Source organism: Phocoena phocoena, chromosome 1, assembly GCF_963924675.1.
Source record: "Phocoena phocoena chromosome 1, mPhoPho1.1, whole genome shotgun sequence".
In the NCBI taxonomy this organism is placed as follows: Eukaryota; Metazoa; Chordata; class Mammalia; order Artiodactyla; family Phocoenidae; genus Phocoena; species Phocoena phocoena.
In genome coordinates, this window is record NC_089219.1 from 98,363,428 (window position 1) to 98,487,594 (window position 124,167).

Below are 124,167 nucleotides of genomic sequence, written 5' to 3' on the forward strand. Positions count from 1 at the left end.
ATTAGGTCCCATTTGTTTATTTTTGTTTTTATTTACATTTCTCTAGGAGGTGGGTCAAAAAGGATCTTGCTGTGATTTTTGTCATAGAGTGTTCTGCCTATGTTTTCCTCTAAGAGTTTTATAGTGTCTGGCCTTACATTTAGGCCTTTAAGCCATATTCAGTTTATTTTTGTGTATGGTGTTAGGGAGTGTTCTAATTTCATTCTTTAACATGTAGCTGTCCAGTTGTCCCAGCACCACTTATTGAAGAGGCTGTCTTTTCTCCACTGTATTATTCTTGCCTCCTTTATCAAAGATAAGGTGACCATATGTGTGTGGGTTTATCTCTGGGGTTTCTATCCTGTGGCATTGATCTATATTTCTGGCCAGTACCATACTGCCTTGATTACTGTAGCTTTGTAGTATAGTCTGAAGTCAGGGAGCCTGATTCCTCCAGCTCCATTTTTCTTTGTCAAGATTGATTTGGCTATTCAGGGGATTTTATGTTTCCTAGAAATTTGTGAAATTTTTTTGTTCTTGTTCTATGAAAAATGACATTGGTGGTTTGATAGTGATTGCATTGAATCTGTAGATTGCTTTGGGTAATATAGTCATTTTCACAATGTTGATTCTTCCAATCCATGAACATGGTATATCTCTCCATCTTTCTGTATCATCTTTAATTACTTTCATCAGTGTGTTATAGTTTTCTGCATACAGGTTTTTGTCTCCCTAGATAGGTTTATTCCTAGGTATTTTATTCTTTTTGTTGCAATGGTAAATGCAAGTGTTCCTTAATTTCTCTTTCAGATTTTTCATCATTAGTATATAGGAATGCAAGAGATTTCTGTGCATTAATTTTGTATCCTGAAACTTTACCAAATTCATTGATTAGCCCTCGTAGTTTTCTGGTAGCATCTTTAGGATTCTCTATGTATAGTATCATGTCATCTGCAAACAGTGACAGTTTTACTTCCTCTTTTCCAATTTGGATTCCTTTTATTTCTTTTTCTTCTCTGATTGCTGTGGCTAAAACTTCCAAAACTATGTTGAATAATAGTGGTGAGAGTGGGCAACCTTGTCTTCTTCCTCATCTTAGTGGAAATGGTTTCAGTTTTTCACCATTGAGGACGATGTTGGCTGTGGGTTTGTCACATATGGCCTTTATTATGTCGAGGTAAGTTCCCTCTGTGCCTACTTTCTGGAGGGTTTTTATCATAAATAGGTGTTGAATTTTGTTGAAAGCATTTTCTTCATCTGTTGAGATGATCAATATGGTTTTTATCCTACAATTTGTTAATATGGTGTATCACATTGACTGATTTGCATATATTGAAGAATCTTTGCATTCCTGGGATAAACCCCAATTGATCATGGTGTATGATCCTTTTAATGTTCTGTTGGATTCTGTTTGCTAGTGTTTTGTTGAGGAGTTTTGCATCTATGTTCATCAGTGATATTGGCTTCTAGTTTTCTTTCTTTGTGACATCTTTGTCTGGTTTTGGTATCAGGGTGATGGTGGCCACATAGAATGAGTTTTGTAGTGTTCCTCCCTCTGCTATATTTTGGAAGAGTTTGAGAAGGATAGGTGTTATCTCTTCTCTAAATGTTTGATAGAAGTTGCCTATGAAGCCATCTGGTCCTAGGCTTTTGTTTGTTGGAAGATTTTTAATCACAGTCTCAATTTCAGTGCCTGTGATTAGTCTGTTTATATTTTCTATTTCTTCCTGGTTCAGTCTTGGAAGGTTGTGCTTTTCTAAGAATTTGTCCATTTCTTCCAGGTTGTCCATTTTATTGGCATACAGTTGCTTGTATTAATCTCTCATGATCCTTTGTATTTCTGCAGTTTCAGTTGTTACTTCTCCTTTTTCATTTCTAATTCTATTGATTTGAGTCTTCTCCCATTTTTCTTGATGAATCTGGCTAATGGTTTATCAATTTTATCTTCTCAAAGAACCAGCTTCTAGTTTTATTGATCTTTGCTACTGTTTCCTTCATTTCTTTTGCATCTATTTCTCATCTGATCTTTATGATTCCTTTCCTTCTGCTAACTTTGGGGTATTTTTCTTCTTCTTTCTCTAATTACTTTAGGTGTAACGTTTGGTTGTTTATTTGAGATGCTTCTTCTTTCTTGAAGTAGGAAAATATTGCTATAAACTTCCCTCTTAGAGCTGCTTTTGCTGCATCCCATAGGTTTTGGGTCATTGTGTTTTCATTGTCATTTGTTTCTAGGTATTCTTTGATTTCCTCTTTGATTTCTTCAGTGATCTCTTGGTTATTAAGTAGTGTATTGTTTAGCCTCCATGTGTTTGTATTTTTTACAGATTTTTTTCCAGTAATTGAAATCTAGTCTCATAGCATTGTGGTCAGAAAAGATACTTGATACAATTTCAATTCTCTTAAATTTAACAAGGCTTGATTTGTGACCGAAGATATGATCTATCCTGGAGAATGTTCCATTAGCACTTGAGAAGAAAGTGTATTTTGGTTTTTTTGAATGGAATGTCCTATAAATATCAATTAAGTCCATCTTGTTTAATGTATAATTTAAAGCTTGTGTTTCCTTATTTATTTTCATTTTGGATGATCTGTCCATTGGTGAAAGTGGGGTGTTTAAGTCCCCTACTATGAATGTGTTACTGTCGATTTCCCCTTTTATGGCTGTTAGTATTTGCCTTATGTATTAAGGTGGTCCTATGTTGGGTGCATAAATATTTACAATTGTTATATCTTCTTCTTGGATTGATCCCTTGATAATTATGTAGTTTCATTCTTTGTCTCTTGTAATAGTCTTTATTTTAAAGTTCATTTTGTCTGATATGAGAATTGTTACTCCAGCTTTTTTTTAATTTCCATTTGCATGAAATATCTTTTTCCATCCCCTCACTTTCAGTCTGTATGTGTCCCCAGGTCTGAAGTTGGTCTCTTGTAGACAGCATATATATGCATCTTGTTTGTGTATCCATTCAGCCACTCTAGGTCTTTTGGTTGGAGCATTTAATCCATTTACATTTAAGGCAATTATCATTATATATGTTCCTATTATCATTTTATTAATTGTTTTGGGTTTATTATTGTAGGTGTTTTCCTTCTCTTGTGTTTCCTGCCTAGGGAAGTTCCTTTAGCATTAGTTGTAAAGCAGGTTTGGTGGTGCTGTATTCCCTTAGATTTTGCTTTTCTGTAAAGGTTTTAATTTCTCCATTGAATCTGAATGAGATCCTTGCTGGGTAGAGTAATCTTGGTTGTAAGTTTTTCCCTTTCATCACTTTAAATATGTCTTGCCACTCCTTTCTAGCTTGTAGAATTTCTGCTGAAAGATCAGCTGTTAACCTTATGGGGATTCCCTTGTATGTTACTTGTTGTTTTCCCTTGCTGCTTTTAATATTTTTTGTTTTTATTTTTTTTTTTATTTTTATTTTTTGCTGTACATGGGCTTCTCACTGTTGTGGCCTCTCCTGTTGCAGAGCGCAGGCTCAGCGGCCATGGCTCACAGGCCCAGCCACTCCGTGACATGTGGGATCTTCCCGGACCGGGACACGAACCCATGTCCCCTGCATCGGTAGGCGGACTCTCAACCACTGCGCCACCAGGGAAGCCCTGTTTTTATTTAATTTTTGATAGTTTGATTAATATGTGTCTTGGTGTGTTTCTCCTTGGATTTATCCTATACGGGACTCTCTGTTCTTCCTGGACTTGATTGACTATTTCCTTTCCCATATTAGGGAAGTTTTCAACTATAATCTCTTCAAACATGTTCTCAGTCCCTTTATTTTTCTCTTCTTCTGGGACCCCTATAATTCAAATGTTGGTGAGTTTAATGTTTTCTCAGAGGTCTCTGAGATCGTCATCAATTCTTTTCATTGTTTTTTCTTTATTCTGCTCTGTGGTAGTTATTTCCCTTATTTTATCTTCCAGGTCACTTATCCATTCTTCTGCCTCAGTTATTCTGCTACTGATTCCTTCTAGAGAATTTTTAAGTTCATTTATCATATCGTTCATCATTGTTTGTTTGCTCTTTAGTTCTTCTAGGTCCTTGTTAAACGTTTCTTTTATTTTCTCCATTCTATTTCCAAGATTTTGGATCATCTTTACTATCATTACTCTGAATTCTTTTTCAGATAGACTGCCTATTTCCTCTTCATATGTTTGGTCTTGTAGCTTTTTACCTTGTTCCTTCATCTGCTGTGTGTTTGTCTGTCTTCTCATTTTGGTTAACTTACTGTATTTGGGGTCTCTTTTTCGCAGGCTGCATGTTCATAGTTCCTGTTGTTTTTAGTGTCTGCCCCCAGTGGCTAAGGTTGGTTCAGTGGGTTGTGTAGGTTTCCTGGTGGAGGGGACTAGTGCCTGTGTTCTGGTGTATGAGGCTGGATCTTGTCTTTCTGGTGGGCAGGACCATGCCTGGTGGTGTGTTTTGGGGTGCCTGTGACCTTATTTTGATTTTAGGCCACCTTTCTGCTAAAGAGTGGGGTTGTGTTCCTGTATTGCTAGTTGTTTGGCATAGGTGTCCAGCACTGTAGTTTGCTGGTCATTGAGCTGGGTCTTAGTGTTGAGACGGAGATCTCTGGGAGAGCCTTCACCATTTGATATTAGATGGAGTTGAGAGTTCTCTAGTGGACTAGTGTCTTGAACTCAGCTCTCCCACCTCAGAGTCACAGGCCTGACACCCAGCCGGAGCACCAAGACACTGTCAGCCAAATGGCTCAGAAGAAAAGGGAGAAAAAAAGAAAGAATGAAAAAATTAAATAAAATAATTAAAGTAAAAAATAATTATTAAAAATTAAAACAATTAAAAAGTAATTTAAAAAAGGAAAAAAAAGAAAGAGAGAAAAGAGCAACGTAACCAAGAAACAAATCCACCAATGATAACAAGTGCTAAAAACTATACTATACTAAAAAAAAAAAAAAAAAAAAAAAAGGACAGACAGAACCCTAGGACAAATGGTAAAAGCAAAACTATACAGACAAAATCACACAAAGAAGCATATACATACACACTCACAAAAAGAGAAAAAGGAATAATATATATATCGTTGCTCCCAAAGTCCACTGCCTCAATTTTGGAATGATTCGTTGTCTATTCAGGTATTCCACAGATGCAGGGTACATCAAGTTGATTATGGAGATTTAAGCCTCAGCTTCTGAGGCTGCTGGGAGAGATTTCCCTTTCTCTTCTTTGTTTGCACAGCTTCTGGGGTTCAGCATTGGCTTTGACCCCGCCTTTTTGTGTAGGTCACCTGAGGGCGTCTGTTCTTCACTCAGACAGAATGGGTTAAAGTAGCAGCTGATTAGGGGGCTCTGGCTCACTCAGGCTGGGGGTAGGGAGGGTTATGGAATGCGGGGCAAGCCTGCGACAGCAGAGGTCAGCATGACGTTGCAACAGCCTGAGGTGAGCTGTGTGTTTCCTGGGGAAGTAGTCCCTGGATCACGGGACCCTGGCAGTGGCGGGCTGCACAGCCTCCCGGGAGGGGAGGTGTGGACAGTGACCTGTGCTTGTGCATAGGCTTCTTGGTGGCTGAAGCAGCAGCCTTAGCGTTTCATGTCTGTCTCTAGTGTCCGTGCTGATAGCCACAGCTCGCGCCCGTCTCTGAAGCTCGTTTAGGCGGTACTCTGAATCCCCTCTCCTTGCACACCCTGAAACCGTGGTCTCTTGCCTCTTAGGCAGGTCCAGACTTTTTCCCGGACTCCCTCCCAGCTAGCAGTGGTGCATTAGCCCCCTTCAGGCTGTCCTCACGCAGCCAGCCTCAGCCCTCTCCTTGGGATCTGACCTCCGAAGCCAAAGCCTCAGCTCCCAGCCCCCACCAGCCCTGGTGGGTGAGCAGATAAGCCTCTCAGGCTGGTGAGTGCCGGTCGGCCCTGGTCTTCTGTTCAGAAATCTCTCCGCTTTGCCCTCTGCACCCCTGTTGCTGCACTTTCCTCCATGGGTCCGAAGCTTACCCCCAGCCACCCACCATGTCCGCCAGTGAAGGGGCTTCCTAGTGTGTGGAAACTTTTCCTCCTTCACAGTTTCCTCCCAGGGGTGCAGGTCCTGTTCCTATTCTTTTGTCTCTGTTTTTTCTTTTGGCCTACCCAGGTACGTGGGGAGTTTCTTGCCTTTTGGGAAGTCTGAAGTCTTCTGCCAGCATTCAGTAGGTGTTCTGTAGGAGTTGTTCCACATGTAGAAGTATTTCTGATGTATTTGTGGGGAGGAAGGTGATCTCCACGTCTTATTCTTCCACCAACTTGAAGGTCTCTCCCAATGCGTGTTAATTAAACCATTAGCCCATCTACCTGGCATATTCATCAAGGCTCCAATGGACTGGATTCTCACCTTTCGACAATGACCTTAAGCCAAGATCCAGCTTATCTGCTCTTGTCTTTTTTTTTTAAACATCTTTATGCTCTTGTCTTTTTTTTTTTTTTTTCTTTTTTTTCAGTATGCAGGCCTCTCACTGTTGTGGCCTCTCTCGTTGCCGAGCACAGGCTCCAGACGTGCAGGCTCAGTGGCCATGGCTCATGGGCCCAGCTGCTCTGTGGCATGTGGGATCTTCCCAGACCGGGGCATGAACCCGTGTCCCCTGCAACGGCAGGCGGACTCTCAACCACTGCACCACCAGGGAAGCTCTCTGCTCTTGTCTTAACTCAGCTGAATGTTCAGTGAGGGCAACAGCTGAACAGCTCTGCATTCTCACTGATGCCCAGGACACCCCAGAGCCTGTTGAATGAGCTGTTCTCCCGGTGGTGTTCAGCATCCTCAGGTGTTCATGGACCACAGTCTTCCAAGGCTCTTTGGGAGTGGGGTGTTGCCAGCTCATGGATCTGAGCACTGAGGGTAGCATTAGTTCTTCCTTTACAGAAGGCCTCATTGGGCAAGAAATGGGTGGTGAGAGAGGTGATGGATGAAGGAGACTAGGAGTTGTAAAAATTATTCTATTAAGTGAAATATTGGAGAGAGAGAGAGGAAATGGGACTTGGATTGGAAGCTATAGAAGCAGTGCCTTGGCTTAGATGCCCTGTCTCTAGGAGACCATTATGCAGGCCCTGCTTAGGCTTGGGCTCAGGCAAGTAGATTCACTACCCTGGACTAAGTCTTCACTCCCTTGTCAGAGATGCAGTAATACTGTGACCTTTGTCAACTCTAGGTTTTCATGCCATAAAATTAAATAATGAATGTGAAAGAGCTCTAAAAACACAAGGGATTGAACGGGAGTCAAATACTGTCTGATGATATTGAGATTTGCTTTTTGGTTAAAAAATGGCCCAGTACCTATCCTATAGTAACTTCTTAATAAATACTTATTGATTGAATGAGTGGTATGATTAGAATAGGAATATGAATCTGCCCTGACCTAGATCCCCCAATCTCATTCCAGATATCTCCTACTCCCTTGGAGCCATATTTCCCCCTCCCTACTTGCCTCCTCCTTGTACTTAGGCAACAGAATAAAGTGGCACATCATTAATGGGATGAAAGAGAGAAGGAAAGAGGAAAGAAAATGGAAGAAACACCCAGTATGCCTGTAGGGATGGCTCTGAGGCACAATCATTTCACCCAGGGGAGCCAGAGACATGCAGGGAATGGATGACTTTCTGTGACACACCTGCTTAGACTTTGAAATGCAGTTCTTTGTTGCTTTAGCATTTTCTATCAATGCACAGAGGATGTCACTCTTTTCATTCTGGGCCCTGAGCATATGCAAAAGAGAGAGGAAGCCATAGCCTAAGGGCTTGATGGGATGGCACATGCCAGGACAAAAGAGAAATGACATAGAAAAATCCAAACAGAGCCTTTTTGTATTGAAGTTAGGGGCTGGATCCCTGCTTTCTGATGCCTTGATGAAGAGGATTCTCTGGATTTAGAGGAGAAGAGGGGAGTGGGTCTGTGTTACTTACCAGCCCAAAGCAGCATCCTCCCCATCTCTAATACAGTCCCCACACAAAGACCTGGGGCCCGTCACTCTGTGTAAGATCTGAGCTGAGAGGGGTCTCGTTATCCCTGTGACAGTAGAATACCTGCACAAGGCATTGTACCAGAATCCAGCTGCAGAGCCTGCATCCAGCTCCACACTTGTCCCATTCCCAAGGTCCCTGGGCAGCCTATTGTGTTGTCAACCCCTCACCAGCTGTGGCCAAGTTCAGAGAACTCATTATGTGTCAAAACTTCTCAAGAAGATAAAATCCTTTTGCCATGTCTTTGACCATGAGAGGGACAGGGAAGGAGGCCTTGGTCAACATGCCAACAGGACTGTGGGGAGCTGTTTCTGTGGTTCCTGTGACTTTTGGATAGTAAAGTGAAGAGTCACAGTGGAACTAAGAAATAGTAGGGAAGCTGAGAGCTCCCTGATTTGGGTTGGCTCTAAATTCTGGGCTTTGGGGCCTTTCACTTCTGTTTAGGTCTCTCAGCCATGACCATGAGCTAGGAAAATGGCTAGGGTCCTAAGGCACAAGCTCTACCAGGAATGAAGAATATGCATCTCTCTGGAGTTGTGTCTCCACCAGGTACGGGAACCTGAGGAACCCCAACTGAGGGCTGTGGAACAGAGGGGCCCTGCCAGCAGACCTCTCTTCCTCAAACAATGTTCTGATCATTCTCTCTCTTCTTCTAAACCCACTGTGTTTCCCATCGATTAGATATTAAAGTCCAGACTTTCAGCAAGGCCCTGCCCATCTGATCCAACCCACCTGGCGGTCTCATTCCCTGCTATCCTTTCCAGGTACTGTGTGCTCCAGCCAATTCAGAGTCCCCACTGATTTACAATGGCACAAACTCTTCCAAGCCTCTGTGTTGTTCTTATGCTGTTTTTCTGCATGAGATGCCTTTTTACTTTCCCTACCTGATGAGTTCCTACTCACACTTCAAGGCCCAAAGTTAATTTCCTCTGTGATACCTTCTTCTTTCCTGAAACTCTCAGGAAGAATTCACTGTAACAGCATTTATCTCACTTGTATTTTCATTAATTTGGCAGTACAACAGATGTCTGCTAAGTACTTATCTGCAAGACACCTAAGATCTGGTGATTTAAAGATAAAAATAACACAGCCTCTTTCCTCTAGGAGATCATAATCTAGTCGTGGAGATATACATGCAAATGGGTAAAATCCAATGCACTGTGTAATGCATTATCAGAGATACCAAGTGCTGTACCTCTTCATAGGGAGTGGGACAGTAGGCACAGGAAAGGGAGAAAAATGTCAGAGATCAGGGAAAATTTTATTTACATAAACTGAGATTTTGATCAATATTTATGAATTAGTGATATTTGACCAGAGATGACATCGTGAGGAATAGTTAAATAGAAAGAAATGTCTAGAACCTGTTTTAAGTATAACAAGTGTAACCAAAATATAAGCTAGCATCCCAAGTGGCCATTGTCTTCATGAATTCAGTTTTTACCAGGGCCATGTGCTTTATTGCTGGGTCCTCCTCTGTCTGGCACATCTCTGGGTCCAAGCAGTGTTTGCTGACTTTAGAATCAGTGGACAGAAACTATAGCAAATTCCATCGGCCACATTACGGAATATTTATGTTATGCTTTTAGTGTGTTACTTTTGTATTTTGAGGGAAAAAATGAAGACAATTTAGCTGGAGAGGGTGTGGAGGAAAGGGAACCCTCTTACACTGTTGGTAGGAATGTAAATTGGTGCAGCCATATGGAGAACAGTATGGAGGTTCCTCAAAAAACTAAAAATAAAGTTGCCATATGATCCAGCAATCCTACTCCTGGGCATATATCCAGACAAAACTATAACTTGAAAAGATACATGCACCCCTATGTTCACAGCAGCACTATTTACAATAGCCAAGACATGAAAACAACCTAAATGTCCATTGACAGATGAATGGATAAAGAAGATGTGGTATATATATACAAAATGAAATATTACTCAGCCATAAAAAGAATGAAATAATGCCATTTGCAGCAACATGGATGGACCTAGAGATTATCATACTAAGTGAAGTAAGTCAGAAAGAGAAAGACAAATACCATATGATATCACTTATATGTGGAATCTAAAATATAACACAAATGAACTTATCTATGAAACAGAAACAGACTCACAGATATAGAGAACAGACTTGTGGTTGCCAAGGGGGAGAAGGGGTTGGGGGATGGATGGATTGGGAGTTTGGGATTAGCAGATGCAAACTGTGATATATAGGATGGATAAACAACAGTGTCCTACTATATAGCACAGGGAACTATATTCAGTACCCTGTGATAAACCATACTGGAAAAGAATATGAAAAAGGATATATATGTGTGTGTGTGTGTGTGTGTGTGTGTGTGTGTGTGTGTGTATAACTGAGTCACTTTGCTGTACAGCACAAATTAATGCAACATTGTAAATCAACTATACTTCAGTAAAATTTTTAAAAATAAAAAAAAGCGCATTACAGCTGCCAATGATAAATAAAGGGGAATTCCAATCTCTACTTATATCTCTTGAAGAACATTAAAAATTGGAATTTATAAGCATAGGTAACATTTCTCAAAATCTCCATCATATGTTCCCCTCCAGGGATGTTGCTCTGGAACATCTTTCCTAACAGAGCTCTATCTTCACCTCCACCCTCCATAGTTACTATCCCTTCTCACTTCCGTGTTACCTCCCAGCTCTTTCTATCTAAATACTATCATCTATCTTCCTACCTTTCTGGACTTCTTCTCTCTCTCCCTCTCTTCCCAGTCCTCCAATTCTCTATCACAGAAGATATGATAATTGGGCAGGTAAGATCTTTATTTAGGGTAGTAGAGACAGAGGGAACAGTCACATATTAATAAATCATGTCCCCATGCCACAGTGATAGTCAAGGCAGAACAGACTTTAACTTGTGGAGTAGTTTCTGTTGGGTGTTATTTTCTAGAATCCAGGAGCAGATAGAATTTTCTAGCTCTGGCTTTACCAATACCTCATATGTTGTTCCAGCAGGCTGATTCCTGCTGATGAATTTCAGGTGACTCAAGATAACTTGCATTTTGTTGTATCTCAGTATTGAGAACTTTCCAGAAATTATATCTCTAACTCAAGATCTTTGCTTTGAATAGTTGAGGTCAAAGGCCAGAACATGAATAGAAGTGATACTGAGGCAGGAACAGTGGCTGACAAGGCAGGGGATGAGGATGGAGGTGAATTGGGGTTAACCTGCAACTCCCTTCCCTTTGACAAAAAGAATCTATTTCTTCCATTAGATAAATGCAGCAGAAAAGAAAGAAGGAATGACTCAAGTGCAGAGACAACTCAGTTCAATAAAACTCAGTTCAATAAAATGCACTATGTGTTAGTAGAGACCACTGCTGAAATGACATAGAAAAATACATACCTACATCCACCACTACCAACCCACATACATCTGAATTGATAATGCTTTGCATCTTTCTTTCCAGATATGTCCTAATTATATTGGTTGAAGTTTTGAGGTCCCAGAGCAATAACAGTTTTTAATTCCCTGGAGGCAGCATTTCTGCATGGGAAGAACCTGCTCCAGATGATTACTGATAACAGTGTATTGCAAATTCAGCTATTGGGCTTACTTCAAACAGGAAAAGTGCTCAAAAGTAAAATGCTCTATTGGGGGAGTGGCCAAGATAGCAGAGTAGGAGCTCTATTCTGAGTCTGAGCTCACCTCATCCCATGAGCACACCAAAATTACAATTATTTACAGAGTAACTATTGATGAGAATGACTTGAAAACCAGTTGCAAAGATTTTCCACATTTAACAATATAAAGAAGGAACCACAATGAGATGGGTAGGAGGAGCAGAGATGTGGTATAGTCAAGACACACACCCATGAAGGTGACCCACAAACAGGAAGATAATCACAATTGTAGAGATTCTCCCCCCAAAAGTAAGGGGTTCAAGGCCCACATTGAGTGCCCCAGGCTGGGGATCCTGTAACCAGGAAGCCAAGCCCTTGGAATGTCTGGCTTTGAAGGCCAGTGGGACTTGCCTACAGGAGAATCAGAGGACTGTAGGAAGCAGAGACTCCATTCCTATAAAACACATACAAAATCTCACACACTCTGAGACCCACTGCAGAGACAGTAATTTGACAGTATTCTGGGTCTGACCCACTTGTTGATCTTGGAGAGCCTCCTGGAGAGGCAGGAGGGAACTGGGACTCCCCCTGTGGACATAGACACTAGCAGCAGCCATTTGGTGGAGCTCCTTCTACCATGAGGACACTGGTACTAGCTTTGGAGTTTTTCCTCTAGCCAATTAGTGCCAGGGGCTTACCTTCCCACCAGCCAATGGATACCAGTCCCAGAACCACACAGGCTGAGGAGCCAGCCATGTGGGAACTCAGCCTCACACACCAATAGACCAGCACCAGTCCTGAGTTCCCCCAGGCTCCCCATAAAGCTGCCCGAGAACCCATAACTACCCAGCAGTGGCTGCCACTAGACCCATAACACCCAGGCCCTGCAGCCAGCTACACAAGGACTTGGCTGCAGCTACCAGTGGGCTAGCTTTGGTCCCAGGACCCCCAGCCCTCAGCCAGCTCCATCCACCAGCAGCCAGCAGCCTCCACATTAGGCAGGGCCTGGCAGCCAACCGAGATGGGAACCAGACTTGCCTACTAGTACACCCACAGTAGTTTTCCCTGACACAACAGGAGAGCCCACTTGGCCCACATAGGGGGCACCCCTAGATTATATAGCTCTGGTGACCAGAGGGAAGTGTGCTGTTGGGCCTCATAGGACATATCCTACATAAGGTCCTTTCTCTATGACCAGGAAACACAACTGAAATAAACACAGAGAAATAGGCAAAATAGGGGGACAAAGGAGTATATTCCAAACAAAGGAACACAATGAAACACCAGAAGAAGAACTGAGCAAAGTGAAATAAGCAATCTACCCAATAAAGAGTTGAAGGTAATGATCATAAAGATGCTCAATGAACTCGGGAGAAGAATGGATAAACACTGTGAGAAATTTGAGTTAGAAAATATAAAGAAGAACCAAACAGAGCTGAAGAAATAATAACTGAAATAAAAAATACACTAGAAGGAATCAACAGTACATTAGGTTATACAGAGGAACAGATCAGCAAACTGGAAGACAGAGTGGTGGAAATTAACCAAGTTGAACAGGAAAAGTAATTTTTTTAATGAGAGCAATTTAAGAGACCTCTAAAACAATAACAAACACACTAACATTCACATTTTAGGGGTCCCAGAATGAAAAGAAAGAGAAAAAGGGGAGAGAACTTATTTGAAGTGATAATAGCTGAAAATGTCCCTAACCTGGAAAAGGAAACAGACATCCAGGTCCAGGAAGCACAGCAAGTCCTAAACAAGATCAACACAAAGAAGGTCTTGAAGGTACACCAAGACTCCCTGTAATTAAAATGGCAAAAATTAAACATAGAAAGATCATATTAAAAGCAGTAAGGGAAAAGCAACTAGTTTTATACACGGGAACTCTCATAACACTGTCAGCTGACTGTTCAGCAGAAATTTTGCAGGCCAAAAGAGAGTATCATGATATATTTAAAGTGATAAAAGCAAGAAAGCTACAACCAAGAATACTCTACCAGGCAGGGCTATCACTCAGATTTGAGGGAGAAATAAAGAGCTTTACAGACAAGCAAAAGCTGAAAGAGTTCAGCATCACTGAACTGAATTGACAAGATAAGTTTAAGGGACTATTCTAAGTGGAAAAGAAAAGACCACAACAAGAAATATAAAAATTATGAAAAGAAAAATACCATTGGTAGAGGCAAATATATAATAAAGTTAATAGGTCAACTACTTATAAAGCAAGTAGGAAGGTTAAAAGACAAAAGTAGTAAAATTATCTATATCTGCAATAAATAGTTAAGGGATACACAAAACAAAAAGATGTAAAACATAATGCCCAAAATACCTAACAAGTGGTGAAGGGAATAACATTCAAACTTAAGAGATCATTAACTTAGGGACTTCCCTGGTGGCACAGTGGTTAAGAATCCACCTGCCAATGCAGAGGACACGGGTTCGAGCCCTGGTCCAGGAAGATCCAACGTGCCACAGAGCAACCGAGTCCATGCGCCACAACTACTGATCCCACGCTCTATAGCCCATGAACCACAACTACTGAGCCCATGCACTGCAACTACTGAAGCCTGCATGCCTAGAGTCCATGCTCCTCAACAAGAGAAGCCACCACAATGAGAAGCCCAAGAACTGCAATGAAGAGTATCCCCTGCTTGCCATAACTAGAGAAAGCCCATGCACAGCAACAAAGACCCAATGCAGCCACAAATTAAAAAAAAAAAAGAGATCGTTAACTTAAAATAATTGCATACGTATAGAATATACATTACTTATGTTTTATATATATTATATATAGGGTTGTTTTATATATATAACTTATATTTATATATAATATATATTACTTATGTTTTATATATATAGGGTTGTTTTATATATATAAAAAATATATATATATATGACTGACCAAAAAGTTCGTTTGGTTTTTTCCATAGATGTTATATATATATTACAAATATATTATATATACGTTACATTTTATATATATATATATATATATATATAAATTACTTTGGTACCACAATCCATTGGTGCCACAATCCAAAATCTGAAGGTCTATAATAGATACACATACACACAAAAAGAAAGAAATCCAAACATAACTTAAAGGTATTTATCAAATCACAAGGGAAAAGAGCAAAAGAAAAAGAAAGGAACAAGAACTACAAAAACAACCCCAAAACAATTAACAAAATGGCAATAAATACATACATATCAATAATTTCTTCTAATGTAAATGCACTAAATGCTCTAATCAAAAGACATACAGTGACTGAATGGATACAAAAACAAGACCCATACATAGGTGGCCTACAAGAGACTCACTTCAGATCTAAAGACACGTACAAAATGAAAGTGACAGGATGGAAAAAGATTCCATGCAAATGGAACTGAAAAGAAAGTTGGAGTATCAGTACTTATATCAGACCAAATAGACTTTAAAATGAAGATGATAACAAAGAAGGACATTACATAATGATGAGAAGATCAATCCAGGAAGAAGATATAACAATCATAAATATATATGCACCCAACATTGGAGCACCTAAATACATACAGCAAATATTAACAAATATAAAGGGAGAAATTGACAGTAACACAATCATAGAAGGGGACTGCAACACCTGACTTACATCAGTGTCAAGATCATCCAGACAGATTCAATGAGGAAACACTGGCCTTAAACAACACATTAGATCAGATGAATTTTTATATATATAATAGATATATATATAAGATAGGTAGATAGATAGGTAGGTAGATAGATAGATAGACAGATATTCAATCCATATGAAACAGAATACACATTCTTTTCAAGTGCACATGAACATTCTCCAGGATAGATCACATGTTAGGCCACAAAATAAGTCTCAATAAACTTAAAATTGAAATCATATCAAGTATCTTTTCTGACCACAACAAAATGAAACTAGGAATCACCTATGAGAAAAAAAAAACTGCATAAAACACAAACGCAGAGAGACTAAACAATATATTACTAAACAACCAGTGGGTCACTGAAGAAATCAAAGAGGAAATCAAAAAATATCTAGAGAACAAAGGAAAACAGAAACACAATGATCCTAAATCCATGGGATGCAGCAAAAACATCTCTAAGAGGGAAGTTTATACCAATATGAGCTTACCTTAGAAAACAAGAAAAATCTAACCCTACACCTAAAGGAACTAGAGAAAGAACAACCAAACCCAAAGTTAGTAGAAGGAAATAAATAATAAAGATAAAAGCAGAAATAAATGAAATAAAGACAAAAAACAATAGAAATGATCAATAAAACTAAGAACTGGTTCTTTGAAAAGTTAAAGAAAATTTATAAACCTTTAGCCAGATTCAACAAGAAAAAAAGAGACAGGAACTAAATAAATGAAATTAGAAACAAAAGATGAAAAGTTACAACTGACACCACAGGAAAACAAAGGATCATAAGAGATTTCTATAAACAATTATATATCAATAAAGTGGACAAACCTAGAAAAAATGGATAAATTCCTAGAAACATACAATCTCCCAAAACGAAATCAGAAAGAAATACCAATTACCTGTATGAAAATTGAATAAGAAAAAATTTTCCAACAAACACAAGTCCAGGACCAGTGTGCTTCACAGGTGAATTCTTCCAACCATTTAAAGAAGAGTTAATGCCTAGCCTTCTCAAACTCTTTTTAAAAATTGAAGCTGAAAGTATGCTTCCAAACTCATTCCATGCAGCAAGCATCACCTGATCCTAAACCAGACAAAGATGCCACAAAAAAAGAAAGTTACAGGCCAATACCATTGATGAACATAGACGCAAAAATCCTCAACAAAATATTAGCAAACCAAATCCAACAATAAATTAAAAGAATCATCCACTATGACCAAGTGGGATTTATTCCATGGATGCAAGTATGGTTCAATATTTGCAACTCAGTCAGTGTGATACACCACATTGACAAATTGAAGAATAAAGATCATATGTTCATCTCAATAGATGCAGAAAAAGATTTTGAAAAAATTCAACATCCATTTATTATTAAAAACTCTCAGCCAAGTGGATATAGAAGGAACATACCTCAACATAATAAAGGCCATTTATGACAAATCTTCAGCCAATATGATACTCAATCAGGAAAAGCTGAAAGCTTTCCTCTAAAATGAACAAGACAAGGGTGCCCCTACTCACCATCTTGATTCAGCATAGTATTGGAAGTCCTAGCCCCAGCAATCATATTAGAAGAATAAATAAAAAGAGTCCAAAGGAAAAAATAAAACTGTCCCTGTTTACAGATGAAATGATACCATATATAGAAAGTCCCAACAATGCCATTAAAAAATCATTAGAACCAATAAAAAAATTCAGTAAAGTAGCGGGATACAAATTTAATATACAGAAATCTGTAGCATTTCTATACACTAACAACAAAGTATCAGAAAGAGAAATTAAGAATCAATCCCATTTACAATTGCATCAAGAAATAAAAATACCTAGGAATAAATCTAACCAAGGAGGTACAAGATCTGTACTCAGAGAACTGTATGACACTGATGAAAGAAATTGAAGGCAACACAAACAAAGGTAAAGATATACTGAGGTCATGGACTGGAAGAATCAGTATTGTTAAAAAGACCACACTACCCAAGACTATCTAGAGATTCAATGCAATCCTTATCAAAATACCAATGGCATTTTTCAAAGAACTAGAAAAAATAATTCTAAAATTTGTGTGGAAACACAAAAGACCCCAAATAACCAAAACAATCTGGAGAAAGAACAACAAAGCTGAAGATGTCATGCACCCTGATTTCAAACTATACTACAAAGCTACAGTAATCATTTGATGGTATTGGCACAAAAACAGACACATTGATCAATGGAACAGAATAGAGCACTCAAAAATAAACCCGCACTTTTATGGTCACTTAATCTATGACAAGGAGGCAAGATTATACAGTGGAGAAAAAACAGGCTCTTCAATTAATGGTGCTGGGAAAAATAGACAGCAATGTGCAAAGAAATCAGACTGGACTACTTTCTCATACCATATACAAATATAAACTCAAAATGGATTAAAGACTTAATGTAAGACCTGAAACCATAAAGCTACTAGAAGAAAACATAGGCAGTATGATGTTTGACATTGTTCTTAGCAGTATTTATTCCGATATGTCTCTTCAGGCAAGGGAAACAAAAACAAACCAAAAAAAATAGGACTACGTTAAACTGAAAAGATTTTACACAGCAAAGGAAACTATCAACAAAACAAAAGAGCCACGTACTAAATGGGAGAAGATATTTGCAAACCATATATTTGGTAAGGAGTTAAAATCCAAAATATACAAAGAACTCATAGAACCCAACATCAAAAAACAAACAGCTCGATTTTTAAAATGGGCATAGGACCTGAATAGACATTTTTCCAAAAGATGTACAGATGGTCAATAGACACATGAAAATGTGCTCAACATCACTAATCATCGGGGAAATGCAAATGAAAACCACAATGAGATATCACCTCGCACCTGTCAGAATGCCTATTATAAAAAAGGCAACAAATAACAAGTGTTGGAGAGGATGTGGAGAAAAGGGAACCCTGTGCACTGTTGGTGGGAATATAAATTGGTGCAGCCACTATAGAAAACAGTATGGACGTTCCTCAAAAAATTAAAAATAGAACTTCCATATGATCCAGCAATTCCACTCCTGGGTATTTATCCAAAGAAAACAATAACACTAATTCAAAAAGATATATGTACCCCATGTTCATTGCAGCATTATTTACAATAGCCAAGATGTTGAAGCAACCTAAGTATCCACTGATAGATGAAAGAATAAAGAAAATATTATATATATATATATATATATATATATATATATATATATAATGGAATATTACTCAGCCATAAAAAACAATGAAATCTTGCTATTTGCAACAACATGGAAGGACCTAGAGGGTATTATGCTAAGTGAAATAAGTCAGAGAAAGACAAATATAATATTATTTCATTTATATGTGTAATCTATAAAACAAAACAAATGAACCAACATAACAAAATAGAAACAGAGTCATAGGTACAGACAACAAATAGGTGTTTGCCAGAGGGGAGGGGGATAGGGGAATGAGTGAAAAATGTAAGGAAGATTAAGAGGCACAAACTTCTAGTTACAAAATAAATGAGTCACAAGGATGAAATGTACAGAGCGAGAAATATTGTCAATAATAATGTAATATTTTTGTGTGGTGAAACATGGTAACTAGATTTATCATTGGTGGTCATTTTGTAATACATAGAAATATCAAATCACTATGTTGTGCACCAGGAACTAACATAGTGTTGTAGGTCAATTATACTTCAAAAATAAATGAACAAATAAAAAACTCATAGAAATAGAGGTCAGATTTATGGTTACCAGAGGTAAGGGGTGAGGGGATGGGGGAATTCGATGAAGGTGGTCAAAAGATACACTTTCAGTTATAAGATAAATAAGTACTAGGGATGTAATATAATGATAAAAATATCATGTAACAACATGATAAATATAATTATCACTGCTGCATGTTTTTTTGTTTGTTTGTTTATAAATTTATTTATTTTTGGCTGCATTGGGTCTTCGTTGCTTTCTCTAGTTGCAGCGAGCAGGGCCTACTCTTCATTGTGGTGCACAGGCTTTAATATCCACTTTGTAGCCAATTTTAAAAGCAGTTAATGGCTTTGCTGATGGAATCTAAACATTAGGATGTGATAACTAATGTAAAATGCATTGGGGACAAAGGATCCTGGCACCCTTGTCTACTGGGAAATGGCTGCTGGCAACTTACGCCAGAACAATGGAACAATTTGCTCTTTGGCTCCAGAAGGTATGTGCTTTTTAGAGATTTACCGTGTACTCTCTACTTCTCCTTTTCCTCCTTCTTGCTTTTAGTCTCACCTATAGCCTTCATATATGATTCTCATAGTCCATGACACACTATGTTCTTTTTTTTTTTTTTTAGTTCATGAATTTATTGAATGCCTACTCTGTGCTCACCTCTGCACTAAGCTCTGGGAGTACAAAGATAATTAAGAAATGGTCCTTGTATGTAAACCTCTGCATTCCTGCTGGAATGACTGAAACATATTCAAATTATGAGTCTATGTGGCTTGATATCACTCTAGGCATTCAAATGGATGTTGAATGAATGAGAGTGAAATTAAGAGTATTCATAAAGCAAGCAGAGAGGAAGTGATAGCTCCTGGTGGGATAAAAAGGCTTCACAGAAGAGGTAACGTTTGAGTAACCATCCTACAGGAAGCTAGATGAGGAAGTAAGGGAAGTGGAAGAGCCTTTGGAGGCAGAAGAAAAGCTTGAGCAATAGCATAAAAGAGGAAAGTTGTGTGATGAGTTCAAAGAACATTATGACGAATGAATGTAGCCAGAAGGGCAATTCTCAGCATGGTTCCTCACCAGCCAAGACACAACCAAAGGACCTGCACTGGATCTGCACAATTCTCATCATGCTAATTGTAGCTATGAAAATTATTTTCTGCTCAAGAAAACATTTGAAATGAAAAGGACTATAATGGTAAAATAGGAAAACTCTTGAGTCTTCAATTATATTAAAGCAGTACATAGTCACTACCTTCAGTATTTTAACTATTATTCTATCAAATTGTTTATGACATGCCTTACCACACCAGAGCACCATGTGTGGCACTACTGGACTACGGTACTTGATACCGATATAAGCATGATTGTAAGGCCTATTGATACATGTTTATTTAAAGCACTGTGTTATTGACTCTGCTGTTAATAAATGAACAAATGACCCTCTGGAGGAACAGCTAAAATACGTGCTTATTTTCAGAATTCTACAGGTACATTTTTATTTATAATTGGATAGACTATATTAATTACTTTATAGACCAGCAAGATTATATAACTTATAGGCTTTGGTTTTTTTTTTTTTTTTTTTTTTTGCGGTACGCGGGCCTCTCACTGTTGTGGCCTCTCCCGTTGCGGAGCACAGGCTCCGGATGCACAGGCTCAGCGGCCATGGCTCACGGGCCCAGCCGCTCCGCGGCATGTGGGATCTTCCTGGACCAGGGCATGAACCCGTGTCCCCTGCATTGGCAGGCGGACTCTCAACCACTGCGCCACCAGGGAAGCCCAGGCTTTGTATTTTTATAATTTTTATTTTTTGCATATATTAAGTGTAGTTAGAAGGTATTTCATTGATTGCTCTCCATAATTCTTTACTTTTTAAATTTTTAAAATATTTTAAATTTTTTAATATAATTTTTAAAGGTTTCCATTTACAGCTGTTGTGAAATATTGGCTATATTTCCTGTGTTGCACAATATATCCTTAAGCCAATAGTTGCACAATAGTGGAGTGTATCTCCACTCTCCTACCCCTTTTTTGTTCCCTCACCCCCAACTGGTAAGCATTAGTTTGTTCTCTATAATTGTGAGTTCACTTCTTTTTTGTTATATCTACTAGTTTGTTGTATTTTTTAGATACCACATATAATAAGTGATATCATACAGTATTTGCCTTTCTCTGTTGGACTTATTTCACATAGCATAATGCCCTCCAAGTCCATCCATGTTACTGCAAATGGCAAAATGTTATTCTTTATTACAGCTGAGTAGTATTCCATTGTGTATATATATACCACATCTTCTTTATCCATTCATCTGTTGATGGACACTTAGGTTGTTTCCATATCTTGGCAATTGTAAATAATGCTGCTATGAACACTGGAGTGCATGTATCTTTTCAAATTAGTGTTTTTGTTTTCGTTTTAGATATAGTATTTATATACTATAGTTCAGCAAGCATTCACAACAATACCATGAGTTATATTAGATTTTTTCAGCTCCAAACTCCTTCCCTAGGAATTCACCCTTCCCCTACCTCCACTTCCTTCAAGAGAGGCAAACCTTGTTAGTGCTCCCTCTCCCACTTCTGGTCTCAGTGAAGGGTACATTATTTAGGTCCAGAAAAATTTTGGAGCCTCATTCCCTAGAAACAATGACTGATACCAGGATTAGCACATGACCCTCATGAGGCCACCAGGGTCTTTCTTGCAATTGACATAGAGTTATCATGTGAGATAAGTATTCCTTCCACTGGGAAGATATTACTTTGGGGATTCCAGCAGCAATCGACTTGATCAGATGAAGAAGATTGTCTGCAAAATTAAGGCAAATAAAAGCAGGCAGAGATTGTGTGTGTGTGTGTGTGTGTGTGTGTGTGTGTGTGAGAGAGAGAGAGAGAGAGAGAGAGAGAGAGAGAGAGAGAGAGAGAGAGAGATCCAGCTCTACTGACCACCCCAGAGCAGGTACAGTGGGGTAAAACAGAAAATGAACATCTTCTTGGGTTGTGTGATTTCTCAGCCTGACAATTATTAGCATCATCTTACTTTAAATTTGGATTCTGTTCGTATATTTCTATCCCTGCCATGCTTTGGGGAATTTGTATTTCTAAAGCACTCTAGCTCAGCCTGAAACTTCTGTGATTTTTCAAATCTTAAAACAACTCCTCACCCCCCCAAAAGTGCACCATCAAGAAACAAGCTACATGGTGATGGATGGAAACTAAACTTTTGGTGGTAAGCACACTGTAGTGTATACAGAAGTAGAAATAATAATGCTGTAAAAAAAAAAAAAAAAAAAAAACAAGCTACAAATACTGCACAGCCCATTGGAAGTGCAGACTCTCCAAAGCCTGCTTCAGAAGCGGTCATGAAGGAAATGGGCAAGAGAAGGCTCCAAGAAAGCAGTCAGGAATATGGCAAGCATATCATGTGCCAGGCACTCTTCTAAGTGTTTTAATCATATTAATTCACACACTGAGTCCTCACATTTACCAACAAGGCAGCTGAAGCCTGAAGAAGGTAAGTAACCTACCCAAGGTCACAAAAAAGCAAAGATCAGAATAAACACAGTCTGGTCTGGATACACACATTAACCACACACTCTGCTTCTTCTCTGAAATGGACAAGAGATTCCTATCAGAGAGAACTAGGGGCTGGCAGGTGAACTAACCAAAGAACTCACACCCTGCCAAGGAGGGAGTCTTTGTAATTCATAGTCAACAGGATATGAACTTTGTAATGTTTCCCCTTCTTTTATTTTTCCAAAGGGAATTTTTACTGGGGGAGATGAAAATAACTTGCCTTCTAGTTTATAGGTTATCAGTCCATGGGGGTCAACTTAGGACATAATCAGAGGACTGTGTACCACCCAAAAACCTTGGCCTTTGAGCTGCAGGCAGTAATTGAAGGGACTTTGGAGTCAATTTCCAGGAAGATAATAAGTGGTTCTAAACATAAAAGAAGGGTTTGCACAGATATTTGAATAGCCAAAAGGGCAGATGTATGGCAAAGACTGCTATTTACCCCCAATATCTGTCCTTACTTTTATATGTCATAGTATAAAAATCCTAATATTTACCTGAGTCCATGGCCTACCAGAATAAAACCAGTATTTGTCAGGTTTTGTTGCAGAATGAGTTCACTTTCAGAACAAGTTCACAAGAGAATGTGTGACCTCAACATTGAACTCCCTGCTTCCCCTTTACTTGTGACCAATACAGGGTAGAAACTTTACTGCCCACTGATCTATGTTTTGAAAGAGATGATGAAGTTGGAAGATCCAACCAATTTACAGCTAAAAGATAAGTTCCCAGAAGCTTATAAGTAAGATTTTTAAAACATAGAGATAAATAGAAATGGCCAAATTACCCTTGAATAAAGCACATGTAGAAAAGGGGACAGAAAAAAAAATCACAAAGATTCACCAGAAATATTTATTGTCCATATAGGAGCTAGTGGAAGAAGCTCCACCTCTATCTCTTTTCTATACTATAAGAAAGACCAATTAAATATATAAGCCCTAACCTTTAAGGAGATGAGTATAGGGTTTATACAAAAAGTAGAAGAAGAAACAAGATAATCCGGTGTCCAGAATGAAATGACAACTCACCTCTATTCCATCAAACCTTAATACGAACATGGAACTCTTTGATCCAATTGTGCTATCAAAGCACGTGTGCACACACACACACACACACACACCTGTAAGTTTAGCTTCTCTTAAACACAGGAATATTGAGCTTGTATGGTAGGTTATTGCAGTAATATCCTCCAGTTTATTTTTGCCTCCCTGTATCCACTTGGATAATTCCCTACCATTCTAATTCTGGGTTTGGTCATTTGACTTGCTTCGGCCAATGGAACAACAGTAAGTAAGATTCAAGCAGAGACTTAAAAATTGTCTATTGGAGATTTCTCTCTTGCTTTCTAGTAACAATGAGACCACAACCATGTAAACTAGCCAGCTGAAGAATGCAAGTTCTCATGCAAAGAGACCTCAGTCAGCCCAGCTGAGGCCATGACAAACCAGTCCACCCCAACCCAACCCACTAGCTGACTGAAGATGCCTGAGCCATTCCAGCCAAGACCAGTTCAGACCATAAAAACGACCTGGTTTTTCAATTTTAAAAAAGTAATAATTCTTCCAAAAAAAAAAAACCCACCTAGTTGAACACAGCCTAAATTACCAAATATTAGATCTATGAGCTAAATAAATAGCTGTTTTGTAAGCCACTAAGTTTTGAGGTTGGTTTGTTTTGCAGCTTAACTGATTTGGGATTTATGGTGTGGCAACACGGTCCTGGGGACATGTGCCCACACATGTGTGGATACAGACTACACCTGCTTTAATCATTTATGATAGGTGCCTGCTCCCACAGGTATTTTAATGAGACCCTTATCTTAAAGTCTTGGAGGCTGCACTTCCAAAAGAAAAGGTAATATTGGTGGTAGATCTGACACTCACTAGCATCACTGTTTCCCAGAAGAGGGGGGCTAGAAATTGGTCCTGTGTCTATATTGACTATGAGGGTCAATCATGCCCAGGAAAATACTCTGTAGGTGGACTGCAGTGTGTAGTATAGGAACTGGTGTTTCTGGAGGAGACCTAGAAGTTTGCAGGTAACACAAAAAATAATGATTTTGTCTTCCCCTCCACCACTTCTTATGGAGAGAATAGGTGGGGGTGTTCTTTCAGAGACAACTAAGACTTTACAAAGTAGGGAATATAATTGGAAGGCACAACACCCTCCTCCTTCTCTCAACCCCCTTGGGGAGTATGGAAAACTTCTCTAGAGGAGATTCTGGCTCTGACCAACAGTGAAGTCAGCAGTTGTTCATGGCAGAGAGGGAAGCACATAATGGACACTGGAATCCACATCAGCATGGGCTAGACACAAACTCCCTCTTTCCAAAAATAACAGGAGAGGAAAGTGACCTTGAAAGGGAGAAGCTGATAACTGGCTAGCACAGGTCATTTCAAGAAAAGAACTTCAGAGAACTCAAATGAATTCTTATGCTTCCAGTTTATTCAACAGAAGAGAGATTAACTCAGTGTGGCCTGGGGCCTGCTTTGCCCCAAGAATGGTTTATCAATGGCTGGGCACAGGCAGCTTTGGTCAGGGGACCTAGAAGAAAAGGCAAGGACTTTCCCCAGTTTCTGCCAACAATAGATCTTAGGATCCTCGGTCCACAGCAGAGTTTTCTGGATTTTCCTTCTTTAGAGAGAGAGGACTCACTGGAAGGGTTACTGAGTCATCAGAGGAATGATTCCATCAGTGGGAACAAAGGGCTTGTCAAAAGCAAGAGGAGTGTGTCCTGGGCGCGAGATGACTGGACCAGAGAGCAGCATCCAGTTTTCAGCTTCTGTGTGAAGACCAAAGTAACCCACCAGGGGTTCAGGGTCCACCTCAGAAGTCAAATTCTCTTCTCGAGAGTCTCAGTCTGCCCAGCAGGGGTGACTGTCGTCTTTCCTGAGGGGATGGTCATATTCTCAGGGGCTTCAGCCTTCCTTCTTGGGGGCATGATTTTCTCTCCAGTCTGAAGACGCATAGGAGCCACAGTTATCCCTCCAGGGGTCACAGCCTGGCCCACAGGGGTCATGGTCTCCTCTCCAGGGGTTTCCGTCTTCCATTCTGCAGCTAGGGGGTGTTTTCCAAAGGACAGAGTTTCCCTTGTAGGGGTCACAAGCCCACCTCTGGGGACTGTGGTCATAGTTTCAGACTTTCTGTGGGTCTCGGTGGCCACAGCCTCCCCTCCTGGGGGCAAGATCCCCAAATCAGTGGTCAAATCCTTGATCACAGTCAGCCTTTCTGGGCCAATTCTTGAAGAATTCACAGCAGTTGAGAGCCAAAATTTTGGTGGAGGAGTTGAGCTGAACTCTACAGGAAATCATCAGAAAAGGTTGAGATTCCTACCCCTTCCTTCCCATCCTATTACTGGCAGGACTAGACCCACTCCAGGGCTGAAGTACCTGCTCCCAAACCAGAATTGGAGGATTTCCTAATGCACCCACTTGAGGACATAGACAAAAATCTCAACACATGGAAGCCCTACTCCCCTACCTCATCATGTTAACATGATCCCAGGGACCCATGGGCACTCAGTGGGTCTGTTACATTTCCAGTGAGTAACCCCAAGGATGAGTCTGCCAGTTCTCTATGCTTAAGCCCTTGATTTGACCTTTGCACCTTGAGTAAGACCTTGCCCCCAAAGCCTATTTCTTACTTGTGGAATCCTCAAGGAGAACCCTTTTGTGTCCCCCCGTCCTGGGAGGCACCAGGAACAAGGCTGAGGGCCAGGAAGCTGCTCTAGACAGCATGCTGTAAAGAATTGGGTTGGAGTCCCATTTCCACCCCTGACTGGCTGTATTATCTTTCTGAGCCCTAGTCTCCTCACAAAATGAGGGTTATAGACCACCTCCAAGATTGTTGCAGCTCTAGCATGCCAGGTTCCATCTCCTAACTGCCAAGGCAGTCTCTACTATCAAAGAGATATCAAAAAGAAACCTAATTTCCTTTTCTGGCTCTTGTTCCATGAAAACAGAAAAAAGAAATAGAGAAATAAACTAACATATATTGTGTTCACTATGAGCCAGCATGTTTTCATTCCATATCTCATTTAGTTTGTATAATGTCCTGAGTGTAAGGATTACTCCCATTTTGTAGATGGGGAAAACAAAGCTCACAGAGGTCAAATAGAGCATGCATTCAAACCAAGATTAGAAAGCAGACTAGCGTGGCATCAAAGTTTATTCTCCTCTTTCAGTGTCACGTTGCCTTACCAAAGCCTTTAGATCTAACAGAAAGCACGCACCAGTAGCTGGCTGTGCAACAGCCAACCCCAGTTTCCAGGTCATAGCTACTCACCAGCCTTCACCAGGAGATTATTCAATGTGTAGACAAGGGGGAAAGGGCCAGTTCCACAGAAAGTGCCCCTGACGTCATCCAGGTCCAATGTCCACACCATGGCCCCCCCAAAATGCTCTCTCATTATGAAAAACGCCTGTAAAAGCAGTAGTCAGTCAACCCACTGTACTAGGTACAATGGCAAGAACAGATGGGCTCTCAGAAGGCAATATGGCAGGATGGCTAGGCATGCAGTCTCTATCCGAATCTAGCCTCTACTGCTTATGAGCTATGGGATCCTGAGAAAAGTTACATAAAGCTATGTGTCTTAGTTGCCTCATGTGTAAAAAAAAAAGTGGATAATAACATTTCCAACATTTTTAGGACCCAAAGAACTCCTACATGCACATGTTACAACATGGATGGAATTGGAAGACATTATGGTAAGTGAAATAAGCCAGTTACCAAGAGACAAATACTATGATTCCACTCATAGAAGTACTTAGAGTAGTTAAATTCATAGAGATGGAAGGTAGAGATGGGATTAGCAGGAGCTGCGTGAGGGAGGAATGGGCAGTTGTTTAATGGGTGTGGAGTTTCAGTTGGGAAGACTGAAAGAATTACTTGAATTACTTCAAAACTTTCTTTGGGAAGAAAGTTCTGAGATGGATAAGGGTGATAGTTACACAACAATGTGAATGTACTTAATGCTACTGAACTGTAACAAAATGGGTAAAATGGTGACTTTTATGTTGTATATAATTTGCCACGATTTGAAAAACAATTTTTAAATTCCTACATGTAAAATATTTGGAGCAATGCTTTGCACATAGTAAATGTTCATAAATGTTAAATGCTGTCTGGCTCCCCAGCCTGCTAATCACCACTATCATCATATTAAATGATAGATATTGCTTTATTTTTTAAAAATCACATCAACATACCTTATACCGTAGTGATGCTAGAAAGGAGGAGTAGAGCAGATAATATTGTACCTTTTACACATATAAGAAAATAAAGGCTTTTATCCATGATTTTTTAAACTTCAGATATAACTAAAAGGAGGATGTTTAGCCTTGAATCCAGGTTTTATTATTACTTTATGAGTGTTTTCCGTAAGGCTGATGGAAAAGATACAATCTGTCACATCCAAACAGCTCCAAGGCCAAATCACATCCAAACAGCTCCAAGGCTCCTTCTGGGCTTTACTTCTCCCAAATGTAAAATAAGCATGAACCCCATAATTGTCAAGTTTGAAACTGAAGATTCTGAGACTTTTTTCTACTTACAGGCTAACAAGTTAACCTGCCAGTTTTATAGGTACACACACACATACACTCACACACTGTACAGACAAAGGCCTCACGGAAGCAGAGGGAAACTCTATGCTGGAGCAAGAAAGGAACAAGGTCTCACCTTGTAACTGAAGCTGACGGCATCATCATAGCCAACCCACTCCTCCCCCTTGTAGGCATATGGGACATACTGATCATCAATCCAGCGCCTCTTCGCTCTCCAGATGAAGGAGCAAATCTGCCAAGAAGATCACCAGGTCAGTTCTGTGAAGTGCCATGGAGGGAAGCGCCAGCAAGGATAAAGAACCCAAGAATCCCTCACTAGGGAGTGAGAAGAAGGTAGACCAAAGAGGGGGTGGGGAAGCCACTCACAAAGGACCTTCTCTCTATTCTTCAAAATTCCTACTACTGCACATTCCTTCCTCTGACATCCATGCTGGATAAACAGAGAGAGAACCAAGGAGTGGCTGACATCCTTAAGTAACCAAACCAGGGTCTGGTAAATAATGTCAATACCAAACTACTACAGTAACAGACTTGACTCTGGACCAAACCTGTATCTTTTACAAAGAATTTTCATGAACAAGTATCTCCTCTGTTCATTAAAACCAACATAAACTGCCCCATCTAGGTAGTTATCAAACTAACTTTCGAATCTATAATAAATATAAAGGTCTCGAAGGTAGGGAGAACTAGGTTATTACAATCAAAGAAGCATTGAGTGTGGACTGGGTACCCATCCCTGAGCTGGAGACCATAGACTGCAAAGACGTAGATGTGTTCTGCAGAAGTTAATGTGTAAGGTTTGTTTTTGTTTTTGTTTTTTTAATTAAAAGTTTAGTCTACCAAAATTTCTTTGACCCATAATGTCCTTCAAGAACACTCCTTCAACTATGTTATCACTCATAACCATGCTTCATTGGACTAGCAGGAAAACATCTCCAGGCAGCCAGCACAGAATAGAGATTGGAGAGACACCAGCACCTCCACTACTACATCAGGTAAAGACACAGCTCACCCCCTGGCGCCCCTACACACCTGTGTCTATGTGCCTGCTGTTCTCTGCCTAGGAGGTCACTCCTATCTTGTCATTCTTGCCCATCAGGACTCTACCTGTGCTGCAAAGATCTGCTCAAAATCCACCTGTGCCATAAGACCTTCCCAGGTAATATAGCCACCCACTCGGTGCCCCTTACTGTCTTCTCTTTTGTTTCACATCCCTTGGGTCCATGTCTCTTTCCTTCAGTCAACAGTAGGCTTTGCTGAGATGGGGATTAGGGAGTGGAATTGGGGTAGAGGAGAGAGAATCTGTGATGGGAGATGCCTTGAATTACTTCAAAATTATCTAGTAGTGGGAGGGAGCAATTCAGGGAGCAGGGAAGAAACAAGATTGGCCATGAGTGGTTATTGATTGAAGCTGGGTGAGGGGTATCTGGAAATCAGGGAGAGTGAGAGGACATTATACTATTCTTTTACCTTAGCAAATGTTTGAAGTTTTATATATATATATATATATATGTATGTATATATATATATATATATATATATTGCAAATATTAATTATGTTTAGGCCATATATTAAGTCAGGATTGACTTCAATATCTTTTAAGATTCTTCTAAGGGGTAAAATATCTGTCCCGCTCCATTCAAACTCCACCTAGTCCCTCACCCCTAACAAAGGACTCAAATAACTTCCCTACAGAAACAGAGAATATCCCAGAGAGTGGGTTTCCCTTGCCCCAGTAAACCACCTCCTTGTCCTGTCTCTAGCCCTCACTCTTGCCTTTCTCCCTGTCCTTGCTCTTGCCCTGGGCTGGGGTGTGAGAGCCCTAACTAATAGACAGAGCTCCCCATTCCTGTCACCTCATAATAAGCCAAGAAGCCAGCTTGCTTGGTGTACTTCCCTGGAGATGCCGGTCCCACAGCTTCTGCCCACAACTCATTCTTAGAGGCTTTGAGGAGGCGAAAAGTACGTCCATAGGTGGGGAGCCCCATAAGGAGCTTCTCAGGTGCTGCCCCAAGCTTTCGCCAGTAGTTCATGGCATATGCCTGCAGGCAGGAAGAACACAAACCCCTCCTTCTTACCAGGAGCCAATGGCCTGACTCAGGGACAGATTTCTGGGCCACATGAGAGCTTTCTCTTTCTTACCGAAGATTTAGGGTCCTTGGGCACAGAGAACAGCGGGCTATTGTGTCCTGTGAACTTTTCCCAGCTTCCATGTAAGTCATAAGACAAGACGCTGATGAAATCCAGTAGTCTGTAAGGGGCAGGAAGAGGAGATATGAAGATAGTGCTAGCTAGATTTTCAAGTCCGATCATCACAGTGATGACTAGCTAACTAGCTGTAAATTGGGCACCCAACTTCCCTGCCATTTCTGCCTGTGGGGATGGCCCAAGCTGTGCCATCCACTTGAGAGGCTGCCCCTGGAACACACAGCTGGTTAGGGACAGCAATGCATCAGGACCTATGCCATGCTGAGAGTAACCAAGGGAGTGAGCAGGGGTCAGAACAGAAAACAAAGGCATTCAGGCTGATACAAGTGCAACAGAGGTCTGCATAAATCGTCATGTGTAAGCAGTTCTGACCCACAGCATGAAAAAGCTTCTGTCCTTCTACCATTATAGGAACCATTGAAACCTATCTCTTCCAGAAAGCTTTCCAAATGACAAAATATAATTGAGCCTTACCAGGTCACAGGTGTCCAGGTTAACAGGGATTATCTAATTTAATTTTAATCTGTCCAATGCCCTAAGTAATACAATTGTCTCCATTTTAAAATGAAGAAATTGAAACTCAGACCGTTATCTAATTTGTCTAAGGTGACCCAGCTAGGTGAAGGTGGTCTCACTCAACCCTGCCTGGCTGTAAGACCAACACTAGCCAATTGTACCCCACTATGTCTCTCATCTTTCCTGCCACCATGGAACCACTCTCCTTAAGTGTAATCACATGCAAAAATTGCGTGTGATTTCTTGTGTTCTGCATCTGACTCAGTTATCACATCTGTAAATACCCGATTCTTGAGCTTTGAGAAAATTAGTCCAGAGCTGTCCAGAAAGTTAGGAGCTCTCTTTGCCTGATTTTGTAACTTTTGCATGAAGACCTGTACTCTGAAAACTGGTCCTGACTGGGCATTCGTATTTTTGTTTCAGTGGCAGTAGTTGCTAATTAATCCATCTCTATGATACCAGCCATCTGGCACGCAGTGTATGTCTAAGGGGACTCTGGGACAGCAGAGGCCAGACTCCTGGATTCTTCTCCTAGAGACCCAGTGATAGGCGATACAGATCTCTACCCAAGAGGATGCTGTGGTGTGGACTGGTACTACATCACCTCCCTCTGATCTCCTAAGGAAAGCCCAGAATATAATGGGAAGACCCTTGTCCCCACCTATGCTCCTGATCAGCCCACCTCCCAAAGGTGCACTTACAGCAGGGCAGGAACTTGAAAAGTTCAAGGACAGTGCTTGGACACCTCTGGGGTTCTGAGCTTGAGATGTCTCCTTCCCTCCAATGTCCTGCCCACCAACGCAGCACCCACTCACCTTCCCAGGAGGCGCACATCATACGCTTTTTGGATGACACGGGGATCCCCAGAGACAGCAGCGGAGAGCAGCAGCCTTGGACGCATGGTGAGCTGCGCCTCCTTCCTGAAAGCAAGCAGGAGCTCCTGGGAAGAAAGAGAGGCAGACGCGAGAACCAGACAAAGCAGAGTCTGGGAAAACAAGACTCATCCAAGAAACCTTTATTTACGGAGACCCTTGAGCCAGGAGAGTCAGACACAGGCCCTGCCCACTGGCTCCTGAGAAAGGCGGACGTGAGCCAATGTGGTGAGTCATTGAACAGAAGGCTGGCAGCAGGCCCAGGAGCAGAGTTCAGACAGCCCACCTGAGCGAGTCCAGGAGCTGCACAGAGAAGGCACCACTCAGGCTGCAGGGCTGGGCCAAGGCCCGGATGGGACAGAGAGAAAGAGCCGCCATAGGGCCCTTGCTAGGCAGCTCTTTGTCCAACACCTGCAGGTGATGGCAGTAAACAAACTTCTGTTACCGCTGTCTTGCCCTTGTCCCCGGCCTTAGGCTTCCCCTGTGCCCTGAGCCCAGATATGATCAAAGTAGAATCATTTCTGGATTCGGGAGCTGCCAGGCTGGCCTTACTTCAAGTAAGAAGACAAAGGTCCAGCGGTCATGCCTGGGGCTGCCTCTGAGTCCAGGGTACAAGAAGAAGAGGTCCAGACCATCAAAGCCATGTGTCCTCAGGAGGGCTATCACTGAATTGACAAAACTCTGCCGGTTGGCGAATGTGGACAGCATCGTGGTGAACCTGCAGGGAGACCAGCGGTGAGGCCAGGAGTGTTTTCTGCACAACCTCAGCCTCCCTTACAAGACCCCTTGGTTCGCATCCCGTGGAGGGCACAGTGGATGTGACTGAGGAAAGGAAGGCAGGTCGTTGAAACTCTCAGAGCCTCTTAAAGCCCCTCCCAGCACAGGGCTCCAATACCCAGGAATGGGGACTTCAGGCTCCAGGGAGGATTTGCAAAACACAACTTCCCCTGCCAGATGGAAACAAGCACACAGCCTGGGGTGGAGAGAGCAGGCTCAGGCCAGCTTGGCCTCTGAAAACATGGTCCGCCCCTAGCCACGCACTGTCCCTCTGCTGTTTCCTCGTGGGTAACAGCTCAGTCCTGACACCCTGTCCTGGCACTGACTTTCTCTGCCTGAACAGATTAGCGGAGGGAACATGAGCCAAGGGCCGGCATTTCCAGAACGATCTCTGAGCTAACGTGGCACAGGAGGGCCATGCTCAGACTAGGAGTTCTGTACCCTTTGCTCTTTAGTTCTTTGGCTGTTTGATTGTTTTCTTTCTTTTTTCTTTTTCTAGTGCTTTCTCTTCCACAGTGAAGACACTATTGGAAAACTTGTAACTTATCGGAGTTGAACTTTAAGCAAGTCTTCATGTGTCGGGACTAGTCCTGAGTGCAATGATTAGAAAATTAACCAGATTCAGACTTAGGCAGGCCTAGTTCCATTATCTGGTTTCCACCCATAGCTGGGCCATCTCTCATGGTCACCTGTGTGAAATAGGGTAAGTTTCTTAAGCTCACGTTCCTGCTTTTCTCTGCAAATTTAGAATGTAAACAGCCACTTTGTAAGCCTCTCCCAAGTAACCATGAGATAATGCATGCAAAGCCCCTGGCCAGCGTTTGTACACAGCGAATGTTCAAGAAGTCGTGGCCCAGGGAGAGGCGAGGCCTGGAGTCGGGCAGAGCCGGTTCTCACCCAGCTCCCTGCACCTTCCCTGCATTGCTCCTGGGTTCTGTGCCAGGTGCTTCCTCACATCCCCCCACTCTCAGGCCTCCAGGTGTCCCTCTCCTAAAGCTCCCTCCTCTAAGGCAGGAAGGGAGGCAACTCTCTACCCTTGGCCTCAGCCATGAAAGAGGGGAATAGTTTCTTCAGAGAACAGGAAGGCAGTTTGTCACCTCCACACTGCCTAGTGGAGGGTAACGAAGAGTAGCCACCATGCACTGGACACAGACCATGTGCCCAGGTGCTCAGCTGCGCATCTGGTTTATATCACTTTCTTTCCTCCCATCCTTTCAGGTTGATACCACTGGCTCCATTTATAAAGCGAGGAAACCCAGGCCCTGGGAGGCTTGGGGTTTATCCATGTCCTAAACAAGACTCCTCCCCTCTCTGAGGCAAAAGCCCTGCCCCTTCTGAAGCATTGAGGGGACAACTGTGAGCACCCCATTTTCCCCTCATTTCCCCCCAGCCCCTTTCTCACCACCTCCTGGACCTGCCTTGTCTCCCCTCACTCACCATGGAGGAAAGGTCGGGGGACCCTGGACTCCAGGGCCAGGTCAGGACTCGGGGGAGTACTAGCGTGTCTCCCCACAGCCCAGCTGGCTCCCCAGTCTGTCCTCACCTCTGGCCTGCCTGCTCCTCCCCCATACCCTGCCTCCACCCCAGAGAGAAGACCTGACAGCACAGTCTCACCTCGATGTGCCGAAGTTCCACCCCCCGATGGACAGCAGTGTTTTCAGCTCCCTGTTCCTGTGATGCAGGACAGAGTCTGTGAGCTGGGTCCTCATTCATTCATTTGGTGACTGGGAAGTTGGGGGGATGGGAGGACAGGAACGGAAATGGGGAGACGGGTGGGGGAACCTAAGGAAGAAAAGAGCAGAGCCCAGCAGAACCCAAGAACGGAAGAAGAAAAAGAGGGAGAACAACTAGCCCACACAAAAGTCAGAACCCCCAGGCTGTCCAAAGGCCCCCAAACTCCCCGCTCCCATGACAGTCCCATAAAAAGGAAAAGAAGAAGCAGTCTAAAATTTCTCTTCACTCACTTTCTTAGTCAACAAACGTTTACTGAGCAATTATTATTTGCCACTGACTGTTTTAGGTGCTTGAGATACAGCAGTGAACAGAGGATAAGCTCCCTGCTCTCCTCTCCAGAGCCTGTAATCTGGTTACATGGATTTTCCCCACCCTTCTATAACCATGCATGCCGTGACAGACCACCCCCTGGCCAGGAGAGCCCAGGAGTCCTGGGGAGGGAGTACTGAGCACCAGCTCTCTGCCGGGCACTGACCCAGCCACTGGTGAACAAAGATATCACAGACATTGACCCTTCCCTTGGGGCCTCATTTGCAGGTGATAGACGGTAATAGAAACACTAGCATTTGTGAAGCATTTGTGATGCACAGCCCTCTCTGAAGTGCTTGAACAGCATTAACACATAGAATCCTCAACGCGGGGCTTGAAGGGCGAGTTGGGGGATGCCAGGCAGAGAAGAGAGAGGAGGGCGTTCCAAGCAGGGGCCACAGCAGCCACGAAGGCAAGGAGGCAAGGACGAGCTCAGAGTGCTGGTCAGTGGGGAGCTCCCAAGGCAGGGAAGCTCCGGAGCGCCCTGGACAGGAGGCTAGGACACAAGAATCAGAGGAAAGTTGACGACTCACAGGAGAAAGGGATTAACTCACTTCCATTTGTAAAATACAACCCCACATCCAAAGTTAACACACCTCTCCTTGAGCTTGTTGAACTCTGGGTAGAGGATTTTCTCATCCTGGGGATTCTTAGGAACAATCTGATTGTTGTTCATTGAGGCAAAGGCAAATACCAGGTGGGTGCAGAGAAAGGGGTCCAGGTCCCGGGGCAGGATCGAAGCAGGGCTGGGCCGACTAAAGGCCCAGTTGGTGAAATAACACACCAGTTTGTGGGCAGCACCTGGCAGGGGAGAGCAGGCATTTGTTGGCAGAAACCAAGGTGGGGATGGAGCTCAGCTTCCACAGAGCAGCGTGGACACAGCTCAAGAGGCAAGGCCACAGTAACACATCCCCACTCACACCCCAAAGCTACACTGAAGGCAGGTCCCTCCCTCACTGCTGGGGTCCCCGGGGGTGGCGGGGCGGAGGGGGGGGGAGAATGCCTTGTGAAACCCTGGTCAGAATGGATCCTGGAGTCTGGATCCTGGCACAAGGAGTGAGCCAAAGAGCAGGTGACTGAAAATCCTCTGCTGAACTGCATTGGGTCAGCGATCCCTGACAGGGAGCCAGCGCAGGGCGGGGCTGCAGGAGCGCTAGACATGGAGCACTTCTCAGGTGGACACTCTCCCTGGCTCTGGAGAGGACCACACAGGGTCCTTACCATTGTGGTGTTTCAGCGCAAGAACCAGCCCTGCAGGACACAAAGGAGGAATCACACGCAGATTCACAGGCACACCCGGAGTGACACACCCCAGCACACCCTCCAGTTCTGAGTACACCCACCCACTCAAGCAAATGGAGACACACACACCCTTCCCTCTTTCCTCTTCTCCGCACTGAGCAGGTGAAGCCAGATCTATCTCATCTCCTTTCCACTTCAGTAAACACCATACATATACACACATGCTTTGCACAAGGACAACCATGACATTTAGAAGTCCCAGCAAAAGCTCTAGGTCAATGGTTCTCAACCCTGGATGCTAATTTAAAAGTAGTGATATCCTGGCTCCTCCCCCAGAGATTCTGAATGAACTGGTCTGAGGTGGAAGCCAGGCATAAAAATGTTTAATGTGCAGCCAGGGCACCACCACTGCTCTGATCTCTCCTCCCTGGGCCCCTCTGGCCCTTCACTGTGTCCTGTCCCACCTCTACCTAATCCAGGGCCCCGAGTCGCAGGATGCTTCCCAGGAACCAGCGAGACAATGAGCTTATGAAGCCTGGCCCCTCCTGAACGAAGAGACATTGTGGGGCTGGGACCCACCACACTCACCAACCCAAAGCAACAGCTTCCCCATCTCCGTGGTCTGAGAGCTGCAGGTCTAGACCTCGAGCCCCTTTATATGCACTTCCCCAGGTATGACCCTGGGACAACACTGGGATAGCCCAGCTAAAACACACAAAACCAGGAATAGTGATTAACGGGCAGCTGCCCCAGAGTCACAGTGACCCCAGCATCTCCCGTCCTCCCGCCCAGCAGAGCTATAGCTCTCAGGTCCAACAAAGCAACAACTCCCTCTGACACTGGCACGGAGTGGGTGTCCACCATGGGCCCTGGCGAGGGCAGGGCAGTGCTCAGCCCTCTTCCTGGAATTCAGCCCCATGTGGACTGAGTATGAGGAAGAAACACTGAAGGGCAGCAGTAATTCTATTGTTATAAGATTAGTGGTTAGAAAAGCCGTGTAATGTAAAGTTTAAAAGGCCCAGGAACATATGTATATGTATAACTGATTCACTTTGTTATAAAGCAGAAACTAACACACCATTGTAAAGTAATTATACTGCAATAAAGATGTTAACAAACAAACAAAAAAGGCCCGGCTATGGACTCAGGCAGGCCAAAGTTTGAATCCCAGTGTCAAAAATTAGAAGTTTTATCATCTTGGGCAGTTATTTAGCTCTTTGAGCTTCAGTTTCCACACCTGTAAAACGGAGATAACACTTGAATTTACCTCATAGGGTTTTATATGAATAAAGAGAGAACGTGTGAAAAACTGTTAGTTCAGTGCTTTGCCTATAGTGAGGGCTCAGTGAATGGTGGTAGTTATTAGGGATGGCACAGAAGTTTCCTCCCAGAGCAGGGTTCTCAAACTCAAATGCTGACAGGCAGGTAATGTAAATTGGTGAAGTGGACCCAAGAGAATAGTTTACTTTCCACTTGATTAGAATAACGGTTCAAGCCCAGTGATACACTTCAACTTCTCTTATCAGGAGACAACAGAGATTGGTATGGATAGGGACAGAACTCTGAGTAGCCACTAATTTCTGCCTTGCAGAGAAACAGAACCAATCTTTTGGAGGATTCTTCAATTTCCCAAGAGAAGACAGAAATCGGAATTTTTGTTTGAGTTAACAATGTTTGAGCCAGTATATGAGCCAATGGTGACACTGTCATGAGAGGTGTCATGAACTTAAGGAATATAATGAACCCAATTTTGGACACCTGGGAGCCAATTTTTTAAAAATATAACAATAATATGAAGGATAAATAACATAGATCTATACTCCAGTGTTTTCATGATCTACCAGTTTTCTTTTCTGCTATCGAGGCTCTCAGATCATGAGTAGGTCCCATATTTCAGGGTGTGAACCTCAATCAGGGGGGACCAGAAACTGGATGTTCTCAGTGTATCCACTAAGTTCATCCTCTTGGAGACTCACACAGCTCACCTAATCCACGCGCCACTGAGGTGCTAACCAGATGTCAATATAATAAATGACACTGACAAATAACAATGGCTAGTGGTTGAACTCACTTCATTTCCAATACGAAGAAACTAGGAAAGTTTAACTTGTATCAGCAGGTTGCTTGGATATCATGGAATAAGAACAATAAGTTGGTATAGAATGTTTAGGGCAAGGATATTTCACTGAAACTTGAGAAAGCCAGAGAATACCCCACCCAACAGAGGCTGTGTCTCCATTTGTTCAGCCCTCTTTGCCTTCCTTTATGTATTCAATGAATATTCATTGAGCACGGGCCAGGCCCTGATAGCCACCCTATGTTTGTGGTGATGAAGACATAGTTTCTGCTCAAGAAGCTTCTCGTTTTGTGAACACATGGATCACACTCCTCAGAGCCAGTGTGTGTCCCTCTCTTATATCTCTTGGATGAGTGCAGAGTAAAGCACATGAGTTTTGTTTCCAAACAACCTTGAGAACCAATTCCCCGCTCTGTACTATCATTAGGTCTCACCTGCACGTTCAATGCCACCCTCCATACCTTCAGCTAATATTAATCAGAATCAGGAGATACTTAAGCCTCATAAATGCAGTGCTGGATTAGATTTGGCAACATCTCGCACCATTGGTAGATTACCCCTGGTGCGGTTTCTAACTCTAGTGACCAAGCTCTTACTTGTTTCCCAATTCCCAGCCCATGTGCCTTAGGTCTTGTTTCTGGGTCTCTGCTTTGATTTCTCTTCCTGGTTTATAACTGTAGGCACCACAGTTGGCTCCTAGGGCCTGGGTCCTGACTCATTCTTGCCAGGCTCCTGGGGCCTTACTGCCTGTCTTTTAAGACCACCCTGATGTGAATGTCTGCTTCTCTCTGCTTCTAAGCCTCCCTTCACCCCACCTCCTGCTCCCCAGATACCACATCACTGAGATTTCCCACGAGGTTTGTGCCCTTCCACCCAGACTCCTGCCAGGGGCACTAGCTGTTCATGCTGTACCCATCACAGGGCCAGATCTGCCTGCCAACTGAACCTCCTTCACCTGCACCTGGCTCAGTGTTCTGGGCTCCTAGTCTGCTGCAGTGGGCAAGGCTGGATCCCAGACCTCCCTCTTCCATACAGTCAAAAGTGACTAATGATGCTGAGAAGAATGGCAAGATATAACAATGGATGCCCAGGAGTGACGTCTGCTTCATTCAGGGATGACTGTGCCAAAGAATTGGCAACTAAGCCTCTGTGTGTAGGAGATGATGAACAGTGAAATGCTGAGTGAGGGTCAGGTTGAAAGTCACTGTGCCATGTCGCACTGCTCGCTCCCAATCCTCCTCCTTGGGTTCCCGCTGTCAATAGTACAACCGTTGCTTTGTATTTTCTCACACCCACCCAGATGCTTGGAAAACACTCCTTCCCAATGCTCAGCCTGTTCTCACGAAATGAGAAAAGGCACGTACAATAACCTTTAGCTGGCTTGCTGAAGAAATCCCCACCGCAGCACAACCTCTTCCACATTCTACACACTCAACTAGATGAAGGCAAGATCACAGACGTGAAGGGCTATGGGTTTAACAAAGCATTTGACCAAACTTTTCATGATTCTCATGTGGAAGAACTGGAGATGTATGACTCGAACAAAAGCAATTGGTTGAATAACATAAGAACAAAAAGAGTGTTGACTCCAGATCAGTGTAAACTTGAAATAGCTTTACCACATCTCTGAAATGAAGGAGATAGACTAGAGCATTGTTTCCCAATATTTAATATAAAAGATGATTTTTGGTTGTACATTAGGATTTTTTAATTTTAATATTTATGAGGTTTTTTTTTTTTTTTTTTTGCAGTACACGGGCCACTCACTGCTGTGGCCTCTCCCGTTGCGGAGCACAGGCTACGACGCACAGGCTCAGCGGCCATGGCTCACGGGCCCAGCCGCTCCGCGGCATGTGAGATCCTCCCAGACCGGGTCACGAACCCGTGTCCCCTGCATCGGCAGGTGGACTCTCCACCACTGCGCCACCAGGGAAGCCCCTATGTGTTTATTTTAATGTGTGTTATAAAATGTAATTATCCAAAAACGCCATTATTTCTTAGATATTATTTAAGTGTAAAACTTGAGGCAATTTGAAAAAGAATATTTTAATAAAGCAGTAAAGGTAACACTATTTATTCAATCTCCTTAGAAGTCATTTTGAGAACATCACAATCCTATAACCCAGCAAGTTCACTTTTAGAAATCTGCCATGCAGACATATCTGCCCAAGTACACAAAGAAAGTATGTTCACTGCAGGTTTATTTGTAACAACAAAAGACAAACAAAACAAAAGGGAAACCCCAACTGACTAAATAACCATTATTTGGAGACATATAAATATGTTGCTACACATCCATGCAGTGGCCTCTTTCTTTACTTTTTAAGCCAGTTGTTCTCAATTGGGCAATAATTTGCTCCCCATGGGACACTTGGCAAAGTCTGGAGACATTTTTGGTTGTCACGATGGAGGCAGGGGTGCTACTAGTACCTAGTGGGTAGAAGCTGAGGATGATGCTAAACACCCTACAGAGCACAAGACAGCCTCCCACAGCAAAGAATAATCCAGTACTGATAATTAATAATCCCAAGGGTGAAAAAAAACCCAGTTAAAGCAGAGTTGCTTTCATTGTTGTTCTTGTTCTTTTAATTTCATCACAAACCAGAGATCAGGTATCTACTTACCCCTTATTACCCTAAATTTAAAATTAAATAACTATTTCATCTATTGTGAGCTCTTTTAGTCAGGATACGTGACTGATTTATCTTTGTAGCTCCAGAACCAGCAATTAAATGGTCTGCCTTTGGCATGAATGAGCTAAGGAAAAGCACAGCCAAGGAGCATACTCTGGATTAGAAAGAGGCAACTGGCATTGGGTCCAGTTATAGAAGCAGGGATTGTAACAGCTATATTTTATATTACTTGTTTTTATCTTCCCATTTCCCTCCTGTTACTTTATATGAGGGCACTGTTGATGGCTAATTGTTTAGGTTTAAAGTGAAAGTATGAACAAATGAACATCATCCCATGATGATAAATAGCTGATGGAACTTTGGGCATCTCTTGTGTTGAGGTCACATTTGACCTGCATTTCAGACAAGAGAGGACAGTAGGGGGCAAACAGGCTGGACCACAACAGATATTTTCCAATTGTCCCTCTATCTCCCCATCCTTCTCCACCTTGCTCTCTGCCCCTGCAAGTCAGTCTGTTTGGACTACATCCAATAGCTCAGTGGGCTCTGCCTAACAGAAGAGTAGAGGGAGGAAGGAGAGTGAGGTCAGGGTGTTTATTCCCCTAAGGATCACTCCCTGTGAGGTCACATCAAGATGACCATAACCCTCCTTCGAGGTTCACTGCTCCTTTCAAGGAAGACTGCGCGACCTGACTATCTCTTCTTCCAGTTTCAGGTAACCTCTCCCTGTAACAGCTCCACTCTTCTAGCCTTGGCTTCCTATACTAGCTCTATGATTCCCCTACACCACTCCCAAAACTCTGTAGTTAGTCTCTTTGTAAATAAACCCTCCTCACATTATCTTAATTTGAGTATACCACCTGTTTTCCTTAGGACCCCGACTGACAGACCATATAATCTTGGATCATGTTGCTTAATCTTTATGAGACTGTTTTCCCACCTATAACATTAAAATATTAATAATTATGTTTCAGAAAAGACAACCTACTGAATGGGAGAGAGATTTGCAAGTGATATGTCCGACCAGGGAGTAAATCCAAAAATATACAAAAAATTCAGCCAATTCAAAAAACAAACAAATCAATTTAAAAAAATGGGTGAAGACCTCAATAGACATTTTTCCAAAGAAGATATACAGATGGCCAACAGGCACGTGAAAAGATGCTCAACATTGCTAATCATCAGGGAAACGCAAATCAAAACCACAATGAGATAACACCTCACACCTGTCAGAATGGCTATCACCAAAAATACAACAATAATAAATGTTGGAAAAAAATAAATAAAATAAAATAAATGTTGGCAAGGATATGGAGAAAATGGAACCCTAGTACACTTTTGGTGGGAATGTAAATTAGTACAGCCACCATGAAAAACAGTGTGGAGGTTGTTCACAAAATTAAAAATAGAACTATCATACGATCCAACAATTCCACTCCTGGGTATGTATCTAAAGAAAATGAAAACACTAATTTGACAAAAATACATGCACCCCAATGTTCATAGCAGCATTATTTACAATAGCCATGATTTGGAAGCAACCTAAGTGTCCATCAACTGAGGAATGAATAAGGAAGATGCGGTGTATATGTACAATGGAATGTTACTCTGCCATCACACAAAAATGAAATGTTGCCACCTGCAACAACATGGATGGACCTGGAGGGTATTATGCTTAGTGAAGTGAGATAAGGAAAGACTAATACTGTATGTTTTCACTTACATGTGGAATCTAAAAACAAACAAAAAATGAATGAATATAACAAAAGTAGTAATAATTACCTTTCAGAGTATCCAGATGATTAAAAGTATTACTTTAAATAGTGTTTAGAAGGTAAATACTCAAAAATATAATGCACTGTTAACTATTTGTTAGGTGCAACAGAAAACTCAACTAGAAGCAATTTAATCAAAATGAAAACTTATTAACTCACATTAAAAGAAATCCAGAAGAGGTGGCTTAATCCTCACTGCTTACTCCAGGTACTCAGCACAACCACCCAGGACCCAAGTTCTTGATGTGTTTCTTCTCTAAAGGACATGGCCACCTGTACCTGAACAAAATCAAAGTCCTGTTGGTAAATGTGGAGGAAGGAGAGAGAATAGTCATTCGACAGCCAACTGCGCAGGCTACACTGTTATTGAAGTATACAGTAATGATCAGCTGCCCAACCTTTGGTGACACATGAGAGTGGATGGGGCCCAGAAAGACTCTTGGGGAAGGGGGCAGGGGTGGAGTCAGCAGAGCGGGGTCAGAACAAGACAGAAAATACCCTTCATAGAAATCAACGAAGAGGGGCTGTTATTCCTGATGACAGCGATGACCTTGCAGGAAGATTCCCGTAACTCTGACAACAGCTTCTATTCGCTTCCAACCTCACGGAACATGCAGCATTTTCCCCACTGGACCAAGACAGTAATTGTCAGGGTGGTGAGGCTGCAAACAACAGACACCAGCTCTGGCTAAATCAATCAAAACAGGAATTCAAAGGAAAGCCTGTAAGGCAACTTAGAATCAATGGGCGTGTTGTAGAATCAGTCTGTTGTTTTTAATTGAGGTACAATTGATTTATAATATTAGTTTCAGGTGTACAACACAGTGATTCATTATTTTTATAAACTCCATTTAAAGTTATTACAAAAGAATGGCTATATGTCTCTGTGCTGTACAATATACCCCTGTTGATTATTTATTTTATACATAGTATTTTGTGTCTGTTAATCCCTTACCCCTATCTCACCTCTCCCTCCCTTCCTCCTCTGCACTGGTAACCACTAGTTTGTTCTTTGTATCTGCAAGTCTGTTTCTGTTTTGTTATATACATTCGTTTTATTTTTTAGATTCCATATATAAGTGATAACACAGAGTATTTATTTTTATCTGATTTATTTCACTAAGCATAATACTCTCTAGGTCCATCCACATTGTTGTAAATGGTAGAATTTCATTTTATGGCTCAATAATATTCCATTGTATGTACGTACATCACATCTTCTTTACCCATCATCTGTTGATGGACACTTAAGTTGCTTCTCCATACCTTGGCTATTGTAAATAATGCTGCTATGATCATTAGGGTGCAAGATTCTTCTCAAATTAGTGTTTTTGTTTTCTTCGGATACATACCCAGGAGTGGAATTGCTGGATCATATGGTACTTTTATTTTTAGTTTTTTTGAGAAACCTGCATGCTGTTTTCCATAGTGGCTCCATCAATTCACAATCTCACACTGACAGTGTACTAGGGTTCCCTTTCCTCCACACCCTCACCAACATTTGTTATTTGTAGACTTTTTGGTGATAGCCATTCTAACAGGTGTGAGGTGGTATCTCATTGTGGTTTTGATTTGCATTTCTCTGATGATTAGTGATGTTGAGCAGTTTTTCACGTGTCTGTTGGCCATCTATATATCTTCTTTGTAAAAATGTCTATTCAGGCCTTCTGCCCATTTTTTAATTGGGTTCTTTGTTTGTAATAATGAATTATGAGAAAGAGAAATTAAGGAAACAATCCCATTTACAATCACATCAAAAATAAAAAAATATCTAGGAATAAACTTAACCCGGTATGTGAAAGACATATACTCTGAAAGCTATAAAACATTGATGAAGGAATTTGAAAATGATACAAAGAAATGGAAAGATATCCCATGTTCTTGGATTGGAAGAATTAACATTGTTAAAATGTCCATACTACCCAAAGCAATCTACAGATTTAATGCAATACCTATCGAAATACCAATGACATTTTTCACAGGACTAAAACAAGTAATCCTAAAATCTATATGGAACCACAAATGACCCCAAATTGCCAAAGCAACCTTGAGAAAAAAAGAACTGCGCTGGAGGTATCACACTTCCTTAATTCAGGTGTTCAGAACAATAATACCACAAAGCTTGAGTACAAAGCTATGTTCATCAAATCAGTATGGTATTGGCACAAAAATCAGACACATAAATCAATGGAACAGGATAGAGACCCCAGAAATAAACCCACACACTTATTGTCAATTAATCTATGACAAAGGAGGCAAGAATATACAATGGAGAAAAGACAGTCCCTTCAATAAGTGGTGCTGGGAAAACTGGACAGCTACATGTAAAAGAATGAAATCACAACATTCTCTAACACCATATACAAAAATAAGCTCAAAATGGATTAAAGACCTATATGTGAGCCTTGAAACCATAAAACTCCTAGAAGAGAACACAGGCAGAACACACTTTGACATAAATAACAATATATTTTTAGATCTGTCTCTTAAGGCAAAATAATGAAAAGCAAAATTAAACAAAGGGGACCTAATCAAACTAAAAAGCTTTTGCACAGCAAAGGAAACCATCAACAAAATGAAAGGACATCTTACTGAATGGAAGAAAATACTTGCAAATGATATGACCTATAAGGAGTCAATCTCCAAAATTTATAAACAGCTCATACAACTCAGTATCAAGAACCAGTCTTAAAACACAGTCAGGATCCAAGAAAGACTATTTATAAAATAAAAAAAAAGACTGCCGGGGTCCTGCCATGGAAAGTCTGGTTAGAAAGTTCCACTGGTGGGACTGGTGCTGTCGCCACTGGGCTGTCACTCGTCATTGCCAGATACCCATTCTTTGAATCTTTGCTGAACTGCCTCCAGATTTAAGTCCTACATGGGAGTAGCCAAATGGCCAAGCCTAGTTCAGCTGCCTACACCCTGGTGGCTTAGGTCAAAGAAAAAAACAAAACAAAACCTAGGCCTCTTTAAGCTTCCATAGTCTCCCCTCCAAAGCACATCAGTGGAATCCATTTCAAAAGCGCATCCAACACATTACTTCGCTGTTTGAGATCTTCAGCATGGCTCACAGCACCCACCATCCAGTGGCAACCAACCTCATCTCCTTTTATCCTGCACCCCCACCTCCATATTTAGCCCTAGCTGCAGTGACCTCCTTCTCTAGAAAGCTCTAAGCTCCTTCCACAGCAGGACTCTCACACTGCCACTTCCATCAGGAATTCTGCCCCAGCCCCAAGCATCAGCCAACTCACATCCAACCTTTAGGACTCAATCCAAATGTCACTTCACCAGGGAAGATTTGCCACTTCTTCATGTCTGGCTATCATCCTTCTGTTTAGCAATCTTTGTTTCTTTTGGCTAGCACTAAAACATTATTTCCTTCCTGTCTCTCTCTCTAGACTAAGCTGCCGAAGTGTGGACTGACCATGTCCGTCTTGCTCACTACCACACACGATGCCCAAAAGCTTCTGATACACCACAGCTGCTCACTCTTGAATGTCTGGTGACTTCCCTGCCTGGTTCCTGACCCATCTAGAATTCTCAGTAGATAAAGCCAATGCTTCTCAAACTTTAACATGCAGGAGTCACTGGGGAAGTTGTGAAAATATACTCTGATTTCGGAGGTCTGAACACACTGCCCTTCTAACAAGTTCTAGGTGATGCCAATGCTGCTGGCGCACAGACCACACTTTGAGGAGCAAGTCAACACCTTATGAAATCAAATGATAAGCCAGACACATAGCACAAACACTGTACGATTCCACTCACAGAGGTACCTAGAATAGTCAAATTCATAGACCTGAAAGTAGAATGGTGGTCGTCAAGATCTTGGAGGAGAGTTATTGTTCAATGAGTACAAAGTTTCAACTTGGGATGATGGATGGTGGCTGCACAATGTGAATGTACTTAATGCCAGTGAACCGTACACTTAAAATGGTTAAAATGGTAAATTTTATATTTTACCATAATGTTTTTTTTAAAAAACAACTTAAGAAAAACAAACAAGGCCCACGTTGGCCCTGCCAAGTACAGACTGCAACAGGGGCCCAGGAATGGTGTGGGGCACCCAGCCTGTGTCTCCAGGTGCCGAGGTCAAAGGTAGCATTAATGCTAACTCTGCCAGGCAAATTGACATTGGATAATGGTCAGGGGCCTGTACATCAGCCAGTTTCTATCCTAATCAGAGGGTTTCTGTGAGAGACAAGTTGCTTGTTAAAGATCTGGCAGAATTTGAAGCTGATATACTTACACATGTAAAGTACATTTTCTGATTCAAACAAGCTTCATTCCTTTCAGCTGAGATTCTAGATAAGGGTTACCATTGGAGTGGAAAATTTTAGTTTGAAGTTCCTAATGCTTATAACATGGTGCCTCCCGAAGTGAAATATACCAGAATCTGACAACCAACATCACAGTGACAATGAAATGTCTACATTCACTGAAGGAACTTGCACCCAGTAGCACTGGCTTTCCCACCAGAAAGTTGAAAGGATGGTGTTTGGGGGTGAAACCCTTTACTTACTGACCTTTTGAATTCTGACGATCTCTTATACATTGAAGAAGCAGATCATTTACAAGACAAGGAGTTTCCAGAATACGCTGAGGACTACATTAAACCTTACTCTAGATGATAAAAGATTTTACGATCAGTGACTGTATCTATAACTTAAAATGAGTTAACGCTTCCTGTCCTGATCTTTGCACCTCCTTCACTCCCTGGATTGCACTAGTCCTACGACCATGTAATGAAGATGAAAAACTCCACAACTGCCTGTTTTTGATGAAGAACTCAATAAGAAAATGTGTTTGGGGCTCAAAACTGGTCTGCTTCCTTTACTTTTCCAAAATCAAGCTATATAGACTGCTGATGCTCTTGAGAGATTTTAATTACATCAAAATAGAGCCTAGAGCTTCCTCACCCTTTTTCCAAACAAAATCAGTTCCCTGCACAAGTGATTCTAAATTTCAGCGTGACCCAGAGATTGGCAGTAAGAAAGTTGCTACGAATGGTGATTTGATATGAATTCTTTCAGCTTCTTTCACATATGCTGGCTCTTTTTAGGTGCCCTAAAACTTCCCTAGGATGCATACAAAAATTTGATGTATGCCTTACTGAAAGAAATGCTTATGTAAGTATAGTTTGGAACAAACCTTTTTTTTTTCTATTCTTTTAGTTTGTAGATACAGTTAAGTCAAACAACTACAGAAATACAAAGAATATAAAAGCACATTGCTCATACTGTCCAAATGCAACAAGAAATCTGCATTTTACGAATCAGAGCCCTTTACTTTTGGGTCTAGATGTGGCGAGAGTTTTGGAGCCCTCTGTAACTGAGTGATTAAAAAATAAACTACAGAGGGCTTCCCTGGTGGCGCAGTGGTTGAGAGTCCGCCTACCAATGCGGGGGACACGGGCTCATGCCCCGGTCCGGGAAGATCCCACATGCTGCGGAGCGACTAGGCCCGTGAGCCATGGGAGCCTGTGCTCCGCAACGGGAGAGGCCACAACAGTGAGAGGCCCGCATACCGCAAAAAAAATAAATAAATAAACTAGAGACCCTCCCACACCCACCCTCCCAATCTCCTGCCCTTTCTATAATGCTGCCCAGAGGAAACATGGCTGGGAGTCTGGAGCAGTCAGAGCTTGGGTGATTTTGCTGCCTCAATGCGACTGTGGATCAGCAGTTAATGCCTATAGAGCTGGTAATTGACCAGCCTCCTACCGTCCTGTAGGGCAGGACAGATCTTGGAGAACCAGCCTGACGTCTGGAGCTACCTGAAACAGTACTTGAGCCAACCTCAGTGTTTGTTGTTCTGAGCACCAGAAATCAGAGGTGGAATATAGTCGGTCAGGTTAGTGGACTTCCCAGTAAGAATAAGAATAGGAAAATGGACTTACTCCAGCAATTGGATATTTGAACCAGTGAAATTAAATGCAAAATATATGCTTGTATAGTTTTAAACAAAAAAAAACAAAATGAGCCCATTTCCACCTGTGGTCAGCAAATCTGTGCTCACTCTACTGAAACTACTCCCAAGTCAACGGCCTAGTAAACAGCACTGCATGTGATACTACATTTCTGATTATTTTGAGGTCACCCTCTATTTTGAACCATCTTTTTTTTTCTCACTGTTATAGACACATTCAACCACAATTGTGAGGGTCATTCCTACTGTGACTTCGGTTACATTTGCAAATGTCTTGGTGATGATCATGAATAGATGTGAATTACTTGCATCAGCACAGATCTATCTGAATCTAAACTAATATTTTTTACATTAAGTAACATGGTTCTTCAAACTCTAGGTTTTCCTTCGCTGATGTCATTTTAACCACCTTGACACATTATATTCATTTCCTTGGACTCTTATCTCTTTCAATGACTCTTCTCTCCACCATTCTTCAGTCCATGAGGAACATGCCCATGAAAATTTAATTCCTACCCACTTCACCCTCTACCTCACTTTCTCTAAGTGATCACAAATTTTAAGCTTTTACTGCTGGGAAGAACTTAAGTGTTTCTACCAACACATCCTATTACCTCCCAAGAAGTTACACTTACGAACAGTGAGGGCTTCAATTCCATCTCCCCTCAAACCCGACAGTTAGATCATATGACAACAAATTCCCATGTCTTTACTCCAGGGTAATTGTGAGAACAGAGCTCACGCTCACCAAGGGTGAAACACAGAAGTTTTACTTACAAATACTTTGCCCATGAAACTGCCCCAGTTTCATAATATTTTAGCTAAACGAAACTTGCAAAACACAAAGGACATAATTGATTTAATTTAGTTTCAATACAATCAGTAATTGATCCATAACTTCTAAGTGGCAGTAGCCACCAACCAAGTAACCAAATATTTACCTTAAGTTCCAGCTAGCTACTCTGGGGGGCTGGGGAAGCACACAAAAAAGTAACAGGCTATAAGAGATACCCTGATGACTCACGTAAGTAGCATGTCTAACGGCACATGACATACACGCTTCAAAAGACAAGCCAACAATGAATCAACTTTTTATTTCACTGACCGGTACTTCCGATTCTTTCTCTGATGCCGTATTCAAAATTTTCAGAGTCCCCCAAAATAGCATTTAGGCTTCCTATATCCAGAAACAGGGGCCCAGAGGCAAAAAAGGTCAGGCCCCAGACTGTTTTCAGGTGGGAAAGTGGCAGACATTCCTATGCAAGTCTGTGTCAGTTTTTAACTGAAATGCCTTTAAGCTCTCCATCCTGAAACTCTTCTATGGCATCTATGACAGAAATACACTCATCTCTCATATACACAACTCCATGGGGGTCGGGGGTGGGGTGGGGGCATTACACAGGTACCAGCCAAACTTCTTATTAAGCCAGGAACTGGACTTCTGGCTCAGTTTAATAACAAGGGATGCGCAAAACTGTGGTGAGTGTCCTGGCTCTTCCTCAAGGTGAGCTGGGCTGGATGTGAATGGAAGCACTGCCCATGACAAAGGTGAATTTAAGCTCTATAAAAAAATAAAATTGCTCCTATCTCTATGAGCTGCTTCCAAGAATCCAGGGATGCCCACATCCCATGCCTCATACAGACATGGCCAAAATTCCTCATGCAAAGCTAAATGGGAAGCATAAAATCTTTTGTTAACTTTGGGGCGGGTGCAGGGCGGGGGGTGGGGGGGAATGGGGATTGGGCCTTGGGAAAGATGCGGGATGGATTTTTTATTCCCCCCATAACAAAAGCTATTTACCCACATACACACTCAGATACATACATATCCATGTTCAAGGAAGTTTTTCTTCCCTGGCTACAGGACCCCAGAATCCAGCCTACCCCAGGCTGAGAGACAATGCCTATTAACTGCACAGATCTGGTGTACCAACATACTGTAAAAGGCTCCTGTGTTGTCTCACCAACTGAGAGGGAAGGGGCAAAGGGAGTGGATACTCATTGGGGATTTGCTTTTTGTCTGAAATCCAATCTACTCAGCAACACTCTTAGGTCCAGGCTCTGGGAGAGGTTCTGTGGGCACGATATGGTGGATGACCTGATGGTCCCAGCCCACCGTGGTAAGAAGGGAGTGATTGAGCGGGGACCAAGTGGCATCTCTCACAAAGTCTCTGTGGGCTCGGCTTCTAAACCTACAAGAGAACAAAGAAAAGTGTGGGCATAGTAAGAGACAGAGGAAAAAGCAGAAATGGAAAGAAGAGACCCAACACACCCAGGGCACACTTCACCATATATGGCCTAGTCACCAGCATAGTGGTGTAGCTACCCACAGAAGACTTCATCATCCAGTCTAGGACCCTATATTCATAGAAGAAATGATAGCTGGGCCAAGGGTGGTGATATGAGCCAGTATCAGACAGCATCTCATGGCAAAGAAGGAAGTACAATCAGATCTTCTGTCTGGTACCTTTCCCCCTATAGCAGGTTGCATTTCCTACATGAGGTTCTTTGTGTGAAAAGGGTAGACCGTCTCTTTCTGGGAGTCAGTCGGGATGTCAGGATCAGAAATCACACCCACCACCACATTCCTCCTCTACCAGGGACAGAGCTGGTTGTGAGTCCGCCCCCAGAACAGGGAGACAGTCAGCAGTCGGCCTGCTTCCATCACCAAGTCTCCTTGAAAGAGACAACCCAGTTTTCCAAAGAGAAAAAGGACCCAGCCACGTGTTGCTCCCCTCCCTGATTCCTGATCACAGGGCTCCACGGCACACTTACACCTCAGAAAGGCCTGAGTCCAGCACAGCAAGGGAGCAGTCTTCACTGACAGAGGCCAGGAAGGGAGCACTAGGAGAGAAGGAGGGGGTTGGCAGACATAAAGCCCATGGTTCTCAAGACAAAACCTGACTGGGTAGTCCCCAAAGCCCACCTAAAATGATCAGAGAAGGTGGCTTGATCCCCACTTTGGGTTAAGGCCTGGCTACCACTCAAGTCTAGGTACAAGTTCCAAGGAAAGATGAGGAAAATGGAGCAAAGTCAGGGTTGACAGCCATCCTGGCAACTAACCATCCCATCTAGTCCCTCCCTGTAGCTTCAGTGATGATCCAGAAACACAGGCTTTCCAACCACACAGCCCTACAAGCCCACAGTATTAATCATCTTGGGTGTCGAGCAGGAACAAGACCATATTTTAGCCATTTGCAGTCAGAGACCATACAACCCCAAAAATGGACTACAGTCTTAAGAGATCTTTCACATTCCAAAACCTCAGCTACAACAGTGCCTGCTTTAAGGAGATACCCAATCAGCTAATGCTACGTCAACGCAAGCATCCCCCCTCATTCTTCCTATTCATACCCACCAGGCCCTTGATGACAAAGAACAGTACCTGTGCGGGGAGAACACCAGCCCAGTGACACACTGGGAGTGCACAGCTGAGCTGAGGGCACAGCTTGCACTCTTGGTGTCCACAAGGGAGACAGTTCCATTCTCATCACCTGAAGGAAAGAGGGAGTACATCACAGAGGTTACGAGCATGGGCTGTGGACTCAGCCAGATCTGGATTTGAATGCTAGGTCCTCCATCCTGAACAACTTAACCACCCTAAGCATTACAGAGAAACATTACAGAGCAAGGGGAGAAACTGAGCATCAGCTTCCTCTTTGGTAAAGTAGGAATAACTAGTCATTTGGGGGTTCTGGAAATTAAATTAATGGATGACGTAATTGTTATCGCAAACTATGTCACCATACACACAGCCATATCACCATGTTAATGCAACTGTCCCTGCTAGACAACAATATTCCCCATGTAGCAATCCACTTGCTTTGCGGCCCACTGACTTCTAGCCATCAATACAAGAGCCACAGCAAAGAGTCAGGAATCAAATCTACAAGGGCAAGAATCACCATGTTCTCCAAAGCTAAACTAAAACCACTTTTGGGTCACCCCACCTCCCTGCACCCCCATTAATATAATTCACCTTGCGCCCAAGCGTGCTGACGAGACTGAGCAGCCAGAGTCTCGAATTATGGGGTCAGCTCTCTGGCTCATCCTCCCCTTCCCAGAGTCAACACACAGTTCGACGTGCTGCCTTACCAAAGACAAAGACTTCACTCTGCTGAGGATGCCAAGCCAGGGAGGCGGGAAGGTAGCCAGAGGCACTGCAGCCTGCAAAGGGAGGAAGAGGGGTCTGGAACGAGACTCCGAGCCCAGCTCTGAGCCGAAGCTTCCCAGGTGAAGTCACTCGCCATCCCAGGAGCACCTTTATTCAGTGTCCCAAGCCCTGCTAAGGCAGTCCTGTCCTCACCCTTGACCCTCACAACCTACATCTACCCATCAGCCTCCTGCCCTTTCCAGACGTGAATCACGGGCAAGTTTCAAAACAAAGCGTGAAGATAACAGCTCTGACCCCTTTGTTCGCCCATCCAGGAAATGTAAGGGACCCACCCAGTAACTAGCCCTTCCTCTTGGGACCCACTGCACACAATGTGCCTCAGTGGGAAAGAAAGCAATTGTGTCATTTGTGTCAGTGACTGGGCATCTGGCAGTTTTGCCTCTGACTCTGGCCAAGGAAAGCCTCTTCCAGGTGGGTTCCTAGTATCACTCTCCCACCACTGGCTCTCAGACTCACCCATCTGTGATGCTGGCTTGGGACAGCGGGTATCCCACAGTAAAATCCTATTGTCCTGAAAGAAGGGACAGAAAAAGGGCTTCACAATCCAAAGAAGAAGCTGCTGGCCAGAAGCCCTCCACACTAGACTTAGGTCTAAAGGGTCTGAGTGTGGTTTGGATGTGGGAAGGAAAAAAGAGATTATATCTCACCTCACCACATGAAAGAAACACAGAATCCTTGTGGGGAGAGGCAGCAACACAGGTGACCTGCCCAGAGTGAGCTGTAAAGGAGACAGAACAAGAAATAAGACAGAGAAGATGCAGGCATTACAATCAAGCAGCCCAGACACTATGAAGGGGTAGGAGGGAGGGTGTGAGAAATAGGCCTAGTCTCACGATGCAAATTAACAAATTCTGTGAGATTTTTGGATTAGACGAAACCTAAGAGGAAATGTTGATATCATTACGAAAACTCAAAAGGCTTGGAGAAAAATGAATCACTAAAGACATGGAAGATAAGTTAAATGCTGAATAAGAACAGGAGAGGAATTTACAGTAAAGACATCCTAGAATAGCAGTAGCACACGTGCCTCCAGGTAGCATACAAAGACTTCTGAGGGAGTTCTGGACACTGAGAGTTTTAAGGGAATTTCTCTAATGTTCTTCTTCCATATTGAACTGAGAAGCTGCCTATAACCTGCCAGTGCTGACCTCTACTCTCACAGTCACCCTTCTCCCATGGGTAGAAGAAATACACACCTCTCACCCACCCCAAACCTTACCATGATGCTCAGGAGTATAAAAACCTAAGGAATAAAACAAAAGGGGCTTTTCCTGAGACAAAGAAAGAGCACTTGTGTAAAATTCTGTGAAGGAGGCTGGCCTTTCTCAGCCACACCACAAACACAAGTGTGGTTCTGTCACTGATCTCTTCTCTTTAGTAATGAGAATTTTGAAACATATGACAGGTGGTTGTCATAAGGACATCCATAAGCTTATCTGAATTTAAAAATAAAGTCAGACTTTTTCTGACTGAAAGTTAAGTCCCACTTGGCCAACTGGCTTAACAGTGCATATGGTTTTTGGCAGTTAGGTTATTTGGTAGATGTTTTACATAAATTAAATGAGCTTAATCTGCAAATCCAAAATTTTGACAAACATATTATAAAAGTGTACAATAAATGACATGGCCAGATATAACTTTCTTTGCAACTAGTTAAATTTAAATTAGATACTAATTTGAAAATGTGTGAGAGGGTACACTTTTTCAAAATTCTTTTAGGGCTACATGCTAAAATTGTTAAAGGTCTCCGCTAAATGTTAATTACAGGCTGTGGAAACCACCTTCTCCAAAGTGACTTAACCAGACTTTCTGAGATAGTCTGAATGTGGCTCTGCCCTGAGACAGAAGTGTGGGCTCAAACTACCTTCCATAGAATCCATGGAAAGCCAACCCGAGGAAAAGGAATGTATTGCTCACTTGAGAAAAGCAAAGCTTTGGGACAAACACCATGGGGGAGTACAAAAGATGAAAAAAAAATATGTGGTTCCTCTGCCCTCAAGGAATTTGGAATCAGTGGGGGGAATAAGAATAAACACAAAGAACTAATAAAAAAGGCTGAAAGGAACAAGTGCTGAAAAAGAGTTATTTAGCATTGACCGGAAAAACACATCGTAAGTCTAGGAAACAAAAGGCAAGTACAGTAGACTTTGAGCACTGACATTTTAACATTATTGTCTAACTATCTGCAAGTGACCATGAAGCTTCAGGAGATATATGAGTTTATGATTTTGCTTCGCTCATATCTGAATCACGCACTTTGAAGTTAGAACTGGCAGAGAAAGGCACTTAGTCACTGGGGGAACCAGTGATCACCCATATCTACATCTCTTAGCCACACACACATTAACGCTCTATACATTATCTTCATTAAGATTTGGTATCTTCATGAGGAATGGCTCCCAAAATAAAGTCAACTGCTAGTGCTGCTAATGAAAGTGAGCAGAAAAAGGAACATTAACAGAAAGTGATGGTTCTCACCAAAAAAATGAGACTTTATAGAGGTGAATATGCAAAAGTTCAAGATTCACAAGTATCAGGGTTTATACTTGGAGAATGCCAAAGATCTACCGTGATCGGGTTTAGATAGCATGGTATGCTTGAAGGAGTGACAGGAAAAAGGCTTGAATGCCAGGACATGAACATGAGATTGTAACCTGCAAGCCACAAGAAACCAATGAAAGACTAAAGATTACAGGAAGAACAATGAGATGAGTGCCACCGTCTGTAATAAGATAAAGCCTGAAAGTAAATGGGAGCATAAGAAATGGAACAGAAGGTCACTGACGAAATGGAAAAAGACTCCAAAGAACTTGGGGACCAACTGATAGTGGGAAACAGGAGGAGTGGAAGAGGACTGGGATTTTCAGCCTCAGGTGACCAAGAAGGCGGTGAGGCTGTCAATAAAAAAAAAAAAAATAGGGAAATTATGAAAAGGGCTAGAATCGACATTGGAGCCTGACCGTAGTTTTGGAAGAAATACACTACCAGGCAGGAGAGCAAAGAATTGATATCATTAACATGCAAGCAAAGTTCAAAGAGCCCAAAGGGGAGAATAAAAACAAAACAGCCAAGGCCAGGACTGAAAAGGAAAGAACATGCACTCACCTCGGTATGAGTTCAGAATCATCTGCTGAGCAAGGTCCCAAACTTTGATGCTAAGAAGTAAAAGGAAACAGAGGCTTAGTTTGACCTACACTACCTACATAAAAACGTGTGTTCAAGTAAGAACGCCCTATGTCTTTGCCTACTGGACTTCTGGTACAGCCTACTTTTACCATGGATTGCAAAAATCTCTAAGAAAACCTTATAGGCATGTCATAATTAGTCACTGGGTTCTTATAATGAGCCCAAAACATAATTTAATGAGGCTAATATGATGCTAAAGACACCCAAAGGAGGCCCAGAAACAGGAGCGATGAGAGGAGGGACCCACCAGAAGTCTTTGCTACCACTGACAGCTTGCATGCCAGAGCTTAGGACACTGACTGTAGACACAATGTCATCGTGCTCATACTTGCAGAACTTGCTGACAATTAGTGTCTCATTCTCATCCAGCTCCCACAATTCAACAGCACCTGTTGGGGGTGGGGAGTAGGGTGAGGGAAACAAGCTTGGATTATGCCAAGACAGAAATTCGCTTCTAGGATTCTAAGCTCTCAGGAGACAAGGAGGAAATCTCCCCAGTGATCTGAGCAGCACACAGGCCGTATGGTTAAATATTCCCAGTTATTTGGACACTAAAGTATTTGTTGAACAATTTGAATAAATGTCTTAGAGTCATAAAAATATGTTGAATAACATAAAAATATGTTGTACAGTGACTAAGTATAGAAAATCATCAGATAGCTGCCCTGAATATAGAGTGTTCAAGCTCAATCGCCAGAGAGGCTCAATCTTTAATGTCCCACACTTATCCTTCCATGCAATGCCTGCCAACGTCCATATTCTGATTTCTTTTTTTTTTAATGTCAAAGCCTCCATTGCTGAGACTGACATTCAAGGCAAAGAAAGCCGAATAAAGGCATTTAAGAACAAAATGGGAAGAAATGGAAAGAGCACAGATTGGCCTCGGCATCATCTTTAAGATCAAGATTATCCTTGGTCTGGGGTTGGGTGGATACAGAGAAGAAAAATAGTTCCAATTAATTTCTTAATTTTGTTATGGATTATACTACGAATTTCCACCAAACAATTTAGAATCTTGGGGAAGGTATTTCCTACCTACACAGTTACTCTCCTTCGGGACCAACACCCTCAAGCTCCCCCAAGCACTGAGTATGGGATTTTAAAAATTGAGCACAGCCCGACCTATACCCATGGCCTCCATCCCACCTGTAAGGTTCAGGAGAAAGTGACTCACCTGAATCGGAAGCCACTAGGATACCTCTGTCCCCTACCCAAGTGAGGTCAGCCACTCCGGCCTCCGTCTGGACTCCAGCAGAGCAGAAACCTTCGTTGGGGGCGGCACAAGGGTCCTTGAAAAGCCAGAGGGAGCCAGCCCAGCAGCGGCCACTCAGGCTAGAAGCCCCGAGCAGAAGCGCCCCATCTAAGGGAGATACAAGTTGTCAGCGCGTGAGGAGTGGAAGGGCTAATCTCCCTGGTGACCGCCCAGCAGCCAGCTGGCCGGGTCTGGATCGGAGCCCAGGAACGCCGAGCACGGCTGGGGACTGAGCTCAGCGACGCGAGGCAAGGGTGAGGATGGCATGCGGGGTAAGCGGGGGTCTGGGGGAAGGCTGGAAGGTTTAGTCCCGGGAAAGGGCATTCGGGGTGGGGTGAGGGAACTCCCAGACCCAGGACCTAGGCTCACCCGACCGGTACCGCGCAGCCTCCAATTGCCGCTCCATACAGGCTGGTGCATTAGGGGGAAGGTTCCACTCCCGGGCCTCCGGGGGCACTAGCGGGGGCGGGGTTTCCTTCCGCATCTCCACGATTCCAACTCCAACCTAGACCCAAACTGGACGCCCGCCGGAGACTCAGCTCCGCGAGCCACCACGTGGCCCCGCTATAGGCCTCCGCCCCTCTGTCCAGGCTACAGCCTCTCTACATCTCGCGAGAATTGCTTCTACGATTCCATTCCGCTTTCCAGCGAGCAACCTCTTGCCGCGGGCTCTCAGTCCCCTGTGCTTCTTATCGCAAAAAAAAAAAAAAAAAAAAAAAAAAAAAAAAAAAAAAGACCGGAAGTTGATGAAAAGGGCACGATGTTCTCTTCTCGCGAGACTTGTGAGCGACCATCTTGTTTTTGCCCTGACAGAGTCTCCTGTAGCGGTCACTGGGGCGCGAAGACTGTTGTGTGGACGCTATTTGAAAATGCTGTCCCGGGTGGTACTTTCTGCCGCCACCGCAGCAGGTGAGAGGTACAGACCCTAGTCCAGGCTAGCAGAGTGATTGCAAACCAGCGCGTCTAGGGTTACTTGGAGCGGGTGGGAGGAAAGGGGATGAAAGGCGCGGCGGGATTTGGGCCTGCGTGAAGAGTTGATTAGTGCCGCTCAGAAGGAGAGTGTGGGGGTCTCGGGGGATAGGAATGGGGGACGCATGGCCTTAGTGATTGGGCTCCGCGGGGACCGAGGAAGGGGCAAACCAGATTTCACAGTGACCTTGCTAACCTGTGCCTTGTGTATTTCTAGCTCCCTCTCTGAAGAACGCAGCCCTCCTCGGTCCAGGGTAAGTGTAAGGGGTGTAATACTCCCTTTTGTCCTTGTTTTATCACCTATTTCACTTCTGGGTAATCTGTTCTTAGCTTTGGGCCGGTAATTACCTTTCTTTAGGTTATTTTGGAACGCTTCAAGTCTCATTCAAACATGTGTGCTCCTGTTACTGCCTGGAACACCGTTGTGTCACTTAATGTGTTCTAACTAAACTAGAAACTGGTTTTGGTGTCCCCTAAGCCCCGCCCCTCTCCCTTGTGACCTTCAGCTAGGCACAGCTGCGGCATCCCTAGTCGGGGTTACTAGATTGCATACCCTAGGACAGGTTTTGTTAAATAAAACAATGAAGCATATTGTTTTTAATCTGCCTCCCAGATTCCAGCTTTTACTGTCAGGTCAAAGAAATTATTCGTCGTTTCAGTAGATATTTATCTTGCCACGCACATAACCGAACATAAAAAAATTTGACAGGTGCTGCCTTCGTGGACCTCACTCACAGTCTACCAGAGGAGGCAGCTATAAAGTGGTATTTTACAGTGAGGATTCCAAAGCTGAAAGAGGGTACACCGGGCTCCTCCACTTAAAAGTGGGACCTTACTGTGGGACCTTAATTTCCCCTTCTGCCAAATAGAATAGTACATTACGGATTGTGAAAATTAAGAGAGTTAATTCCTGGGAACCCTAAAAACAGTGCTTGGTACATAGTATGTGCTTAGTAAATATTAGAAGGTGTTACTGATATTTCATAAAATGTCAGTTTTCTTTGGGATTTCTCTTTTTACTTCCAGACTTAGTCCTAAATCTTGAAAAATTTGATAACAATCCTGTAGCTTGAAAAAGTGGCTTTGGTTTATCTGTAACTTTGTATAAGCAATAAAATGAGGCTATAATTGGCTGCTTCCAACTTCTCAGAGAAGAAAGACTCCATATAGACAAGTAAATAATTGTAATATAGATAATATATACAAAATGCAAAGAACATCCTTGATTTCTCTTTCACATTTCATGTCTAATGCATTAGTAAGGCTCTTTCTCCAGATGATATCCAGACTCTGACCACTTCTTCCACTACTACTGCTACTGGAGTGTGAACCACCATCACGTTTCACCTAGGCTATTTCAGTTGTCTCCTAACTAGTCTCCTTGAATCTATATTCTTGTCCCATTACAGGCCATCCTCACAATAGCCACAGGGATTCTGTCAGTCCCCCGACCCTTCCCCTACAGAGCCCTCTAGAGCTGCCCATCCCACTTGAAATCAAATCCAAACTTACCTTAACACAGAAAGTTCAACATGAGTTGACCCCATCCTACCTCTTGATTTACCTTCTTACATTCTCTTTTAAGCTCATTCTCTAGCCTTACTGGCCTTCTTGCTATTCCTCTGAAAACTGCCAAGCTTATTGTTGCCTCAGGATCTTTGTACTTGCTCTTCTCTCTTTTCCCCAGGTCATTGGCTCAAATGTCATCTGATCTACCAAAAAAGCCTTTCCCTCACTCCATTGCTCTTTAGCCCCTTCCTTCACCTATTTTTTTTCATGGCACTTAAACTGTCTGAAATTGTGTATGGACCTATACACTCACACTTCCCAAACCCCCGCTAGAATATCAGAGGCTGGGACTTTGTCTGCTTATTGTTATACTCCCGGTACCTAATATAAGCAGAAAGTCAGTAAATGTTTTGTTGAGTGAGTAATTGTCAACTCAAGATTGGAAGGCCTTTATAAAGGATATACTCAAGATGTTCTGAAGGCTGGTTGGTCTTGGCAGTCATACCAGGCAGAAGGAGCAACATGAGGTTTTTTTTTTTTGGTTTTTGAAAGCTGTAAGTAGTTCCATATGGCTGGAGAGTAGGAGAATGAAGGAAGATGAGGATATAAAATTTGACAGGTGCTGAATCACGTATGCTGTATTAAGTAGTTTGTTTTCTGTGGGCAGGAGAGAGCCTGTTGAAGAGTTTTAAAGTCAAATTTGCATTTTAAAAACTTACAAAGCAGCAGGGAGGGGGCTAGGTTCAAGGGGTATTTGAGGAAGAGCCAAGAGAACAGATTTGGGGTTACTTACTTGTTTAGGCAGGAGTAGATGAGGGCTTGAAGTGAGACAGCCAGTTAGGGAGAGGATTTGTGTTCCCCTAAAGCAAGTTCTTTAGTGCTATGATTTAAGTCAGTGGTTCTCAACCTGGGGTAGTTTTGCCCTCCCAGGGACTTTTGGCAATGTCTGGAGACATTTTTGGTTGTCACCACTGGGTAGGAGGGGGGATGCTACTGGCATCTGGTGTACAAAGGCCACAGGGATCCTCCTAATTACTCTAAGTGCACAGAACAGCCTTCCACAGCAAAGAGTTGTCAGTAGTGCTGAGGTTTAGAAACCCTGATTAAAATGAAAGAATCTTGAGCATGATTCTCAGATTTCAAAAGTTGGTGAGGTAACTCAATACATCGGGAAGCAGAAATAATATTCAAAAGACAGGCAGTGAACAATAATCAATGAAATAGTGTAAACTCTTACATTGCAAGGAGATAAGAGAGAGGGGAGGTGAGGGACAAAAACATACTTAGAATTTGAAGGGGATTTAGCTCGACAGCCGATATGAAAAGGCTAGAGGATTTTATTTCATCAGAATCCTATGTACCAGTATGCTGTAACTGCTACAGATACAATCTTAGGCTACTTTAAAGAGAAGAATAGTTCGCAGATCCATGATAATAGTACGGTGGTTCAAGCCCAGTGATGGCAATAGCAAGTTCTCAATATGTATTGATATTTGTAGGGTGAATGAATTAGTCAAGCTATATTTCAGTTCAGTATTATGTTCAGTTCTGTATACTTCATTTTTGTAAACAAAACCAGTTTGCTGCTTGTGGACAGTCAGGATTGTGAAGGAACTGAGATGTTTAACCCAGATACATGAGTGTTAATTTACATAGAAGAATAATATTAGAACCAATGGATAGAGGTTTCAAGGATGTATGTAGCAGTTCAATTCAAAGGATGATTATAGTTAGAGCTATCCAACACTGAAAAAGCATGTTTCACTTAGTGGTTATTTAGCACCCCAATACAGAGAATATTCAAAAAGGTCAAAGTTCTTGCCATCAGGGAGCTCACAACACAGTGGACATGTAATAGCTAACCACTTACATAAAACTTTACCATATGCCAAGCACTATTCTATATACTTTACATTTATTAACTCAGTCAATCCTCACAGCATCTCTCTAAGGTCATATTCTTTGTTCCTGCTTTACTTTAGAGAAATCAGAGACTACAAAAGCATATATTAAAATTTGAACCCAGATAGCCTCGCTGCAGAGTCTATGTTCTTACATAATTCATTGCTAGTAATAGACATATAAAGTGCTAGACAGATGACCCGTGAGACTTAACAGAAGGGATTCTAGTATTGGGTAGAAGGTTACATACAGCTTTAAGTAAGTTGTTTCCCCTTATCACACAGCTAATTATGGGACCCTAACCTTCCTGTTCTTGGTCTGTTCTGTTCCCATTAAGACAGTGGGAAACAGCCTCAATCCTCACCCCTATTTGTTCTTTTCTACAGTTGTTCATACATTGTGTTCTCTTTAAAGTATAGGCTTTAAATTTGTGTAATTCCTACCTGTAGGGTATTGCAGGCAACAAGGATCTTTCACAAAGGGCAGCCAAGTCTTGCCCCTGTACCACCTCTTCCTGAATATGGAGGAAAAGTTCGTTTTGGGCTGATCCCTGAGGAATTTTTCCAGTTCCTTTATCCTAAAACTGGTGTAACAGGTGAGCATTTGCCCAATGTTTGATAGTATGTTTAGATGGTATGGTTTATGTTAATCTAGCGTTTTAGTGGTCTCTTAACCTCTTCCACATGTACCAGAAAAATCAAGTCAGTTGTTTTTAAAGTAAAGTGTGGAAGTGATTCAATATAAGAATTGATTTGGTTGCTTTAACTTGTCTTTGGAATAAATTTGTTTGGGATTTTAACTTGATTTTATAACATTGTCTCCATTTCTTGTTACACCAAATTTATTGACTGCCTGCTGTATGCTAGGCACTGTTCTAGGCATACAGTGGTGAACTAAAGTGCCTGCCATCATGAAACATACATTCTTTTGTAGGATAGACAATAAGGAAATGAGTAACTGGGGAATTCCCTGGCGGTCCAGTGGTTAGGACTCGGTGCTTTCACTGCAGGGGCCCGGCTTCCATCCCTGGTCAAGGAACTAAGATCCTGCAAGCCGCACAGAGCGGCCAAAAAAACCAAAATTGAGTAACTGTATAATACATTTTCAGGTAATGATAGAAAGAGCTGTGGATTAAAATAAAGCCAGGTAAGGCAATAGAGACTCCGTGTTGTATGTATAATTACGAAAAAAGAGCTGGACCATATTTATCAGGGTTTTTTTTCCCTTTTAAAAAGGCATAGGGACTTCCCTGGTGCCGCAGTTGTTAAGAATCCGCCTGCCAATGCAAGGGACACAGGTTCAAGCCCTAGTCCGGGAAGATCCCACATGCCACGGAGCAACTAAACCCATGCGCCACAACTACTGAGCCTGCGCTCTGAAGCCTGCACACCTAGAGCCCCTGCTCCGCAACAAGAGAAGCCACCGCAGTGAGAAGCCTGCGTGCCGCAACTAGAGAAAGCCCGTGCACAGCAACGAAGACCCAACGCAGCCAAATAAATAAATAATTTTATTTAAAATAAATAAATAAAAAGGCATAAACTGTACTGAAACCTCACATTTTTATAATACGATATGCTTTCACTTTATTTAATCCATACAACAGTTCTATGAAGACTTTCTCTTTTTTTTTTTTTGCGGTATGCGGGCCTCTCACTGTTGTGGCCTCTCCCATTGCGGAGCACAGGCTCTGGACGCACAGGCTTAGCAGCCATGGCTCACGGGCCCAGCCGCTCCACGGCATGTGGGATCTTCCCGGACTGGGGCACGAACCCGTGTCCCCTGCATCGGCAGGCGGACCCTCAACCACTGCGCCACCAGGGAAGCCCGAGACTTTCTTTTTTTTTAATAAATTTATTTATTTATTTTTGGCTGCATTGGGTCTTCGTTACTGCTTGCAGGCTTTCTCTAGTTGTGGTGAGCAGGGGCTACTCCTTGTTGCGGTGTGCCAGCTTCTCACTGTGGCGGCTTCTCTTGTTGCAGAGCACGGGCTCTAGGCACACAGGCTCAGTAGTTGTGGCTCGCGGGCTCTAGAGCGCAAGCCCAGTAGTTGTGGCGCACGGGCTTAGTTGTTCCGCGGCATGTGGGATCTTCCCGGACCAGGGCTCGAACCAGTGTCTCCTGCGTTGGCAGGTGGATTCTCAACCACTGTGCCACCAGGGAAGCCCTATGAAGACATTTTTATTACCCAGAACTAGAAAACAAAGAATTTGCTGAGATTTATTCTCTCTTTAGTGACTGAGTTGGACTTAAACACAGGTTCTACAGTTAAGTTTAGTGTTCTTTCTACTACATGCACTGCCTCTCTTGCTGTACCCAAATATTGCTATGACCATGAAACATTGAAAACCAAAGTTTTTTTTTTTTTCATCTCTCCAGGGAGTGGCCTAAGGTAGCATTTCTGTAACTAAAATTGCAAGAAACATTAATTTCCTCAGACCTCCATAGCTGATAAAAATGCTACATATGATAGGCCTTTCTTATCAATTCACATTTAAAATTTATACATTGAAGGCAAATTTTTTTAAAAAATGAACTGTTGAAACTTTGTACGGGAAACTGGGTAAAATACATTTGAGAATGTAACCCTTTTATTCTCATAGTACATCCTAACATCCTTTGGTACGTGTATTGCTCAAAAACATTGTAAACTGCTTCCCCAAAGACCTGCTTTGACCTTACCTAGCATCTAATGAGGCATAGAGGAAAATCCTAAAGAAATGTACCTTATGGTTTGTGTCCTTTCAGAATTCATGGCCTGGTTAAAGAAAAGGATGGCTATATTTGAAGCATTATAATAAGACACTACAGGAGTTGAGCATCCTGTTATTTAGTTCTTTTACATACATGCTTCATAGTTGTATCTGTTTTGTTTGTTTATTTCCAGTGTCAGGTTCCTATTCAGTAAATAGGCAAGAGTGGATAAATTTTATTCTGACCAATGTCCCCACTCAATAAATAGTATATTTTGCTGCCCAGATTACTTCTGGAAGTAACCTAGCATCTTTATAAAATACTTCCTGTTTGTTGAGCAATTGTACCAGATACTTAATATACATTATTTCTCAATTTCATCAACCCTATGAGGAAGGTACTATTCCCATATTACAGTTAAGGAAACTAAGCTCAGAGATCATCTGTTGTATTGCTCAGTGTTTTATAAGTTGCAGCGTCAGATTTCCATGGGTCCAGATCCTCATTCTTGCAACCCTACCATACTGGTTCTCATCTAGTGTTCCGTCTTTGAATCTGATTATTTAAAATCGTTATTAACTTTGTCTTCAACTAATTAAATACAGAAGTATCTCTGTCTTCCCCTTTTAGACATAGCATATCCATCATAAAATAACTTTTTCTTCTTTTAGGACCCTACGTGCTCGGAACTGGGCTTATCTTATATTTACTCTCCAAAGAAATATATGTGATAACTGCAGAGACCTTCTCTGCCATTTCAGCAATAGGGGTGCTTATCTATTTAGTTAAAAAATATGGTGCCTCTATTGGTGAATTTGCTGATAAACTCAATGAGGTAAGAACCATAAACCTTATTTCCCATTTTAGACCGTAGTAGTCGTGTCAAAGCCGTCAAGTGATGTTTTTGGTATGAATGATAGGGGCAGAGCATATAGAAATGAATCTAATTATAATGATTTCAGTTATAAGTGTTAATGTTATTACTAACTTGAGATCAAGTTTTAAAAATCTACCAAACTTTCTCCAGCTTTTCCATAGTTTTGTTCATTCAACAAGATACTGCATAGCTATTTTTGGCAACTCTTTTCAAGGATTTGTATAGTTCTCCCTATGTGTGGGTGTTTTCACAAATGAGGGGTATGACTTCGAGGAAGCATAAAATGAAACTTTTTTATTACCCTTGGTACTTTCACTGATCTTTGTTGTAAATATCATAATTGTAGCAAAAAATTGCCGAACTGGAAGAAGTGAAACAGGCTTCCATCAAACAAATCCAAGATGCAATTGATCTGGAGAAGTCACATCAGGCACTGGTTCAAAAGCGCCATTACCTTTTTGATGTCCAGAGGGTAGGTTTCAGAACTTTCTAAGGCAAGTGAAGTTACTCATTTGTGTGCATTTAACACAAAAATTAGAATCTTATGAGGAATAGTTGGATAAGTTGAGCATATTTTGTTTAGAAAAGAGAATATTTGGGTGGGGATCTAAATAGCAGTTACAGCTATTAACTATACAGTGGACCTATGAAGTAGAAAAATAACTAGAATTATACTCTAAAACTAGAAAGAGTAAAAAGTATAAAAGGACACATTTTGAATCCACACAGAGGGAAAATAATTCATTAAGTTATAGCAGATTAAAAAATGGCATTCACTGTAAAATACAGTAGGTGAAATGTATGCTGTGCATTTCATACATGCTCGCTATAAGAAAGTCTTACTTAACATACTTGCTATAAGAAAATCTGATACCTTACATTCCAAATTCACAAAGCAGATTCAGATGGCCGGAGAGCTTTTTACTATGATCAAAGCATAATTAGATTCTAAAATATTTAGTTTCTAAAACAACTTTAGGAACGTGTTTAAGCATTTTGTTGTTATTTTCTTTGAGCCCAGTACTTTTTGCCTGATATTTAAAGTGAGATGAGCTTATATTGAAATTTTATGTATAGAAACACCTATGAAATGAAAAATTAGGTGCTAAGGTAAAATAAGTATCTGAAATATTAAGGGTTTGGGCCAGTATTTCCTAGTGTAGTCTCGGTACCATGTGCATCAGTCATCTTTGATGCAAATATTTGGACCCATTCCAAGACCTGTGAGATTAGAACCTCTGTTAGGAGCTATCCAAGAGTCTGTATTTTTTTTAAATAGGATCCTGAGAGATTCTTAAGCACATAAATGTTTGAAATCCTTGGAAATGTTTAAAATATCTTTCCGTGCAGATTTAGGTTACAATCTAAATGCTTCCTGCCTCATAGAAACTATGTATGCACAAACAAAATCTGGCTTTTGAAGATGTAGCTTTTTTATAAGATTCCAATGATAGTCATTAAAATTTTTATTTATTTATGAAATACTTAATAGGTATATTTTATATGTGGACACTGGTCAAGGCAACGTCCTGGGAATACAGCAGAGAGCAAAACAAAGTCTGCCTTCCTGGCATCTCTCTCCTAGTCAGGGGTTGAGAGAAGGACAGGAGAAAAATAATTAAGCAGATGTGAATGTCAACTGGTATGAAGTACATGTAGAATAATGAACTTATGTTAAAGGAAAAGAGATTTTAGAAGGAGGGAGTTACTGTTTTTATTGGGCAGGCTAGAAAGGCTTCTAATGTGATATTTGAATAGTGACCTGTCAAAGTGATGGTTCAGGCTGTGTGGATTTCTGAGGAAATAGTATTCCAGGCAGAGGGAAGAACAATTGCAAGGGCCCTAATCCTGGAAGCTTGCTTGGTATAGACAAGGAAAAGTAAGGAAGCCACTGTAGCTGAAGTGGAATGAGTGAGGAGGAAGGTAAAAGGAAGCAAGGCAGAGAGTGGCCAAGGGCTAGGTCATGTAAAGTCTTACAGGCTTCTATGAGAACTTTGACTTGTACTCAGAATGAGAGAGAAAGTCATTGAATCTTTTAGGCAGAGGAGTGATACGATCTTGCTCGTGTTTTGAAGGGCGACTCTGATTGCCTTGTTGAAAGTAGCCTTCAATCTTGTATGCATTGGTTCGAAATGCCAGTGAGTTAGCCAAATAGAGTTGTTAGGTAGACCATTAGATATATGAGTCTGGAATCACTGGGGAGAATTCCAGACTGGAGATGAGGGAATCATGAGCTTACAAGAGGCACAGCTGTAAGACTGGAACATGAAGGAAAATAACTGGAGGAAACAAGGATTATTTTAATTTGTAGTTGCCCTACTTATGGTCAAGTAGTAAGGGTCTAAGAGTTTGGCATAGGATTTAGCAACATGGAGGTTGGTGACCTTGGTAAGGGCTATTTGAGTAAGTTAAAGGAAAAAAAAAATGGAAGAAAAGAAATTGGAGTCTGAGTATAGATCACTGTCAGAATTGTGAAGGAGTTGTACTGTATTGGGCAAAGAAATTACTCAGTAGCTCGGAAGGTAGGATGTAGTAATCAAAAGAGATTTTTTAAAAGATGGAAAGTATAACTTCATGTTAGCATCTGATAGAAGTTAGTAGAGAGAGAAAAATTGATGCAAGAAAGGGGTGGGGGTAGGGAGGAATTTGCTGGAGCAATGTCCTTCAGTAGGCCAGAGAGTTTAGAATACACAGGTGGAAGGGTTGGCTTCAAGAGCAGAGACAGTTTAGCCATAGTTAAAGAAAGGAAGGCAAAGTATGTGAGTATGGGTCCAGGTAGATTGGTTTATATGGTGGTAGAAGTTTGTGAAGTTCTTTGTTTCCTTTTTCTCAGTGAAATAGGAAGGTAGGTCATTTGTTGAAAAGGAAAGTAGTCAAGGAGATATACTAGAGATTTCAGGAGAAAGAAGAACAGGAGAGTGAATGGACTAAAAAAAAAAAAAAAAAAATGTACCTAGAAGTATTAAGGGCCTACTTGAGATTAATATCTCAAGGCTTTATATAAAACAGGCAGACCTATAAGGATTCTCATTACAGACTAGAAGATGACAATATACCTGTCACCATTACTAATTCAATGTTATTCTGGCAGTAGTAGCTGATATTAGAGAAGAGAAAGAAATAAGTACAAAAATTAGAAAACATAAAGTTATCCTTACTTATAGATTACCTGATTATGTACCTCGGAAAGCTGAGAGAATCAACATAACTCTTAAAACCATAAGCAAATTCAGTAAGGTATCTGGGTACAAAATTAATATCTAATAAACAAAATCAGTAGCCTTCTGTATATAAATATCAGTTAGAAAATATAAGAGAAAAAGGTAAACCATTTAGGAAGACATACCTAGGAGTAACTTAACTAGAAATATACAGTCTTTTTACTTTGAAAAATGTGAAATGCTTGTGAGGTATAAGGTTCTAAGAACCTAGACTCAATAATATAAGGATATCAAATTTTCCCTACTTTAATCTCTAAATTTTACACATTCCTAGAAAGAAAATACTAATAGACTAGGAGTAAGGGGTGTTGGGACTTGAACAAATTATTACTAGAAAAAGTAAAAAATATTCAGGAGTATTCTGAAAAAGAGAAGTAGTGAACAGTCCAACCAAATATTAAAGCAAAAAGAGCAGTAGTGAACAGTCCAACCAAATATTAAAGCTCAAAATTGTAAAGGAACTTTAAATAAATAGCTTGGCACACTACATGAATAGAAAGTCAGATTGGCACAGCACTTGAGAGAGAGGGTCTAGAGATAGACCTAAACTCATAAGGTAGTTTAGATCGGTGACATTTTCATCTTAGAGGGGAAAGACAGACGGGTATCTTTGTAGGTACAGAGTTGTTTTCCTACTTTTTGCCTTATACCAAAACAAATTTAAGATGAATTAAAGATCTTTAGATAAGAAATGAAACCATAAAAGTAGAAAAAGAGAACATGAAAAACAATACAATACCCTTGGAACGGCAAAGCCTTTCTAATAAAAACAAAATGCAGAAACTTGTGTGGTGACGTATGTTAACTAGACCCATTGTGGTGATCATTTCACAATATATACAAATACCGAATCATTGTGTTTGTATGCCTGAAATTAATGTAATATTGTATGTCAGTTATACTTCAATTTTTAAAAATCCAGGAACTATAAGAGGAAAAATTAAGTTGATCTCATTAAAAATTTAAGTTTTACATGTAGAGGTTACCATAAACAAAGTTAAGAGACAAACTAGGAAGAACACATGCATTCCATATGACACAAAAGGGTAGTTACCTTAGGATAGACCAACATCCCAGTAGAAAACTAGGTGTAGGACATGCACAATTTATAAAAATGTAAGTAAATGTAAATGGCTTCTAAATATGTAAATTTTCTCCTTAGATAATGACAAATTGATATTTTTTTCTGCTTATCAGAATAGTCGAGAGTAAAATGTTTTATAAACACCATTGGCCAGGGTTTAGAGTAACAAGCATTTGTGTTGCTGGTGAGAGTATGAAGCAGTACAACTTTTCTGTGGAATTGGACAGTGTTAATCACAAGTTAAAATGGATCTTTAAGAGCCTGGGCTTTGTAGCCTGACTCTTTGTAGTCAGGTCTTGGCTTCACAGTTCATTTGCTCTATAACCTTGGACAAATTTCTTAGCCTCTGCCTCTGTTTCTTCCTCACTGTAAAATGAGTATAATAATAGTAACTATCCCATGGTGTGATTTTAAGATTTAATTGAATTGACACACAGTGTTTAGAACATAGTAGGTACTCAACAGTTATTAGCTATTATTTGACCCAGCAAGTATCCACACATAAGTGCAAAGACACATACAATATACGCAGCAGCATTATTTGTTAAAGAATTGGAAGCAACCTAATCTATTAATAGAGCTTAAATAAATTATGGATTATGAGACACCAAAATAGTAGAATCCAATGTAACTTTTAAAATCAAGGTGGGTCTTTGTGTCATAATCAGTAAAAGTGATGTTCGTGTGTGTACATATACCTATGTTTTGTTTATTAAATATTTCTGGGAGAGAATACAAGAAATAGAGGAAGATGGTAGCCTATGGAGGGGCTGGAGGAGACTTATTTTTTACTGCATATACTTTTAAATATATTTTTACTATATGCTGTTAGAATTTTTCTACCACATGCATGTGTTACCTATTCATATTAAACAAATGAATTTTGCATAAAATACAGGTAATGATGGGTATTCTAATGGGCAGAATCCTCAGAATGGAAGTGATCCTTTTACTGTGCAAACAGTTTTCATCACTTCTTAATTTTCTTCAGAATAACATTGCCATGGCTTTGGAAGTTGCTTACCGGGAACGACTGCATAGAGTATACAAGGAGGTAAAGAATCGCCTGGACTATCACATCTCTGTGCAGAATATGACACGTCAGAAGGAACAAGAGCACATGATAAACTGGGTGGAGAAGAACGTGGTACAGAGCATCTCTGTGCAGCAGGTACATGATGTTTTGAAGCTTCTGGAGTTGTACTGATATCTCTGACAGGATAAAAATAGCTGGTAAGGAGTCTTTAGCCTAGAGACATTGGGGTGGTCCTGGTTCACTTTTCTGGTTAGTGGTAACCTAGAAGATGCTGTACAACTGCCTTGGTAGGTTGCCTCCCTCAAAGTTTGGCTTCCAAAGAGTCTCTCACCTCATGGACCAAGAAGAGTGGAAAGATGGTTGAGAACACTCGTTGAACAGACGTATGTTCAAGTTCCAACATTTGGGAAATATTAAGCAACATATTCCATTTCTCTGTAAAACAGAGGCTGGACAAGTCTACTTCTGAGCCTCTACCATTTTCTGAATAATTCCATGATTTCCATTCCATGCCATTTCCTCTTGCCAGCCACTTAATTCATTGGTCTTGAACAGAAATGTTTTCTATTTTTTACCTAAATGTGATTTCCTTTTTAAATTGTATGTTCTTTATTTACTTTTGACTTTATTTCTTCTTTCCTAGATTTATAGTATACTTAGGCATTTCTGATCATTTTCTGCATAACCATGCAGGACTAGAAAAACAGGGTCTGTCAACATTTAATGCCTTGGGTTTTTTAAAATAAAATGTCTTTTACATAAAAGTGTTATACTTATTTAAGAAACTTGAAAAGACAAAAGTATACAAAAGAGACTAAAAGTTATTTTTATTCTTTCTTAACATTCTCTATTACTAATGTTTGTTAGGTTGGTATTTTTCAAGCAGCTGTTAGCTGTAAAACCTAACATCAGTGGCACATGGTTACAGGAGTATCTAGCTTCAACCTCTAAACAGGTTTCACTCATGAAAGCTATGAGCCAGGGGACTTTAAATTCCCTCCATTTGCTTAAAATAAATTTTGCATCTCCCCCATGTTAAATAATTAAAGAATTTTTTGTAGTCTGTCATATTAAGCCAGTAATCCATCTTGAGATTCCGAGGAACCTCTTATAGGAGGTATCCTTTAGAATTACAGTGTTTATACCCTTCCATGGTTTGAAAAGTTCTAACCAGCTTTCTCTTTCCTTATCACAGGAGAAGGAGACAATTGCCAAGTGCATTGCAGATCTAAAGCTGCTTGCAAAGAAGGCTCAAGCACAGCCAGCTCTGTAAATGCATCTGTCCCAATTGAGACAGCTAGAAACAGTTGACTGACTAAATGGAAACTAGTCTATGTGACAAAATCTTTCTGTATTGCTCTATACTGAAGTTAGTTTCCCTTTCCTAAAAATGAAAAGTTTGAGTTTCATATAATGAGAGAATTAAAACAATCTATTGGCCAGTAAGATGTTTCTCTCATCCTTCTTGCTCTGCATTTTCAGTTGTTCCATGATCACTTTTGAATAAGCAGTTTGCTTTGAATAAAGTTTGGTACCTGACTAAAAATTGTCAAGTTAGAGTTTAAATTTGAATTAATTCAGCCATCTTACAATAAAGTGACCGTTGAAACAAAGTTTTTCAAGATGCATAATTTTCTGAAATGTTATTTCAACATTTATTATATGGCTAAAAATTAAAGATGTCATTGAGCTGATAATATTGTTTATAAAACTTAGTGGTAAGCTATTTCTTGCTGACAGGTTATGGAGAATTTAAAACTTTTCAGTATTCTTAAAATAACTAAAGGAAATCTTGTATATCAAATTATATCATTGACTTTATTTTCATTTTAGTAGTATGTCAACAGAAAATATTATGGACTCAATGTGTCATAAAATCACTGAAGAATCCAGCAGATAGTTAGAAGATTCTGCCCTTCCATTGGTTTGTCTATATTTAATTCTCCCATAGTTGTATAAGGATTTACTTGTAAACAGATGGATAACTTACATAATAGGAAATATTTGAAAATACGTACCATATGGATAATTGCCATTTTCATTGACTTCCTAAGGTTTTAATGATATAACAGTCATTTAAGTCAGTATTTATTTATTGATTGATGGCTAATGTATTCATCTTATATAGAAATCAGACTGGTATCATTATTAAGATGTTACTTAAGGGAGATTTTGATAGGGTCAGCAGAGGTGTTCCAAATTATTCATTGAACAAAGAATTGCTGTGGTAAGCACAATCCTGCACTGGTCATACAGAGATAAAAAGTTCCTACCTCAGGGAGTTAAATATCTCCTGGAAAGGCAGTAAGGATATGTGATACAGTACAGATTTTAGGTGTTTTGAGAGTGAAATGACAAGCACCATTTTAGGTAGTCTCAATAACCTCATCAGTTTCCTTGTACATAACTATCAGTCAGCATTCAGTCAGAGAAGCAGAGCTACTAGGATACATGTTTATAGGTAAGGGATTTGACTGTGCTGTCGTGGGAGCTGGTTAAGCAATCTCTGTAAGCTCTTAATCTTTGTTTCTGATGAAGGAACTTGACGTGCATGGAGCAGGCATTTAAGAAGGGAAGGTGGATGTGAAATGGGAGAGGGTAGGAACAAGTGGAAATCACAAGCACGGACTGAAACCCTTGTCAGTTTTTATTACCTCAGATCTTCATGGTATGATTGTCCTGCAAAACGCCAAGCCTTTCCTCACACACCTGGTCCAAAGGTTAGAGAAGCTGAAGGATGACCCAGCGAAGGGTTGGGAAGTTATAGGCCCAGCTACAATTGGTGAGTTAACAGATTAGCACCAGTACGTATAAGCCACAAAGTTGCTTCTTTGCATTCGCAAAGGCAGCTAGGCTAGGCCTGAGGCTGTCAAAAGTCCTCTGGCCAGTCACTTCATAATGAGAACAGTTTCATCTGGGTCTCCTCATAAGGCTATCAGATCCAAGCAGGGACTGACAGTGTGCCCCATGGTCCCCAGAACCAGGGAGCCAGATGAATGACATCTTGTACTCACAGCGACACTTACATGTTTGTATGGATAGCCAACACGATGCTCTGACACCTGGACTTTACTGTTGCAGCCAGCTGTAGAGCATATGCTGCTCCTTTTGGACAAGGATGTGCTGGAGGAGTTTGTTTACCTGTGCCCAAGGAGCATGGTATCACAACGCAAAGTGAAGCCAGTCAGGAATGAAAAGGAGGGAATAAGCTGAGCAGGTTTCCTAGAGGCGAAACTCCAGACTACAGCCCCAAATCTCAACCTTCAGAATACCAGAAATTCATTTCTATGTGGTGGATGTGGTTTGGTATGTACAAATTGGCTGCATGGTAATTGGTTGTGCAGTCTCAAGAGTATCACAGTTAATTTTTAAATGTATGGTATGAAAAAGTTCAATTGTTTGAAGTATTTTTGTATTAGCAAAAGAAATGGATTACATTTGTCAATGATAAAAGGGAAATGTTGGGTTCTTTTGTCATAAATTTTGTAATGACCGTAAAAATAATTTCTAATCCATGATAACTAATAAGAATCTGAAGATCATTCCATCAAGTGGTCAATTACCTAATTCACTGGCTATTCTTAGCATCATTCATGGTGGAATAACCAGATATCTTTCCTGATCTGCTGAAATACGAAGTAGACAGTATCACCTGTGATGTAATCTAGCCAGACGTATTTAACCTGAATCTCTCAGGACTTAAGATGTAAATTCCAGTTTCCAGGAAATGCAGGAGATAGAGGGACATTATAAATGACACCAGGGGAAGTAATTAAATTAGGGATTATGCTTCCATTTATTGGGTCATAGTGTTTTTCATTAAAATTTTTAATGTTCTCTGTTATGGTCCTGTACCTTTTTTTGTAAGATTTATTCTAAAGACTTTCTATTCTTTATTAAGATTATAAAACGTACCTGGCTTAAAAGTAAATTTTCTGTTTGTTGGAGTAAGAAAATTAAGATTCTGATTCCTGCAACTTTGTTGCTGAGGTTAAATGCAATTAAGATGCAAAATCCTATAACATTTGCTTCCAGTAATGGTGGACTAGGTAATTCAGACCAGCTCTCCTACTGAAGAAATTTTTCGCATCTGGGTGAAATATAAAACATATCTTAAAAATATTAAAGCACCGGAGGGCCCTAGAGATTGTCATACTGAGTGAAGTAAGTTAGACAAAGACAAATATATGATACCGCTTATATGTGGAATTTTAAAAATGGTACAAATGAACCTATTTACAAAACAGAAATAAAGTCACAGATGCAGAAAACAAACATGGTTACCCAGGGGGAAAGTGTGGGGGAGGGGGGGATAAATTGGGAGGTTGGGATTGACATACACGCACTACTATATATAAAATAGATAACTAATAAGAACCTACTATATAGCATGGGGAACTCTACTCAATACTTTGTAATGGCCTATATGAGAAAAGAACCTAAAACGAGTGCCTATATGTATGTGTATAACTGATTCACTGCTGTACACCTGAAGCTAAGAACACTGTAAATCAACTATACTCCAATAAAAATTAAAAAAAAAAAAATCTCTGCCTAACCTAGAAGTTTTGTAATTTTAGCTCCTACAGGTAAGGATATGTTACATAATTTGTAGATGGTGTGAAATAAAGAGTTTAAGACTTTTTTGTTTTTCATATGAATTCCCAATTGTTTCAGCACAGTCTACTAAAAAGATTATCTTCCCCCCCCCCAAAAAAATAGAATGAAATAAAATAGATAATAAGAACATACTGTGTAGCACAGGGAACTCTACTCACTTCTCCATAATGACCTATATGGGAATAGAATCTAAAAAAGAGGGGACATATGTATATGTATAACTGATTCACTTTGCTGTACAGCAGAAACTAACAACATTGGGAATCATCTCTACTCCAATAAAAATTTAAAAATGTTAAAGCACCAAGAGATCATGAGAAATCATCAGATCAAGAACTGAGAGACAGTGGAAATTCAGAGAGGTGAGGTTAGCCCTCAGGACCATTTTTGTCCTGGGAGCATTTGCCCATCTGAAAGAGACGGCTAAGACACTTAGTCATGTTTTTGGTCGCTTCACAGGGCTAGAGGAACAAAAGATGGAGTCCAGGACCCATCAAGAATAGAGACCCTAGTAAACCACCACTGCCTACCACCACCACTACCATTCGCACAGTCAGCTGCACTCTAGGAATAAAGAAGAAGACAGAAAACCAGCCCTTGGGAGTTCCCTGGTGGCCTAGAGGTTAGGATTCCGGGCTTTCACTGCTGTGGCGTGGGTTCAACCCCTGGTTGGGAAACTGAGATCCTGCAAGCTGTGGGGCGTGGCCAAAAATAAATAAATAAATAAATAACCAGTCCTTAATGAACAGTGTCCTGCTGTGAACAGATGACCCAGTAAAAACTCAAGCCCCGAACTTGGATTAAGGTGATCACAGATTGCTGGTGCCCCCAGGTGGCTGGCAAAAGCAATAGAAGAAGCCTTGTTTGGAGGAAGATAACATGATTCTAGACTTGCACTCCGATCACTACATTACATTGTGTTAAGACTCCATCTTAGCAGGCTGGAGAGAGACTCTCCTGCTGGCCTTGAAGAATCAAACTGCCAGGTTGTGAACTACCTGTGGACAGGACCACATGGCAGGGAACTGCAGGCAGCTTCTAGGACCTGAAGACACACTCTAGCTGACAACCAGGGCCCTCAGTTATACAGCTGAAAGAAAATTTATTTGCCCAGCAAATAGGGGAAGTGGATTTTCCCCAGTCAAGCCTCTGATGAAACCAAGGCCCCAGCTAATACCTGGACTGTAGCCTGGTGAGGCCCTGAAACAGAAAACCCTGTTAAGCTGTGTCCCAGCCTCTAACCCACAGAAACTGTGAGAAAAGAAATGTGTACTGTTTTAACCATCTACGCTTGTGATAATTTGTTATACTGCGATAGAAAACTGATACAGCAAGGATCGCTACCATTTCCATGCAGCATGATTTTTCCTGATTCACCCACTGTGGGTTCCTTTTCAGGGGGTCCAATCCAATTTCCCACTTTGGTGCAGGCTTTAGACTTGGTTTCCTGACCTCATACAAGGTCTTCAGACCCAATCTTCAGGTCACCAAAAATTGGTGGCTATTCCCAGAGCAAACCTTAGCTTCAGGTCTCACTCAACTCTCTTTCTGATCTTTGAGGATTTCCAACATCTAGTTCAGCCATGCATTTTTTTAAATAAATTTATTTTATTTTATTCATTTTTATTTTTGGCTATGTTGGGTCTTCGTTGCTGTACATGGGCTTTCTGTAGTTGCAGTGAGCGGGGGATTCTCTTCGTTGCGGTGCACGGTCTTTTCATTGTTGTGGCTTCTCTTGTTGCGGACCACAGGCTCTAGGTGCATGGGCTTCAGTAGTTGTGGTGCTCAGGCTCAGTAGTTGTGGCACGCAGGCTTAGTTGCTCCACAGCATGTGGGATCTTCCTGGACCAGGGATCGAACCCATGTCCCTTGCATTGGCAGGCGGATTCTTAACCACTGCGCCACCAGGGAAGTCCCCAGCCATGCATTTTTAAATTATGGTGTTTCAAATGTTTTATCCAGCATTTGCTGGTGTTCTTTAACGAGAGGATCTCTTTAAAAGATCTAATCTGCTGTAGGTCTAGGGATTTCCATTCACTCTTTAACCCACTGAAGTCTGACTCCCCACCACTACTACACCCCAAGCTGCTTTAGCAAAAGAGATCAGGATCTCTTCATTTCCAAATTCAATCAACTCTTTCCAGTCCTCATCTTACTCAGCCTCTCTCTCAGCAGCACCTGGCACTGTTGGCCCCAGCTTTTCCTTCCTTCTTTTCCTCCCTGGCTTCTAGTAGCATATGTGTGCTATTACTGCTGTCACTGTTTCCTTGCAATTTCCTTAGCTGACTCCACTTTTTCTGCCTTCCTGTTAAATAGTGGTATTCCTCAGAGTTCTAGGAATGTTTTATTCTCATTCTATAATCTGTACCTGGATGATCTTATCCATCCCCATGGCTTCTATTGATACCATCATGTGTATGCTGATGGCTTCCTAATCTATACCTCACATCTATTAGGCAGGGTAGGTTAGGTTAAGTGGCTTATTCTCTTCCCAAAATCTCAGTAGTGTAACATGAAAAAGTTTATTTCTTGCTCACACAGAATCCACTGCAGGTCCAGGTGATCCTCCAGAGAAACTATCCTCCATACGGTGACTCAGTGATTCAGCTTTAGAGCTTGCAACCTCACCTTCTCATCACAAAATCTCCATAATCACCCTGAAGGGGAAGGGGTCAGAGGAGGTCTTCCTTAAGCAATTAAATGCTTCAACTAAAAGGGAAATACATCACCTTCATTCATAGACCATTAGCCAGAGCTTATCACACGGCACTACTAAACCGCAAATGAGGCTCAGAGGCCAGGAGGAGAGGAGCTCTGGTTAGGGTTGAGAACTAGTACTCCCTACCACACAAATCTAGATCCCTTTCATGAGCCCCCAACCTGTGCATCCAACATCCCTCTCGACATCTCTACCTGAATGCTCCATAGGCACCCTAGACTCAATGTGTCCAAAAGTAAACTCATTATATATGCCCAATCCTACACCCCCCTTCTGTATTCTCACCATCAGTTGGTGATCCAAGGCAGAAACCTGGGAGTTATCTTGAGCTCCCCTCTCTCCCCCTTACCTTCCTCTCACAACTGAAAAAAGACTAGATTCATCATCTTTTTGCCCTACCTCCTCTTCCCCACAGCCTGTGCCTTTAATCAGATCATCCCTGTTTCTCACCTAGAACTCTGCCATACTAAAGGACTCCCTGCCCACTCTCTGTCCCACTGCCCCTCACCAGTCCCTCCTACACTCTGTTGCCCAAACCCAAATGTAATCACGTTACATCCTTCAGCACTGTCTCCATTGCCTCTAAGGTGAAGTTTGTTTAGGGTCCTCCACCATGTGAGCTTGTCCTTCCTCTACAGTCTTTCTCTTTCCATTCCCCATCCCCACCCACCCTCATTCCCTGTAGCACCAGTGACAGTGAAATACTTGCATTTCCCTGAACATCACAAACATGACAAAGCATGTGTTTGCTCAGGCTGTTCCTCTGCCTGGAATATGCTCCCTTCCTCTGTCTGCCTACAAAATGTGATTCATCTTTCAAGATGCAACTCAAACATCATTTTCTCTATGATGCTTTTCTTGACACGCTTGAATTTTCTTTTGTTTTAAAGAAGATGTTGGGGGTAGGAGTTTATTAATTAATTTATTTATTTTTGCTGTGCTGGGTCTTCGTTTCTGTGCGAGGGCTTCCTCTATTTGTGGCAAGCGGGGGCCACTCTTCATCGCGGTGCGCGGGCCTCTCACTGTCGCGGCCTCTCTTGCTACAGAGCGTAAGCTCCAGGCGCGCAGGCTCAGTAGTTGTGGCTCACGGGCCTAGTTGCTCTGCGGCATGTGGGATCCTCCCAGACCAGGGCTCGAACCCGTGTCCCCTGCATTAGCAGGCAGATTCTCAACCAGTGCGCCACTAGGGAAGCCCCACATTCCCTCCTTATTGTGCAACCTGAGCCCTTTCTCTTTGAGTCCCACTCCATCCTGTATGTCTGACACAGCATCTACAACATTTCATTACACTTACTCCCGAACTTAACAGTAATGTTTGGGTCATAGTAAGTGCTCAGTAAATGTCTGATTAATTAATCCTCACTCTAAGTCTGGAACTACTGCTGTTTCCTTCTCTGGCTGCTCTTCCTCCTTCTGCCCTTTGGAGATATCTCTGATCATAGTCTTCGACTTTTTATCCTCCCTTGTTTTTTCTACCACGCTCCTAAACGTCTCTCAAGTTCATTTACATTTCTTTGTCTCTCCGCTGCTACCTACCGCCCTAGTCCAAGTTGCTATTATCCCTCAACTGGATCACTGTAATAATCTCTTAGCCAGTCTTGTCATATCTATTCTGGCTCCCTTCCAATTTATTCTCACCCCCCCCACCCCCAGTTTTTGTGATTGTTTAGAAAGCAAGTCTGATCACATCACCCTTGTTTAAATACCTTCAGTGCAGATAAGCCCACCTTTCTTGTCATAAAGACAAAAGCTCTCAGGGAACTGGCCCCCGCCTGGTTCTTAAACTTCATCCCCATCATACTCCATACCCACCCCCAGCACCCCAGCATCACCTCACACACTTCCTTGCTCTTTCACGATAGCCTTTTTTTTCGGGGGGCATGGGGTGGGGCACTTCCTGCCCTCCTTTCTTGCACAGAGCTTTTGAATTTCAATGTTCTCTTCCCTTTGATCGTTACTACCACCACCAGCACCACCCACCCCCATCTTGGCCTAGCGGAACTCCATCTCACAAAAGATTTTGGCTTTTTCTCTTCCGGGAAGCTGTCCCTCGTTCCCTGTATCATAGGCATATACAGCCAGGGATCCTGCACAAAAGGCTGTTTTTTTGCCCACCATTATGTCTTCAGAACTTAGAACTCAGTACATGGCACATAGTAAACGTTCAGTAAGCAATTTTGGAGTGAATGAACAAATGAATTCTCTTGGCCACTGAGATTCAAACACTTGGAGTAATCATGGACTCATTCTGCTATTTCATTCCCTGTATCCAGGTCCCAATTCTTAGAACTTCCAATCTTATTATACCTGTGGATGCCTCCCCATTCCTGATGCTCCCGTCCTTATTAAATACCTGAGATATTGCCATATTCCTCCAGCTTATTTCCTTGTCTCTTTCTTTACCCACAATTTATCTTATTTGATGTGATATAATCTTCCTTAAAGGCCATGTTTATCATCTTATACCCCAATTCAAAAACCTTTAGTTGTTTGTCATTAATGCTTAAAATATATTTTTTGCTTGGATTTAAAGACCTCCACAATATGTCTCAAATCTATCTATGCAACTATTTTCTGTGTCTCACCCTTTACCAAGGCCCCACTCTTGAACCATGCTGATAACCCAGAAATCCATCACTCAAAGCCCAGCACCCAATCCTGGGCTTGGGCATTTCCTCACACAGTCCCTTTCTTCTCCCCCATCCACCCTCCAGGTCTCCCTGCACACAGTCCTGCCTGATTCTGCCAGCTCTGCCAGCCCTTCCCTTCTTCCAGGCCTGCGAGTTGCTCTGCCCTCGGCCTGAAGCTGTCTTCCCCAGGAGGTTCTTTGCCCGGCCAGCTCGTTCTCATCCTCTGGTTCTCAGGGTAAATATCACTCCTTGGACAGGCCTTCCCTTTTATCTAAAGATGTTCTCCCATCATTTACTCTCTGGCATGGCACTTTGCTTCTTTCCTTCATGGCCCGTAACACATCCGTGATTAATCTGTTGTTTTCTTGTTTGTCGTTGCTCTTCTCAATTAGACGGTAGGCCCCATGAGGAGCTTTTCTGCCTTCTCTCTGAAATATCCACAGCACTTAGCCCACTACATGGCCTACTGTGTTTATTTAATGAGCATATTTATTAATATTATTTTATCGATAAATGTTTACAAGGTAAATGATTCGCCTTCCCTTTGAAGAGATCTCCATGATCTTAAAACACTTAAAAGTCTGTCCAGCCCTCACTAAACTCTTAACACCGTTTGCTCTTTGTTTTTCTTTATCAAGAGCATTTCCCTGGCTAGAATAAATGGGACTATGACATGCTTGATGACAATGATAATGTCACACCACTGTGATCCCTACTATATCTGGCATGGTGGTCACATATTCAATAAATACTTAATTAGAAATAAACTTATCTCCCTGTGTTCTGGCATTCATGTGTCAAAAGATATAAAAGCAGCTCTCTGCTTATGGAATTAAAAAAATACAGTGTTGGCCACAAAGAGGATGTCGGCCCTGGAGTTTAGACAAGATCTTTGCGACACACAGCTTGATGTAGCAGTGGCAGTGGCAGTGGCAGTAATCACTATTTCATCATTCTGAAAAATAGGGGTGGTAACAGAAGCAGCAGGTGAAAAGTTCAGTCTTAGACAACGACATCTTAGGACCAGACTTTTTCTTAAAAGGTAAACATGTTTACTCCATGCTTTTAATCTAGACGAAATAATCACCAAAAGAAAATGCTACCTAATTTATAGTGGTTTCTGTAACTTTTTTCTTTTTAACTTTATTTGATGGGGGAAGGGTTGCATTTGAATGGCTGAATTTAGTTGGTAGATTTTATGACAGTCAGTAAGGTTCACCAATGCTGGACAAAATATGAAAAAGTATACATATATAGCACTGTTTCTATTTTAATTTATACTTCTATCAAATGTTTGGAGTGTCGTTTTCAAAGGGAATGTGTTTCCTGCTTTTTTTGGCCTGGATCTGTAAGTAACTATTTCCCTGTAGCATCGTGTGATGGTTTTGTCTTTCAGGGTGGGGGACCGAGCTTTTGTTTCAGATGGCTGTGCTAACATTTCTTTGGGATGGTTGTAAATTCAGAGCCACTCATGGGAAGGTTAAGATTTTATGGAAACCTATGATCCTCCCCTCTTCCACCTCCCCAGTGATATGGTCTAGTAAAAGTTCATAGGATATGTTTATACTATGTTTAGTGTAAACATGTATTTCAATATCTTAAAAATACTATATAAATATTTTACAGTGCTCTACGAAGAACACCGTTGACTTTTATATTAGAAAAGGAGCAAAAAGTGCTAGAAAAATTGTTGCCACTGTTGATTCTGCCATGGATGATGGACTTTCTATTCTCATGGCTCAGAATTCTCATCAAATTTCCCTGTTGGCACCTTTCTTGTTATCTTAGATTACATGCTCTTAAAAAGTTTGTTTGATTGTAAGGCACTTGATAATGTTGCTGTTGCTGTTCTAACTGGTACATGGCAATGAGGTGTCCTTCTCCCAATCCTCTCTATGTCCAAGGACTTAGAAACTGATTCACTTTGGAGAGCTGAGCAATTAAACACAAATGATCAATGGCATTTATTGTCTAACTAAATTACCTTAAAATACGGTAGATATAGCAGAGCCAAAAATTCTTATCATGGGGTTGCCTAAGTATAAAGTAAAATTGTGGGCTCCTAAAATTTTTTGTTATTTGATTTTGTTTAAATAAAAGTGGGAATAATTTTTATCAACAAACAGGAAACTGGAAAAGCAAGCTATAGTACATAGCTATAACAGAAAGACCTATCACCACTAAAAGGCTTAAAGAAATTTTCAGTAAGATAGGAAAATGTTTATGGTAAAAATCATAGTTAAAAAAACAAAACAAGGAGGTATGAAAAAGTATCTCAACTAGCTTTTTAAAAATGCATGAAGTACAACACAAAGGAAATACACTAAAATATTAACAATAGGTAGTGGAAGTTTGAGCGATTTTACTTTTCTGCTTTTAGGCACTTAATGCTTTTTAGTATAAATAAATGAGGGAAATACAGAAAGCTTAACGTAATAGAACTATAGCTTAGATAAGGGCATTTTCACACTCGAAAATATAATGTGTGAACAAAATAGAAGTGTCTGATGCAGTCTAGAGGAAGGACCTTCAAGAACAAGTTAGTCGGTTTATCCAGCACTGCCAGGGAAGAGTGAAGCAAATACATCAGACCTAGATGGCACTCAATGTTAAAATCAGCTATTCTGCTTCTATCATACTTCAGTTTGATGTTCATCAAGCAAAATTATGATTTTAATTGGCTTTCTCATACATTTTGATAGAATGCACTGGTTATACCAACTTGTTTCTTATGTTATTCCAGTTCATACATCAGTCTCCTGTGAGTTGGTTGGTGTGAGTCAGTTCTGGAGCAATCAGTCAATTCTTGGTGCCCTGATATGATCAAATTTATGAACCTGCAAAGCTGAGGACTGCCTGCTGAGCTACAGTACTCACACTGTAAAGTATGTGACCACTGATCTCACTAGAACACCCACCCACCACTTGCCTCTCTCCCACATTATGGCTCTAATTTTAAGATCACAGTCTCAGAATTGGCCACTCTGCTACGTCTCCTTGCAAGCTTTCTAAGAGGTACCATTTTTAATTCTCAGGAGAAAGCAACATGGGAAGTAATATTTCCAAACTTGAACCAAACAATAGTAAGTCCAGGACAGAACCCATTACCTGCTTCACTGCTGAGTTAAAAGGGACAGGAATCACTGGAAACTGCTGAAGGGCTGTAATGCGACGACATTTCCGAAGTTGGAAAAATCAGATTTTACCATGATGCAGGGTCTGATGCCAAGAAGAGCGAAAAGGGGAGCAAGGAAGAATTATCTGATCCTCCAAATTTGAGGAAAGGGTACTCTGTGCTCAGTATTAGACCATCTGGGTAGTTTACGAGACTCTGGCTCCCTTCCTTAACTGCTATTCTATTCTATAAGTGTGAGGAGAGCTCACTAAGGCTGCCTTTGGCTAGCCACTGTAAATAGCTTCCCTGAAAAACAAATGAACAAAAAAAGGCAGCTATTCCCAAGGGCAGATTCCCCAGGACTTTGGGAAATGCTAGTTCTGGGTTTCACTTTTGGTTCTTTACCCCCTGGCCTTGAAATTCTCTGCTTAAGTCCCAGGAAGCATTTGTCCCTAGGGTCTTATTAAAATCTTTAAGGGAGCACCCTGCAATGTTTTTTTCAAAGGGACATATGGGGCTGCAGAAATACTAGGCTCTTCTTTCATTTGTGTAGCTGATTATTGTTTATTTCCTGATCTAGTTTTCACGTTGAAGTACACAATGTTCTCTCCTTTTGAGGAGCTGTAGCCCTGTCGTTAGTCTCCACTGGTTGCTTGGATAAGGTGGGGTATGTGGGTGCCCTCAAACTGGAGAGAGACATGGCAGATGCACTAATGCCCTTCGTGTTCTCTCAAAGACAGACAAAGCACCCACTCCACGGCAGCCCCAGGCAGTGACCTCTGCACCCTGCTTCTCTGGCCACCCCGAGTAAGCAAGCATCCTCCCACCCGTTTCCTCTCATACCGCATGGCATTTGATTTTGTGTTGAATGCTTTGCCTTATGGACTTGGGGAGGGAGGTCTGAGGAGAAGGGACCAGAAACAGAGGAGGAACTAAATCAGTTTTTTCCCTTCAGAGTGTGTTTCTTAACCTGGGGTCCCCCAAGCCTCAAGAGATTCATGAATTCCCTAAGCTTATAGATAAAATTTGCTATGTGCAGTCCTGTGAACATTTTTAAGGGGGAAGAGAGCCACAGCTTTTATTGAGCCCTCAAATGGATCTGGAACCCCAAAGCCAAAAGTTGAAAACCCGGGGGTGAGATTGAAAGTTAACTAACCACTGTGAAAGCTATTTCAGGGATTTACCCATAGGTGGGAAAGGTTACCCTGTGGTCTTTAGGAAAGGACTTCAAAAAGCCCAGCGGGTCATCTGCTCATTTTCTTTGCCACAACAGCAAAGAATATTTGGTCTTAACCTTTCTTGGTGGGGTTCTACTGACACTGCTGCTGATGGCCCTTGTCTTCCTCATCATAAAGAGCTACAGAAAATGTAAGTCTCCAAGAGCTGCGACAGCCCTTCTTTTTCTGTCTTCGAGAATAGAGTTAGCTTTAAGGGGGAGTAAAATTTGCATAGCCCACCCTCTCTACAGACCGAGGACTCAAATCCCTTTACTTCTCTCCTGGTCATTTCCACCCTCCAGCCCGCCCACCTCCAACACCTCCCCCTCACCCCATCCCTTCACCCAAGATTGAAGAAAGCAGCTTCCAATTCCTCCAGGCCCCATTGGTGAGACTTGTCCCTCTTCTTCCTGGCACTTGTGGCAGGTCACTCCAGTCCCCGGGCCCTGGATCCCCCTCTCAGTTCCTCCAGCCAAGGTAAGACGACCACGCTGTTTCCTGGATATGGAGGCCTGCTGCCAGGGGAATTTCCTTCTATCAACTAGAGTAGTGTTATTTCTCTGGACACTGGGCAAGTGATTCTTTGAAAGGCTCTTCTGATCTCTTTGTTTCTAAATGTCACTTGCTTCTAAGAGACACCTTTCTCCAAATTGAACTCACTCATTCCTCCTCCTTCTTCCTGTGTAGTTTTCACCCCCAGAGGAAGCACTTACCTATGCCAACATGACTTTCAAAATCTCGAAAGAAAAGAGCAATCACCTGACCGTGAACCATTCTGCAGACTCGGACTCCGTTGTCTACGCTCAAACTAAAGTTACAAACTCACCTTGCCTTTCCAGTGAGGTGTGAGTCCCATTCCTCTCATCTCAGCTCCATTGTCTTCATACATCACTTTCCCTTTTAACAAATTTTGGACTACAACCTGGGTGAAACCACAGTCAGAGTTGTCTGGGTGTGATTGGGCAATGCTAGCCAACAGTTTTGAAGACCAAGGGTCAGTCTTTTTCCTGGCCTGAGAAAAGATTGCTGGCCCTCCCACTTGGATGGACAGCGAGTTAGCCCCTTGAGGGCTGAGACTGCCTTCCTTGTCCCCTTCCAAATGTGTGGTACAGAGCTCAGGGCACAAAGAGTATTCCCTCAGCATCATTGATCAACTTGGGACAAGTCAACCAAATGAACAATCTAGAGAGGATTACAAATAAAAGCAAACTCTCTGCAATGCTGGCTCCCTCTCCATCATTGGTGTGTCTTTCCCCATCACCTCCAGAGGTGCAGAGCTCATCCACAGCCAGAAAAGCCTAAGGAGGTGATGGTACTCTGGAACTAACTCAGGATCGATTGGGACACAGGTCTCAAACTCTATCACTAACTAGCTGCCTCCATTCATTGCAGCAAGTATGTTAAACTTTTGAAGCTTCTATTTCCTCATCTTGAAAACAGAACTAATAACACTTATCTCTTAATGTAAGAATAAATAAGATATCATATATGTAAGTACTCTCTACATCCCAGAGCTCTACGCAAATACAAGGTCCCTATTGGCTAAAGCACTATTCAAATGTGGATGTCCATCTCCTTTCTATAGCATATGATATATGCCTAACACTCTATGGGAAATAAAAATTAATCTAAATGTTAACCACCTCTGCCAAATCCCAATGAATAACCCCATAGAAGATCCTAGTAAAAATATGAATAAGATTATTTTTTACTAGGTAAAATTATTCTAACTCTCCTATGTGAACAATAAACAAGAAAGCAAATCCAGGAAAATTCATAAAAATAAGCAAATAAAATATGGGAAGCCTGGCCTTAACAGCTAACTAAAAGTACTGTTTCCTTAAGAATGTCTAATTAAAACATGTTAATGGTTCATGAATAAATAAATAAAGGGATAAAATAGCAAGACCAGAAATAGACCAAAAACACATGAGGAAGTTTAGAGTATGATGAAGATGGCACATCAAATCATTTGGGGGAAATTAGTTTATTCATAAATGGTGTTGAGACAATTAAGTAACCATGTAGATGAGAATAAGATCAGATCTATATCTTACTCCTTGTATCAAAATTCCAGATGTGTCAAAAATTTTTTAAAAATCGTAAAAGTACTGGAAGAAAATATGGGAGGACTTTTAAAACAACAGAGTGGAGCATGACTTTGAATGCAGGACACCTGTTCAATAAACCAGAAAAGACTAATTAGCTTGACTTACAAAGTAATATTCAAAAGACAAATGACATGTTGGGAAAATACTTGCAGAGCATCTTGTAGACAAAGGGCTGATTTTCTTAATCTATTAAGAGTTCCTATAAATCAACAGGGGAAAAAAATCAACAACTCGAGAGAAAAGAAAAAGGACAATGGATAATGTTGGGCCAGTCACAGAAAAGGAAATATAAATGCCTTTAAACATACGAAGACAAACTCAACTTTACTCATATTAAGAGAAATCATAATTAGAACTACAATTAGATATTTTTCATCAATAAGATTAGCAAAATTCAAAAAGTTTGCTAACAAAACGTTTGGGCAAGATTGTGGGGAACTAAGATACACATATAATACTGGTGGGAGAGTGAGTTGACACAACTACTATGAAAGGCATTTTGGCAACAGCTAACAACATTTCCAATTCTATTTCTAAGAATGTATCCTACTTAAACATGTGGGAAGTCACCTGTGTAATTTGAATTGCAGCATTCATCAAACTGATTAAAACTTAGCGAGTCTTGTTATACTCTAATCACTATTCTGAGCGCTTGGCATGTGGTCATGGAATCCCCACAAAACACTAGGAGGTTACAGTTATTATTATTCTCATTTTAGATACAAAAATGGAGGCACAGAGAGGTCAAACAACTTGCCTGAGTTCACACTGTTACACACTATTACTGAGTTTGCACCTGTATTTGTATTTATTTAGTCTGTCTCTAAAAGAAAACACCACTAACTGATCTTAGTAATTGCCCCAGGGGAGAGGAACGTGATAACTGAGGGACTGAGGGGCAGGGATGGGAGGAGGTATGCTTTCCCTTAAAAACATTTTTGTAACTTTTGAAGTTCTTCATTTACCTTGTTGAGGATTTTCAGGGAGCCTGATACCTAGTGTTCACATTTCCCACCTGAATTCTAGACCAACTGAGAAATAAGAGGACTCAGGAGATGGAGAACAAAGTAGTATCTTTATTACAAGCATAGGAGAATATAAGCATAAACCATAGCTGCAGAGAAGTGGGCTTCAGAACCCTGAACTCCATGCACCATGGCGAGCCCCCGCCCCTCCCGGCAACCCAAACAGAGGCTCACCTGCCCACAGAAGTTGAAGAAGAGACCATGTGCTCTTTGAAAGCTGCACAAAAGAGATTTTAAAATGAAGAGGAAGGAGATTGGTTCAAGATGGCAGAGTAGAAGGACGTGTGCTCACTCCCTCTTGCAAGAGCACCTGAATCACAACTAACTGCTGGACAATCATAGGCAGGAAGACACTGGAACTCACCGGAAAAGATACCCCACATCCAAAGACAAAGGAGAAGCCACAGTGAGATGGTGGGAGGGGCGCAATCACAATAAAATCAAATCCCCTAACCGCTCGGTGGGTGACTCACAAACTGGAGAACACTTATAACACAGAAGTCCACCCACTGGAGTGAGGGTTCTGAGCCCCACGTCAGGCTTCCCAACCTGGGGTTCCAGCAATGGGAGGACGAATTCCCAGAGAATCGGGCTTTGAAGGCTGGCAGGATTTGATTGCAGGACTTTGACAGGACTGGGGGAAACAGAGACTCCACTCTTGGAGGGCACACACAAAGTAGTGTGCACATCGGGACCCAGGGGGAAGGAGCAGTGACTCCATAGGAGTGACTCCATAGGAGACTTGCTGGTTTGAGGGTCTCCTGCAGAGGCAAGGGGTGGCTGTGGCTCAGGGTGGGGACAAGGACACTGGCGGCAAATGTTCTGGGAAGTGCTCCTAGATGTGAGCCCTCCCAGAGTCCGTCATTATCGCCACCAAAGAGCCTGTGGCCTCCAGTGCTGGGTCGCCTCAGGCCAAACAACCAACAGGGAGAGAACTCAGACCGACCCATCAGCAGACTAAAGTTTTACTGAGCTCTGCCCACCAGAGCAACACCCAGCTCTACCCACCAACAGTCCCTCCCATCAGGAAGCCTGCACAAGCCTCTTAGATAGCCTCATCCACCAGAGGGCAGACAGTAAAAGCAATGCAATGGAGAAAAGACAGCCTCTTCAATAAGTGGTGCTAGGAAAACTGGACAGTACATGTAAAAGTATGAAATTAGAACACTCCCTAACACCATACACAAAAATAAACTCAAAATGGACTAAAGACCTAAATGTAAGGCCAGACACTATCAAACTCTTAGAGGAAAACATGGGCAGAACACTCTATGACATAAATCACAGCAAGATCCTTTTTGACTCACCTCCTACAGAAATGGAAATAAAAACAAAAATAAACAAATGGGACCTAATGAAACTTAAAAGCTTTTGCACAGCAAAGCAAACAATACACAAGACCAAAAGAAACCCTCAGAATGGGAGGAAATATTTGCAAGTGAAGCAACTTACAAAGGATTAATCTCCAAATTTTACAAGCATCTCATGCAGCTCAATAACAAAAAAGCAAGCAACCCAATCCAAAAATGGGCAGAAGACCTAAATAGACATTTCTCCAAAGAAGATATACAGATTGCCAACAAACACACGAAAGAATGCTCAACATCATTAATCATAAGAGAAATGCAAATCAAAACTACAATGAGATATCATCTCACACCAGTCAGAATGGCCATCATCAAAAAATCTAGAAACAATAAATGCTGGAGAGGGTGTGGAGAAAAGGGAACACTCTTGCACTGCTGGTGGGAATGTAAATTGATACAGCCACTATGGAGAACAGTATGGAGGTTCCTTAAAAAACTAAAAATAGAACTACCATACAACCCAGCAATCCCACTACTGGCCATATACCTTAAAAAAACATCGTTCAAAAAGAGTCATGTAGGGGCTTCCCTGGTGGCTCAGTGGTTGAGAGTCCACCTGCCAATGCAGGGGACACAGGTGCGTGCCTCGGTCCGGGAAGATCCCACATGCCGCGGAGTGGCTGGGCCTGTGAGCCATGGCCTCTGAGCCTGTGCGTCCGGAGCCTGTGCTCTGCAACGGGAGAGGCCACAACAGTGAGAGGCCCGCGTACCACAAAAAAAAAAAAAAAAAAAAAGAGTCATGTACCAAAATGTTCATTGCAGCTCTATTTACAATAGCCAGGACATGGAAGCAACCGAAGTGTCCATTATTGGATGAATGGATAAAGAAGATGTGGCACATATATACAATGTAATATTACTCAGCCATAAAAAGAAACAAAACTGAGTTATTTGTAGTGAGGTGGATGGACCTAGAGTCTGTCATACAGAGCCAAGTAAGTCAAGAAGAGAAAAACAAATACCGTATGCTAACACATATATATGGAATCAAAGAAAAAAAAAAGTCATGAAGAATCTAGGAGTAAGACGGGAATAAAGACACAAACCTACAAGAGAGGTAATGGGGAGGGCAAAGGGTAAGCTGTGACAAAGTGAGAGAGTGGCATGGACATATATACACTACCAAAAGTAAAATAGATAGCTAGTCGGAAGCAGCCTCATAGCACAGGGAGATCAGCTCGGTGGTTTGTGACCACATAGAGGGGTGGGATAGGGAGGGTGGGAGGGAGATGCAAGAGAGAGGAGATATGAGGATATGTATATGTATAGCTGATTCACTTTGTTATAAAGCAGAAACTAACACACCATTGTAAAGCAATTATACTCCAATAAACATGTTAAAAAAAAAAAGAACTAGAATCCTGCAGCCTGTGGAACAAAATCCACATTCACAGAAAGAGAGACAAGATGAAAAGGCAGAGGGCTACGTACCAGATGAAGGAACAAGATAAAACCCCAGAAAAACAACTAAATGAAGTGGAGATAGGCAACCTGAGCCCACGTACCACAACTACTGAAGCCTACACACCTAGAGCCCATGCTCCGCAGCAAGAGAAGCCACTGCAATGAGAAGCCCCCGCACCACAACCAAGAGTAGCCCTCGCTCACCACAGCTAGAGAAAAGCCCGCACACAACGAGGACCCAAGGCAGCCAAAAATAAATAAATTAATTAATTAATTTTAAAAAAGAGAAAACAATAGCAAAGATCAGTAAAACTAAAACTGGTTCTTTGAGAAGATAAACAAAATTGATAAACCGTTAGCCAGACTCATCAAGAAAAAGAGGGAGAGGACTCAAATCAATAGAGTTAGAAATGAAAAAGGAGAAGTTACAACGGACACTGCAGAAATACAAAGCATCATAAGAGACTACTACAAGCAACTCTATGCCAATAAAATGGACAACCTGGAAGAAATGGACAAATTCCAAGACTGAGCCAGGAAGAAATAGAAAACATGAACAAACCAATCACAAGTAATGAAATTGAAACTGTGATTAAAAATCTTCCAACAAACAGAAGTCCAGGACCAGATAGCTTCACAGGTGAATTCTATCAAACATTTAGAGAAGAGCTAACACCCATTCTTCTCAAACTCTTCCAAAAAATTGCAGAGGAAGGAACACTCCCAAACTCATTCTACAAGGCCACTATCACCCTAATACCAAAACCAGGCAAAGATACTACAAAAAAGAACATTACAGACCAATATCACTGATGAATATCGAGAGAAAAATCCTCAACAAAATACTAGCAAACAGAATCAAACAACACATTAAAGGATCATACTCCATGATCAAGTGGGATTTATTGCAGGAATACAAGGATTCTTCAATATATCCAAATCAATCAATGTGATACACCATATTAACAAACTGAAGAATAAAATCCATATGATAATCTCAATAGATGCAAAAAAAGTTTTGACAAAATTCAACACCAATTTTGATAAAAAAAACTCTCCAGAAAGTGGGCAGAGAGGAAACCTACCTCAACATAATAAAGGCCATATACAACAAATCCACAGCAAACATCATTCTCAATGGTGAAAAACTGAAAGCATTCCCTCTAAGATCAGGAACAAGACAAGGATGTCCACTCTCACTACTATTATTCAACATAGTTTTGGAAGTCCTAGCAATGGCAATCAGAGAAGAAAAAGAAATAAAAGGAATACAAATTGGAAAGAAGAAGTAAAACTGTCACTGTTTGCAGATGACATGATACTATATACAGATAATCCTAAAGATGCCAACAGAAAACTACTAAAGCAAATCAATGAATTTGGTAAAGTTGCAGGATATAAAATTAATGCACAGAAATCTCTTGCATTCCTATACACTAACAGCGAAAGATCAGAAACAGAAATTAAGGAAACAATCCCATTCACCATTGCAACAAAAATAATAAAATACCTAGGAATAAAGCTACCTAAGGAGGTAAGAAACCTGTACTCAGAAAACTATAAGACACTGATGAAAGAAATCAAAGATGACACAAACAGATGGAGAGATATACCATGTTCTTGGATTGAAAGAATCAATATTGTGAAAATGACTATACTACCCAAAGCAATCTACAGATTCAATGCTGTCCCTATCAAATTACCTATGTCATATTTTACAGAACTAGAATTTAAAAATCTTAACATTTGTATGGATTCACAGAAGACCCCAAATAGCCAAATCGATCTTGAGGGAAAAAAACGGAGGAGTCTGGAGGAATCAGACTCCCTGACTTCAGACTATACTACAAAGCTACAGTAATCAAGACAACATGGTACTGGCACAAAAACAGAAAGATAGATCAATGGAACAGCATAGAGATCCCAGAAATAAACCCACATACTTACTGTCAATTAATCTATGAAAAAGGAGACAAGGCTATACAATGGAGAAAAGACAGTCTCTTCAATAAGTGGTGCAAGGAAAACTGGACAGTCACATGTAAAAGAATGAAATTAGAACACTCCCTAACACCATATACAAAAATAAACTCAAAATGGATTAAAGACCTAAACACAAGGCCAGGCACTATAAAACTCCTAAAGGAAAACATAGGAAGAACCCTCTTTGACATGAATCACAGCAAGATCTTTTTTGACCCACCTCCTAGAGTAATGGAAATAAAAACTAAACTAAACAAATGGGATCTAATGAAACTTAAAAGCTTTGCACAGCAAAGGAAACTCTAAACAAGATGAAAAGACGACCCTCAGAATGGGAGAGAATGTTTGCAAACAAATCAACGGGCAAATGATTAATCTCCAAAATATATGAACAGCTCGTGCAGCCCAATATTAAAAAACCAAAGAACCCAATCAAAAAATGGGCAGAAGATCTAAATAGACGTTTCTCCAAAGAAGACATACAGATGGCCAAGAGGAACATGAAAAGCTGCTCAGCATCACTAATTATTAGAGAAATGCAAATCAAAATTATAATGGGGTATCACCTCACACCAGTTAGAATGGGCATCATCAGAAAATCTACAAACAACAAATACTGGAGAGGGTGTGGAGAAAAGGGAACCCTCTTGTACCGTTGGTGGGAATGTAAATTGATACAGCCACTATGGAGAACTGTATGGAGGTTCCTTAAAATACTAAAAATAGAATTACCATATGACCCAGCAATCCCACAACAGGGCATATATCCAGAGAAAAGCATAATTCAAAAAGCCACATGCACACCAATGTTCATTGCAGCACTATTTACAATAGCCAGGTCATGGGAGCAACCTAGATGCCTGTCAACAAACGAATGGATTAAAGAAGATGTGGTACATATATACACAATGCAGTATTACTCAGCCATAAAAAGGAGTGAAATTGGGTCATTTGCAGAGACATGGATGGACCTAGAGACTGTCATACAGAGTGAAGTAAGTCAGAGAAAAACAAATATGGTACATTAACGCATATGTGTGGAATCTAGAAAAATGGTACAGAGGAAGCGGTTTGCAAGGCAGAAGTAGAGACCCAGATATAGAGAACAAACGCACGGACACCAAGGGGGGAAAGCGCGGGGGCAGGGGGTGGTGGTGGGATGAACTGGGAGATTGGGATTAACCTATATACACTAATATGTATAAAATAGGTAACTAGTAAGAACCTGCTGTATAAAAAAATGAAATAAAATTCTAAAAAGAAAAAATGAAGAGGAAGGGCAGAGTAGGCACACCTGGTTCCTACCTCCAGACTCACTCACCAGACAGACCACTCCATCTCCGCTGGGGTGTCACTGAGGAGTGTCCCCCCAGTGGAGCTCAGTCCACAGGGAAGGAAGCTTCCTCCACGAATCTGTCTTAAAAAATATTAAGTAATATTTTTGAATATCAAGGTAAGGAAATTAAAGTGCAAAGAGATGACATACTTTACCCAATGTCTCCCAGCTAGTAAGTGGCAGAACAAAATTTAAATCAAGTCATCTCACTTCAAATTCCTTGCATCTTGTCTCCACACCAAGCTGTCCCAGAGTACGTATAGTGGCAGAGAAACTAGAAAGGTAAAGCCAGGAGATGTGTTCGAGAGAGCATGTTCACTCTGAGATGGAGCAGCTACTGCTGACAGCTGGATATGGAGGGGAAGACAGAGGAAGAGAGTGTTGATAAATGAGCCCCTATCATCACCCGCAGTGCAGCCAGCCACACAAGGTCAGCAGAGCACCAGGAATGCCTTTCTCCCCAGGCTGGCTGTGGCGTGCATCCTTGGGTAGGACTCTCTCAGTTTCAGCTGAAACTCTGAGCTGACATCAAAACAATTCTACCAACATTGAAGCTAGAAGCCACATCAGCTTTCCAGTTCAGGGCCAGTACCTTATGAACAGCTGCAAGAGGAGATGTAAACATCGTCCTGTGGCCACACAATACGGGAAATATCAGATTAATTGCTCTTCCCTGTTTTCATGAAGCTTCCCAGTTTTCATAGCACAGCCTTGCATTTACAAAGTCTTGTTTTTTTGTCTCTTTATCATGAAAACCGGTGCGTGACTAGCCTTGCTGGAAGATGAAATGAGTAATTAAATAATTGACCACAGATTCAACAAGTCTTTGCTTGGTGTGGGAAGAAACACGGTTGTGGATGCTGGATCGTGGAACCAGAGCAAACCTGTAGGATTCTCAGGGGAAATAGTTTTCCAGATAAGTAAGTGTAAATCTTTCAAGACGTCTATGGATGTCTTCATCTGTTGTGGAATATTGCTGTCTACTATCTTGCCTTGTGTAGTGGGATGTACAAGCCCACTTGTACATCCAGTGTACAAGGCCAGCCCAGACTGGATTGCTATTTGCAGAACTGGTGGGCTAGTGGCTTCTTTATGCAAATTCAATACATGGCCACAGGGGAAGGATTGGGGGTTGTTTTGTGGCTGAGGCGAGAGACAGCACTTTTTTTTTTTAAACATCTTTATTGGAGTGTAATTGCTTTACAATGGTGTGTTAGTTTCTGCTGTATAACAAAGTGAATCAGCTATACATATACATATATCCCCATATCTCCTCCCTCTTGCGTTTCCCTCCCACCCTCCCTATCTCACCCGTCTAGGTGGTCACAAAGCACTGAGCTGATCTCCCTGTGCTATGCGGTTGCTTCCCACTAGCTAGCTATTTTACATTTGGTAGTTTATATAAGTCCATGCCACTCTCTCACTTCGTCCCAGCTTACCCTTCTCCCTCCCCGTGTCCTCAAGTCCATGCTCTACATCTGTGTCTTTATTCCTGTCCTGCCCCTAGGTCTTCAGAACCATTGTTTAAAAATTTTTCTTAGATTCCGTATATATGTGTTAGCATACGGTATTTGTTTTTCTCTTTCTGAGTTGCTTCACTCTGTATGACAGACTCTGGGTCCGTCCACCTCACTACAAATAACTCAATTTCGTTTCTTCTTATGGCTGAGTAATATTCCATTGTATATATGTGCCACATCTTCTTTATCCATTCATCTGTCAATGGACACTTAGGTTGCTTCCATGTCCTGACTATTGCAAATAAAGCTTCAATGAACATTGTTGTACATGACTCTTTTTGAATGATGGTTTTCTCAGGGTATATGGCCAGTAGTGGGATTGCTGGGTTGTATGGTAGTTCTATTTGTAGTTTGTTAAGGAACCTCCATACTGTTCTCCATAGTGGCTGTATCAATTTACATTCCCACTAACAGTGCAAGAGGATTCCCTTTTCTCCACACCCTCTCCAGCATTTATTGTTTGTAAATTTTTTGATGATGGCCATTCTGACCGATGTGAGGTGATACCTCATTGTAGTTTTGATTTGCATTTGAGAGACAGCACTTTCGATGTTGTTTGATCTGAGACTCTGGGAGGGAGGGGGCCAGCTGTGTGGGAACACGGAGGATGGCAGCAATGGAGTGGCATCCACACTCCCTCCTCTCCCCATCAGGGTTCTGAGTAGCTTTGAGTTCCCTACCTATGGAGAGAGGGCTCAGGGTGGAAGCTGAAGGAACTGTGCTCATTAACGAGTGTGTGAGAGCCTGGACCTACACGTGCAGGGCATGTGCAGAACCCTGTCCCAGCCCTGCTCAGACCAGAGGGCCACTGAGTGTCCTGAGTGCAGAGACTGGCCAGCACCCTATCAGAAGAGACTGGAAGAGCAGGCTCTTTATGAGGGCAACAGAGGCAGTGATGGGAAGCCGCCAGGGTCTGAAATAGCAGGAGAGACACTCTATGGGAAGAGAGGGTGCAGACATTCATGTAGGAGCTAAGAGTTTGGGTAATTCTGGCATTAATGACAGTGTCACCTCACCTGCACCCTCAACTGCTGATGTCCCCGTATTGATTTGTGTTTCCTGATGTGAATGGATATTTCTCTTAATTTATCACACCTTGGCTTCTCACTGATCAGAAGCAGTATCCATTCAGTCTAGTGGCAGTTTCCCATACAGGACAGTCTTTGAGCCAAGAGAATCTAAGAAGCCCTGATTTAGCCTCTCTCCCCTTCTTTGGGTAGAACAGCATGTAATACCGATTCAGAAGTAAATTGGAACACTATACTTTAAAAGAAACTTTTCCAGAAATACTCTCCCAGTGATATCCTGAGAGAAGTTAGTCATACCTTGGAGTTCATTCAATACTGGGTCAGAAATTTATTGTCTAAAAAATACAACACAAGTGATCTCCTGGCCCTCTGACCAAGATCTGGCCCTTTCTTCACTTCTGACAAGCCAAGTGCATGAGAACTAAGATCTTGAGATGTTATCTGACCGTGGCCTTACTTAGGCGTGGCCTAGCACAGCCCCTCTGGCTGCCACCATTCTTACGTAACTGCAAATGGTCGCTGGCAAGGTTAGAGGGTCCTTCAGAATGCCTGACATCAGAATCAGTCCCCAAGATGTGGGCCGGTTGTCATGGTGACTCTATTGTAGCATCATTTTATTTTTCAACTAAATAAAAGAAATCTTCGGTCCCATCTGTTCAGTATGAGCCATTGCCTTTGGAGTCAGGACATGAGAGAGGGGCTTCAAAGAGTTGTCTACTTTGTTGGAAACAGAAAAGGAAAATTGAGTTGAGATTTGTTGCCTACCTCTGCTGGGTGTTTCTGCAGCAAAGGTGGCAAACTCTGTCATGGGTGCTTCATGGAGACCAAACACCCAAGTTTGTTTTCAGGGTGGAAATCAGATGTCATGACTTTAAAGGTCATCAGTCAGTCAGCAGGAAAGCTTGGTGCGTGGGGCCTGCATTCACCTCTCACCAAGCTCTGGTGACGTGAATGCAGCTGGACTCTTTCAGAACCCATAAAGGCCCCTGATTGCGGCTGTCACGTTCCCATTGCCTGAGCGTAAGGAAGCAGGCCGTGGCTAAACCAAGTTGTACAACTCCTTGCTAAAAAAAAATAGGGTTGGGTGCCATTGCTTCAACTTGCATAGCACCACGCATCTCTCCTTCAGAGTACTTACTCTAGTTGATGATCTCACGTGTGTGTGTGTGTGTGTGTGTGTGTGTGTGTGTGTGTGTATGTCTGAGATGGCTTGCCTACTTCCCCCTCTACATTATATGCTCCATGAAGACAGATAATATTTCTTTGCCTCAGCTGTGTATCCCAAAATCTGGCGTGGTCCTTGTTTATTGAATGAATGAATGAATGAGTGAATTAGTAAAAAATCCTGGGGAGTATGGGGTCCTCAATTTATAGAGAAGAAAACAGGCCCAGAGAAGTAACAAGTTTCCCAGGGTCATGCCTTAAGGAAGTGACAATGGGTTTTGCAAAAACCTAGACTCAAATTGTGTCCCAAAGGGAGGGGTCTTGGGTAAAACCAAGCGAGATGTTGCCTTGTCTGCATCCCCCACCTCCACAGTTCCCACAGCTCTTAAACGGCAAAAGGCCAGAAATGCCATGGGAGCCACTGCTTTGATTTCTTAGGACTCCTGCTCTGCCCCCGGGGCCAAATTATCACAGACAGAGAATGAGGCCTCACAGCCTTAGCTTTGGATTTCAGGTTTGTCTGGCTGTAGACCCTGTGTTTCATTAACAGGTGTTTCTGGTTTGTGTTCTCTCATTCTCTAGAATGTTGTCTTCTACAGTTCCATACCCAGAGGAGGTTGGAGTCTGTTTCGTAATTATACTTACAGCCTCTCCATTGCCCAAGGTATTTCTGTGTCTTCTGAGCATAAAAAGAAAACAACGAAAAACCTATTAGACAAACAGTGGCACTTGTCAGTGATGCTCTCTCTACCCTGTGTCCACTTGAGAGGTTAACCGATTCACCACATGGTGGCCTTCTTCTATTTAGGAATAGGGCGCCCTACAGATCAGGGAGTGGGGGGCACAGGGCCCAGGATAGAAGAGTCAAGGAGGGAACTTACCGGACGTGTGGGGACCACAGAGGAAGCTTGGCTGCTTTTCTGGCTTCTGGCTAGGCCTTTACCTGCAATCGCCCAAGGGCAGAAGGAGGCACAAAGCTGAAAGGCCTCTCCTCCCATGGCTCAAGGCTGGGCCTGAGGCCCTTGGGCCTGTCCTCTTCCGATCCTGACCCTTCTTCTCAAGGAGACCTTTCTATGCCTGCTTATCCAGGGGCCCCAGAATTTCCTCTGATGTCTCAGCCTCCCTCCTCGCGGGTCTACACACACCTCCACTTATGAGGGCCACAGTGCTCTCTCTGCCACCTCTCAGGGAGCATTTGTCACCGTGAAACAGAATTGCCCCTAGCCCATGGGCAGGCTGCACGGGATTCCAGGGGTCCAGGCAAAAAGAAGAGGGTCACATTCACCCATTTGAAAGCTGTTCCTTGACCCCTTTCATTTTCCCCAATTCCCACCCACACCACCCCAACTGCTACCTACCCCTTCTACTCATTTGACCTCTCCTTCTTCTGGACAAATGACTGATTATAGAGATGGTCCCCAAGCCCGTGCTCAGCAAGCAAATGATGAGAATGGTCATCCTGGAAGGAATCACAGACAGCATCCACGTCCCTTGGAAGACACCATCTTTTGGTTCTCTGCCCAGGATGCCCTTTTCTGAGACCCGTCCCCTCTCCCTGCCCCTGCTCTCGCCCGGTTCCAGCAACCCCTGGCAACCTGGATTCCTTCAGAGCACCCGTCTCCTCCAGACCACACTTGATTGGACCTGCGGTGGGTGTCTGACCAAGCTGGGCCCAGCCCCCTCCTCGGGGACTAACATGGGACTGGAAGTTGGAGGATGCAGTCTCAGGCTGGCGAGTCTCTTGAACGGGGGGAAAAATAAACTCGGCAGCTAGAAATGGATTATCTTCTCCTATGGCAAAAATGAAATATAAAAGGGCAGTGGGGAGAGAGAGGAAGCAAACACACATAAGCGTAGCAGATTAGAGATGGAGATAAATCCTGACATTCAGACCCTTTCTCAGGGCTACCACATCCCTGCCCTCTCATTTCATCAGTCATTGCTCTCTCCTTATGACGAATTTCCCCCTTTAGCTAAAATAGCCAGAGAGCATTCTTGCTGCTTGTGATCAAGAGTCCTAAACTATATTCTTTTGAAAGGAAGCAAATAGTCACACTGAAGACAGTTCAGGACGAGAAACAATACACTGCTGAAAAGGAGCAGGTGCAAACCCACCGTCATGTTGTGTTGTTCCTGCCCACCCAAAGTCTGCTTGTCTCCCAAACTCATGACTCACCTGGAGTGATCTGCCTTGTGGACAACTTCGGAAGAACTGCAGCTTCTGTTCTGGTTGCCTGATAGGTCTGTGTCAGAAAGGATTTGTTGAGAGTCAAATAAGGCCCATCCCCAGGCCCTTCCTTTGCCTTCTGCATCTCTGCACCTCTGCCTGTCATTCCCTCAGTCTCCAGAGAATTAGTGCCCTGGGTGACTGCTGGGTCAAGTCCAGCTGTTCATGGGTGCCCTGCACAGGGCAGAGGTGGAGGGAACAAGCAGGGCTGTAATCCAGCCCTTATACTCGTTTGCCAAACCATGCACCTTGCCACTGGGCTCCATGCACCTGGAGGAAGGGGCATCTTTTCCAGATTTGCACAAAGGCGCTGTGTTGACTAGATATGGCCTGTGGTTAGAGAGTGCCAGGCTGCGTGCCAGTCCTATCCTTAAGGAACTGATCAGTAGGTACCATAATTACCACATCATGCTTATGACAGCCACCAAAACCCAATGGGAGAAGGGCCACTATGGCCACCCACATTGCCACCTGTGATAAGACTGGGGTGTGTGTGTGGGGGGGGTGTCTGTGTTTCATTTAAACTAAGGAGCACACTTAGGTGGGACTTCTCTCATCCTGAGCCTAAAACTCAGGACAGACTACACAGTTAAGTAAAAGCAGAACCACACAAAGTAGAAACACTGCAGGCGTGAAGGGTATCACACATTCAGTAAGAGGCTTGCTGAACAAATAACCAGTTGGTCAAGTGTGAGCAAGGCCCTCTAGCACCAGGAGGAGGCTTCCCGGAGCTTCCCTTAAGTCCTCTGTTTTCCTACAGACACTGTGCTCTGGACTGCACTAGAAAAAGGCATCCCTTCTAGAAATGGAAATAATGAGAAGCCACAGGAGGAAAAGAAGAAGAAAAGAAAGATAGTACTTTCCATAAACAGTGTGCCTGAGAGAGGTTTTCAGCGTTGGACAGAAGGATTTGGGGGAGCATCTGGAGACCCTATGTCTTCGCCCTGGCCCAAAGGAGCAACACATTGGCTTATACAGACTTACCCCTCCAGGCTACTCCACCCACACCCTTCCGGCAGCTTCCTGGTGCAAACTGTACTCCTTAAAAGAAAGCACTGACCTCTTGGACCATATTTATCCCTGTAAATTATGAAATTATTTAAGTGGACAGTTTTTGAGGGTGCTTGTCTGGGTGCTTAGACCACTTTTTTTTTTTTTCTTTTTTTCTTTTTTTTTTTTTTTGCAGTACACGGGCCTCTCACTGTTGTGGCCTCTCCCGTTGCGGAGCACAGGCTCCGGACGCGCAGGCTCAGCGGCCATGGCTCACGGGCCCAGCCGCCCCGCGGCATGCGGGATCTTCCTGGACCGGGGCACGAACCCACGTCCCCTGCATCGGCAGGCGGACTCTCAACAACTGCGCCACCAGGGGAGCCCTTAGACCACATTTTACAGCCTCAGTCACGCCTCAAGAAGCGAATCTTCAAGATTCTAGACCGGCAAGGTAATGCTCTCGCACCTGTCAGCCTCCCAAGTTCCATCTGCCAGATGGCTGTGAGGAGAGAGAGGTGCCAAGAGCAGCCCAGGGCAAGGGACCCTCCTCTTCCCCAAATTCCAAGTCAGTGGTCAGCATCAGCAGCAGCTATCCTACTATGGAGGGAAGGAGGGGCCAGGTTACCCCAGAGAACCTAGGGGGAGCCCGAGTGTTTGCTCTCTGAGTATTTACCACACCAGCTAACAGGCACTGCTGTGGGGTACCCGCAGCTGGACCCCCAACAGGCTCTTACCTCTCCCAGACCAAAAATTGTTGGCGAGGGCTCTTCTGTTGTCAGTGACAACCAGCTCTGTAAAATCCATGTCATCCCCGGCAAAGTCCCGCTGGATGCTGCACCAGTACCAGCCCATATCCTCCTCGGTCAGGCAGGACACAGTGACAATAAGCTGGTTTCCTGTGTCCCTCAGGGCCACGCGGTCAGTGCTGTTGGGGGTGAAGGCAATGATGTTGCAATAGTCCCGGAAATAACCTCGGCACCAGTATTTGGGGTGGTCCTTATAGTGGGCATCGTAGTTGCAGATGGCAGAAGATGTGTCCGGCACAAAGATTTCCTTGACCTTTTCATCCATGACCATAGCATCTGTGAAAACACACATAGACAAACACTATTGTTCTTTTAAACACATTGTAGTTCCTGCACCCTGGAGGAAAATTAATTAAAGCATTGGAGGCCGATTTTTGCCTGCTTTGGGGTTGGCAACTGTTATGGGCTGAATAGTGTCCCCCTAAAATTTATACGTTGACGTGTTAACCACCCAGTACTTTAGAATGTGACTACGTTTGGATTTCGTGCCTTTAAATAGGTAATTAAGTTAAAAGGGGGTCGTTAGAATGTGCCCTAATCCAATCTGATCGGTGCCCTAATAAAAAAGATTAGGACACAGACAACAGAGGGATGACCATGTGAGGACACAGTGGGAAGGCGGCCCTCTGCAAGCCAAGGAGAGAGACCTCAGGAGAAACCAAACCTGCCAACACCTTGATCTTGGACTTCTGGCCTCCATCACTGTAAGGAAACAAATTTCTGTTGTGTAAACCACACAGTCTGTGGTTGTTACAGGAGGCCTAGCAAACTAATACGGCAGCCCTGGAGAAGACTTCTTCCCTGGCCTAAGAGTGGGTAAAATACGTCTCCCCCTCTGCAAGAATTTAGGTGGCTTCTCATGTTGCTTGCGGGGGAGGGTAGAAAAGCCCGAGGCTTACTGTTAGTATATCCTCTGCCCCTAGCCCCCCACTCCACCTTGGTATCCTCGAAAAGAAAGTAAGGAGGTTTGAAACAGAAACAAACTCACAGACATAGAAAGCAAACTTATGGTTACCAAAGGGGAAAGGGCAAGGGGAGGAATACATTAGGAGTTTGGGGTTAACAGATACACACTACTATATATAAAATAGCTAAACAACAAAGACCTACTGTATAGCACAGGGAACTATATTCAGTATCTTGTAATAATCTATAATGGAAAAAAATCTGAAAATATATATATATGTATAACTGAATCACTTTGCTGTACACCTGAAACTACACAACATTGTCAATCAAATATACTTCAATAAAATTTTAAAAAATAGAAAATAGGGCTTCCCTGGTGGCGCAGTGGTTGAGAGTCCGCCTGCCGATGCAGGGGACACGGGTTTGTACCTCGGTCCGGGAGGATCCCACATGCCGCAGAGCGGCTGGGCCCGCGAGCCATGGCCACTGAGCCTGTGCATCCGAAGCCTGTGCTCCACAATGGGAGAGGCCACAGCAGTGAGAGGCCCGCGTACCGCAAAAAAAAAAAAAAAAAAAAAAAAAAAGAAAATAATTATAGAAAAAGAAAGTAAGGAGGTTTAGAGGCTTCTGTTGGATGTATAGGGCTGAAAACAGAGATGTCTGGTTCTGTCTGTCCTCAGGGGCTAAGAACTTCATGTTTCCTCCATACCAGACCAGTGTGGGCACATCTGTCATCTCAGGATGTTGCATAATAAGGAAGTCGTGTACTTCACATCCAGAATGACAGTGGCTGGGGAAGTGTCTGACCAAGGAGACGAGATGGGCAACAGAGACCACCCCTCAGCCTTCCAGATGTGCACTGGGGCCTCCTCAAATGCTGCCTCAAGTGTAGCTCACAGTGGGTGCGACCAGCCTACAATGCAGGCTCACATCCTTGATATCATTTGACATGGTACGGTATTTTGTTCTCAGATGGACCCCATAAGAAAGTTGTGTGATACTCAGTTTACTGGCCTGAACACTGACTCAGAGAGAGGTGCAGTGACTCTCAAAGGTCACAAGGCTGGACAGTGGCAGAGCTGGGGCCAACCCGGTCCTCTGAGTCTCATCTTTGGGGTCAGGCATGAGCAGAAAGTGGAAAGTCCCGTCCTCATATATTAGCACAAATGTTTTTAAGGGGAGAAAGGGGAAAGGAAGGGGGAACTTAAACTGAGAGAGAGAATCCAGACCCCTCATTTTAGCTGAGGGCTTCAAATTCCCCCACAACCCCTTCATCAGATCAAAGAACAAGGGCTAATTTGGACAAGATCTATTTCCACCTCCTTTTATTTTCCCATCCCACTCCTTAGGTGGTTTGAGCTAATAAGCAAGAACTCCAGGTAGGAAAGGAAAAGAAAATGCACAGTCTCTGAGAAGCTTGGAGGGTTGGAGATGTTTCTTCCCCATCTCTTACCTGAAAAGACAGTCAAGGAGAGCAGAATGAAGAGCCTCATGACTGGAAGGAAGTGAACCTTCAACTGGGATGACCAGATGGACCCAGGGCTCTTAGGAATCCTAGATCTGTTTTCAGGAAATAGGAATCTTTGAGTTTAAGATGGTTTTATCCTGTTTGGAGTGATCAGGGAAAAGAAGGACCAACCAGTTAATCCAAGAAGTGCTACTATGTATAGGTACCCAGGTTGTGCACTGCACAAGGGTACCTCATGAGAGGGATGCCATTTGTGGACATACACTTACTTATATAGTAATATGAGAATATTCTGGGCTTCCTGGTAGAGCCCAGAACAGCAGTGAAGATCCCCCTCCTGGATAAATCCACTCTGGCACACAAGGCACACTCAGAAGGGCACATGCACACACACCATCGCTGGCACACATTCATCTGTGTAACAGTGCCCTGTTCTGCCAATGGTCCAGGTATCATAAGAGGCCAGGCCTCTTGTCTGTTCACCACTCTTGGAAGTCCAATTCCTATTTAGCTGAGAGGAAGACTAGTAATGAGATTCATAACTATCCCGCCTTCTGAGTAGATAGAGGGTGGAGCCTGAAGCAGGTGGAGCCTGGCATCCGGAGCATGTGAGCAGGTGAAAGTGTGGGGTTTTGTGCATCAGTAGACAAGCTGCAGCCTACAGACATCTTGAAAGCTTTCTTGGGACAAAGCAAGGCTCTCTGTCCGTGCAGCAGAAGCTTCCCCTTATTCCTAATGGGACTCATATGGGCTGGCCACTGATTTTTAAAGTTTGAATTATGGAACCACCCTCAGTTGAATTTAAGCTGAATGCTTACTTATCACATCCCAGAGCTAGCACTTCTCATCAAGGGCTGGACGTGGGTGATTGTCCAGGTTTTCAATAATGTCCTCTCTTGAGGAAGGAGAGCCTTTCTCTAATTCACACCAAGTCAGCATATGGGCCAGCAGCAGGCCTGCATCATGGTACATGATTTACCTGCATCATGGTAGGTGTTTTGCTTATATTGCCTCATTTATTCCTTATGAAACCTTTATGAGTTCAACAATTAAACAGCACAGGGTAAAAATGAAGCAGGAATCTATAGATTAAAAGGGGCTTAAGAGACATATTGATAAAATTGCAATATATGGAATTTATTTGGATTCTGACTGAAGGAAACAATTGAGAAAATTTGGACAGTGACTAGATAGTTGATGATATTCAGAGACTATTGTTGGGGGGCAGAGTCAAGATGGCAGTGTGGGAAGACGCTGAGTTAGGCTCTCCCCACAACTAGGGCACGTGCTGGCCACTGGTGGGGGACCCTGATGCCCAAGTAGACAGGAGGAACCCCCAAGTGAACCAGTAGGACACGGGGGCACTGAGGGGGAAGAATTGGAAGCCAGACAAGATTGGTGCCCCTGAGGCTGGGGAGATCAGGAGAGGCAGGCAGGAGGGACTCTCCGGGAGGAGCAGGAAAGGAGCAGAGGGCGATCGCCTGGCCCACTCAGGCCTAGGGAGGCTGCTGAGCTCCCAGGCCAGTCCTCTGCCCTCCAAGGCCCCCCCACCCCACCCCGGCCGCATTGGTCCTGGGGGCATAGGAAGGAGCCCGAGGGGAGAATAGGAGAGGCAGGCAGGAGGGGGCCTCCGGGACCAGGGGAGCAGGAGAGGGGAGGAAGGCATTTGCCCCACCCACTCAAGTCCAGGAAGCTTGCTGGGCTCCCAGGTGAGGTCCCCTCCCCTCTGAGACCAGGGGTGGGGGACACGCCTGGACCCCTTCTGTTCCTTGAGCCTAAGCCCCACCCCCACAGCCCCCAGGGCCTTTTCCAGCCCTGTGGGTCCTGAGCATTGGCCCCGCCCAGCACCCAAACCTTTCCCTTGCTTAGGCCCTGCCCTCCACAGCTAAGGCCTTCCCCTCCCCTTTTTTTTTTCTTTTCTCTCCTCCTCTTCTTTACTATTGTGATACTGACGTACCTTCCAGTTGTTGATTCATCTATATTTTTATATTCTTTCTAACATATCTGTTAGTTTCCTAGTCTAAGTTTATTTTTTACTTTGTTATTATTCTCTTTTTTGTTTTTTTGCCACCCCATGCAGCTTATGGGATCTTGGTTCATGAGCCAGGGGTCAGGCCGAATCTCCTGTGGTGGGAGCTCTGAGTCCAAAGCACTGAACTAACAGAGAACCTCAGACCCCAGGGAATATTCATTGGAGTGAGGTCTCACAGAGTTCTTCATCTCAGCACCAAGACCCAAGCTCTACCCAGTAGCCTCAAATTCCACTGTTGGAAGCCTCAGGCCAAACAACCAGTAAAACAGGAACACAATCCCACTCATTAAAAAAAAAAAAAAAAAAATTCACAGATGAAGGAGTAAGGTAAAAACCTACAAGACCAAATAAATGAAGAGGAAATAGGCAATCTACCTGAAAAATAATTCAGAGTAATGAGAGAAAGGATGACCCAGAATCTCAGAAATAGAATGGAGGCATGGATTCAGAAAATACAAGAAATGTTTAACGAAGATCTAGAAGAACTAAAGAACAAAAAAACAGAGATGAACAACACAATAACTGAAATGAAAAATACACAAGAAGGAATCAATAACAGAATAACTGAGGCAGAAGAATGAACAAATGAGCTGGAAGACAAAATGGTAGAAATAACTGCTGAGGAGCAGAATAAAGAAAAAAGAATGAAAAGAATTGAGGACAATCTCAGAGACCTCTGGGACAACACTAAACACACCAACATTCTAATTATAGGGGTCCCAGAAAAAGAAGAGAAAAAGAAAGTGTCTGAGAAAATATTTGAAGGGATTATAGAAAACTCTATAATCTCTTCCTTAACATGGGAAAGGAAATAGTCACCCAAGTCCAGGAAGCACAGACAGTCCCATACAGGATAAATCCTAGGAAAAACACACCAAGACACATATTAATCAAACTAACAAAAATTAAATTCAAAGAAAAATATTAAAAACAGCAAGGGAAAAACAGAAAAATAATATACAAAGGAATCCCTATAAGATGATCAGCTGCTTTTTCAGCAGACACTCTGCAGGCCAGAAGGGAATGGCAAGATATACTTAAAGTGATGAAAGAGAAAAACCTATAACCAAGATTACTCTAGGCAGCAAGGATCTCATTCAGATTTGATGGAGAAGTCAAAAGCTTTTCAGACAAGCAAAAACTAAGAGAATTCAGCACCACCAAACCAGCTTTACAACAAATGCTAAAGAAACTTCTCTAAGCAGGAAACACAAGAGAAGAAAAAGACCCACAAAAAAAACTCCAAAACAATTAAGAAAATGGTAATAGGAACATACATATTGATAATAACCTTGAATGTAAATGGATTAAATGCCCCAACCAAAACACACAGACTGGCTGAATGGATACAATAAAAAGACCCATATATAGGCTGTCTACAAGAGACCCACTTCAACCTAGGGACACATACAGACCAAAAGTGAGGGGATGGAAAAAGATATTCCATGCAAATGGAAATCAAAAGAAAGCTGAAGTAGCAATACCTGTATCAGATAAAATAGAATTTAAAATAAAGACTGCTACAAGAGATAAGGAGGGACACTACATAAGGATCAAAGGATCAATCCAAAAGAAGATATAACAATTATAAATGTCTATGAACCCAACATAGGAGCACCTCAATACATAAGGCAAATGCTAACAACCATGAAAGGAGAAATTGACAGTAACACAATAATAGAGTAGGGGACTTTAACACCCCACTTACACCAATGGACAGATCATCCAACCAGAAAATAAGTAAGGAAATACAAGCTTTAAATGACACAATAGACCAGATATATTTAATTGATATTTATACAACATTCCACTCAAAATCGGCAGAATACACATTCTTCTCAAGTGCACATGGAACATTCTCCAGGATAGACCACATCTTGCATCACAAATCAAGCCTCAGAAAATTTAAGAAAATTGAAATCGTATCAAGCATCTTTTCTGACCACAACACTATGAAATTGGAAATCAATTACAGGAAAAGAACTGTAAAAAACCCAAATACATGGAGGCTAAACAGTGTGCTACTAAATAACCAAGAGATCACTGAACAAATCAAAACAGAAATTAAAAACCACATAGAAACAAATGACAGTGAGAACACAATGACCCAAAACATATGGGATGCAGCAAAAGCAGTTCTAAGAGGGAAGTTTATAGCAATTCAATCTCACCTCAAGAAACAAAAAAAATCTCAAGTAAACTATCTAACCCTACACTTAAAACAACTAGAGGAAGAAGAACAAAGAAAACCCAAAGTCAGTAGAAGGAAATAAATCATAAAGATCAGAGCAGAAATAACTGAAATAGAAACAGAGAAAACAATAGCAAAGATCAATAAAACTAAAAGCTGCTTCTTTGAGAAGATAAAATTAATAAACCATTAGCCAGACTCATCGAGAAAAAAAGGGAGAAGTAAATCAATAAAATTAGAGGGGCTTCCCTGGGCTCAGTGGTTGAGAGTCCACCTGCTGAGGCAGGGGACATGAGTTCGTGCCCCAGTCCAGGAAGATCCCACATGCCACGGAGCGGCTGGGCCCGTGAGCCATGGCCGCTGAGGCTGCACATCCAGAGCCTGTGCTCCGCAACAGGAGAAACCACAACAGTGAGAGGCCTGCGTACCGCAAAAAAAAAAAAAAAAAAAATTAGAAATGAAAAAGGAGAAATCACAACTGACACTGCAGAAATACAAAGGATTATAAGAGACTACTACAAACAACTGTATGCCAATAAAATGGACAGCCACGAAGAAATGGACAAATTCATAGAAAGGTACAATTTTCCGAGACTGAACCAGGAAAAATTAGAAAACATAAACAGACCTATCACAAGTAATGAAATTGAAACCATAATTAAAAATCTTCCAACAAACAAAAGTCCAGGACCAGATGGCTGGACCAGGTGAATTCTATCAAACATTTAGAGAAGAGCTAACAACCATTCTTTTCAAAACAGATGGAGAAATATACCATGTCCTTGGATTGGAAGAATCAATATTGTGAAAATGACTATACTACTCAAAGCAATCTACAGATTCAATGCAATCCCTATCAAACTACCAATGGCATTCTTCACAGAATTAGAACAGAAAATTTTACAACTTGTGTGGAAACACAAAAGACTCCGAATAGCCAAAGCAATCTTGAGAAAGAAAAACGGAGCTGGAGGAATCAGGTTCCCTGGCTTCAAACTATACCACAAAGCTAGAGTAATCAAGACAGCATGGTACTGGCACAAAAACAGAAATATAGATCAATAGAACAGGTTAGAATGCCCAGAGATAAGCCCATGCACATATGGGCACCTAATTTACAACAAAGGAGGCAAGAACATACAACGGAGAAAAGAGAGCCTCTTCGATAAGTGGTGCTGGGAAAACTGGACAACTACATGTAAAAGAATGAAATTAGAACACTCCCTAACACCATACACAAAAATAAACTCCAAATAGATTAAAGATCTAAATGTAAGACCAGACATTATAAAACTCTTAGAGGAAAACATAGGAAAAACACTCTTTGACATAAACCATAGCAAGATCTTTTCTGACCCACCTCCTAGAGTAACAGAAATAAAAACAAAAATTAAAAAATGGGACTTAATTAAACTTAAAAGCTTTTACACAGCAAAGGAAACCATAAGCAAGACGAAAAGACAACCCTCAGAATGGGAGAAAATATTTGCAAATGAAACCACGGACAAAGGATCACGGACAAAGGATCAATCTCCGAAATATACAAACAGCTCATAGAGCTCAATATCAAAAAAACAAACAATCCAATTAAAAAATGGGCGGAAGGAAGACCTAAATAGACATTTCACCAAGGAAGACATACAGTTGGCCAAGAGACACATGAAAAGATGCTCAACATCGCTAATTATTAGAGAAATGCAAATCAAAACTATAATGAGGTATCACCTCACGCAGGTCAGAATGGCCATTATGAAAAAATCTGGAAACAATAAGTGCTGGAAAGGGTGTGGTGAAAAGGGAACCCTCATGCACTGCCGGTGGGCATGTAAATTGATACAACCACTACGGAAAACAGTATGGAGTTTCCTTAAAAATCTAAAAATAGAACTACCATATGACCCAGCAATCCCACTACTGGGCATATACCCCGAGAAAACCATAATTCCAAAAGAGACATGTACCACAATGTTCATTGCAGCACTGTTTACAATAGCCAGGACATGGAACCAAAGTAAATGTCCATCGACAGATGAATGAAAGAAGATGTGGTGCATATATACAATGGAATATTACTCAGCGATAAAAAGATATGAAATTGAGTTATTTGTAGTGAGGTGGATGGACCTAGAGTCTGTCATACAGAGTGAATTAAGTCAGAAAGAAAAACAAATACGGTATGCTAACGCATATATATGGAATCTAAAAAAAAAAAAAAATGGTACCGATGAACCTAGTTGCAGGGCAGGAATAAAGATGTAGACATAGAGAATGGACTTGAGGACACGGGGTGGGAGGGTGAAGCTGGGGCAAAGTGAGAGTAGCATCGACATATATACGCTACCAAATGTAAAATAGTTAGCTAGTGGGAAGCAGCTGCATAGCACAGGGAGATCAGCTCAGTGCTTTGTGATGACCTAGAGGGGTGGGGTAGGGAGGATGTGAGGGAGACGCAAGAGGGAGGAGATATGGGGACATGTGTATGCACATAGCTGATTCACTTTGTTGTACAACAGAAACTAACACAGTATTGTGAAGCAATTATACTCCAATAAAGATCTATCAAAAAAATTTTTTTAAAAAGAAATTATTGTTACCTTTTTTTTCAGTTGTGATAATGATATTGTCATAGCCAGCCTCTAAGATGGCTCCTGGATTCATGCCATTGTGTAATCCCCTCCTAATCTGAATCAGGGCTAGCCCATGTGATCAGTAAAATATGGTAGAAGGGATGGCATATGACTTCCCAGGCTAGGTCATAAAAGGTGTGCAACTTCCACCTCAGAAGTCACATTGCTCTTTCTTTCTTGCGGAAGTCAGATGCCATGTTGTGAGGACTCTCAAGCAGACCTGTGCAAAGGCCCATGTGGAAAGGAACCAACTTGCGACCCACCTTGGGAGTAAATGTATGACCCACCTTGGGAGTAAATCCTCCAGCACCATCAAACTTCCAGATGACTACAGACCCAGAAATCTCGTGAGAGACGTCAAGCATGACCCACCCAACCAAGATGCTCCTGGATTCCTGACCCACAGAAAGTACAAGAGATAATTATTATCATGTTGGGCTTCCCTGGTGGCGCAGTGGTTGAGAGTCCGCCTGCTGATGCAGGGGACACGGGTTCGTGCCCCCGTCCGGGAAGATCCCACATGCCGCGGAGCGGCTGGGCCCGTGAGCCATGGCCGCTGAGCCTGCGCATCCGGAGCCTGTGCTCCGCAACGGGAGAGGCCACAACAGTGAGAGTCCCGCGTACCCCCCAAAAAATAAATAAATAATAATACTAATCATGTTAAGCCTCTACATTTGGGAATACTTCATTACATAGCAATCAATTAATACTGACATTGTGGTTATTTTTTTTTAAAGTAGTCCCTATTGCTGAGAAAGCTGCATGTAAAACAAACACTCGGTATTGCTCAGAGATGGCACACCGTGAAACTGAAAAAGTACCAACAGAAGGAGATTATGCACAGATATCAGGAAAATGCCCAAGACGTGAAAAAGTAACATTCTAAAGCAAATGACAGGCTCAGAGTTACAGAGAATAAACATGTGTGTCTATTAGCGTTCTGAGTATTATCTGGTGTTATTAGTTCTGTTGCTCCCTCTTAAGGGTAGAATTAATTTTCACTCTATTTGATGTGTAAATAAAAAGGTAAATGGGTCATAAGGATAAACCAAATTTTTAAAATATCTTTTAGAAATACAAACCGCAATGTGTACAGATGAAATAATTTGATGTGCAAAATTTCAAGATAATCAGGGTAAGGCAAGTTGGTGGGGTCATTAATGAAACAAGGCTGGCTGTAAGTTGATCATTATTAAAGCAGGACAATAGGTATATGAGCCTTCATTATTCTAATCTCTCCACTTTTGTGTGTTTGAAATTTTTCATAACAAAAAGTAAAAAACAAAACGTTGACACAGGTATTAGTAGTCTCCCATTTTACAGATGAGAAAAATGGAGGCTCAGTTAAAGTAACTGCTACATTTAAGTTCACACAGCTAGTACAGCCGCCATGAGCTCATGCTAAATCTGAAAGAAAAAATTGTTCTTTCCATCGCTCAATTCTGCTTCCCCAGCAGTAACAATATCGCAACACTGTAGAGCACTTTAGAGTTGAGATTTTACATTATGCCAGTCATCCGAGTGGTTGGGGCAAGATGCAGCCTAATTTTTCTCATTCCCATTGTACCCAGTATAGTATCTAAGGGCAGAGTTTCTCTAGAAAATGTGAATTTAATTGTAAGAAACTGAAGATACAAACGGACCATGGCCAGACCACATATAAAAATAGAACTCTGGCCCACTACCAGCCCAGGAAACCAGCCCCTTATCTATAGTAACTGGCCCAGGAAGCCAGCCTGATGTAAACCAGACTTATAGGAACTCAGGCCATTATTCCTAGTAACAATTCAGAAAGCCAAACAATAATCCCTGTAACAATTGGCCCTGAATGGCCAGGACCTGATGAATAACTGACAGCTTCCCTAATTTTTGTCCTGCTTCCATCTACGAACCAACCAGAGAAAGTCAAGTATGCCCCCTAACCCATCACACAGGATGCCCCACTTCTAGTCGGCCTGCCTACAGCCTCCCCAGGCCAACAGTCTCCAGTCGGGGTGTACCTGAAGCCTTCTTTTTTCTACTATAAAAGTATCCCACTCTTCTGCCTGCCTTTAAGTCTCTGCCAAAAAGCAAGGGGCAGTGACTGACTCCTTTGCTATAGAAAGCTCAGAATAAATAGGGTTTGTTTGCTCTCATTTGGTTGGTCTTCACTTATTTCTACTGTTGATTTGATTTTAAAAATTGAGTAAGTAAGCCCAGCTACTCAGCATCTACCTTTGTTCCAGCGAATCTGTCTGGAGGAGGAAGGAGGAAGCAAACCTCAGTTTTGTCTTGGTGGTCTTTTTTATCTTATTCCTTTAAAATGAAAGCCCAGCAGCCACCTTTGACAATGTTTAGCTGAAGGGAGCTAGCCAGGGGACAGACTCAGGGAAACTCCAGTGACATTAATCTCTAAACCTGAAACCAGGGTAGATCTCGCCGCTTCCAGCCCAACTCCTCACCAGTGAGTCTTGGTTCATCTTTTTTGAGTTCACGCCAAAAGACGTTTCACTGTAAGGGCCTCTTCTGGGCTGGTGGAGCCCCCTAGCTCAAGAGATTCTCATTGACTCTCAAGCCCCCAAAATACAACTTCCTACAAGCCTTCAGTGGGTTTGCTAATCAGTGACTGTCAGAAAGGAAAAGAGAGAGAAGGAGGGGAGGAGGAGAAAGGGAGAAAAAAAAAAAGTTTTTCTGAAACTCTGGAGCTACAGCTTGTCTGATGACACCAAATGACTCAGGACAGACTGCTGTTTTCTTGTGAGGCAAGCGGTCCCTTTAAATCAAGTTTCCTGAAAGGGCACATGACAAATGTTGCTATAGCAACTGGGTTAGAGGCCAAGAACCAACCAGCACTTCCCTCAAGTCTCCAACTGGGCAAAGGTGAGTCGTGGGTAGAACAGTGTGCCAGGAGCACCCAATGCCCCAGAGTAGACCCAGGGCCTCGTCCTGGAGGGGCATTTTAACTAAACACAAAAATTAATTTGGGGGAAAATGCTGAAATCAAAAGAGGGGATATCATTAAGAAAAAATTAGAGGTGGGGGAGGCTTGTCTTTTGAAAGAAAAAAGATCCCCCAAAATGTTGATGGGGAATTTGTCAGGACAAAAGTCCCCTCCCACATCCAGGGACACCCAGGAATGGAGGGCCGGGGTGCGTTGCAGTCCTCTGCCTCTAACATAAGATTGTGAATGGCACCAGGAAGTGGGTGGGCGGGGTGACCAACTGGTTTGGCATCGGTAGAAAATGCTATGTGCGAGCTTTTCAACATCGCACATGGTGTTGATTATTCCTGGGCTGACAAGAGAAGACACGAGGACATTTCCCTGAAGTGAAATGTTAACAAGATAAATAGGCTTATCAGGCTCTGGCCTAAGATTAGGATCAGGATAACCTTTCAAGATTGGCTAAGAATTAATTAGAAAAACGTTTTCAGTACAGTTATCTTCTTTGATGTGGTTTAACTGAAATCCCCATCTTGCTGCTCTCATCAAGTTAATATATTTATTGTCTTGGGAGTGAGAGTCCACAGCTGCAAGTTTGGATAGCCCAATCAAAGATGCCACCTCAAACTTCCAGAGCCACACTTAAAGCCCGAATGACTTGACTAGAACGCCATCCCTGTCTTGTGTCCCAATTGGCAACAGCAGTTAATGCAAAAAAACCAGCAGTCCTTTTTTTTTTTTTTGCCGTACGCGGGCCTCTCACTGCTGTGGCCTCTCCCGTGGCAGAGCACAGGCTCCAGACGCGCAGGCTCAGCGGCCATGGCTCACAGGCCCAGCCGCTCCGCGGCATGTGGGATCTTCCCGGACCGGGGCACAAACCCGTGTCCCCTGCATCGGCAGGCGGACTCTCAACCACTGCGCCACCAGGGAAGCCCCCAGCAGTCTTTGAGTATACAAATCATAGTTTGTACCCATGATTCTGTTAATTGTACATAAGGTGGACTTAAGAGTTTGGACTTTGTAGAAATGACAAGTCACTCTGCATGTCTAGGGACAGGTAGCAAGAATCTTGGGTTCTCCCATAAGGCAGGACTGCCTTGAAATCCTGGCTCTCATACTTGTTAACTGTGTGATCGTGGACAAGTTACTTAACACCTCTGTGTCTCAGTTTTCTCTTCTGCAAAATAGAGATGGTAATAACGGTGGTACCTAAAAGACTGTCAGGACCAAAAGAGAGAACGCATGCAAAATAGTACATAGAAAGTGCTCAACATATAATAGCTGTCTGGTGTCTCTTTTTGCCCCACTCCCGCTATTCCTATTAAATAATAAAATACCAGAGGAGATGATTAAGACTCAGCTCTAAGAATCATTTCTTCTCTAACACTCGATGAATCGTTCATAAAGTTGACAAATGTTCTGATCAGCCCTGGAAAAAGGAGCAGGGTGTTCTGGGGCCAGGGGTGAGGGTCCTAGAATTTACACAGGCGAACATGCCACATGGCATCAGGTAGAAGCAGGCTGAGTGCCAGGAGGAGCCAGCTGGGTCTTCAAGACCCAAGTGACCCTGACCCTCAGCAAAGAGCTACACAGCAATTAGTTATCATCTTTTATTTACTCAAATACATTTACAGGTGAATCCAGCAAGTTAAGTCCCTCTTAAACTCAGTTCACTCCTTGCATTCCATCCATCCTCCAGGTATCTGCTGAGAGTAGGCTTCTCTGCTTAGTTCCATAATGGAGTAGAACTGAGTCACCATTACATACATGTCCAGCCCAGTTGGGACCCTTTTGTCAGTAAGTCAATGAGGCATCCTTCAGATTCCATGACTTCTGTTTGGGAAGATTCCATGACTTCTGTTTGGGAAGGAGGAACACAGGCAGGAATATTGTCCTCAAGTCAGACACCCAGAAAATTGAATTAGAAAAGAAGGACAAGAAAAAAATTGAATTAGAGAAAGAGGGTAGTAGGGAAGATAAAATTGGAGACAGCCAGCCAAATGCTTCCCACATCACTGGAAGGAATCAAACACGTGAGAGCCCATGGCCCAGGTGGATAGGCCCTCAAGTGTTTGTCCCTGCTGAATCTGAAGGGTAATGGAACGGAGAGTCATCTTTCATGGATAGCTACTCAGAAGTCTGCTCAGTGCTTGAGTCCAAGGAATTAGAGGGCTGGCAGATCACACAGGATTTGAGGATCAAGAGATAGGTTTCCTTGAACTTCTTTATTTTATAAGCATAGACGATAGGGTTCATCATGGAGTTAGCATGGGACAGCAGGATGCCCAAGTAGAGCACAACTTGTGGTACTTCACCATTAAAGTAGATGACACAATTGATGATGGATAAAGGCAGCCAGGACAAAGCAAACAAGAAAAGAACCAGAAACAGAGACTTGGCTGTCTTGAACTCCCGTCCGTAAAATGCACCTGTCTCTTTGGAGTTAGAAAAGTTCTGATTGAGTTTGTTCTGGATGACATAGAAGATGTCAAGGTAGATGGCACACATGACAACCAGGGGAATGAAAATCCAAGTGAAGAAGCTGAAGTAGACCATGTAGTCCATCCTCATTACGGAACGGAATTGGCAGGAAAGGAAGGTGAGATTTTTGTGGTACTCTGAGTTCAGTTTCATGTTCCAGCCAAACATGGGAGTCAATCCCACCAGGAATGACACCAGCCAGCAAAGGCCCAGAGCCACCCATATTCTTCTTTGAGTGGTGAACCTCTTGTATCTGTTGGAATGGAAGAGAGCTGGTGAGTTCACAGCAGGAATTGCTAATGGGTTGGGGGGAGATGGAACTGGAGGGTGTTGATATTCTATGGTGATTTCAGCTAAACTCTACTGAATATGAAGACAAGATGAGCAGACAATGATTAGAGAAAAATACAGCAAAGTTCTCTGGGAACTTTTCTAAAGAAGTACAACCTCCAAAGCAACAGGAGTACGTTGCCTAGAGTCAGGGGCTTGCGTACCCCATTCACAGTTCCATTTCCAGCCCAAGAATTCTTCAGTCCCTGGGAGGTAAGAGTTATCGATCAAAGTCCCCTGGGATCGCCTTACCTGGGGAGAAATAATCTGCTCAAAGCATGTTTGCCTGCTGTGCTCTGCACTGTTTTTGTTTGTTTGTTTGTTTTTTGGCTGTTGTGCTGGTGTTCATAAATTAGACTCTGCCTGTCCCACACTTACCCCCTACCTGTGTCTGCCTCTGCTTCTCTATTTGCACTACATTTGGGGTTTGAGTTAGACTCCACTCTCATGGAGTTGCAAACGTCATGTTGAGGTGCTTCCAGGACCTTAAAAGACTCATCCAATCAAAAGTCACCATTTCTCCTTAAACCATTCTCCTTAAACCATTCTTCCTGACAACATTCTACATAGGCTATAAGAAGGAAGCAGATTTTAAGTACTGGCTAGGTACTCAGTAGACTTTCTCTCAATAAAATCTCATGATAAACTGGAGATATTTTTATGACAATCTCCATTTCATTGATGGTAATGGTGAAAATCATAGTAGTTACAGCTACCAGTTACTGAGCACAGACTGTGTGCTGGGCATTTTTCTAAGAGCTTTACGTGTATTAACTCATTTGATCTTATGGGGAAGGTACAATTATCATCCCCATTTTATAGATGAAAAAAATGAAACAGACAAGTTAATCAACTTGCAGAACCAAAAGTGCTGGAGCTAAAATGGAATGGAGGTGAATCTGAGTTCAGAGCATCTTACCACTATGATGAGGAACTGAGACACAGAAAGCTAAATAACTTGCCCAAGATCAGGCCTCAAGATCTGGGATTTGAACCCAGGCTCGTTTGTATCAAAAGTTGTCTGTAGCTCCCTCACCATGCTCTTTCCCCAAGAGAAGAGAGGAGCAACAAGATACCAAGGTAATTCAGGACACCTGGGGAATTCGATCTCTTCATTTGGCAATCTGTTCTGTTCACAAGGTCACCTGAAAAGTTGTTACTACTTTCTGTAATGGAGAACTTTTGTGGTCCCCTTCTCAACATGGAAGAGGAAACAAAATTAAAATAACTTTAAAATAGCCTACATTTGCAAAGAAGAGAAACATCAGTTTATCTCCTTCTTTTCTCTCTGCTTATCTTATCATCTAGTATGTTTCGATCATTTCTAAAAGTCAAGAGCATTTTTCACTAATTAAAGATGCATCGAGTTTTTATCATCTTTAGCCCCCCAGGGTATTGAGCATATACTCCTGTAGTCAGTGGGGAGGGATTGGAGCATTCCTCTGTTTCTAGTTCCCAAGTCTCTACTCATCGTTGTTAAACCCTTCACACACCAAATGGTGAAAAGAACCTCTTTCAAGCCCAGAGGCCAATTTGGATTTGTTTCCACTCAAAAAGTCTGAGATCTGGAGGTTGTAGCCCCATTTCCCAGGCACCTCTATCACTGCCCCACACCACCCCTCCCCAAGCAAGTTACCTGACCGTGAGCTTGACCCGCAGGTATCGGTCCACGGCAATGGCTAGCAAGGACATGATGGAGGCGTGGGTGAAGATCAACAGCAGGCAGGTCATGAGAAGGCAACCATGAAAGTGGATTGTGACACCCAGGCTAATGACAATGGCCAAAGGCATGACCAGCACCCCGACAGCAATGTCAGCCAGGGCTAGGGAGACAATGAAATAGAAGGTGGTGTTCTGCAGGCTGGGGTTCAGTTTGACCGCCCAGATGACCAGCACATTGCCCACTATGGCACAGAGCCCAATGAGAATCTCCACAGTGATGTAGGTAGCGCTGGCCAAGGACACGGCAGTGCTGTTGACAGGCATCTCGCTTTCCAGGTGTAGCCTCCCAGGTGACATTTGTGCCAACAAGATCCGTGTGGACCAGTCAGTCTAGCTCTTGCCAGACATCTCGCCAGAGGTCCAGGTGCAGCAGCCACAGTCCGGAACTCACAACTCGCCCATTCCTTCTCTTCTCTGTTGGAACCCCCTCTCCCCCTCTCCTTAGAGACAGTCCATCACGGGGCCATCACTTTCAGCCCCAACGCAGGCCGTACACCCCTGGGCTCCCAGAAGCCTGGAGGACAGTTCTATGTGGGCTGAAAGTGAAAATGCTGCTTCTGTTAATTCCCCTGCCCCTGGAGGGCTACTTAAACTCCATCAAGACAAGCAATGCTCTTCAGTGGTGTTTCAGGAAGTGAGATGGGCCAAGAGGAAGCACAGAGCCAGGAACACTCAGCAAGAAGATGGAAAGAATGGGGGCTGGGTGGGGGCGTGTTCATAGCATGGAGAAGACTCAGCATTCATTTACTCAAGGACTAGATAAGAATGTCACTCTGGGTGGGAGAGGAGCTGGGAGCACTGACTACGTAACATTCTGGCTTTCTGATAGCTTATCAGAAAGATTGCACAGGAAGGAGGCAAGCAGAACCCACAGAAGAGAAAGAAATAGACTTTGGTGGCAGGCTCCTAAACTTAGCCAGAATGTACTCTTTCTAAAGAGTACATTCCATAGACTGACTGTGTCCCCCCAAAACTCATAGGTTGAATTCTGACCCTCAAGTCAAAGTAGTTGGAGGTGGGGGCTTTGGGAGGTTATTAGGTCATGAGGGTGGAGCCCTCATGAATGGGATTAGTGTCCTTATAAGAAGGACCCCACAGAGCTCCCTTGCCCCTTCCACCATCTATGTACGAGGAAGTTGGCTCTCACCAGACACAGGTTCTACTGATGCCTTGATCTTGGACTTCCCAGCCTCCAGAAATGTGGGAAATAAATCTCTCTTGTTTCTAAGTCACTTAGTCTTTGGTATTCAGTTATATCAGCCCAAAGGTACTAAGACAGCACATAACAGTAAGGACTGAGAATTTGGCCACATGAGTTGACTCTGCTGGGGCATAGCTGGAACACAGCCTTTGTATCAAAGATCTTTTGCCAAAGAGACAAACTAAGATTCCCTGTTCAGATGAGCAAAACTTCAACACCTCCCGTAAGCATCACATCTGCTGACCCTCATCTTCCCTTCTCAGCCCACACACCCACCATGCCCTCACACTAGCAACCAGCCTGTGTCAAATCTATTCGAGGGACAACAGGATGACCAGCCATGCAGAAAGAAAGGAAAGGGCAACATGTACACATGATCACACAGCATACCTCCTGCCCTCCGGCCCCAAGCCCCACCCCCGCCCTGCAGGAACAGCCATCTACCTGAAAATCAGACCCTCTCCCTGAAGTTGCTCACCTGGAAACTCCCGGGAATCAGACACTTGAATGCAATTTTTATTTGGAGTCCCCCTGGTTCAGGGGTTTCTCAGTGCCGCCCAAAAGGGTTATTTAGAGAGACAGCAAAAGGAACAGTTGGACCTAAGCCCACACTGTGGATTGAAGGGTTGATAATACTTACCTCTAAGCACCAATCTATGTAGAGCCAAAAAATAAAATTTGACGATCACAGGAGTGCTGTTCTGGTGTTTACTAACAAACACCTCTCACTGGGGCACTGGCGAGATGCCTCAGCATGGGGCCTGCCAGGGTCTTCTTTAGTTGTCCTGCTTCGGCATCATCCGTCGACACCCCTACCCCCCCACTGCCCACCCCCACTGCATCCCAAGTCTGTCTGGTGTGCCTTGCTAATCCCTGCTAGACTTGCTCAGGGAAATGAGCCAACTCCCCAGACATTAAGTGGCAGTCCTCTCCAACTGCATTTGTCGCTCCAGCATTTTCCAATGTTAGCCGTGCCCACATCCCTGCACTTTGGGAACATGAAAGGTGTCACCAGCCTCCAATGTGACCTCTCATAAATGTCTCTACTGCAGCTGCTCTCTTTATCTCTGCTCGGGAGAAGGAAGACATAGAGAGCGATTTCTAGGAGGCTGTGTGAGACCGAAACAAGTCCTTCTTGCTATAAAGCCGTTGTTGAATCTTGGTAATTCACTGCCAACAATGTACCCTGGCTCCCGACCCTCAGCCACCCAGTAGCACCAAAACCTTGTGGGAGAGAAAGACCCTCTGGGGTAGCAATGAGTCGTGTTGCCTGGCTGTGGTGATGGTATAGCTAAGGAACATTTTTCCTGGAGGGTTTGGTAACCCCGGGTCTGCCTGGGGTGCCCGAGGACAGAGCGAGTGGGCTCATGGCAGAGTGGAGCACAGAGAGCTGCTCTGTGTTTGGGAGCTGGGCAGACAGTGGACAGTTCCTGCATTTAAAGAAAAAAGCCTGTGGCCCTTGTGCAGCTGTGGGCCAGAAGCCTGGGGGAGGGAGAAGGAGGTGGAGGCCAGGGAAAGTCCCTGAACCACAGATCCGTCCTACCGGAAGTGAGCCGAGCTGTTAGGGATGGAAGTGACAGAGGGAGCTGGAAACCTGACTGGTGTGTGTTTTCAGATTCCAGCCTAATTCCCCTCCTTTAAGACCCAGGTGAGTCCTTCCAGAATCAGCCCATCTCATCTGGGTTAGAGAAACCAAGTAGAAGGGTTTTGCTCAAGGACCAATCACAAGGGCAGCGTGGTGGGGATAGGATAGCCTGTGAAGCTGTAACCCACAGGAACAAGGAGAGACAGGGGACACACTTGGGGCCACCGACCCAGCCACCGCCTCCCCCCCACCCCTTCCCCAGGAACTGTTCCCAGAATCCTCTGCACAAACCTGGGGCATTTCCTCTCCATGAATAAAGGAAGCCCTTCCTTTATATTTTCTGAGTAGACAGAGCCCATCGATACTCAGGGGGCTGATGTGAGGGGTGAGGAGGAAGGCTTTCACAGCCACTTAGCATTTTGGTGTAAGACGGGGGGCCCTGAGTGTCCTTTTCATTCTAGACCGAACACCAAAGGGCAGCCAGGGAAAGAGGACAGAAAAACCAGGAGGAATGGTCCCCTTTCCCCATCCCCCCAACCCAGTCCACAGCCACTCTTAGTCAGGGAACCGCCCTCATCACCTCTGAGCCCCCTAACCCAGCCCCAGGTGCAGCCTCCATGTTGCCCCCGCGATCAAGTCCAGACTCCTCGGAATGGCGTTGGAGACTCTCTGTGAGGGGGTCTCCCAGCCTCTGCAGTCTCCTGTTGCCTGGTTCATCAGGAAACCATAAGTGCCACTGGGCCACGTGTCCCGGGGCTCAGAGCGAGCTCTTTCACTTCCTCTCCCCTACGCACATGCTTCTTTCTGGCTAGGAAGGCCCTTCTCCTGTGCATCCACACAGAAAACAAGCACTTTTCCTTCTAGACACTTCTCAAACTGAAACTTGAAGAAAAACTTGCAGACCCCACCCGCCCCTGTCCCATGCTGGGTTTATATAATCCCTCCCCTGTTATTCTTTGAGCTCCTGGAAGACAGGGATCTCCCCTTCTCATTTCTGCATTTCTATCCCCTACCACAATGCCTGGCAGCTACTAGGTGCTCAGAATATTGACAAATGAATGAGTAGGAACCTCAGTGAACCAGGGGGCATAAACTTTACCAGCACTGGGTATAGAATAGCAATCAGCTAGGACCTGTGAGGCACTTTCCATTATACCAGCTGCTGTGCTGAGCCTTTTATACATCTGATCTCCTTCGATTCTCTCTGATGAAGTAGATACTGTCATTACTGTTGAGGCTCAGAAGGGTTAAGTAACTTGCCCCCCGGGGTGCAGAGCTAGGAAGTGGCAGAGCTGGCATTCAAACCCAGGTTCCTGGCTTCGGTAAATGCATAAGCAAGAAGGGCTTGGGCCCCAAGGGGATCTCTGTACCAGAAAGAAAACCTTTTGTTGGACCAAGGTGCCCCACACACAAAAAATTTAATAATAAAATAAATTACAAGTGAAACGTGGCTCAGCAGATTTTCCCATCTAAAAGAAAGCCCGTGTCTGTTTAGGTTCTACTGAAAAAACCTGAAAATATGGAGGAGGGAAGGGTCTGGGAGGAGCCATGAGCCTGAATCAGAGAAAAAGCAACCGGAGTCCTAGGGAAAGGACTCTCGTGTCCCAAACCCTGGCCTGGAGCCTCCGTGCGCTGAGGCAACTGGACTCAGATCAACTGCAAGGCCACAACCTGGCCCTTGGGCTTCTGCTTAAAAGCCTAAGAGCCCGGCCAGAGATGGTTCATCTGATCCTTTGCAGCTTCTCAGAAAAGCCTGGGAAATCCCAGCACCCAGCCTGCAGCAACAACAAGACGCAGTGTTAGCAGGGGCCCAAGGAAAGGACTCTGCAGCCCCAGAACTGGTGCAGGCGGCTGCTGAGACAGGATGTCAGGCAGGCGGAAGGTGCTGGCTTCTGCCAGGGGCTGGCTCTCACTGACTCGACTGCTGCCTGCAGAGTTGCACAAAATCATTTTGCTCACTTCCTCTTGGCCCCATCACCACTTCCCCAAAGATTTATATTTTTATCGAACTTGATGCTTGCCAGCCAGCAGCAGAGGCTTAGAAAGAGCAGGCGCCCAGAGTCCCTCCAGGACGGTGGTCTGCTCTTACTCCCCCTCTGCCAGCCCCCTTTCCTTCTCTGCCTCTCAATCAAGCCAGAGGGAGGAGGCTGTGCTGATCTGGAGCCACTGTCCCCAGGGGGCTTCCTACTAGGACTTCAGCTGTGACCAAGGAGCCAGGGACTCCCTATAGCCTGAGTTCAGCAGAGACTCACTTACAGCCAGTGTGATGGGGGAGGAGAGAGGTCAAGGTTCCTTCACTCTGAGCAACGGGAAATCCTGCCCAGCCAAGGGGAGCTGTTCCTGGCACCTACGCCCCACCCACCAGACCCTCCACCCACACTGAGTGTGTCAGAAGGCCTCTGGGCTCTAGTGGAGAATCCAGAGAAGGGTTCAGCTAACTATATTTATTCCAGGTTCTAGGCACTTAGGAAGTGAGGAGGTGTTCCAACTACCGGAGTCTTAGCAGGTAAGAGGCTTTTATTCCTGTGTCCTTGTTGGGGGCGCTATGTGCAGGAGTGACCACCAGGTGGCAGCACATTTCCACTGCCACTCGGGGTGCACGTTGAGCGATAAAATCCCTGAGAATTTAGCAGCACAGCCTCCGAGCACCACCTCGCCAGCCCCGTCAGATCGCGCAGAAAAGGAAAGAGAGAACTAAGGGGAAGGGAGACACGGAGAGACTGCCATCTGCCTCAATTCAATCCAGTCCCAAAGAGTATTCCTGGGCAGTACCAAATTCCATCCTCTTGACTCGAGGGGCTGAGAAGCAGCTTCTCCTTTTAAACCCGTGAGTGTTCCAGTAAAAACAATATTTGGTGCCCTTCATAGCGTGCAAAACTCCTCACACGGTCCTCGTCAGTAAATGAACACAACCACCCCGCAAGGTAGGTATCATTCGTCTCATCTCCCAGCAGAAGAAACTGAGGCAGAGAGACAGGGGGATCTACTCAAGGTTGCCCATCTGGTCAGAGGCAGTGTGAGGATGGAGCCATCTCTGGCCTCCTTGACTGGGGGGCGGGGCACAGAAACCACCCGGGGAGGTCCCACCGGGATGTTTCGCTCCCTATGCCTATGTCACCAGGCCCTCCCTCGGTGCCTGCCAGTCTCTGGCCTGTCCTCTCCCTTCTATGGGCACAGGGCCCACTGGTCCACTTTCCCAGCCTTCGCTGGAATGCTTCCTGTCTTTTGGTGCACATGATTTCTCAGACCACCTTGGGTCTCTTCGCAATCCAGCCTCCTCTTCATCACAGCCCCAGGCTTCTGACCACCCATGCCGGGTGTCTCCATGGTCCCCGGGGTGGCCAAGTGTACACCCTGCTCTTGATCCCCACGCCCTTTGTCTAAACACCAGAAGGTGTAAGAATGAACTCCGGATAGAACAACTGCTGATCCTAGACATTTCCAGCAGGACCATGCCCCGGGA

General features: G+C 42.8%; 4 protein-coding genes and 1 pseudogene across 7 annotated transcripts; 2 read left to right on the forward strand and 3 right to left on the reverse strand.

Moving 5' to 3' along the window:
* Positions 1-25,025: 25,025 nt before the first annotated feature.
* OVGP1 (oviductal glycoprotein 1) lies at positions 25,026-36,269 on the reverse strand. The gene is given in 13 exon segments (XM_065882432.1): positions 25,026-25,126; positions 25,129-25,278; positions 25,281-25,730; positions 26,718-26,853; positions 28,113-28,229; positions 29,855-30,040; positions 30,141-30,249; positions 31,538-31,662; positions 32,147-32,312; positions 33,986-34,042; positions 35,011-35,215; positions 35,636-35,665; positions 36,245-36,269. Coding segments are annotated over 13 exon segments (1,857 nt in total).
* A 9,985-nt stretch (positions 36,270-46,254) lies between these two features.
* Positions 46,255-46,778, forward strand: LOC136135638 (NEDD8-conjugating enzyme UBE2F pseudogene; annotated as a pseudogene).
* A 2,146-nt stretch (positions 46,779-48,924) lies between these two features.
* On the reverse strand, positions 48,925-57,376 carry WDR77 (WD repeat domain 77). 3 transcript variants are annotated; one of them, XM_065876506.1, is made up of 10 exons: positions 57,057-57,376; positions 56,610-56,795; positions 55,683-55,824; positions 55,355-55,404; positions 52,897-52,967; positions 52,706-52,760; positions 52,171-52,242; positions 51,461-51,569; positions 50,851-50,919; positions 48,925-50,267 (listed from the first exon to the last, which is right to left on the reverse strand). In XM_065876506.1, the coding sequence occupies exons 1-10, from the start codon at positions 57,169-57,171 to the stop codon at positions 50,108-50,110; spliced, it is 1,029 nt and encodes a 342-aa protein (XP_065732578.1). In that variant the 5' UTR covers positions 57,172-57,376; the 3' UTR covers positions 48,925-50,107. The 3 variants fall into 3 exon arrangements, with proteins under 3 accessions (XP_065732578.1, XP_065732586.1, XP_065732594.1); XM_065876514.1 differs by having other exon boundaries at positions 50,108-50,261; positions 57,057-57,171; XM_065876522.1 differs by lacking the exons at positions 55,355-55,404; positions 55,683-55,824 and having other exon boundaries at positions 50,108-50,267; positions 57,057-57,171.
* Positions 57,377-57,458: 82 nt separating this feature from the next.
* Positions 57,459-71,589, forward strand: ATP5PB (ATP synthase peripheral stalk-membrane subunit b). The gene is made up of 7 exons (XM_065879446.1): positions 57,459-57,596; positions 57,874-57,910; positions 61,517-61,662; positions 64,430-64,593; positions 64,982-65,107; positions 69,932-70,111; positions 71,172-71,589. The coding sequence occupies exons 1-7, from the start codon at positions 57,557-57,559 to the stop codon at positions 71,247-71,249; spliced, it is 771 nt and encodes a 256-aa protein (XP_065735518.1). The 5' UTR covers positions 57,459-57,556; the 3' UTR covers positions 71,250-71,589.
* Positions 71,590-96,641: 25,052 nt separating this feature from the next.
* ADORA3 (adenosine A3 receptor) lies at positions 96,642-118,451 on the reverse strand. Of its 2 annotated transcripts, XM_065878443.1 has the most exons (7): positions 117,833-118,451; positions 103,601-103,707; positions 101,167-101,514; positions 99,392-99,458; positions 98,574-98,674; positions 98,097-98,158; positions 96,642-96,768 (listed from the first exon to the last, which is right to left on the reverse strand). In XM_065878443.1, exons 1-7 carry the CDS (start codon positions 118,213-118,215, stop codon positions 96,766-96,768), a joined length of 1,071 nt encoding a protein of 356 aa, XP_065734515.1. In that variant the 5' UTR covers positions 118,216-118,451; the 3' UTR covers positions 96,642-96,765. The 2 variants fall into 2 exon arrangements, with proteins under 2 accessions (XP_065734515.1, XP_065734524.1); XM_065878452.1 differs by lacking the exons at positions 96,642-96,768; positions 98,097-98,158; positions 98,574-98,674; ... (1 more) ...; positions 101,167-101,514; positions 103,601-103,707 and adding an exon at positions 114,982-116,119 and having other exon boundaries at positions 117,833-118,413.
* Positions 118,452-124,167: the final 5,716 nt, after the last annotated feature.

Excerpts from the sequence above, each read along its gene's own strand:
- WDR77 (XM_065876506.1), bottom strand. The coding sequence starts at position 57,171 with ATGCGGAAGGAAACCCCGCCCCCGCTAGTGCCCCCGGAGGCCCGGGAG. Across the intron at positions 52,761-52,896 it reads TGTTTCTTTCATGTGGTGAG|GACAATAGGATTTTACTGTG; the intron begins GTGAGATATAAT and ends CCCTTCTTTCAG. Across the intron at positions 50,920-51,460 it reads CTGGTGTTCTCCCCGCACAG|TGCTCCCTTCCTGGCCTCTG; the intron begins GTACTGTTCTTT and ends CTTCTCTCCTAG.
- ATP5PB (XM_065879446.1), top strand. The coding sequence starts at position 57,557 with ATGCTGTCCCGGGTGGTACTTTCTGCCGCCACCGCAGCAG. Across the intron at positions 64,594-64,981 it reads TTGCTGATAAACTCAATGAG|CAAAAAATTGCCGAACTGGA; the intron begins GTAAGAACCATA and ends TCATAATTGTAG. Across the intron at positions 70,112-71,171 it reads AGAGCATCTCTGTGCAGCAG|GAGAAGGAGACAATTGCCAA; the intron begins GTACATGATGTT and ends TCCTTATCACAG.
- ADORA3 (XM_065878443.1), bottom strand. The coding sequence starts at position 118,215 with ATGTCACCTGGGAGGCTACACCTGGAAAGCGAGATGCCTGTCAACAGC. Across the intron at positions 101,515-103,600 it reads CTCCTTGACTGTCTTTTCAG|ATGCTATGGTCATGGATGAA; the intron begins GTAAGAGATGGG and ends GTGTTTTCACAG. Across the intron at positions 98,675-99,391 it reads CACAAGGCAGATCACTCCAG|GATGACCATTCTCATCATTT; the intron begins GTGAGTCATGAG and ends GATTCCTTCCAG.